We start from the raw sequence: 144,179 nt of genomic DNA, 5'->3' as shown, positions 1-144,179 counted from the left end.
GAATAAGGTGTTTCAAGCAGATTAATATACTTACTTCAGCATTAAGATCTTGAAGAATATCCCCTAGTAAATCATCCTTTGACAGGTCCACAGTTTTCTGTAAGATAACAGATTAGCCAAACAGTTCTTAGTTATATGTGCAAACCCAATCAGGAGACCAGCAGCAAATGACTAAAGGGTTTCTACAAAGCACACACACATTTTCAGGAATGCTCTATACACAGGAGATTGTAACAGGTGTTTATGTCTTGCTAGACACAAGAACCTGAAATAAGCCCTTGCTTTATTTCACTCCCACTAAAATACTGCAAACAAGTTAGAAATCTTTAAATTCAAAAATGTAAAAACTTACATCTGTGTTTTTCTTCCCAGCACTGGCTATAAACATAGACTTAATTGTGTTTGGCTTTGACACCACAGATTTTTTCACATTCTTTTTATCAACCGTAGATGTTTTGCCACCTTTTCCTACAGAAAAATATAAAATTGTGAATTCTACATTAGAAAAGTTCAATGTTTAAGGGTCCAGTTACTAGCAGGAATAGATAGCTGAGGTACTCTTATTTCTTCCACCTTTACACTGCTGGCTGAAATGAAGCCTAATCATCTTTCATTTGCTGCCAGCTTTGTAACGGCTGTCCTGCACACACAAAAAAAAAAAGCAAAACCCTATCAGCACCCTATCTCTCCTAGTCACATCAGAGATGATCTTCGCATACTCAAGTTCATACTCCAGAAAGAGGACCAAGATACTTTACACGGAAGCATCTCCAGAAAAAATCACTTGATCCCAGATCCTCAGAAGCATGTAAGTATTTCACTGGCAAAAGAGACCGCGCATCCTTTAGACACCGGCTTTCAAAACCAAGATCATTCCTAGATGCATTTGTTCTAGAAGAGAATATATACCCCACAGAAGACTGTAAGCAAAATTGCCCTGGTAGTCCTGAAGTAGTTAACAGTGATTTGACCTCAATTTGTGGACCGCTATCTTCTGTATCACGGGAGCTAAACAAAATCCACAGTCACAGGCATAGAACTACGGAACTTCAAGTAACATGTCATTTGGCCATATTCGCCACATACTGATGCCAAGAAGTTGCCCGTTTTAGGTACCTTTTAAAAGCATTAAAAACATTCTACAGTGGTCATGTTCAACCTACCTTTCTTATTGGAATCAAGAGCATCATCGTCCAGATCTTCATCAAAGATTTCCCTTCCATCTTCTACATAACCTATCCCATCTGTAGAAAAACAAATTGTTAAAAATCTACATTTTAAATTCCATCTTCTGATATTCTAAATATATTCATAATCAGAAGTTTTACATATTTAAACACTTTTCCCCCTTTAATATAGAGCAAAAGTTATAATTGTGAAAGTGTTAAAAACTACAGCACTCTCAGCTGTATCTTCTATTAGACTAAATGTATTATTACATGTTTAGTTAGAAATTATCAATGACGGTACTTCTTTTTAAAGCTACATCACTGATAACTGGAAATAAAATTTCAAAAACAGTTCTTAATGGAAAAATACTTTCATTACCATCCTAATACACTACTATGAGAACAATGCAAAAGATTCATTTCCATATAAAGGCTTATCTTTTTCTTGTCTCCTAAAACAATTTGTAAGAATGTACTAACTATAACTTACCTCAAATCATGAACGTTATGAAGCCTAATTGAGTTACAACACTATAATAAAAATAACTCTCCAAACGAATCTTAACTTACCGTCATCAACAATCCAGTCATCATCCTGACGTTCTCTGACCATCTTGGAGTATTCTTCCTCATCTATTTCATCATAAACACCTGTGAACTCCTCAACCTACAGTTAAGGCATACTGAGGATTAATAGTTCCCATACCATTACTTATCAGTATAGGTCACGAGTAAGAACATAAAAGTTCCCAAGAAATGCATGGTTTCCTACACTGTTACATTGTTCACAACTTGTAAGCTCAGTTATTCATTCAGTTTAAGTTTCTTTTTTGGCAGTGGCAAAAGACAAGTTATCAATTTTTAAAATTATCACAGTATACCGAAACTCAAATTCTACCGAAGCACTGGCAGAGATTTCATTTGAAACTGACTTCCTTTATTGCTCATTTCACATTACAAAAAGAAAAAAACCCAAACCAAAAAACCCTAGCAATGGAGACTTCTGACCTTTGGCTCTAGTCTCATACACCAGGGTGAGCTCAATGAAAAGGAAGGTGATTTGATGTGCCCAAGCATAATGCTGAAAATGCTCTTTTGTGCCTCAGAGTAAATTTGCATGTTAATGATCTACCCACTGCAGGCTTCTTTAGATTTACCCACCTCAATGTGGAAGTCACTTCCTGTTGGTATTACAATTAATTGGACAGTATCAGCATTACACTGCCAGATTTCAGTTCTACCGGTTAAATACTTAAATTTTGGTTTCTTTGCGGAAACATAGCGTATCAATATTAGTCGATTTCAGTCGTGTAAAGCTTTGAAATTCATTTAAAGTTTGAGATCATTTGAAGCTTTAAAACAAAAAAATAGTACTTCCTATCATAACACTAATTACACAATTAAATCTTAAAAGTTAGTCCTTCCCTGCGGGATAGTTATCAAGCAATATCAAGCATGTTAGACTTGCAGTTAATAGAATTGGTTTAGTTTTGAAAACAGAAAGAAACAAATGATACCAGAAAGCAGCAAAACAATTACAGTTACATTCTGAAATACATACACCGTTAAAAAACAAAAGCTGATCTGAAAGGCAGATTTTGTTTCCCATAACTTTTAGATACATATAAAGGGTAAGTAAGCATCTCAGCTCACATTCACGTTCTATTAAAAAAGAAAAGATGAGGAATTTTCACCTCATATTTTAATTTTTCGCCAGCTTTGGCTTTTTTCAGACGTTCCAGTGCTTCTTGCTGGCCTCTTCTAGACTTCTTTTCACGTCTAGAACGTGATGCCGCAAAACTTCCAGACTCATGCATAGCTGTAATTAATTAAAACCAAGTGAAATAAGTTTAGTAATGAGCTGCTGTTATCTTTGGTACTTAGCGTTCAGTGATGTATTAATAGATGGTGGCAGTTTTGCTTAAAATGAACATAGAGACCTACCTGGCTAAAAGCACACAGATAGCTCTTGATAAGCCAATTCTGGAATTCTGCTGAAAGCATGGTCTCACACAGACACAGAGATCAAACAGACTTCGTGCCAGTTCACGCTCAGCAAGAAGCTACCACCTAGATTTCCAAAGCACCTCCCAACCACCCTTAGCTGAAAAGGATCCCCCCACTCTTTCCTTGGGAATTTCCAGCTCCTTTTATTTTGCATGTCTCCATGACAACTCAGGAACAGACAGACTTAGAAAAGGCCTATATTGCTACGAAGCAGTAATGGTTTTTTTTTTAAGGCGGTTTCACAATGTTTTAAGAGTGCAGCTAGATTGAGACAAACTAGAGATTTGTTGACAGCAGAAGACTGCCGCCCCATTTCCTTGTACACTTTCCTCCCTTTGCAAAACTCCCCCCAGCAAGGTGCTCTCCGCTCCTCTTAACCTTTCCCTCTCTCTTGATTTGGGGGGGGGACGGACATGACATCTATCTGGCCACAGAGAACGAATGGTCCCAATCCAGCTTACGAAAGCAGACAAGTTGCCCAGCGAGCAGCCCGCGGGTTTTGCGTGACAAGGTGAAGCCCCCGGCTGCAGGCGGAGGAGACCGCGGCCGGGGCGAGCGGCCGGGCCAGGCAGCGGGAGGAGAAGGCCAGGCCCTCCCCGGGGACGGCGGGAGGCCAAGCTGTGACTAGAGCTGCACCCGGGCAGCGGGGCTGCCGCGACCGAGCAAGGATTTGTATTGGCAAGGGCTGGGATGCACGGAAAAGGGGCATTTACGCTGGCTGATACCAGATGTGGAAGAACTGCAACGGTGTGACAGCTCGGGTGTATTTACACAAGATTTTCTGTCACTTCTTGGCGTTTACTGCAAGCGAGCGCCTCAGGCAATGCCCCCGCCCCCGGGCGACCGCGTTCTCGCCCCCAGCCGAGGCCACCCGCGCCTGCCGCTGCGGTGCGGTGCCCCCGCCAGCCAGCCGCCACCGCGTCCCCAGGCTACGAGCGCCCCGGCCGGGGGAGGCGAGCCCACAGCTCCTCCGCCCGGGGCAACCCGGCCTCGCCGCCGCGGGGAAACCGGCAGCGGGGGCCGCCCCTCCCGGTGTAACCCCCCCACCCGCCCGCCGGGAGAGGGTCCTCCCGGCTCGGGGGCCACGACAAGGCGGGGGGACGCGGGACGATCAACCCCGGGCCCCCGCGGGCGGGCAACCCTGCTCCGAGCCCACCCCCACCCCCCCGCGGCGCACGCGCGCTCCCGCACCGGCGCGGGCACCCGCCCCGCGCGCGCTCTTCCCCCCCCTCGTCCCAGCTCCCCGCCCCGAGCGCCGCTGCCCCGTTGCCCCCCGCCTAAACCCGAAACGACGGCGACAACCGCCGCCGCCCCGCCGCGGGGTGGGGTGGGGGGGCTGCCGCCCCTCCGAGGGAGCGCCCGCGGCCCTCACCGTCCCGGCTCCGAGCGCCGCTCTCGGCCATGGCGCCCGCGCGCTCCGCTGGCGCCAAGGCTCCCGAAAGTGGCGCGAGACGGCAGCCCCGCGCGCCGCCGCCGGGGCGGCAGCCAATCAGCAGCCGCGGCGGCTCCGCGCTCCGGCCGCCCCGCGCGGGGGCGGGTCCGGCTCCGCCGGCCGGGGCGGGGGCCGAGCGGCGGCCGGCGGCGGGGAGCGCGGGCCGCGGGAGGGGTCTCCGTCCGCCTCCCTCCCCAGCGCCGCGTGCGGGAAGGAAGCCCCGGGCGAGGCGGAGCCACTTCCTGGGCGAGGCCTGCGCCGCCCGCGGTGCCTGTCGGCCCGGGCTCCGGGGGAGGCCTGGGCCGGCAGCGCGGGCCGCCGCCGGCAGTTTAGCGGAGCCGGGCCGGGCCCGCCGCTAGAGCCGCGGCTTTGCAGCGGCAGCGCTTTCCAAGACGTTGCGCGCAGATGTGCTCGTTAGCTCCTGTGAGGGGGCTCCGGCAGGGCCCCCGCCTGCTGCCATGGCAGGGCCCTGCCCGAGCTCCCTCAGCCGCAGGGGCCCATCAGCCGTAGTGGCACGGTGCCTTAATTGGGGCAACATAACGTAAATGCAGGCTCCGGAATTGGGATGGGGTGTTGGTTGATGTCAGTCTACAAGCTGGAGCCAGGCTGCAGCGCGAGGGTGAGGGACGGCCTGCCACAGCGTTGCCAGCAGTACATCGGTCCCCGCTGGGAGGAAGGGGCATTTCCCCACGGTTTTAGGCAATATATAACCACAGAAGCTAGGAGGGTGATCATGACAGACTCCGAATAACATCCATAGCAGCCATGGTTTTCTGTTTGCATATATCGCTGTCCTTCTGTCACAAGTTTCAGGAGCTCCTTCACTAAATCACTCCCTAGTCTCTTCAGAGACAGGTAGCGGTTGGCCGGTTTCGTGACAAAACGGGTAACATCGTGGTCGCCCTCCTATTTCCTTCTTTACCTTTTTTTTTTTTTCTTCCTTGCTAGACATTAAAAAAATAGATTCAGACTGGATTTCTTAAGAGGCCAAGTGCATGGAGAGCTGAGAGAAAAGACCTGTTAGCTTTTACCTTGCATACACCTGATTTTGGCAGGGGGCGAGGGGAACATGGGGTATGTTCTGTGCATCTTGATCCCACAGAGATACCTTCAGTCACGTGTTTCAAGAGTATTACATGCCACCCTTCAGCTGAGGAGCAAGAGCTGTGTCCAGAAAAGGATGTATTTCAGTTTCAGGTATAGTTGGGAATTTTTTTAAAAGCCTCGGTTAAGACAACTAACCAAAGCTTTACAAGTCCTCTTCTCTAAAATGGCTTAGATCTATCCGCCTGTGCCTTCATTAAGAAACCCAGGGAAACTGGTGGGGTTTGTGCTGTTTCACCCCAGATTAACCTTGACCTTTTTTCCAAAAACATCAGTGTTGGCCAGTCACTACCCAAAGAACTTGACACCTTTATTTGCAGAATTTTCTGGAGGAGCGTTTGCTGCTCATGAAAATATGTGCGCACTGACTCCAGCTTCTTACAAAGGCAGGTAGCACCAACACTTCAGAGCCATTTGAGAGCAAATAGGACTCTGTCCTTACGGCTGATACGCTGTTACAGAAGCGTTAGCTAGTATTGTTTGGCCTGGATATACTGGTTATTTTCAACTATCTATAACAGAGGATTTTTATGGTTCTGAAACTGAAAGTTATTTTCCTTCTCGACAAGGACTCCTTTGCATTGGTAAGAGAAATAAAAAAACTACCAGACATCGATCCTTCTAACTTATCTATCTACCCAGTTCCTAGTACAGCACTACCTCTCACTGCTGGACCTCGTCTTAGATGGAAGCAGAACCACCCTAACCACCTGTGGCAGCTCCCTGGTGCCAGAAGAGACCAGTCCGCTCCCCCAGCCACCCCGACAGCCAGAATGCCCATTCCCAGGCACTCGAGAGAATGAGACCACCCCTCTCAGCAGTAGCTAGTTATTAGATCAGCTTAGTTGTAGCAAACCCACGTCTTTGGAAACGCTGGCAGTTCTAGGAAGAATGCTTGTCTGACCTACAAACGGCCTTTCTTCACGCGTGTATCCACTGTTTTTTTTTTTCTTTTTTTAAACACATGCAGAAAACAAGGTCACATCACGAAGCATGATGTGGGGTTCAAATTCAGAAGTTACTCCATTTTTTAAGCTACAATAGAGAAACATTTATAAAATAACAATATGTCATGAAATTGTTCTGTTTGAATAGAAATAAGGTAATACTGCATTTCACATATACCTGGCTTTCATATGCTTTGGAATTTTGAATTTAATGGATTTTAGTGCTTTTGATTAAAATAAAACAATACCCTTTGTGAGCTGTCATACAAACAGTGGCATGTTTGTCATTCAGGTGATGCCATGATTTGAGCCGGTACACAGTGATACAGTTAATTTACCAAACTGAAGTTGTTGCCATAGCTCCACTGTGGGACAGCGCAGATCAAACAAAAGCCTTTTTCATGAATGGTAGTTCAATCCTGACATTCATCTCTGGCCATAACAAGGATGCATCTGTTTCCCGCAGCACAGCATAACAAACATATTTAAATGCTGCAGGGGGGGAAGAAAGGAGGGAAGGAGGGAGGGCAGGGGATGTGCTTTGCTTTGGGAAAGAAAAATAACCCAGCAAGATTTTGGACTTCCTCTGCTGAATGGCTTTATCACAGCAGATTACTTTGAGCTGATTTTTAACCTCCCTTGGGACAGTCATACACGGACAACTTGGCATGACCTTTGCTCAATTGTCTTCTAAGCACAAGAAGTGGGAATTCCGCTGTGCAGTTCAGAGCCACCCAAGGTTCTCTCAAGGAAAGTGTGATAGCTGCAGAGAAAAGTGCACAAGAAGCACAGTAACGAAGATGGTAGGCAGCAAAAAACGTGGTACAGAAGAGGAAGCTCAGGAAACTCCCAGATTTCAGCGAAAGGTGACAAAGATGTATTTTCCATATTGTTTTCTTAGAGCTGTGATTTAAATACATAAGTTATGAATAGAAAATATTGTAAACTCGTTGCAAGAGCTCCAAGGTAATATAAACAGTAGTATATATTAACATATGAAAGTACAGATGGAGTATAGTATCAAACCTAGGTAAAATGGAGAAAATACTGTATTGAGGATTATTCTTGTCTTCCTTTTTATGTCTAGGGCATGCTTGATCTCTCTCAAAGGCAGTAGGACAAAAAGTTAAAACTCTCAGAATCAGACATTACACACTAAGCTTATGGTTGGTGATTTTTTTGATGATGGAAAAAAATCTGTTGAACCTAAGAGGGGGTGGTATAAAAAACAGAATGCAAGTAAACCATGAATTACAGTAAGGTAGCAAATTCACCTGGACTATGACTAACTCAAAATGCCTAAACATTATTATATTGTTAAGTACAGACTGTCTTTGTGGAGAATTGTGTGTGTGTGTGCATGCTAGTGCTCAGGATATGAGTGTATATGCTCTATATGTATGTTTCTTACAAACGTGGAGTATTTCGTTCTCTTACTTTTAATCCTTACATTGGTCTGAATTAATTCATGTTATCGCTCAATTAACTTAAAGTTTTTACATCTAATACAATCCAGCTCTGACTACTTCATTTCAGCAGCTGCTTACTAAACTATGCTATTCATGTGACATTTCAACATGAATTACTTAACTGTGTGGGGGACTAAACTCCTAAAGGAGCACAGATTGCATAAATTAAAAATAAAAAATCTCAAATTATTACTTACCATGAGGTCTTTGTTTTCAAAACTCTTCACAGGTAGTTGACTGGTAGAAATAGGAAGAAGTAGATGCTTCTCCATTTGTTTATCAGTAAAGATAATGCAGACATTTATGTTCAAAGGGTAGGTTCCTTGCTTAACAGGCCTGTAAATGCCTTTTGTTCATTGCACAGCTCTTTTTAATTTCCTACCTGAGTTACCTGCTAACATCAGGATGAAGAGAATAAAGTCACTATTAAGATGTTAAGGCTCTGAAATGCAAATGTGAAATAGAAACTAGAACAACACATTAATTTCCATTCTGACAGAAAAAAAGGTCTATGGAATGAACATCCAGACATGCCTCTTTTTTTAAAAAAAACGAACGCATTAAATTCTGATTGCGGTTAAATTGCAGCAAATCCAAGTAACTCAACCAGAATAAGTGGAATTACACTAACTGGAACAGAGAGCAGAATCTCATCACCTGCTTGCCTAATACCATATTCCTATTCAAGCCTAGAAGAAAAGTACAAAATATTATAATGTAAATTAAATAGGGAAGACAAGTGAGAGCAAACTCACAGAGAATGAGCCCTCACATAATTATAATGTCTAAGAATTAAGTCTGATGCCAATGGTATTCAAAAGCGTACAGTTATTGCCACAGCATGAAAGTCTCTGTTTTAACTACTTTCAGCACTCTCTCTTTACAATCGCACAAAAATGAACAATTAATGTATAAGCAGAACATTATTGCAGAGAGGCTGTTACATTTCAAGACCTGGCTGAAGATCAAATGCGGTTCCATTGGTGAATACTCGCAGCGTTCACTGTTTCACATCTCTTGGGCAGAAAAGAGGAAAACATCACGATGTGCTGCAAAGCCTGGTTGTGATCCTGACAACTCTGTGTTGCTGGATTGGTGCTGGTGAAGGCTGTGCTCCCGACGGGCGGGGAGCCCAGCATGGCGAGGCTGGCAGGGCAAGCCGGGGCCCTGTCCCCCAGCCCCTGAGGACCGCAAGCAGGGCAGCCCGGGGATGGGAGTCAGGGTCAGCCCAGAACCCAGAGCAGGCAACTCCGTGGTGATGAGGCAGCTCCGAAGTCAAACCAGAAACACGACTTGGGGTCGGGTCCGGTGATGGTAACCTGGGTCAGACGCAGCCTGGTGATCGCCAGGCAAGTCCATGGTGATAAGGCAGGTCCAAGGTCAAGCCACAAAGTCAGCCCGTGGGTGGGGACCAGGATCAGGCCCGATGATGGTAACCAGGGTCAGCCGCAGCCCAGGGATCACCAGACAAGTCCATAGTGACGAGGCAGGTCCAGGGTCCTCATCTCCCAAACAAAGTGTGTCCTCACGTCTCCCAGAGATCTGGGCTCAGAAGGGGTTTGCGGTAAAGCAATTTAATTGCTGTGGGTTGTCAGCGGGCTGAGGCAGGGCAGGGACAAGGGGGCCTGGGAAAGGACCACGGCAGAGAGGACTTGCGGGTGGCAGGGATGACATGATAGGGCTGGTGGGGTAGGGACCTTGCCACCCAGCGCCCCATCCCACAGCCCCCAAGCAAGGCGGGCAGGGCAGGCCCAGCTGAGAGTCCTGCTCATCAAACAAGATTTTGGACTCGCCTCATCACCGCAGGCAAGCCAGCAACACAGGTCAGGGTCAGGTCCGGTGATGGTAACATGGGTCAGGCACAGCCCAGCAATCACCGGGCAAGCCCATGGTGATGAGGCAGGTCCTAGGCCAGGGCGAGAAGTCAGTCCATGGGTTGAGGCCAGGATCAAGCGGGTCCATGGCCAGGCTCAGCCCCAACACAGCTGGAACCGCCCACTCCGGCAACGTAGTTCAGGCACGGACTGAAGGCCTGGGGCTGAACTGAGGTGGGGCTCTTTGGCCCATAGGCAGCAGGGTATGGGGGCACCCTGGTTGAGGGTGGTCAGGGCCATTAAAGCTTGTTAATGCATTCAGAGCACTGACACAGAGCCCACGTCAACCTAATTGCATGGCCAGAGCCCTTCATTTATTATAAAAAAATCTTACGTACTGGATCACTTTCCGTATTTATATTGGGCCTTCTGGTATCATTAACATTTCACTGTGCTAAGGCAGTGAAGCTACAGTTTAGCTGTTCCTAAGGGTCACTAATTCTCTCATTCTCACACGTATTTTTCAAAAACTCATGACCTGCTTAGAAATTATTTAATCCGCAAGTAATAATACAGAAACTGGGAAAAGACTTTCCACTTTCCCTCTCATCTTTCAACCATAACTACTTCCCCGATTTTTTTCTACCTCTCCCAGATTTACTGAGGCTTTACACTGTCAGTGTTCTTCCCCTTAAGACCACAGCATAAATAATTTTGCCGTCTTGCTGTAGCTAGCTTGTCTAAGCGTGGGATCTTAGAATAATTCAGGTTGGAAGGGACCTCTGGAGATCGCTGGTCCCCCCCCTGCTCAAATCAGGCCCAGACGGCGCAGATTGCTCAGGCCGTGTCCGGTCACGGTTGGAGACTCCACAGCCTCCTGTTCCATGCACCAGGACAATGTGCAGAGTGGCTTTACCTTCTGCCTCTCCCCCTCCCTTTATGCTCCACGGGCCTTCTAGAAGGCCACTTCTGAGGATGGTGAAGCCTCACTCCTCTGAGTTGTCCAAAGGTGAAAAGAACATGCCTGACATACCAGCCCATACCACCCCCTTTCAAACACGGCAGAGAGCCCACAGAAACGCCAGCACTGTTTTGTGCTTGAATATAAGAACAAGTGACAGTAATCTCATTTCAGTATCATACCTGAGCAAAGAGTGAAAAATTAGTCCTAGGACTTTCACAGCATGGTAAGTACACATAGGTAAGGTTTGAGAAGCTTTGCTGAAATTATCAAGTGAAAGGATTAATAATTTTATTAACATACTTAAAGATAGGTAGGAATTCATACAAGTCTGACAGCTTGGCTTTTGTGTTTAACTGTGTAAATCCAGAAAGCATATGAGGTTCTTCCTCCCTTTCCTGTAGCTGATTCTTTACAGTCTACATCTTATCTTCCCTCATTCTGTTTTTACAAAATAGAATTTCTTTAGGAAGTCTTTGCCCCTTCCCTCCTCCCTTTTATTTAAATTAGTCTATCAAAAAAGTAGCAAATGTAGCCTTTGACTAAATGAGGTTTGGGGTTTTTACATAAATAAAAGATGTTTTGTTGTCTTGTTTTTCAAAGAAAAAGCCTGCAAAATATCTGCAGGGTATTCTCAATCTCTTTTCCAGAAACAGCTGCATTATGCTGGTAGAAGTTGTCCATAGCTGCTCAGGGGATAGAACATGCCCAGCCGGTAACATGTCAGATCAAAAGTTTCAAAGGTGGCAAAGTCATAAGAAACTGAAATAAGATCTTAGGGTCAAACAATCTTAATAACTAGTAAAAGCTACAGTAGTTAGCAGATAATCATTTTACAGTGCATAAGTACGTTTTGTTTTAAATGAAGTGTGTATCTCTACCCAGATTATGAAAACCTCCAGTTATTAAGTTTCTGGTACCCAAAATATTAAACATGAACCCCCAACAATCACTTGAATGCAGTTTACAGTATGATTTTTTTATGTTTTCCTTGGCAGGTTTTCATTTGAGATAGTATGGGGAAAAAAACTGTCAAGGCATTTGCATGAAAAATTGACAAATGGGAAGATGAAGGTTGACAAGAACAATGGGGGGGAAATAAAAGTATTGAAGACTTATAATACTGGAAAAGATAGTGTGACAGAATACTGAAGATCAATCCAAGAAGTTTGAAATTGAGCTGGGGAAAAAGGAAGGCACCAGATAGATTGAAAACGGGTAGAAGTGAGTGCAATACAAATATGTGCAAGAAAGGCAGCCTTAGCTTTGTGGGGATTTAAGGGGATTGGAGTGCATATCTAAAAAGCCAGAAGAGGGGAAAAAGAGAAAGGAGGGATAGCAACATAGTTTAAATGTAAATAGGAAAGAGATTTTTCTTAAATTACATGTTATCTGTAACAATAAGAAGCAGGACAGATAGAGTATGACTCATTTAGGCAACGTTTATACTGAGATACATAAAGGAGTGAGATCTGTAATACTCAGCATTATAGTTCTTGGTAGCAATAAAGTTGCAGCTGTAGTACTGTGCTTGCACCACTCTGCAAGAAATCTATAGAGAACCCAAAACAGAACAGGGAGGATAATGAGAAGATCTGTAAAATACGACCTATGAGAAACTATTGGAACAACTGGGGCAGTTTAGTCCAGAAGAGTCATGAGAGATGTGACAAAAATACCAACCTACCTGCTGAATGTCAGCTCTCTACTCTGAATTCTCAAACTATTGTTTCAAAATCTTAACCATACGAGTCATACAAAAAGCAAAAGAGTAAATCTGTTCTCTGTGTCCAGTAGAAAAACAAGCAGGGGCAATAGATTGCAGCAATGGAGGTTCAGGTTAGACATTAAGAAAGACTTTCTGATAGGAAAGAAAGAACAGGGCTGCATCAAAAGCAGCATGGCCAGCAGGTCGAGGGAGGTGATTCTGCCTCTCTACTCTGCTCTGGTGAGACCCCACCTGCAGTACTGCAGTCCAGCTCTGGGGTCCTCAGCATGGGAAGGATGTGGACCTGTTGGAGTGGGTCCAGAGGAGGGCCACAAAGATGATCAGAGGGATGGAACACCTCTCTTATGAGGAAAGGCTGAAAGAGCTGGGGTTGCTCAGCCTGGAGAAGAGAAGGCTGCGGGGAGACCTCATTGCAGTCTTTCAGTACTTAAAGGGAGCCTACAAGAAAGATGGGGATAGTCTTTTTAGCAAGGCCTGCTGCAACAGGACAAGGGATAATGGTTTTAAACTAAAGGAGGGTAGATTCAGACTGGATATAAGGAAGAAATTTTTTACAATGAGGGTGGTGAAACACTGGAAGAGGTTGCCCAGAGAGGTAGGAGATGCCCCATCCCTGGAAACATGCAAGGTCAGGTTGGACGGGGCTCTGGCCAACCTGATCTAGTTGAAGATGTCCCTGCTCATTGCACTAGATGGCCTTTACAGGTCCCTTCCAACCCAAACTAATGATTCTATGATTCTATGATAAGAGTGGATTGACTAGATAGTTGGGGTTCTGCGAAGAGCATGACCAACAGAGGTTAGCTAATCAAAGCGGTTCCCAACCTCTGTGCATCCAGCAGGAAAGTCCCACTGCCGGAAATCCCTCATCCCCCCCTGACAACCCAATAATTAAAAGCTTGATTGTCAAAAATAGCAAGGACAACAGAACAATCTAATAATGGGACAGACAGATCTAATGTTATCCACACTAAGTGACCGTCTCTCTGACTGTGGAAAAACAAAATGAAGACAGATAGCCTCCTGGTCAAAAATCAACCATAATATCTCACCATTTTCTTCAAAAGTGCTTATAAAAGTAGTTCATGAAAGAGCAAGAACACAAAGAACCTGCCCCGAAGTGGGTAGCCCCACTTATTCAAAACAGTGCTATAAAGCATGGATGAATGGCATCATCAAAAGACACTATTTTCAAGAATTTATGGATTTTAGATGATTTATCTATAAACTGTACTGGAATTAAGATGACATTTTTCATTAAATTCTTACATAAAGACTGACTAATTTGATTCTATACAAGTCTCCCGAGAATATAGCATGTATTAAAAATCACATCTCCACTATGGAATTATGGGGAGAACCAGGTATAAGATTATGTTATACCAAATCCTATGTTTTTACTTTTCATAATTTATGGACTGTCGTTGCATATTAAAAAAAAACTTATGGAGTTAATCTGTATACAATTCTAGAAGACTCTTTCATAAATAGGAAATATTTTGGATTTATTCTAACAAAAAGGTGGTAGTTTGTAAGCACTGTGCATGCCACTGGAATGATGAACTATAACTTAAAAAGGAATTAAAGCTGCAGTGTCAGCCAACATTGCATGGAAGCAGCAAAGCAGTGGTGTTGGAGGCGGTGAAAACCAATAGGGTATATTTAAATTCGTACCTTTAATTCTTTCCCTTTATTTTCCCACCTATGCAAGCGGGCAAAAAAATTCTACCATTGTGGTGTTTTAATCTCAGTCTAAAAATACGTGATTTAACTAATTGATCATCTCAGCAGTAAGGTATCTTTTTCTGCTGGTTTTTTGACTACTAATTCTAGCACGTCTAGAATTGGTATGAGATAGATACATGGATATATACATGCATACATAGAAACATAGTATTTTAACTGATCTGCTCCAGGCATAAGCCATTCCTCCATCTTATAAAGTCTTGCAGTTGACAGTCATTAAAACCTTCAGGATCCAAAATATATACACTGAAGCAAAATTCAGCTCATCTGTTAAATATTCAAGAATTTATTCTATGATGTTTTCTGTCGATGTTTGGCTTTGAAGTCAAACACTATTTAACTATACCAGTCCCTGGTTTTCTGTAGTTTCCTGCTGACTTTTGAACAGAAAATACATGAGGGTCTATTTCTCTTTGTTATGATTCAGTTATAAGTCAGAAGACTCTTGCAGCCTCTCTCATGCAGAGAGCATTTTAAATACAACTTCTGCAGTGCTAACTAGTGCTTGAGATCCACTGAGGCACTTCAGACACTTGAGAATATTCTCCAAGGGCTGCAATGCATTCCCGTCCCTGCTTTTACAAAGGACGTCAGAATAATGGAGTATCTTTGCTTTAATAAAGCAAATGTCATGGTCCTTAGCCTGGAGACTTTGTTGAGTATTTACAGACCTCTCTGTAATAGTAAGATCTCTGGACAACTGTGGGCATCTAAGCCAAAATACCTTGTTAGCAAGTGGCTTGGATGTAAGTCATTGTACTCCGCTGCCAATAGCAGGCTATATCATTGCTTCACCATTAGAAGGAGCAGAAAGCACTCCTTGTTAAGTAGTTGTGAAATGCGTATCGTTTCCCTGCTCAAGCAGTTTGAGGTCCTTAATGGGTTTACTCACAATTTCCAAGTACAGGTTGCTCCTTCGAGGGATTTTGCCTTAAGATAAGGATGCAAGTAGTGTACACTAAACAGCATAGCTACGAACCTGCATGTAGTAAGTTTGATGAAGTAAGCTTCTTGCTTACCTTAATCCATCAAATATCGAGAAAAGAACCCCTCTGAAAGAAGCGGACACCTTAATTCGTGTTCAGATTTCAGCCATGTTGGTCTACCAGTGCTGTTCTGCTAGAGTCAGTTTAACATGTGTAATAGGGTAAAAGCATGACAGAGGGTTTGTAGGTGCTGGTGTCTACAAGGAATTGAAGTTTGTTTAGCTACAGTTGTGGGCACTGATCAGTGCTCCACTGAAAGATTTTAAAAATCTGAATGGCTAAATAGAAAAAGAAAAAAAAAAAAGCAGGGAGATATTTAAAAATGAGGGCTTGAAGATATAGGAGAATCTACACAGAATATTTGTCTCTATAATGTTCAGCTGCCCACGAAGCTCAGAGATAGATAATACTTTCATTTTGAGAAAGGAGAGGATTTAAATGTAACACCTAAACATTTTTTTTTTATTTTTCATACTTTGAGAATTAATTGTTCCAGTTTGCGAACTGAAATTCCATACAGAAAAAGCCCCACCGCCTATCAGACAGAACCTTCTGAACAGCTAAGACTTTTCCTTGTTTTCTGTCTATTCAATTCAGACCTTGGAATTAGTGTTAAGAGGATTGGGATCATGGTTTCCTGGCTTGTTTGCATGTAATGTTAATTTATGCACCCTGGGACAGGATTTTTATGCATCAGATGTCTATTCGAGCCCAAGCAGCTGTTGCCAAGAGCTCAGTCATTAGAGGCAGTGGCTATACGTCCCTGTTACTTCTGAAGGAATGGCAGGAGGATGCCCAGGAGACTGTACTCAGCCTGGTGCAGGATTTTGGTTACATAAAAGAAATGAGATGCATGAACCTTCCCACCCATCACTCTTGCTCCACTGTTCTTTTAAAAGTTGGCTGACTTGTAAGGATTTACAGAAGACCATCTGCTCAGCTTCTCCAGTCAAACCTAATTGTTATTTATTTTTTTTTAGAGGGTAAAGAAGACACACTCCAGCCTTTTGAAAGCCCATTTTGCCCCTACAGCTAGAAGAAGATGCAATTTAGGATATCTTATTCAAGGCATCCAATACATGGGCTAAGATCATCAGAGTCAAGATGGCCTGTGACAAATTCCATTTGGATAGACATGACAGACCCCACAACCTTCCCCCTGTCATTATTTCGACTCTCTTAATGAGATACACAATGTTTCTTAATCATGCTGTTGAAACAGAAGGAAAAAAAAATATAAAGTATTTCCCAGAGGCGGAAAGTAAAAGTATCCCACTTCCACTTTGAAATTCTGGCACAGCTTAGATAGGTGATAACCCCACTGCAAGAGAGACATCGTTCTTTAATGCTGCATGTATATGGAAAAACTTATCTCTATAAAAGACGAATCAAAATGCAGCCGGAGTCAACAGCAAACTCTCAGCATGAAAGCAAAGATGAAATTCACCCTTTTGTGCCAAAGAAATAAAGGGCAAGGGAATTTACAGTTCTAGTTTATTGGCAATCGTCCAGCTGCAAGAAGGTCCCTTTCCCTTTCAGCTCCATTCCCGTGCGCCCGCCTGGTCAGGGAGGGCTGGGCACTGACCCTGGATACGTCCGTACGAGCGCTGCTCCTTCAGCATGCCGGCACCGGGCTCTTGAGAGCTGGCGTGCGTGGTTGGGCTTACAAAAGGGCTACCTGCTGCCTCTGGCTGCTCTGGTCCTCACCCTGCTTGGCCGTGCTGGCCAAATATTCTTCTAACAGCACAACACTCCTGCAAATATTTTTCCTAAGAAAACAAGCGACAAATTTCAGGCAGAGCGCTGCATTAATCATGGTTTAGTCATTTTCCTGGAGTATGCTTTCCATAATGTGTGAGTAGTCCTCACAGAATAACTGTGAAGGAAGCTTAGTTACGAGAAGAAGTTTCAGCTGTGAGATTTAGTTAGTTTGGCTACCTGTTTTCCTTGCGCAGTCACCTCTTTTGGCATGTATTTTCCTTTTTTCTTGACTTCTTATTCTCTCTTTTCACATTCTCTTTTCTTTCTACATTCTTTCGCATCTCCCCCTCTTCAGTTACCTACCCCTTTCCCTTTCACAGAGCTCGTATCTTTTTCTGTATTGCACTCTGCCTCCCTTGCAGATGTGCAAAAGACACGACCTTTGGCATTAAGATGTCAAGACCCGAGGCACAAATCTCTTGTAACTCCTCATGGTTTTGGAGGGCCTTAAATCTTTGTGCCCCTTGATGAAGCTTGATTTTTAAAAGCAACACTCTCAGTGCTCGCTGCGGCTCAGTACGCTGGCACCCGCTTTAGCGAACCTGTCGGGGCCAACGATTGCCGACGGAGTCTCTCCGTTCTAAAAAGCGTCGGCTTTATGTTGCCTTGATCATACCCTCGTGCTCTTTGCGCGGAAGAAGGCCAGGCATTTCATTTCCGCGGTGCGGAAGCCAGGGCTGCGTGTGGCCAAGGTGGGCTTGTGACTGCCGGGCGGGCGGTAGCCCGGCTCCTCGCCGAGGGCCTGGGGGCTCTGGCGTGTGTTTGGCTGTGACAGAAACGTTTCGCTGCATTTAGACGGAGCTGCTACCATTACAGCTACGTCCTTTTATCCCTCCCTTGGCGGCAGAGAAGGGCATTTTCGCCGAGGCCGGTCCAGCTCCTCCCGCCGCAGGGCAGGGCTCTGGCCCGGCCGCGGCGGCGGTCGGCGGCGCTGCCTGGGCGCTCGGCCCGCGGCCGCGCGGCGGCGCGCTGGGGCGGGGCCGCGGCGGGAGCTGTCCCTTCAGCACCGCACCCGCCGGGGCGGCAGCCAACCAGGAGGCCGCATGCAAATGAGCGCGGCGGCGGCGGCGGCCCCACCCCACCCGCGCGGAGCGGGGGGGGGGGGGGGTGTGTGGCACGGCGGGCGCCCGGTTGCCATGGCGACGCGCGGCGGCCGTGCTCCCGGGCGGCTCCCGGGGAGACCCCCCGCGGGGCGGGCACGCGCGTGACGGCGGAGCCCCGCGCCGGGCGGGCCCGGGCGGCGGCGGCGGCGGCGGCGGCGGCGGGGCGGGGGGGGGCGAGGCTGCCGCCGGCCATGCCAGTGCTGGCGCCCGATGCTGAGTCAGAAACAGGTATCCCGAAATCCCCCTCTGAGGCGCGGCGCTCGGAGGCCATGGAGGAGCTGGAGCACACCTGCCCCCAGCCTCGCCTGGTGAGTCGGGCCCGGCAGCGGGCGGGGGCCCGGCAGCGGGCGGGGGCTCGGCCCCACCTCGGCCCTCCCGCCCGAGCCTGCCCGGGCGCTGCGGGGCGAGTGCGGGGCGGGGGGGGGGGGGGCGAGCGCGGGAGGGGCCGGTGCCGCCTGACGGCCGGTGCCTTTGTGCAGCGCCGCGCTCCGCGGGGAGAGGAAGCGCCCGGGCTGCCGCGGGGGTGGCTCTCCCCCGCCTCCCCGCCGGGCTGCCCTGCCCCGCTTTGTCGCCGGGGGACTTCGGGGAGCGCGGTGGCAGCCGAGCAGAATTTCTGGTCCTTTCTTTAAAAGCAGAAAAAAAAAAAAAATGCCCTGAGCCCCCGAGGCGCAAGGGCGCGTTTGAGCGGTGATGCGGGCAGGGCCGCCGCGGCGGCGCGGGGCTCGCCTCAGCGGGCCGGGGCGCGGGGCCGCCGTCTCGGCCGGGGGGCGGGAAGCGCGCGACGGGGCACGGCCGTCCCGCCGGGAAACAAAGCCGCGCGTCTGCGGCCGTGGGTGCGGGGAGCCCCGGGGAGCCCCGGCCCCCGCCCCCCACCCCGAGCCGCCGTCCCGGCCCCCGGGCGCGTCCCGGCAGCCGCCCCCCCTGCGGCGGCCCTCCCGCCTCCCGCCCGGCCCTGGGGGCCGGCCCCTCCGCCGGGTCTAGTGCGGCCGGGAACGGTGAATCCCGCTTCTCCCGGCTGCAGAGCGCGGTGAGGAGTGTCCGGTTCGATTCGGGATGTGTGAGGAAGAGCCTTGGAGGGCCGCGGGTGTGGGGGGGCGGGAGGACGAGGAAGAGCCGGGAGCGACAGTAAAAATGAGCTCCTTTGGCAGCCTTTGGTTAAAGGTGAGGGAAGGCTCCCTCGGATGGTGCAGGCAGCTTCACAAGGCTGCCGCGCCCCAAGAGTTAAGGGTCTGAGAGCTGCCCTTTTTTCATGTGCTCCTTTAAAATAATTGCAATGTTTCCTTGCTTTTTATTGAAAACTTTTATGATTCCTGTCAGGAATGATCACTCCTTTCCCCGGCACGGTATGCACCATTGGCAAGGCGGTAGAAAAATAATGACGATACCTGTTTGCACGCACAGAAATGGAGAGACAGCATCAAGGTGTGAAAGTGCATGATTGATGCAACAGTTTAGTACTGGAAATTAGATCATTTAACACCAGAATTCAGCCCCAGTCCTAATTAAAACATATTTAAACATCAAACTTCAGTAATTAAATTCAACGCTATAGTTGAGACATTGCTCTGATATGACGAGAAATACCAACAGTTGTTGGAGCTGACCTAAATTCATGTTTTCTACTTATAATTAGAATCAACTTGGAAGAAGACTGTTAATTTGTTCATGGAAGGCTTTTGGAGCTGTTTTAATAGGGAAAGTTAGCTCACGTGTTGTTACTGCAGTGTGTTCATACAGGCTGTCTAAGATTTCTCTGTCAAAAGCTCAGATATAACAACCCGTTTGAATATATTATTCCATGTAGTCTGACATTTTAAAAGATTTTCAAGAAAGAAGTGACAATATGATGCCAGTATTTACAGTATCATGCATTCCAGTATAATTTCTGTGGAAATTAAGGTGACAGCTAGAGTACACTAATAAAACAGGAATTCATTATGATGTTTTAGATCTTCCTGAGTACCAGTAATGGACAATGGAGACATTTTGAATAAAGATTTATGGAAAGTGTGTCCTTATAAAGTGATATTTTGTCAGTCAGCAGATCTATGTTATCTTCAGGCAAAAAAAAAATGCCTGGTATAGTATAGTGCGATACACTGTACTTGTTAGAGCATAAGGAGTGATGTGAGCAAGCGTAGTCAAGTTATGTCTTAAGTGAGAAGAACTCAGAGCTGGTGTCCTGAAGAGTTAAAAAGCTAATCACCCCTTGACAGATGATCTAATAACATGGATATCAAGTTCCTATCAGATCTTTTCTAAGATCTTCAGTACTTTCTCTGATCTCACTCCTTTGAAGGCAGTGTGTACAGCGGTGGGCCAGTAACCAAGTCGCTTACTTCATTAATATAAATGAAAGAGGGTGTCTCAGTTAACATTTTAGTATCATTTTATTATCCTGGACCTCAGGATGGCTTTGGTACCTCAGAATGATATAACTGGTGGCAAGTAAAGCCTGTGGTATTTACAGATGACTTTTTAATGCTGTTCATTTGTTATTACGCGGCTCTAAAATTAATTATCTGGGCTTTTGCATTCTTAATATAAGCTCATTTTTAAGAAGCAATTTTTGTTAAGAAATATAACTTCACAATCAGCTCAAATTTTAGAAGATGAAAAGGGGGTTAGTTCTTTTCTGAAACAGTTGTCATCCTTTTCATTAAGACAGGAGTTATTTATTTAAAGCCTTAAAACTGTGAATATTTTTAATGGATATCTGCCACTAGATCCTCTGATTTTAGGCTATGGAGTCTGCTAGCTTGGCAGGAAGTGTCACAGTAGGACTAAAGAAAACCCCTGTATCCTTCAAAGAGCAGGAAAACAGGGGACATTGAAGGCAATTCTCAGGTAAGCTTCAATGTGTATTGAAACCTGATGTTTTCCAGTGCCTAGTACTGTTGTGATATAAATTGCCATTACTTTTTTCCCAAGACACTCTTTGGGTTTTCTTAACCAACTAGAGCATTAATGAGCACTCGTGCTTCAGTCAATTCCCCTGGTCCATCTCTCACTTAATCTTTGCCTTCTTTACGTTCTCAGCTTCCACATATCTGAATGCCAGGAAAATCTCTCTCTCTGAGTGACACACGTACCTTAGTCTCAATGCACAATGGAGAAACAAGCCAATTAGAGTCGCAGGCTTTATCCATAGCGGTGGTTTTAGCAGTTTTGTAGTCAAGGAAAAAAAAACAAAACACAAATAGCGTTTCTCCAATCCTGGTTTGTGTAGTTTTGCATTTATCCGTTTCTCGTCTGGACCAAACTGCTGGGTTAGGCCACTTTCTCATCTACCACTGTCCCATCCATTTTTTTTTTTAAGCGAGTGTTGCTTCTCCTACTTAAACCGTAGGATACCCATGGTTTGGTCATGGGGGCCTTCATTGTTTTAAATGAGATAAACATCGCTGCCGGTCATATCATGCCATGCATTCCAGGTATGGCAGTTGCCCCCAGATAACTTTCAGCAAGCTGCAGCGCACTGCTGGGCTGTGGATCTCAGCCTGGGAATCCCAGCGTTATGGTTTGCCTGTGTGCGCCTGTACTAAAAAGGCCCGTAAGTGAGGGAAAAGCTCTTAGTTTAACTGGATGGCAGAGGTGCCATAGGAGGAAATACCAAAGAGTAAGTACAAAGCCTTGTGAAATGCTTTGCTTATTTTTTTTATAATTTATTTATGTATGTCCCTTGGGATCAAGAGTTTGACTTTGGTCCCACATGTGGGCAGCTCCTTGAAGGATCGGTATGCATCTTGAGAATTACCAGTCCTCACCCTGAAAGAAACAAACAGGCATTTCAACTCACTTTGTTCAGGAAGACAATTCCAGATAGTGTCTTTCATAAACGGAAACAATGGCAATTTATAAGGACAGTGCTGCAGATAAAGCAAAACCAAATACACATCGAAACTTACTTGAAAACAAACCTACTGCTTGGTCTCATCTTTCCCTTGAACACACTGAGAGCTTCTTTTCCTCGTATTTCACATCTCTGTCGTCCAACACAGGCCTCAGTGGGAACATCTGAGAAGGTACTGCTGGGACCTGGGTACCAATGTCTTATTTTCAAAACTGGCTGAAGTAGGTCAGCTAAGGGAATGCAGGGCAACGAAACGTACGTTTTCATCGCAGTACCTGCCTCATTGTGCTTTGAGTCTAATGTGAGATGGAGCCCAAATCAGGAATGCAGGCTCTTCAGCAACACACAGGGAAAGTCAAGCACAACTTAAGGAACCTTAAGAAACCAGATCAGCAGAAAACCACCTAAATTAGCCAAGGTGAACTACAGGGGAGGAGAGGGAATAGACGGGTAGGTGTTTGGTTTGGCCTCTGCTTGCGGGGACGTTGGTGGGTACAGGGCCAGGCAGGAATTAAGCAGCAGTTTTCACGAATTTAAAGTGAAGTGAATATAGCTTCAAGATGACGTAAAGAAACAGATAGGTGCTTTTTGCTGTGTCTGCTCTGTCCTTGACAATGCAATCCCAGGAATACTGGGCTGTTCCCGAGATCATGGTTACATGACATCCGTGCTACCATCGGATGCCTGTTCTTGGGTAACTCAAGCTGTGGCCAAATCCCAATTGCCTGTGCGGGAAAGGGCATCAGGGCCCTGTGTGGAAAATACCCAACTATTTTTTTTCTGCTTAGCGTCACCATTGCAAGGATGGACTAGCTGGAGACTTAGGATCTATCCATATGGCAGATAAAACATGTTCTGCCAAGGCACTGTAAGCATCAGGGCCATTTGAGGTTCACCCTGGCAATCCCAGTGCTTGCTCCCAAGCCTGGATTTACTTCTACTGCCTTGTCTTGAGATTCAGAGGCTACAGACTTTTATAGTTCAATAGGAATTACATATCAAATATCTCGGGGCCACTGACTCTACAATACTTTGGAGAATGAGACTCAGGTACAATTGAAGATCACAGCTCTCATGTCATTTTAGGTATCAGTTGCTTTAGCCATTTTGGTCATTTTACTGATTTTTTTTTTAGAAGAAATGAGAGTACATGAATTCATTTTTTTCAAATTATTCAAGTACATTTGGAAAACACTATTTTTCTTCTTTTTATTTTATTGAAGGGTAGAGGAGAACATTTCAGTACTTTCACTCACTGGAGCTGTATAATGGTTTAAGGGAGCACTAGACTCCTTTAGACAATTTCCCTGTTGCTGCTGTTAAGCAATGAAATGTTAAGCACAAAATTTGAAATAATTGCAAGAAAAATGTGCATGCCTTGGATTCCTATATTTTCATCCCTGGATGCCTTCCTCCCTTCATATTTGCAAACAGTGTTTTGAGAGGGTCTGATGCAACCTCTAGAATTATTTCAGATAGATACTTTATTTCCATGAGCTTCCATAGATCTTTGTATTTCTCTTTCTTGTATCACTGAAAGGTATATGCAATTTTAATCAAAGGAGCTAATGATGAATTTAGGGGGGTTTATTGTGGTTAAAAAGTGTCTCATGCATCTGTTTCTCTCTCACATGATGTTATGACTTAGGGGGTTCTGCCATCTGTTTGCTTCACAGTGAACTAAGCATAAATATATATGTAAACAAACAGCTTTACATTTGAGGGACCCAAAATGACTTTATTTGACCAAATATCTTTTTGGTCCTTTACAAGTTTGGTTTCTGCTCTGGATTAATTTTAGTTTTCGTAAATGTTGGCTCCTACATAAAAGGACAATCCCATAAAAACATGCCAAATGTGGTTGATGCTTGGGGACATGTAGCAATCTTTGCCGCGCTTAAAAGAAAAAAAAAAATTGCCCGTAGACACGAAAAATCTGCTGTGATTTCCCTTTACTACATCAAAGGACATCCAATTGGTATATATTCCGAAATGCCATAGTCTCTGCAAAAACATGTTGCAATACGTATTCATCAGATATACAGAACTACAGATATTTTTTGCAGGATTCACGAATGACACGTAAACACGGAGCAAGCATTACATTCCGTGTATTGTATTCCTCGCTTGCAAATACCCACCTGCCATGCTATTTTAGAAGCAGCTTTTATTAGGAGAATATTACCAATTTCTTAAACTGTACTGTTGTCGTTACTATGAAGGTTTGTATCATAACTTTAAAAAGGAGTAGAAAACCATTGTAAATAGATTATTTCTGCTCCCTTCTCAAAAACATAAACAACATTATAACGTAATATATGTATAAAATGTAAAAAGAAACCCAACACATACATGGATGCGGAGCAGAAGACATACAGAATTAGGAGGCAAATACTAACTACACGGGCAAGAAGCACGTGTTGTGTATAACCACGCATCCAGGATCATGCACAGACACTCGATGGAGCTGAACTGTCTGTCACAATATGTGCTTATACCTTTGTTTCCACATAATCTGCTTTCCTTTCCTACACACAAACACAGACAGATGGCATAAGGTGAAAAGCTCTTGTGAAAGGCACTGGATGAATCAGGAATCTGGTAGAGAAGCCCAGTGCATTCCCTGTGGGAAAATAGTTCTTCCCAGGGCGCTTCTGCCTGCCAGCTGGGGAACTGCAGAGAGTACGTGCCTCCTGTGTGGGAGGAAAAAATGGGGTTTCTCGTGCTTCAGCATAGCTCTGTTTTGAGTAATGGTTTATACAAAACGCTGTCCTACATCTGACATGAAATAATTGATAGACGTTAAGTATTTTTATGTAGAAACACAAGTAGAGAGTGAATACTGGGCCAGATGCACCCAATATCTTAGCTATAACTCGGTCGATTTCAGTAGATTAACCCTTACCTATGTTAAAGCCAAAGTTAGGGCCTTTTAGCCATACATCAGGTGTGTACGCTAATGTACAAGTAAAAAGAAATGGGTATTAGAAAAAATTATGAACTGACATTATCTCCAGTTTCTGGCTTGATCAACAAACCAGAGTGGTACTAGAGCAGTGGTTACGCATTTTTGGTCTATTGACCATGGCCATCCCTCAGCATCACTCATGGGCCAGCAAGCACCTGCCATTCAGCTTTTAATTGCAAATGCACTATGACCAGTTTGGTTCTGCAGTCCCATTGCAACATCTTCATTTTGCTATGGCATCTGCAGGCTGCTGCCTGGTAACCAGTGCCCTGTTGAAGGAGCCGCATACTTCTTTGTCCTGAAATACTGCATATCCCTCCTCAGTGCCAGGGCATCTGACAGCTTGGCTAAGTCTCTAGCCATCGGGACAGGAGGACGCCTAGGCTCACAGGCTGCACGCCGCCTTAGCTGCCGTTTGTTCTTTCCGTGAGTCCTGCCTGGGTCACCTGTAGGCAGTGCTCCTTCCAGCTGTGCCAGGGGAGCGGGCTCAGGTGGGTAAGCTGCCGAGGGTCACGTTGCTTTTCCAGCTGCTGTTCATGGAGATTGAGGTGCTTCCTCGGCAGTTCTTTCGCTTGAGCTCTGCTTGACTTGGGGCCCATCCTACCTCTAGGATGGATTTTATATTCTAAATAATGTGTTCCAGTTCAGTCAAAAGTCATGGCTGTCATGCAGGAATTTTGTCACAAAATTCTTTGGCCTTTTGCAAATATTAGACTAGATTATAGAATAGTTGTTCTAGTTTCATAATCTATGAATCTGTACATATATACATCATTGTGCTGCTTGAGAAGGCAGTGGAAGCTGCTTTTCTTCTATTATATCTTTAATTTGTAATTGCATCTTGCACTTAATAGTTACTGACTTAATACTAATGACAAACAAAGTATGTTTGGTTGAAGATAAAGCCCAGAAAAAGCAACAGAGAATAAGGCAAGTTGGAATGCCTGCAAACAGTTTTGTGGGTTTTTTTTTAAGTTATTATTCTTATTGGGTTAGTTTGCCTTATTTTTAGTTTACATCCACCTCCCTGAGTCAACAGAACTGTGGGAGAACAGGCTAGATTTTCTTTTGATAAATGCATTAATATTGTAACTGCTTGTGAAAAGTTTACCTGGAGGCACCCACCAGTAACATTCAATTACAACTTAATTACTCATAAATTTACCTGTTTGGGTCAAGGTTACCAAAGGGAATACATGAGACAACATGGTTTTCATTTTTCACAATGCTGACTCCCTGAACCTCTAAGAGAAGACCTTGGTAGTCCTTAAGATGGTCTTTCTACTTGCAAAGGGTATTCACACTTCAGAAACTCAGCATGTATTTTTAGTTCCTTCTCAAGAGTTTTGATAGTGTTTTTCCCTTAAATGTCCCTTAAAACTGATGTCAGTGTTTCCTGCTCTGTAATTATTGTTTGCCAACATCAGGAGCAGGTTCCCAAAATAATCTTTCCTCATAGGAGTAGATCTTACCCACGTGATGTGTTCCAGTGAAATCAGTTATCTGTTTTAAATACTGCCTCTGAGATAAAAGGAGATTACAGCATCAGACCGCCCACAGAATTTGCCTACCAGCTTAATTGTTTTATAAGCACAGGCCCAGCCTCCTCTACCAAGTTTTGCCTGTGTAGCTGTACTGGTTCAAGATCTGAAATTTTCTTAGACCTTTGTTGATGCCAGAATCGTTGATGCCGATACAACTATTCTCTCTACCAAGCAAAGAACATTTTTGTCTCTATGTCATGTGGTGAGGGAGGTAGTGTAGCTGTGTGAATCAAAAAAAAAAAAAAAAGGGGGGGGGGCAAAAAAAGGCAAAGAGTAGCTGCTTCTAGTTGCACATGTTGCATGCAATTACCCTGCAGGCAGAGTTATAATGGCAGCTGCACTATGGCATAGGTGGGTCTGCATTTGCCCATTTAAAAAATATTTCCATCTTTCTTGCTGCTATGTACAAAAAGCCCCCCAACAACCATACAGAAAACAAGCAAACAATAACACAACTAATTATTTCCTATTACAGGCTGTAAACAAAAGAGAGGGTGTAGAGGTGCTCATGCTTTTGACCTGTTATTTCAGTGGTATGACTGCCTTTCCTCTACAAATCACTGACCCCTTTCCTTTTAATTCATTGGGAACATAAGCTATAAATGTTTATCTGCTGAGTAGCAGCTAAGTTAAATGGCTACAGTAGCCTAAGAGACTATGAAGAGTGATAATAAAAAGGTGGCATCAAGATACACCTGAAAATAAGCTGCTTCTAGCTGTCATGTAGGGTTTCTTCATAAAACATCCCAGCCACAGAACCAGCTCAGTGCTGCCTACCACACTGTGCTCTCTGGGCTACTGTCTCATTAAATATGGTTGAGGGTTACAAAGACGATACCGGGTGCAAATGGAGCTGTGAGGCATTTGCTAGGAAGCCCCCCTTTACCTGCTTTCCATCTTTTAATTTCCTGAAGTTTATTGAGCATCATTCAGTTATTTTGCAAATCTGTGAGAATGCAAGTAAGACACTGTTTAACAAACTTGTCATAGAATGGCTTTTGTTACGCTAGGGTTATTGGATACGATGCTTTCGCATACATTAATTTTTAGGAAGTGAATTTAATTATAACTGAACGCGGCATCTTCATTCCCAGGAAATAGGACTTGCATTGCAAGGGGTTTTTAACATCTTCTGAAGTAAATATCACTAATGAGTCCTAATATTACAGTGACTCCTCCATTTATGACATGTAATAGGCTTTCTCTAGACACCACATATTAATAATACAGTAACAACGTGGCGTTTGGACTGCTTAAATGAAAGTAAGGTGTCCCTGCTGACACCAGCTGTAAGGTGCTTTTGCCATCAAAGATAACCACCAAGTGTGAGCAGCATGTAAATAATTTTCTATTCCTATCTTCTAAAGCTCTAGAAATTGGAAGAGTTATCAGTTCAAACACTGTATAAGCCACCTTGCAGTTAACAGGGAGGGGCAACAAAAATAATCAAAGTTGTGGACCAGCTTCCATACAAGGAACAAATAAACAAGGTAGAGCTCCTTGGCCTGGAAAACGTGACTGAGGGGAGAAAAGAGAGAGGACTATGAAATCATGAGAGCCAGGGAATAGGTGACTGTGGATTAATTTACTGAAGCTTCCAGGACAAGAATATCAAATAATACAAGGAGGAGGCAGGTGCTGAACAAAAAAAATGAAATAATTCATCACTGAACTCACGTTCAGGCTATAGAGCACCCTGCTACAGGGTGATGCAGATCTCAGAAGCTTACCTTGCTCCAAAGTGTAAGGCTGATTTGACTTGCTTGATTAATCGCGAAATGTAAATGCCTGGAAAATAATGAAGGCACAGATGAAGGGAAAAATCTGTCAGAGAAAGACAGAAGTACATTTGCACAAAGTCTTTGTCGAACCATCTGATTATTGGCAAAACTGTAGTGAACTTCTAAAAGTACTTTAATGGATTAACCAAAATGAAAAAGCTGCTATATAAATTACTTGCTCTCTTCTCCCAATTCTAGTTATTACTGACAAGAAACTGGAAAGAATACAAGTAATTATATACAGACTGAAGGAGGTTTGATAATTTATTTCTGGTTTTTAATAATTTCTTCAAATATTTTATCTTATGCTAGAATATATAAAGCAAGTGGTCTCATCTTATTTTACTCATAAGATGGTTTTGTTAAGCTCAGCAACATTTTTTCTAGTCCAAATAAAATGAAATAGTATTGGATACTCATTGGGAAGCTATTGCTGTATTTCCCTTGATCTGTCAGCACATGGTATTTATGCATTTCTCTATGTGGCTTTGATAGAATATTGCTGATTTTAATCCATTGTATTTAATGTATTTTCATATCCAGTGACTGAGAGGTCACAGAGTAATGGGAATGTTGACAGGTCTGGTTCTAAGCCCTCGGCCATAAAGCGAGCTTTAATGATGAGCGTTTACAAAAGCTGGACCGATGGGAAGCTAATAGAGGTTGTTCTCCATTGAGCGAAGACTGAAAGAAAAATCTTGGTGTTGCAAAGGTGTTTACATGGATAAAAAGCACCACTGTGTTTGCCTGGGGAAAAAAAAATATCTTCCTGCAAACCAGGCCTATTTTCTTCAAATAATCTCCAAGGAAACAGCCTCTGCCAAGCTAGGATCTGATTACCAGTTGCAGGCCTCAGACCATAGCCATTATTGTTTTAACATTTCTGCCTTCCTCTTTATCCCAGCGGGAACCAGGCTGTATGGGCTGCCATGTAACTTGACCTTGCTTCGAGATAAAAAGACAGGTTAGCACACAGCGATCGCAAAGCCAGAAGCAAAAAGACAGTATTTAGAAAATAAAGGAAGGAGCTGGCACGGTGTGATTATGTGTAATGTTCTACGCTGTGCGGCATGGGTGGCCCGATGAACAGCTCCCGTCCATGAAACCCAGACAGAAACTTGGACGTGGTCATAGTTTCTCCATTTCTAACCTTGTCTCTGCAGAGATGCTGTGATTTTCCTCACTAAGATACTAATGATGATGATTTCCTGCAATACTTTTGAGATTATGAAAAAAAGAAAGGAAAAATGGAAGGAGAAAACCAAGAAATCTACATAAAATTTTAGTGCTTTTGGTAAACAAAATGGCTAGTAAATCAGCAGAAAGAGCTGGATTTGAATCTTGAAGTCTTTGTTGCTGTTTTACTACTGTCCTTTGAGCTTTCCATGCAACAAGGCAGTGAGCCCAGAGGTCAGCAGCAATTAGGCATGACGTGTTTTAAAGTATCTCAGGGATGCTAAAGAAAATAAATGCTCAGTGATTAAGCATTCAGCATCTAAAAGCTGAAAAAGAGTGTAAAGGGTAAGACAGATTCTGTTACGATCAACCGTGGGTGCTCAAACTGGTGTGACAACTGTACATCACGCAAGTGGTCACTGTCAAAGCCCGACCAAGCCACTGCTGCAAGGCCACGAGGTCCCAGCTAAATCATGGTGGAGGCAAAGTAAGGGATAGATTTCCTTCGGCTTATCTGAACTACCACCTCATCTCACAAAAACAAAGCAAACCAAAACTCAGCTCATGGTAATTTGCTGTTTCTATGATTTCATAAAGATTTCAAGCCAAGAGCAGTAGAAGCATGTTTTTTCATATCAGACCATATGGCAGATAATAAATATCTGAGGTTCTGATTGCTGATAACTTCCTACATAGGCATGGGCAGAAAAATGCAATTTCTGTAATCAAGTTTCCTGACAGATAATGCCACGTCATTCTTCACACATCCTCAGTCTCTTTCTTAGATCTTTAGGTTATAAGCTCTTCAGAGCAAGTAGCCTTGATGCTCTGATCACAGTTAGAGCATTTTAGTACTATTACAGTATGTGTCAGACCAGAGAAAGGAGTTGCAGCTCAGTTGGCTCTAGTTAGGTGAGCCTTCTGGTTGTAATCTTGGCTTTATTTTGAATGTCTCCTCAAAATTATACAAGGTTCTGGTTAAAGACACAACAAAACAAGCTGTAGTCTCAATCATCTCTACTGATGTCTTGTCAGTGGGAGGAGCTGGTGCTTGGGAGGAGGTGGCCCATTTGCAGCTTTCTAAATCCCAAATAGTTTTTCCAGCTGTATTTACACGTAGCAGAATACATTTTGCATCTTGGGCCTTTGGACTCATTGAGACCAAACCAAGGATTAAGCTGCTTGGGCCATCAAACCTGACTTTGCCCTGCAAAAGAAAAATTATGTACCTGCACCTACCTCAAAAGTGCTTGAGCTTCTCAACAGACAAAGAATCAAGTTGCATGTTGTGTTTGGAAATCTTTATTTTTCTCATCATTTTAACTTGTGTGAATTGTGTATGCTCAGGGGTGACCAAAAAGCAAAAATCTCCGGGGAAAAAACAGCATTAAGCCTGGTTACAGCATCCTGGCACAGTTAAATGGTTCTTTTTTAACTACGTGATGGAAAAAAACAATTTACTTTCTTTGTGTTTTTTCCCCTTCCAGACTCTGACGGCACCTGCTCCATTTGCAGATGAAACAAGCTGTCAGTGCCAAGCCCCCCATGAGAAGCTAACCATTGCGCAAGCCCGCCTGGGAACACCAGGTATGTGTAGAGAGCAACGTCAGCAGGACCATGGGTGCTGGGACCATGGGGCCAAAGCACAGGCTCTCCCTTGCAAACGTCTGTCAATGCTCACTTGTGCCTTCCACTTGGAAGCAGAAGGGCCAGCGAGGTATCTGGTGCTATCAGGTAACAGGGAAGAAACCAGTAACTAGAGGACCGTTAGCTTCTGCTAGAAAAACAACAGGAGAAAACATTTCAAGTTAGAGTCTGATGTTTTCATGGATGTCTGCATGTCAGTTGGAAGGAAGGCTTGCCAGCCCACTCCAGCCAGCCTGAAAACTGTGTTGCGTAGTGGCTACCTCCTGGATTCTCTTCCTGCACTGCCTCTGTATGCTGGAAAACCTCTTCTTTCACTGACGTTTTTGTTGATCGCGTCAGACCTTAAGTGACCTTAAAGGCCATTTGGCCTTTGAAAAGAAACCATGCCCAATTTTGGAACTCTTTATCTGGACATTTTTTCCAGACCTACCTTTGTGATTGGGCTGGGGAAACAGGATGATTTCACATAAAGTCCCAAATACATACTTCAGCCCCCCTAAATTCCAAAAGATCCTTTAAAAAAAGCCTTCGTATACTTATTTCGTATACTAATTTTACGTATTTAAAATAAGCTTTTAAAGTACATACACTTTACAGGGGTAAGCCGCAGCTTTCCAGTCAGCTCTGCAAGGAGCCGTGTTCTCCCTTGGAGCCTTGGATGTCCTGACAGCAGAGACATCTCTCTGTAGCACTGAAGCACAGTCCACGGAGGCTGGAGCTCTGTTGCTCTTATCTCCACTGTCCTTTTGCTTGGAGGTGGCCCAGCTGTCAGGCATGTCATTTGGTAAAGCAAGTCCTTTTTCTATCTGGAGGCTGCTGCTGAAGATGTACAGAAAGCAAGAGTTATAAGGGTGATTGATAGCAGGAGGATGGTGAGAAAAAGAAATGATAGGCTCGTTAGAGAGAAGAAAAGAGCTTGGGGGAAGTATGAAAAAAGGGAAGTGAAGGGTTTATGTGAAACAGGTAAGCAATACATTTTTACAGCAGTAAGCTGTGGAAAAAAGGAAGTCACAGAAAAGAGGGGAGGAAAAGGAGATGATAGGAAAAAATAAGGAAAAAATTGAAAAAATCCAGAAGGCAGAACTGACTAGAAAGTCAGAGAGAAAAGAACAAGACATATGGTGGAACTCTGAATGAGGCAGGAAGATGACATTTTTGCTAAATTAGAATACAGGGATGATGGATGATAATAAATAGGCTAAGTCTGAGAGAAAACAGCAGAGAGTACAGAGAAGAACAAGTAACGAGCAGGATAAAACACTGCGATTTCACCCATGGTGCATTTTGAACATCAGAACTGGGGTAAATCTCCTCAATCATCCTATCTGGGAGCAAAACCCTGTCCAGTAGAATTAAGTGCAACTTGTTTTGGGTCTGAAAAATCACTATTGTGTTTTTCTTTCTCCACAGTTGACAGACCTGTCAGAGTGTATGCAGATGGGATATTTGACCTCTTCCACTCCGGCCATGCTAGAGCTCTTATGCAAGCCAAAACTCTGTTCCCAAATAGCTACTTATTAGTAGGAGGTAAGATCAGAGTTATTTATGGCGCTGGATTTTTGCTTCTGTGCTTCAGTATCAGAGAGTTATTGCTGTGCTTGCACCCCCAGCTGTTTATACACTGTGACTTTGAATGCTACTTTCACTCTGGGGGCTTTCTATAGGCGATTTGCCTTGAATTATGTCTTACAATTGCATCAATTAAAGTAAAAGTCAAATTCTGCCCTCAGCAGCACAGGCACAATTCCCATTCTAGTTAAAGTAGGTGCCTGCATGACTGAGCTTAGAATAGCTCCATATGAATAATTTACCTTTTTCAGTTATTCGCTCAAAATTGTTCAAAGATGGAGATGAGTGAATGAGATCAACTGCTCATTTATTTCTGGCTCCTCGGTCCCTCTGCCAGCCAGGCACAGCCCACGTCCCCTGGCTGCCAGGTCAGTACTATGTGTGCAGACCCAGCCTTCAACATCAGCAGAGAAGCTAAATCCAGCCCATTATCATTGGAGATGCAAATGTAGGTCATGATCTGAACGTAGTTTTCAGCTCACAAGCGTCCCCGGGCAGGTTACTTTCTTATCAGATTTTTGCCATGAATATCTTCTTTTTTTTGCTGTGTGGCTGGCTAGCAGCTGTTCAGCAGTTGGTACGTGCCTGAGGGGTCACTGGAGGCTGGCTGTGTCCTGCCTAGCTGGCTGTGCAAGCCCTGCTCTCGTGCAGCCTCATAAACATGCATTTCAGTTCCAGTTTCCCTGCACCTTTGGGGTTGAGGTGTGCCTCGCATAAACATTTCACAGCAACCTTCAGCTGCTCAAATGCTTACAGCAGTGATGATAAAGCAAATGTGAATGCAACCTTCAGACACTTTGTAAGATACATTATGTTGCATCATCTTTATCCCAAATCAGTTGAAAGGGCAGAAAAAAAGACCCAACACGGAGAAAAAGCAAAATCTCCTTATAAACACACTTTTTGGTTTTACTCTTAAGTTTATGAATTGTGGCAATTCCCATGGAGCTTCCTAGGAGGGAAAGGAGACATCCCTTTGTTATGAAGGAAACATTTAGGACTCTTGTTTTCCTGCTGAGCCAGATAGCTTGCAGAAGAAGCTACTGGAGGTGCAAGACTGTGAGATTTAAAAAAAAATACACGTTATGTAGGTTTTGTTGTTGCTTTTAAAGGAGTGGGGGAGTGTGTCCCAGATCAGGGAAGGAGCTCTGGGGCAAAAGCCTGGCTCCTTTGAAATTCTTGGCATAGCTTCACTTTGCCCTTATTTTTAGAGTGAAGGACAAAGCAGCCAGCACTCATCAGCACCTCTTCCTAGGAAGGCAGTCTGCATCTTAGCATGTTTAAAAAATGGGCACCTTTCCACACCCACATACAATTTGTGCTGCAAAAGCACTGGTGTCATGTGTCTTTGTGGGCACCACAACCAACCCCTTTTATTTCTCGTTGTGAAGACAATTATTTGGAGCTAAGAAATTGTTTTTAATAGATATTTATACCTTCCCAAATCAGTCATTAGAGCAGGATGACAGAATCAAAAGGAAACACAGAGATATTGTGTCTGCACTGTACGTGAACAAATAGTAATCAAAAAATGAAATCAAACCTTTCTACAGAATTCAAGCAAAACTTATTATTTTCCAATAATTTCAGTAGACCCTTTCTTCCAGGAGAGGGTAGCTTTAAGATGGCATAAAGGCTGTAAATAAATATAAATACAATCTCAGAAGGGATCTTTCTACTGAAAATGCTATGATCTCCATTAAATTTCTTGTCAGCAGGCATCAAAAAATGACATAATAGGATAGAGTAGCATTATGCTAGCTGAAATTCATATGTATATTATTATCTGGCTTTGAATTTTGCACAAACTCCAGGGCTATCTAAGCCTTCCTACATTTTTCCTACTTTAAAGGTCCTTAACAACCCTCACAGCAAGAACATCCATTTTAGATCTCAAAAAAGACTGCATCTTTGCCAGCGCCTTGCCTGATAGGTTGATGTTTTCAAATTAGAAAGAAGCAGCAGCTGTAGGGCTGCTCTCACACTTCCCTGCAGCACTAATAATGTTGCATTTATCATCTGTCAAGTACATTCACTATTTGGCCCGGTGTCGCAGGCAAGTGAGATCCAAAGGCACAGGTCTGACCTGTGGTGAAGGACAACCACTGTCAACCCAGCTATAAATGGGTATCAATCACCTTATTGCATGTGGGGTGTCAAATGACTGTTGTAGCTATAATATTGGACAGAGTTACAGTTGCGGGGACAGGCCACTGTGTTTTATGCAACGTTATGTGGGTAGAAAGATAATACCTAACTTTCATAGTCCTCTGGTAGCAAGGGTATTGCTTCCTCTCATTTTAAAAGCAATGTGACAAAGTATTGGTACATCTAGAGTTAAAGATGCGGGATTTCTGGACTTGCCCATTCCACTAGAGCGTACGGCTTCTCCCAGTCCTTTCCATGGGGCTTCCTTCTGCGATTTCCCATTTGAACATGGCACAAGCCTTACTTCTCTTTCTGTGAAACCTGCTGAACTCAAAGCTAAACTCAGGGATAGATTCCTATAAAATCTGCCATGACTTGTTTTCCATCGTGTTTATTTAGTGAGAAACTGTTCTGCTGCGATGTAGAGCTTTGTTGGCAAATTCATCATTTAGAGCATTGTTTACATAAGAACAAAAAGCGGAAACAGGAGGCCCAGAGAGGCTCCATCTTTGGAAACTCAACTGGACATGGCCCTGAGCAACCTGCTGTAGTTGACCCTGCTCTGAGGAGGGGGGTTGGATTAGGTGATGTCCAGTGGTGCCTTCCTGCCTCGACCATTTTTTGTTACGTGACATTTGCGAGTGCTCTGTCATTGCTGACACTGCACTTTCTGATTGTTTTTAAAGCATTGTCCATCACCCCTGAAATTTCACAGCCCATGAAATCCCCACTTATGTGCATATAGTACTGCTTGAGATGTCCCACCATATCTCACTTGGGCTCTGGCTGCAGCTCCAGAAAGGGAAAGGTCTCTCAGAAGTCTGTGGTTGTACCTGCCAATGCTGAGCAGAACTCTTAGATGCCCTGGACCACCCCAAAATTAGCTAAGCTAATAATTAAAAGTGCTTAATGGAATTATCAGGAAATAATTAACTGCTGGTCATGTGAATTTTACCGAGTGTAGAGCCATTTTGTTGATACTTCCATATTTTAGTTTGCAGTGATGATTTAACTCATAAATTCAAAGGCTTCACTGTGATGAATGAAACTGAGCGGTATGAAGCCCTCAGACACTGTCGTTATGTGGATGAGGTCATCAGAGATGCACCATGGACACTGACACCCGAGTTCCTTGAAAAACATAAGGTACATTTCTCCCATTTCCCTCCCTTTCTTCCCCTTCCCCTTTGTAGACTGACAGTTGAGAATAAACAGCAAGCCTGTGAAATTCTATTAGCTGGAGCAAATTATTTAATTCAGTTAATTCTAGTCACTGAAATTAGGTACATGGCATTGCTTGCCTCCATCTTTGTCAGAAAATGTTATATTTGTCTTGCCTTTTTTTTCCGAGGATGCTGAGATGGTTTCTGTAGTGGGATTTTTGAATGGCAAAATAACACTGAAGAATTATTCACAAATTGACTTTCAGGAAAGGAGATCATGAACCAGAAAAGTTATCATGTAGTGACTAAATTCCTGTTAAACTCCTGAATTAAAGGCACATTTCTTATTAACGTCAACAGGTGCAATAATTGGCCAAAAATACGTAAAAATGTGGTGTCCTCTAAAAGGCAGGATAGAATTTCTTACGTGCTATTGACTGTCTTGCGATACATAAAAATCTTAAGAAAAGCTTAATTAACTAAGAAGTATTTTAGTGTCCACATCACTGGGTGACGAATGGACAGCATGACAGTACTAGGTATACATGTATATACACACAGCCCTAAGGAGGCAGAATCAATAATCCTGCCTCCATGGTTTTGAAAGCGAAGGCTTTGCCACTTGACTTAGCTCTTCCAGTAAAAGCAGGAATGGGTGTCTTTTAGGTTTTTCTACGGAATATCACACAGAGCGAGCCAGAGCGATGTGTTAATGGCAGTGCTTCTGGAGACAAGCTTTCTGTTCTTTCGTAATTGATGATACAACACAGCAGTTGTAGGCCTAAATCCAGTGCAATATTCTAGGTGATGGCTTTAGGATGAGAATGTCAAAAGCAAGTCAGCAGAAGTCGAGAAAAGAGATGATCCTCCACAACGATCCCCCCACTGAACAAAAATTCAGTGATGGTGGCATGTGATTCTTCTTCTGTTCACTGGCAGATTGACTTTGTAGCCCACGATGACATCCCATACTCCTCCGCTGGCTCGGATGATGTATACAAACACATAAAGGAGGCAGGTAAGGGCAACTTTACATTTTTAGCACCTTCCTTTTCAGCCTCAGTTCAAATTCCTTTACTGACTTTTGACCACAACTGCTGGGAGAGAATCAGTACAGATAATATCACGTTCTTTTACACCCTAATGGTAGGTACTGCTGACTTCAGCAGAAAGGTTCACTTTGTAAAACCACAAAGGATGTCCTTGGCTGAATTCCTGCCATAACCTCCAGGAAACCATTCAGGTCTGTCACGGAAGAGTCCTATCTGGGTTTTTCAAACAATTTCAGGGTGCTCAACTAAGAGCTCTGAACTGATGAAAACGAGTTCAGTTCCCACAGCAGCCCAGCCAACTTCAGTGGTTTGTTGATAACCGCAAACTGATGACTCCTTGACACAGCCCAGTCCTGAATACGGGCAAGCACAGGCAGCCTTCAGGAGTCATTAGGATCCACTTCTGATTTGCATCGAGGGTTCTTTTTACTACACTGACAGAGAGTTTAAATCAGTACCAGACTGATTCATTTGCCATGACTATTTAGCAGTTTGGTTGACTACCGTATTACATCGAACATGACCATGCTGAAGTCATCAGGAGTTTGTATCCCTTCAGTTCAAGGAAGCTGAATTAAATCTGAGGAGACAATATCAAGCCACTGTGTGCCAGCAGCAGCTGTCCTAACACAGCGAACAGCGCGGGAGGAGGAACCAATCATACCTTTCCTCTCCTGCTCCCTGGAGGTGCTGCCCTGAACACTGGCAAATCCCTCCTCTTCCTGGTCTACATAAACATGTATATTGGAGGCTTAAAAAAGTTCCAGAGCAAATCTGCCTGATGGTAATTTGTCATCCAAAGTGACCTTCTCAAGCTATACAATAACAGCAGTAGACCAGGTATTGACCTGAGCTGAAAGAATAAGCTTTTTATAGCAGGAGTTCTTATCTTTTTCCACTTGCAAACCTCATTGTGGTGTCAGACTCACAACCCTCCTTTGGGAACTGCTGTTTTACAGTTTCAGAGCCAGCCCCAGCTTACTTCACCAGGCCATGGAACAAAGGTCCCTCTGGTAAGGACAGGTCACCAAGGGACATGCAGCATACGTGCTGGCCAGGCAGCTATGCTGCCTTTCTTCTATAAGGTGCTGAGTGCACAGGACAACATGACAGGAGCCCTTGGTGTCACTGCATCGTTACCAGACTGAGCTGGAGACTGCCCAAACCTGGCACATCCTTCTCTGCTGTTGTTGGGCATGGGTGCAGCGCGCACGCGTCCTGACAAGAAATTCAAACTTTGTTTGCAGAATAGAATATGGACTTACAGCTTCAGGGACCTGTGGTCTGTCCCGCATCTGTCACTGCGAGATGCTGGAGAAGTGACTTCAGTCTTGTATGGTTGAATTTTGTTACATATAACCTGGGGATAAAGGTACCTTATTTGTGAAAAGTTTTAAGATCTAGTGCTGTAATGGTCCTAGTCCTCCAGAACAGCATTATTACAATAGTGAATTTCTCCTAGGGTGTTTTGTTTTAAATAGCCCAATGCTGTGGCTGCACTTGTGCATTTTCCTTAGTTCCCGTACTCCCATTTTCCCACATCAGGTTGTTGGGGAGCAGAGAAGCAGATGGGAACTGCAGAGCTCCTTGCGTAGATTCCCATGGGCTCCCATTTCCCCACTCCCTTCAGTGAGCGGGAGGGCGTATGGACAACGGTGAGGTGGGTGACGGTGCACTGACTAAACCTCTGCACATCTGTGAACAGTTAGTTTGGAAAACATGAATCAGTCCAACACATGAAGCATATGAAAGCAAAGTCAGTGACTAAAGGTAATGTTCTTATATATGGGTTTGTGCATCTACTTGAAAACAATTCCACTTTTGGCTTAGCAAGGGTAGGGTTTGGATTTATTCATATATTCTGGTAGCTCCTATCTATAAAGGATTCTGGCTCAAAGTGGTTTTCAGTGCTTCCAAAAATAGTTTCCTGAGTGACTGCTGCAAGCCTGAAAAGCACGATGAGGGAAACCTCTCTGCTCGTGATTAAAATAATCTATTTTTTAGCAGAATATTAATTAGAGAGTGGAAAGAAAAAATCTCCCATAACATTTAGTCACAAGAGGCTGCTAAGCTTCTTGATTCCTTCTCCATATCTTTTTCTAACCCTGTGAAATTAGCTAGCAATGCCTGCCTACTTCAAGTGAACGTGAGGATTAATTTGCCAGCAGCTATACCACCCTTTTAAGACAAAGCACTACTTTGTTTTGCAAAACCATTTCCAGTCATATCTTACATTTCTCTCTCGTCGGCAGCTTGATGTTGCAATTACATATGAGTGACAGTAGTACTTTTTTGTAGCCCTATCTAACTACTAAACCAAGGTGTGCTAGCACTCTGCTATTATTGCCTTTGTGACTTGCTTTAACAGTTCAAGTGATCCTGTCTCGATGAGGAGCAATTAAAAAGCAATATATTCCTCAGGTGTGCTGAGGAAAATACAAGCAGTGTTAATAAATGCCCAGTTTTATTAGGGACGGATCTGTCGGAGCAGGGAGAGTGGTTATACAGCCACTGACGTGGCCAGGTGGACACGAAAAGGAGGCTATGGAAACCGATACCCTCCGTCCCCACGGTATATCTGTGTTTGTTCACACCACCGTTATGCTTCATTTTCCTGTTACAAGCTACCGGCACCTCCAGGGTGGTCTCCAGTTACTGCAGCGGATCTCTTACCCGAAGGCGCTTCCTGGCTTTGGCCAAGGCCGGAGGCTGGTCCGCTGTACTCGGCAGAACACAGACCCTCAGACGGTGCGGCACAGGAGGGGAGGGGAGAGTGGAAATACACAGGAGAGCAGCAAATGGCCTTTCAGTAGCGGGAGTGGAAGCCAACCCCCCGCTCCTTTATATAACATTAAATAAGGGCTACGCTTATGGAAAGAACTGCTCAGTGAATTGTCACAACTGCGAGGTTTAGCCTTCCTGGCTCGGGAGCCCCTGCCAGTCTAATAACTTCCATATCACAGCTGATGCTGTGAAGAGGGCAAGTTTTAGCCTTTCTGAAGAGCTGAGGAAAAATGAACGGTATAGCAACCTAGTGCCTTCCCTAAGCTCACACAGGAGCGCCAGGAAAGAACTAGGAATAAGACAGGCAGAATTGCAAGTCTCTTGCCTTTGGTCAGGCATTTTTGTGTTCGTCCTCAGTTACCTGCCACAGTGCCTGGTCCTACCGTGCTTTCTCAGCAGGCCTTCTTTTCCCGCTTTGCTCAGGAATGTTCGTACCAACGCAGAGAACCGAAGGTATCTCGACATCGGATATCATCACAAGGATCGTCCGGGACTACGACGTGTACGCCCGGCGCAACCTTCAACGAGGATACACTGCCAAAGAGCTGAATGTTAGTTTTATAAATGTAAGTACACCGATCTGCGTTTGCTTCTGAAACACTCTCTCCTAGCACCCCAAATGTTGAGTAAAGGTTAAGAAAGGATATCTTCCTCCTGCTGTTTTTAAAAATAGCTGGGAAGAAGTTAATTTAAAAGAAACCAGTAAGCTGAGGGTGGTTTTAATTGCTCCTGTTAATTAGCAGCTTCATTCCCATCTTATGCTTTCGTGTTTGTGACAAAGCTGCTGCTCCCCCTTCCTCCTTGAGCTGTAGGTGACTTAATGACACACTGGGAAGGAGCCCACCCCCCCACCGCAGGCTTCTCAGCTACTCGCCCGAGACACGATTTCTTTCCTCATTCCCACTGTGAGAAGGCAGCACAGAGAGCAAAGATTTTGATATCCAGACTTTCTCTACAATGTGACGGGATAAAAAACAAAAACCAGAACCCAACCGCTCAACAGTGAGATTAGTAGAGGAAGCTAAAATGGTTTTTAAAAGACAATGAAGTGTGTGAGGAAGTTGGTATGTAAACAATGCTGATCTGATCAGAAGCCACAACAGGTAGGGAAAGAGCGCCATTTGAAAGGATGGCTTAAATTATTCAGCTTCCATGTACAGAACTGCACCTTACCCTCCAGTGAGGAGTAAATACTTAATAGAAATGAAAGTTTACTTTCCTTCATTTTCCATTTCAAGTTTTAAGGCCTCAAGATAACTCACATTACTGAAATGTTTCCTGTGATTGGACTGGCTCACAGGAGGACTTCCCCCTCCTTCCCTGGAGGTGGGAAACCCCCTCGTGAAGGACTGAATTGTGTCATTGCGTGAGGGTTTTGTTTACTTGTTTCTTATTTTGAAGTCTGGCAGATAGATAAATCACAGATCACAGGGCATAAATATTGATTTCACTGTGCTTTTTTTTTCAGTCTTCTACACCCCTAAAAAATCCTGCTTGTAAGTACTCCACCCAGAAGGATCACTATTGCAAATAGCTGTTAAATTAAGGCATGCTGGGTGCCTTGGGGGTTCTCAAATTTATCCTTTAGTGGCTCTAATGTTAAGATACTGTTGCATAAGGTATGCTTCCCCCAGCCTCAGACACTGATGTATCCTGAAGTCCCTCCTGGCATTTGGTTATTTAGCTTATAGTACTTTAAATGCAGAAATACTAATTTGCACCAGAGGCTGTTTGTGTTTCAAAATAAAAAAAAAACAGGATTTTGCCAAGACAGAAAAGCGCTGGTTTCCTCATTAAAGAAAGGCTTGGTCACCTTTTAGGTACAAAGTGAGTTTGGTTTCTTTGGACCTTGAGGATTTAGTTTGGCCTTGTGGCCTGCAAAACCGGTTTTAGTGATTCACGAGCTAGAGTAAAACCCACCTCAGCACTAAACAGTATTTGTTCTAAAGTAAATTCAAGTAAATGAAGTTCACAGGAAATTAAAAGCCTATAGTAACCTGTGCTTCTACAGAGACCATTACACCTTCAAGGGCACAGTGTTAGTTTGCTGTGTGTCCTGTGCATTTGAGGAGCACAGAAGCGTTTCAGGAGAAAAGCCCTCTAACCCTGAAGTATTTTAGAAGCTTGGCCCGACGTTAGCCCCGAACATTATCTTCTCTGTCCCTCTCTTTTTCTGTGTGCCTTAGCAATTAGGAGTTTGGTCTCTTTTCTATCAAGTCTGCTGGCCACAAGGCGCTGGCCTACGCACATCCTTCTGTTGCAGCCAGAAGCTCCTGTATTAGCCAGGCTTGGAGGTGAAGAGAGTTTTCCTTCTGCTCCGCAGAAATCCAACCAAAGAGACATTTTAGTCCAAGTTATCATCCAGGCTGGCAAGTCAGCAGTGGGCTGTGTTTGCTAGAAAACCCAGGGAAATTTGCCTTTCACTTAAGTTTGAGCTGTTAATTTCTCACTTGTAGCCTTCACAAGATTCATATAATTTTCAAAGTGCATTCAGTTTGAAAATATGGAAAGATTCTTGTATTGAATTAAACACAGTAATCACACAAGACGGTCTTTTTGATATGTACCTTCTGCACTTCACTCCACAAATGTTAAATTTGCATTTATAAAAATCATATGGGAATAGTTAACCAAGGCCATATGTATTAGGATGCAATTTTTTTCTTCTTCTCAGCTGTTGGTGGCTAATTATTTCCAAGTTCCTATATATTAATTTCTGTCCACACTTTTAAAACAGGAGAAGAAATACCGCTTTCAAAACCAAGTAGACAAAATGAAAGAAAAAGTCAAGAATGTGGAGGAAAAATCAAAAGAATTCGTTTACAAGGTGGAAGAGAAGAGCCATGACCTCATTCAGAAATGGGAAGAAAAGTCCAGGGAATTTATTGGCAACTTTTTAGAGCTGTTTGGACCCGACGGAGCCTGGGTAGGTATTATGCCATCCCAGGAAGTCTGAGTCGTTTTTATTTATCTTCTGTAATGCAAGATCAAGAGCAGATTCTTTTGCTGCAGTCTTTGTTTTGATAGCCAGCACAGTAGGATAATGCCAGACCTGCTTGCTGAATCCAATAGCGCATGCCAGTACTGCAGCGGGAGGATTTGCCACTTCTGGCTGTTGCTGCTTTGGGATAATTTCTGTCTTTTGTGAAGGTGCGATGCTGAATGTGATACTGCATTCAGTAGAGCTGCATAATAGCAACATACGAGCAAACAGGCTAATACAGTCTGTTCTCCCTGTTAGCACTAAATGGGACCACACAGACATCAGGGAGAAACTATACATTGGAGGTGGCGAGCGAAATAAGGGACACTGAAAAGTTTTTCAATAGTTCTTTTCACACACTGTACTCAGCCACGGAAGATGACAATTTTCTAACTGTAAAAACTACTGATTTAAAGTTCCAAGAAATTATTTTACATGTCAAGTGGCCAGGCTCATCTAACTGACTGCAGAGAAGGTTCAGGTGGAGCTGAAGCACTTTCGAAGCTCTCCTCGGTACGTGCTGGCTCCACAGAGGCCATTTACCAAAGCTCCCCAGGTGCCTTGTAAAGGCAGTTGAGAGTCGGTAACAGCATCCTTCTGGGGAGAAACCCCATGGCCTTACCTGCTCAAACCAAAGTCATGCACTGAATGGGCGGTGAGTTGGTGACACTGCGGAGCCCCAAAAGACTCCTGGCCCCCATCTTTCAGTTCTGATATAGCTTGCCAAACCTTGAGAAACTTTGTTTTCTTGTACTACTTCCCTTTGCTACTTGAAACCAACAGTGAAGCTTATTTTGAATGTAAAAGTTACCATTTTTTTGAATGGACCTTCATAGACCTTCCCGTTGGGAGTCAGTCCTTTTCCAACAAGCTCTCTGTGCGGCTGTGTGCTGGTGAAAGCCCAGGCCCCAGCCAGACCCTTCAGCACAGGCATCGTCTCGGACTTGCTGCACAGTTGCAAGCTCCAAGTGAAGCTTTTGCTCAGTCCGAGGAGATGTGAGCAAGCACGGAGGAGAGCAGCAAGCAGTGCAGGGTGAATTGAGGGGAGCAGAGTAAGAGCTAGACAAGTAATCCCGCAGAACAGCAGGATGCTTCAGAGGTACCTTTTCAGACCGTGGCGCGCAGATGGTCAGGCAGCGCCCTCCTCGCTTGAAAGCAAACCCTTTGCAAGAGGCTTGCGCAAAGCTTTAACTGCTCATGGATTACAGTTTGAGGCAAAATATCAATAGAGGCAGCAAGCCAGAAAAGACAGTTTAGGATTAGCATAAAGCAGATACTATTGGAATATTTTTAAAGAGCCAATACACACATAATGTTCTCTCACGTCGCTTTATCAGTTCATACCTGAACAACTTCCCGTCATGAAAGGTACCTTCTGTTGAAAGGATCTCAGCAGAGTTTCTGCTTATAAACAAACCCTCAGGAAAATTCACAGACCCCTGGTGAATTAAAAGTAGCCCACATCACAGCCATGTCACAACTCAGTGCCACCAAAACCATAGTACCTGCCTCTTACTGGAGTTCTCATCTTTTCTCTGCCATGACTTGCCATGTTGATTACCACTCAGTTGATAAAAGCCTAAAATTAGGCTGTGAAGGCTCCAGAACAGACTGCATCTTTTATAATCTCCTTACAGCTACGTCTGTCCCATGCAAAGGCAGGTGCTCTCTGAATAACACCGATCCCAGCCATATAAACAAATAGCTTATTTAGCAATTTGTTCATTGACAGTATCATTTTCCCTGGGGAAGGGAAGAGGGTAAACTCTTCTGATGAAAAGCCCAGGTTTACCTGCATTGACCATATCCACGTGAAGAGTGCTTCCTCTGTAAGTTATTCTCTATCGAGCTTGGCGAGTGTTCCCCGTATGGGGTGGTCCTGTGGCCATAGGTGCTGAATAAATAAAACTAATGCTAACAGAGCATGTGAAACCCACAGGAGGCGAGATGAGTTTGGCTGTGCAGAGAGAGGAAAAGAATTTCAAAGCCTTGATCCCATTCCCTGCCTCTACCCACTCAACACTGCACGCTAACGGCATTTTTTAGAAACCTTTGCTCATGAAACATTTTACCAAATTTGAGCAGAGAAAAGCTGCTCCACAAAGGTCTTTGAGGGGGGTGGAGGTTGCCTCCTGGTTACCGAGTTAGTGTCCCAACCACAGCGTAGGAAATCTGGTGCAACCACAGAGACCTTTGCTAAGAACGAGACTGAAATCTCCGTGCAGTGTTGCAGGAAAAGCGTCAGTGACAGCAAGCTGAGAGGTGGTGTGGCTTTTTTAAAATCAGTTTGAGCCTTGCAACGGGAAAGACTTTTAAAATAATGATAACTTGCTATTAGTGTCAAAACTGTTATTAACATTAATTTGCCTTATCACTGTTAGTTAGATGTTGCTTTTAATGTTGACATTAAAAGTAGAGGAATCGTCATGGGCATGCTAGATTCCTAGATCAGTAATTTGCATGCCATTAATATGCTATTATTATTTCACAAATAATTATTATAATACGCTTTATGCTAGCATCAATTTTCTAAAAGTAAGGGCCATGTAACCCACAAAACCCTCCCCCGTTTCTGAAAAAGGTCAAAATGTCAGTTTTGAAATGTCAAGATGTCTATAATTCATGGGCAATTTTGCCCACCTGTGCAATCCCTGTATGTATTTTTTCTGCGAGAGAGTCACCGAGGGGTCAGAAACAACGATTAATGTGGCATGAAACTTTTGTCCTGGCTTGAGAGAGGACCACCGCGCAGCCCGGCACGGAGGCCCTAACGGCAGAGACGCCGCTCCACAGAAGTGGAAAGCAGCGGGGTTCATTCCAGCTCCTCTCAGACACGCACGAGCAGGCAGCTGCGCTTCAGGTCAGCGGGGAGAAAGCAAGGCTGACAGAGCAGGGTTTCCATGCTAATCTCCCTCTCGGAGGAGACGAGGTGTCCCTCCAAAGGGCCCGTTTCCCTCAGCGCACAGAGGGAGTCGGGGATGGCCACAGAGGGAAATGGCTGTGTCACATCAGATGTCTGCGAAGGCTCAGGGGAATCTTACAGATTGTGACTGGAACCCAAGGCCGGCGTTTAGGCCATGCTGTGCGTCCGCAGCCTGGACCTGAGCACGGCCTTGAAAGAATCGGCAGCTCAAAAGCAGCAGTCCTCCATAATGCCCAACTGGCGCTTGTTTTGTGGAGCAAAGGAATATCAACATATAGGCAATAACATTCAGAAACAAGCAAAATATTTTTGCCCAGTAGAAAGTTTGCTGAAAGCAAAGTGTTATCTCCCTAAACTGGTTGGGTGTACCTGAACTTGCTTTGACCAAGGCTTTGAAATTATTTTCCCACCTCTGGTAGAGGTCCAGAGCGCATCCAGCCTCGTCTAACCCCCTGCACTTCAAGGGAGCCATTAACACTTGTTCTACTTCTTCAGCACCCAACGGCCCGAGGAGCACCCCCCTGTTAGGAAGACCTTGCCTGCGAAGGGCATGACTTACTGACCCTGCTGGAGTACAGCTGGAGGGGAAGAGTCATTCTGGAGGCAGGTGAATTACACCACCACCTCCTCCTGCAGCAGTTGCGGTTTTAGCCAGCAACTAACGCAGGAGGCAGGAGGCAATTCGGACTGGCTGGGCACTTACCCTGCTGAAGGCGTGAGTGCAGCGGCTTGTTCAAGCAACAAACTCTTTGCTGAAGCAGGAACTGGGAAGCAGGCGTCCTACAGCCTGGCTGAGGGCCTTAGCAGGAAGGTGGGGTTCTCCTTTCCATCCCTGGCCTGTGTGGCCCAAGGTACAGTCGAGTACCCCTACTCTACTCTGCTCTGGTGAGACCCCACCTGCAGTACGGCATCCAGCTCTGGGGTCCTCAGCACAGGAAGGACATGGACCTGTTGGAGCGAGTCCAGAGGAGGGCCACAAAAATGATCAGAGGGATGGAACACCTCTCCTGTGAGGACAGGCTGAGAGAGTTGGGGTTGTTCAGCCTGGAGAAGAGAAGGCTCTGGGGAGACCTTATTGCAGCCTTTCAGTACTTAAAAGGGGCTTATAAGGAAGATGGGCACAGGCTTTTTAGCAGGACCTGCTGCGACAGGACAAGGGGTAATGGTTTTAAACCAAAGGAGGGTAGATTCAGACTAGATATAATGAAGAATTTTTTTATGATGAGGGTGGTGAAACACTGGATGAGGTTGCCCAGAGAGGTGGGAGACGCCCCATCCCTGGAAACACTCAAGGCCAGGCTGGATGGGGCTCTGAGCAACCTGATCTTGTTGAAGATGTCCCTGCTCACTGCAGGGGGGTTGGACTAGATGGCCTTCAAAGGTCCCTTCCAACCCAAAGCATTCTGTGATTCTGCCACGTGGGATACCAGCCAAGCTGGGACACTTTGATCTCCCCCAGCACCAGTACAACACCATGAACCACTGCAACGTCGCTGAGCTTTTTGAAGTGGCTGGTGAGGTGCCAGGGCTGGAGGGAGTCAGTGTTTTGCTTGGCCAGGAAAAAGATATTTCATATCAAACATCATTTTTTTGTTGGGGGTTATCTTCAGTGAGAGGATGAAACAGGCTAAGTCAAGCCAACAAAACCTCAATTTCTGTGATCTAAAGAGCAATTTTGCACTCCTACCACTGAATTTCAACAAGCTCCGGGGCTTTGCCAGCCCTGGTGACATCCTCACGGCTCTCAGCAGCAGAAACCCTCCCCCACCCGAATGCTTCCTGGCAGCGTTTATCAGGAGCAACCACCATCTGCTAACTGTTGAGATTTTAGGAAGTCTGGACTATTTTGGACCTAGCAGTAGTGCAGGGGTAGGTTACACGCCGTGCGTCTTTATGCATGAGAGCGTGGCTAAGCGTGGCTCCGGGCAGGAACCGTTCTGTCATGCTGCACTGCAGCGACATCCAGGCTCTAAAACTAAGTCAATAAAGGCCCATGTGATAAAGATATAAATTGGGTGAGGGAGCCCACAGAGGAACAGTTAAGCTTGGTATTTGTGCTCGATCGTTAACCCCCGGGATTAGCAAACACCAGAAACCTGATGGGAAAACCTAGCGTTTGCCCCTCTGCTGTCAGGGAATACTGTGTTTCAGAGAGGAGGAGGAAGAGCACGACAGGCAGGCACATGCTCCTTGGCTGGGAGGAAGGTCACCGCAGAGCAGGGCCGCTGCAGGGGGAAGGGGAGGAGGAACAAAACAAAAAACTCAAGCTGAGAAAGTCTGTGGGCCGCAGCTGCCCAAGCAGGCAAACCCAGAACGCATTCTGCAGAAGTGTTTTGCTCTCGGACCTGAGCAGCAACTTAACTTTGTCCGGGCTGGCTCTTCCATTCCAGCCGAGCATCGCCTGCGATCCAGCCCCTAGTACTCCAGCCAAGGTTGGGACTTCTTGTTCCCCATCCCCAGGAGGAGCAGCAAGGCACTCGCCTTTGGCATTTTCCACATGAAGCCTGCAGCAGCCACTCAGTGCGTGCCCCATCTCCTGTAAGCCAGCCTGGCAGCCCTACGCAAGGCCACGTAGGCGCTAACAAGTAGCAGCATTTGCCTTAGTGTAGCAGACTGCTTGACTCGAAAGGGGGTCTCTTCTACCCTACTGGCGCTGGCAGGCCTCTACTCAGCTTTACAAAGCAAAAATGACAATAAAGCCCAAAGCAGAACATAGAGCCTGCACGTGTTTCTCTTTTCCACAAAGACGCCTGAATTCTGACATTCCAACCCCCAATTTAAGGATTTGGGTGGTGCCTGCTCCCGGGAGCTGGGGAGGTGGCTGCCAGTATTCGGCAGGCACTGGGCTGCCTCCTTTGGGAAGGGAAGGAGGAAAAATGGCTGGGCCAGCCAGGAAGCTCAGCAGGAGACGGGTGGTCCATCCATCCCAGCACGCTAAAAGGGAAGGGTCCTGGGAACAAGGAACATTGGGAGTTCAGGCAGAAAACTGACTTTTTGAGACAGAGCGTGATCAACACATACAAAAAATGCAAAGGGAGTTCCCCCTAGCTGGCTTAGGACAATACACACAGTATTCTCACACTAGGGGTGTCCTCACTAAGAAAAAACCTCATCATGTAAAAAACAGGTTATTGCGAACACAGTAGAACAGGCAAAGGCTAAGTGCGGGCCGAACTGGCCATGCTTCGGAGCAGAAGTCTGTCCTCTGTCTCCCTGCTCTCTCCCAGGTGAGAGGACAGCGCAGCCCAGCCCCTGCTCGCCCACAGGCATACCTTCCCCTCTGTGCATTACTCAAAGAGCATCTTTTCGCCTTGCTTTTGCAGAAGCAGATGTTCCAGGAACGAAGCGGCCGAATGCTCCAGGCTTTTTCTCCCCGGCAGAGCCCGAACAGCAGTCCTACGCGAGGCCGTTCTCCATCCCGTTCTCCATCTCCACCCTGGGTCTTCAATAAAGCCTCCCCTCCCTCTTCTCCAAAAGCTGCGTCTGCCTCCCTCAGCAGCATGAGCGAGGGAGACGAGGATGAAAAGTAAAATAAAGATATATTTTTTTAACCATGAGACAGAAGAACAAGCTATGAACTCAACCGCTGGATGGGGAGAAGCGTGAGGAACATCTGGGGTATCTCTGACAGCAGGGAATGTGCTCTGGGAGAAGATGCTGAAAACGGACTGGAGCACAGCAAGCGAGATCTCAGGAAGAGCTTATCCCATCCCCACTCCCTGGCGGTGCCTGGAGGCCCGGCCAGCAGTGCTTGCCAGACACAGTACCGAGGACTGACAGAAAAACATACACCTTTGTGCAAGTTCCTGTCCATGCGTTGCTGCTTGCAGCTGCCGCGGCCAGGCCGGGTCGGGGGGGAACTCTGCACCGAGTGGGGCTGGCGGGAGGAGCCCCGTCGGCTCCCGGTGTGGACCCGGCACGCAGGCATGCGACGGCTGCGGCCCGCAGAGGGAGAAGATGCAGTTGTACCGGACCCTGCTAACCTCGAGCTCTTCTGGCACGTGAAGGAATGGCACTGCTGCAGCAAATACATGCAGAAATGGGAAATAAAATTTTACTTTTTTGCTTTTTGAATGAAATCTGCCCCAGACCCCAAACCATGCCGGCGAAATGGAGAGCTCTCCAGCTGACTTGCTGGAAATCCCTTTAATATATTCAAGCTATTGAATGCTGCTTGTTGACCAAGCCTCTGTAGGGGGTGTATGTAAAGAGCCAGGCTGTACCTGCTTTATCAAATCGCTCTCCGTGTTCCTAGTGCCTGAACAGCTACCTGATAACTTGTTTTGCTCCCTGGCTTTGCACTTTGGAGGCAAGAAAGTAAATGAAAAGACAGCCCTAGCTGGAATGTGTTGTTGTAGGAAATAGATAGTTGAAGAGATTGGTGATTTTTACTGGTGAATTCTAAAACACACACGTGGGATCCCAAGGCCTCGGGACGTGGCCTCCTAGGAGACCCTGCTGCTCCCTGCTACGTATCGCCAAACGACGAGCACAACGGTGCTGCTGTCCTCACGTGCTACTCAGCTGGTTAAACAGTTTCTCATCACACTCTAAACAAGATGTGTTCATGGACACCCTGCCCCACAGGGGTCTCGAGGCTGTTCCTCTACCCTAATGTGGAAAAAAAAGCTGGAAAAAACAATGGAAACCTTTTAAACAGGATTAGGCGTGGGGATTTTCTTTCTCCGTCCATGACACCCGTACAGCCCCAAGCAGAACCACAGAAAGGGTGGCACAAGTGAAGCCTTCCCCTCCCCTCGAAGCGGTAGCTGATCTCCTTCCAGCTTGGCAAAGCCAGACCTGCCCGATGCCAGGCTCCACCACTCCGCCCCGCAGCTGGCGCCTGGTGAGGGGGCTGCCGACTCGCAGGATTTCTGACCCCCAGGCCCCACGGCTGCCCTGCCCCACAGCTCAGAAAGCCACAGAAACACCAGCCCGCATCACTGTGGTAGGCCTGCGAAACAACGATGCGATTTTGCTCCCAGGCTCGCCTGGGGAAGCCTGCCTCAGTGCACGGGCCCGTTCGAGGCCCTCCAGCCCAGCACCAGCTTTGGTGCCAGGCCAGCGAGGTAAAGGGTGCCGCCGCCTGCCCGTCCCACCGGCAGCCTGCCGGGCACAGGCCCCGGGCAGCCTGGGCAGCGGGTTGCAGCAGAGAAATGGCCACTGTGCCACTGCTCCCTGGAGTTGCAAACCCGTCAGGACGTGCAGCCCGCTGCGGGCAGCACCAGTCAGCACTTTGCTGGTTCCCTGCGCAGGCAGCACGGGAAACACTGGGAGAGGGAGGGCTCTGAGCGGCTCTTGGAGTAAAAAACTGTGAAGGAACAAGACACCCGAGCGCTTGAGCACGTGGCGTGGTGGTACCCAGCAGCAGTCCCCCCCAGGCTACCATCCTTACCTCGCCGGATGACCTAGTAGGTAAACTCCTTTCACTCTTTCCCTTCCAGATACTTTTCCAGGCAGGTAAATTACAGATCCTTGTTCCAGGCACCAAATGAGCCTCGCACTCTGTTCATTCCCTACAGCTTTCATCCCTCTCCCACCATTGGGTAACTGATTTTTCTTCGGGAATGCTTCTTGCCAGACACTTCTCTGACCACCACAAGACTGGGCACACGGTATCTCGTGGCGTGCTTTGTCCTCTGGAGTCACGCTAGTTCCTTCTTCACAGAGCTGCAAGAAGAGAGGAACAGGGAATGGGGTGAACTACCACTTCCACTAGAAAGCGCAGGGGGAGAGCCACAGCTAGGTGAGCTGCCGCCAGCGGTGCAATTAAGACCTTTCTTAGCCTTAGGCAACCTATTACTGTAATTTCATACCTGGGATGCACTCGTTAGTTTTTCTGATCCTTTGCAAGTCTTAAGTCTTCCCATCACAAACCACTCCTCCACCACGGGAACCGTCTGCTCTCTACTGGTGCTGTTTACACGACGAGCCACGTCCAAATGCAATGGAGGTGGGCAGGTTTTTGTTGTTCCTGGCTTTTACCGTTTGTTTGTTTTACTTTCATAGCGCTCAGTGTTCAGCAGCCCTTGTTCAGTGGTTTGGGCGGAAGACAGCACCGCGACTTGTAAATAGGAACTGGAGGAAAACTCACCAGTGACCTCTTCTTAGCAGAAGCTGTTTCTCAGAGTCACAGGGGGCTACTCAGCGACAAAGCCATATACTGTACCAGACATCCTTTCGCATTTAGGCTATCAATAAGATGAAGCCTTTGCCCTGCGGGTACAGACACCAATATCCAGGTGCTGTCTCCAGCAAACCAGAACCTCATCGTCTCTGGACAGGTGGAGGGCAATTTTGCACTTCTGAGTCATGGTTGGGTTTTATTTTTCATGAGTGTTGCTTTAATTCAGTCCTGTTTATCAGCCAAGCTCCACATGAAAAATAAACGGTGTACAACAGATACTGCTGCCTCTCAACTTCATTGTATAGCACCTTTGAACACATAAACACAACCCCCAGCGTAAGCCCCGCCGACGGCACAGGGCCTCTTACCCCCATCCTTTGTACCCGTCCCTACGGCCCACGAACGCCGGCCGGCCCCAAATCCCGCTGCTGGCGGCGCTGCCGCTGCTCTCTGCTCTGACAGAGTCGCCTCTCTCCTCGCCTTCCCTCGCATCCTTCTGGCTGCACGTGGCGGCAGGGGAACGCTGCCGCAGCCGGCACGGCGCAGCAGCAGACACCAGCAAGTCTCAGACCTCCCTTCCCCTCTGCCCCGGCGCAGCGCAGTCGAGAGCCGCTATTTTAATTCTGACTTCTGAGTGGAAGAAAGAGGCGGTGCTTTCGCAGCCGTCCCGGTTCTGCTGCCGAGAACCGTCCCCAGCAGCAGCTGTGGTGCTCCGGGGTGCGCCAGGGTGCTTTGGTTTGCAGCTGTGCCAGAGGCACGCAAAACTGCAGCAGCAAACGTTAGCCGCAGGGACAACTCCTTTGGCCTTGACTCTTCCCCCAGCTACGTCAGTCTGATGCCTGACTGCTCCTGCTGCGCTCTTTCCCTTTTGTCCTTTCTGTAAGAAAGAAATTATTACTGCGCCGGCTGTAGAAAACATTTTTTTTTTAATTATTTATTTATTGCCAGTCCTGCCTCAGGCAGGGAGAAGCTGGAGGTATTTTTAACTGCAGAATAAGAAGAAATTTCAAAGTCATTAGGCATGGCAGAGAAACTATTTAAAGGCACAGAGTCCACACCAAAAATGCTCCCTGGTAACACAAGCTTTATCGCTTAAGGTGGATTTGGGGCTGTTTTGAGCTGTGTCTTGCATCACCTGGGAGGTGGGAGACGTCCTCGTACGCTCCCAGGAGCAGGAAAGTCAGCCCGGCTGCAGTCCCGCTTCTCTTTGGGCACCGAGCTGCCCCCGCGGCCCCGGGGAGAGGGACCACGTCTGACTGAGGCCTCCCCACGGCCTCGCCGCCTTTTAGGTGCCAGTTCTGCGCACACATCCACCTGCGCGGCCGACGGCGCTCTGGGAAAGGGCGAGAGGGACTCGTGTTCGCGCGGGCCTGACCTAAACCCAGGGACAACAGGAGCCACCGCTGCGTCGGGCCCTCCCAGGCGAGGTGACGCAAAGCAAGAGCTGCAGCGCCCCGTGGTAGCGCCTCCCTCTCCTGCAAAACAAGCCCCGAGTCAGATTTGGAACAAACTTTAAATCCAGTAGTCGGAACTGAAAAGCATTTTCAATTTTTTAACTGGGATTTCATCGCACCGTAGAAACCTTGGAAGCACTAGCAAAGAGCACGACTGGAAACAGAAGCTCTCCGCTCTAAGTTCATGCGAGTTTATATGAACAGGTAGGAGAATGTTCGAAGTGCGGCTGCTGAAGCAGAGATGATTTTCTGCAGTACAAGGCAGAAAATCTTGTGCCAGCGCTTGTGAAACATCTACAGCATTTCCTTAGTTCTAAACCCTTCCATCATTTAGGCATGAAATACAGCACTGTGTAAGCTCACTCACAGGGATGATCTAACTCACAAGGCTCAAGAAAGATGAACACTTAAAAAAAACAGATCAGAATTTTTCGTGTATATTAAAAATTACTTCCAAATACCGTAGGGACGGAATTCTCCAAACGAAGGAAATATTCAGAATAGCACAAAGCAGTACGGCCAGCTGGAAGGTGGACAAAGTTAACAACAAGAAACAGGCAGTTCAAGTGAAGCCGCAAGAAAACGAGGTGCTTTTTCATGAAGAGGAACCCTGGCTTCCCGAGGGGACCGGCTCAGAGCGAGGACCACCTATCAAGGAGGATATGGCTGTAATAAATCCCGGCACTGCCCATTCTCATCTCTCCTGACCGCTGCGGCCGCTCTCCTTGTCCCCTTAGCTTTCCCTTTCACGTCTCAACATCACCCCGCCGGAATTCCTGCTGCTCGCCTTCCCCTCCCCTCCCCTGAAACACGCGGCAGGGGCGCTTTCGGCTGGGGGCTGGGCAGCCTTCACGCCCTGCTCAGCTCGCGCCCACAGGCGCACGCGAGACGACTAAACCAGCTCCAGAGCCCAGCATTGGGAGCAGATCCTGTACCCCCTTCCCCACTCCAAAGCCTTCATTAAACAAGGTGAAGCTGTTGAAATTCCCCTCGGCTTGCGGCTTTGCTTCTTCAACTGCAATCCTTGCTCTTCCACTCCAGAATCCCAGGGGAATGACTTTTGCCGAGGGAAGCCGCTGGGTGGGTGCCCGGTGCCGCGTCCCCCCGAGCAGGCGCCCTGGGAAGCCGGGCCCGGCCGTGCACAGCCCCGCCCGAGGTCAGAGGAGATCCTTGCTTCAGCGCAGGGCAAACCCCCTCGGGAACAAGAAGGTCCCCTGAGTCAGGACGAGGCCTACCAACTCAGCTCAGCAGAAAGGAAGGGGTTGACACTGTATTGAATTTGCTTGTAGAAAAAGGGTAATAATAAACCAACACGGGAAAAAAGTCCTACAATTAAGCAGCAGTTTCACTTGAGCCTGGTGCAGACCTCCAACCTCCTCCTAAAGCAGAGCCGAAAATGGACCAGAAAATGGACCTAGGGCTTTGGCTCTCTTGCGTGGAGACCCTTTCAGGCAGCAGGCTATCTTACGCACTCCTGTTCTGACCTTGTTTTGAAGAGACCTTTTTTCCTCTCAAGATACGACGAGTGCCCCCCAAGCAGGCGCACACAGATATTTTCTGCCTTTCTCTTTCGGAAGGGAAGGCCCTTCCCCGGTGCGCGTAAGGCGGCCTCAGCATTTCTAATCTGAATGGGAATCGAGGCCGCTGCCTCGCAGCTCTGCCTGAGGGAGAGGAGGCAGATGCAGAATGAAGTAAAAATAGCTGAGAGCCTTTGGAAACGCATCGTTGCTGTGCTAACAGGGGAGCGTGGGCCCGAGACTCCAGCAAGAACTGAGGCTCTTCCTATGACAAATCCCTCTGCTGCATCTCCCAGCCGCACGCAGCAGGCTCCCACGGGAAAACCAGTTCCTCAAATAAAAGGCTTGAATTCCCCCACCCCAGCAGTTATTCATGGCCACTTTCTGGCTGGGCCAGTACCTTTCTTCAGTTCCAACAGGTCTTTCACACGCGGTACCTCCACCCCTTTTTAGGTATTCTCTCCAACAGCATCCGTCCTTCCTTCAGTGAGAAACAGCAAACTGCAAGTTCATGAGCTAAGTCAGGCAGTTTTGCTTTCCACGCAAAGGCAAGACCCGGCTCTGTGTACCGGAGGGTGGCGAAATACAACCTGCAGACAAGGGGGCAAAACGAACGTAAGAAGGAAGCGATGCCTTTGGACCTATCGCCTCCTTTAACCCTTCTCAAAAGGCAGTTTCACCCTGTGAAAAGACAACTGTCCCCTAAAAGGATTAAAAGGTTACAGGGCTCGAGCCCAAATTTCTCTGGTAATGCTTCATGGTCTGTGCTATACATGAACTCAGCGACCTCTGCGGAGTCGTCAGGATTTGACTGCTTGCACCATTTTCCTCTCATCATTTTGGTAGCTCGGCTTTCCATTTGCATCTAGGTTTTGGACGAAAGTCTCATCTCCACAGGCAGGGGGGATTTCCTTTTGCTGCCCAGCAAACTACGTTAAATAACCACAGCACAGCAGTAAAATACCCGGAGGAGCCCAGACGGGCATCGGGGCGGGGGGAAACCCCTACCCTGCCTGATTCTCTGTCCCCAGGCCCCGGCTGCTCCTCCTTTGCGGCAAGGAGCCCGCGGGCTCGAAGCCGCTCGGCAGCTGCTGCCTCCGGATCCGGCTGGCGAACTCGGTCCCAAGAGATCACAGAGTGCAGCGAGCCCTAAAGCCCTGGGGTTGACTTCTATTTGCAGAAAGGGTGCAAACAAAACCTCTGCCGAGGGAGAGCTGCGGATCCAGGAATTCAAAGATTCTTTTGGCTTTTCTGTTTTTAAACGGCTGTGGTAAACAGAAGCAAACACACAGTTGCAAGACAAAGTCTTCACATTCACAAAACCTAGCAATAAATTATTTTTTAAAATGTTTAACTGGACTAATCAAGAAGAAGATGGTCCATTACCTCCAAGCAATTCTTCCTGTGCCTGAGCACACGAAGGCGGGAGCGCCCAAAGGGAAATCCCTCCCTGGCGGCACCGGCCAGGCTGCAGGCGCACGTCAGCTCTCGCCCCTATTTCAAATTCTAGAAGCAGCTTTGTCACAACAAATTACAGCACATTGTGATACTTTTAAACTCTATTCTATCATTCTCTAATCATATTTCCCTACAAACAAACCCTGGTTTCCCATAAAATAAAGTAACTGTGGGCCGCAAAGCCATCCTCCATTTGGGAAAAGCAGATTAATTATAACCTGCTCTCTACAAGTGACTAGCTTTGAGTACCAGCAGGGTTGTGTTATTTTAGTGTACTACATGCCACACTACTCTCTAGCTTTTTGTTTCAAAACTAAGGCATAAAACCAGTAGGAACCTTGTTACTTTGGTATTTGGCCATACTCAAGATATTTTGTATCATCAGTTTAGAAGTTAACTAGTTTCATTTTTAACAGCGTCCTGAGCTTGCACCGCTACAAAACGTGATTAAAAGCCAAACGCCAAACCAAAATATGAAACTACCCCTTAGAGAAAATTTGTTTGTTGGTTTTTTTCCCCCTTTGGTTATCTAAAAGGCCTCTCCCAAATGAGTGCATTTATTCCAGAAAACAACAAAAAGGACATTTCAAACATTCATATTCTCCACATGCAAATAGAAAACTTCGTAAGGCGTATCCTGTGTAACAACTGACAAGATTTCCCCCAGCATAGCTGGTTCCAAACTAAACGTTAATCCAGACAGTATAGCAAATCTTGGCTGGTTTATTTTAATTTTTTTTTCTCCCCCCCCCCCCGCCAAAGCACCTTTTCTGCAAACCACCCCGCAGCACATACTTGCATCACAGACACCCAGAGAAGATGGAGAACCGCCAGAAAACACCGGCAAGCTCGCAGTCACTATCTGTTAAAGAAACGCAAAAAAACCCAATGCCACGAGGTCAAGCACCTCTATTCGGACACCTTTCAACTTCCAGCTTGCGGGAATTCAAGTCAATTTGTCAGGAAGAACAGGGAGAGAAGGTGGGCAGGGGCTAACGAGAAGGCGGTCAGCCATTAGGCGGAGGAAAGACATTCCACCTACAGGGACGGGCCGAGGGGGCCCTCTTGCCTGTTTCACCCAACTGCTCGACCGTTCATCAAGAAACAAAAAGTCAGAGATCAGTTACGTATTTGTGCACCTTGATGTGCCATTAAAAAACCCTAGAAACTTCGGTTCTCTTGCTGTAAAATGCTGTGTTTAGCAAGCTGGCGTTCTCCGTCACCGAGCGCGCAGAGTAACAGCAAGACAAAATGTATTTAAATACACCAGAAGAAAGCGTAACTCCCTCTTCACCCATCGCAAATGGCTATTTGCGAAATATTTTGTAAAGCTGGTAAACTCGTACGTTATCATGTACAGGGCCTGGCCATTTTACTTCGCGCGTAATGCAGCGGGCCGTTTTCAGGCATACCGCATGGCGCCGACGACGGACACCCACCTACTGAAGTGGGCACCCACATCTGAAAACGAAGGAGGCAAGAATATTGCTTCCCTGGTGGTGAAGCTTAACCTTTGGTCCACCAACACCGAGAGACATGGAAAGTACCGCACAGCCGTGGCTCACACGCACAGAAACCCAGGTTCCTTCACCTGAATGCAAAACTAACCAGGCCTTAAGCGTTGGTCCTCCACAGCCCCAAGGATTATAGCCAGTGTTCTCATGCCTACGAAGAAATTTATTAAGGTAAGAATAAAGAGCAAAGCGAAACAGGCAAGGAAGGTGCTACAGAAAGCGCGGGGGAAGCCAGGCGCACCACCGACGACCTCAAGCCCGCTGGGACGGCTCCTCTATTTTAATGACTTGCATCTCGTGACAGTGCAAGCTCCCATCAGCTGCCATAACCACGAGAAAATTTTCATGAAGCTGTCCTTTGAAAGCTTTCTAATGCCAAACCACAGATCGACATGTGACCTTGAAAACTGGCAGAACTGAAGCTTTCTTCTGAAAAGTCGTAAATCAGCATATTTACAGGCGCCTGCTCGTTTATTAATTTCAAGGAAAAAAATCCACAGTGGCAGATCAAGAAGGAAAATCATCTTACAACTTCCAAATCACGTCTCCTAGTTGCATACTAGTAGAAGCAAAGGGACATGCCTGTTGCCTTTGGACTAGGAGACACGAAAGGGCCAAAGATAAAATTACCCAAGTCACTAGATGGAGAAGGGTTTCCAGACTGCTGTTCCAAGTTTTCTGAATGGCTCATGCTCTTAGACAAAATACAGCAGGCATTATTTACCAAACTCAATTTTACTACTAGAGAAGATGGTACAAAAGCTGAAAGTAAAAACAGCCTCAGTTAGATGATGAATATAAACTAATTTGACAAAAAAAAAAAGCTTCATCTTTCCTATGAAGGATGCCCGACATGTTTTGTATGCCTGACTACATTTAAAAACTCTCTACTGCAAGATTTCTGTTTCCACTGAAAGTAACAAACTGAAGTGCCGAGTCTACAACGGTCTAAAAGAGATGTGAATGTGTCATGACAAACCGATCCCTCATTACAAATTGTTCTCCCACATAAGCCTGTGTCCTAGAGCCATAAATCTTCATTATATTGCTGCTGCCTGTGCAACTAGTTGCTTCGCGCTCTACAGACAGCTCCTCTCAAACATTATGCGGTACACGCCGAGAGGTTCGGCAGTTTTGAGCTACTTAATGAGCCACTCGGCTCCTGTCAATATCCTGTCACGGCAAATGGTCAGCAGCGAGAAAGTGCAACACACGGATTTCTTCTCATCTGAAGTTTTAAAATAAAATTCTTCATCGGAAAGAAACGTAGCTCTCAGCTCTAGCATAATTCTGACCGACTGGAGCCTCATTTATTACTTAATGAGGAAGTTAATGAGTCAAGAAATCTGGGTCTCCAGGCATTTTCCTCCTCTGGAATTGCCTGGTAACAAACTTTGGTTTTCATTTTCTTGAATAACTTACGCATGCATATAAAGCTTTATGGAAAGTTGAAGAAATTTCAAGGTAGAAGCCTTGGGTGTTACTTTGTAACAGACTTTTCAAATGGCAAGAATAATCCAGGAAATTTTAGCTTTAGAGAGATTTATATAGCAGAAAAAACCAAATCCCAAGCAAAGAAAACAACGCGTGGTGACAAACCGTGCTGACGTACCCAGATCAATCGGATACCGGAGCTTCAGAAATCCCCAGTAACTCACTTCTGGTTCTAAACCGCTGTAGGAGTTTCTGCTGCTTCAACGGCAGGAGATCAAAAACGCCAGGAAGCAAGGAGGCATCAGAGGCGATCCTTCGGGATACCGGCCATTAAAGGAAATGCCATCCTCCACAGAAATATTAGGAAGCGGCTACAACTGTAGGCGTCGTCTCTATTCGCGTCCGAGGAAGCGCCAGCGCTGCCAGAACAGGCAGCTCCGTCCCTGCCGCCAGCATCTCGCTGAATTTGGTCCCTCTGCATCCCCTGCTTGCGCAGACCAGCAGCCTGAAGAGCTGTGAGGCTGTGCCCCTACCACAGCAACAAGGACGGTTCAAGGGCTTAAGTACTCCCTTCTGTTACCCGCAGTGATATATTAAACCAATAAATTATTAAGTCTTGATCAACAGCAAGGGCTATAAAACCGAAGGGAAAAAACCCCCATACACTTCTATAGCAAAATGGTTAGCAAAACCACAACAGCCTAGCTAAATTTAAGCAAAATTTGAAACACGCATAGTGTACAGATGGTACCAAAATTCAGCTCTTAGGTTTCGCTAATGCTAACACCTTTTCTGCTTATAAACCTGTGTGTTCCCTCAAAAGCAAGAATTTGGAGAAGACGAATGAAACTCATTTTTTAATTTTTTGAGATATTACTTCATATTTTCAAATGGCAAAGTACTCAGTCACCAAGTAAGTTTAATTTAGAATTATTTCAAGTTAATGCTCTTGAACTACAACCGTTTCTGGATTCCTCTATGCAAGGGAGAAAAGGAGAATCTGGGGTTCTTGCCACAGACTTTCTATTTTAGGCAGTTACGGAGGAGCAGCTGTTGCTACCTAAGAGGCCTGAACTTTTCTTACGTCTATGTCCTGAGAAAGAGCGATGAATGCTAGTTAAAAAGAGAGAGTAAAACAAGAGTCACTACACTGCACAATTTTCTCAGACTCCGAAAGAGAAAAATTAAGTTTTATCCCAAAATACTTCAGGGTACGCATTCCCACGTACACCTCCTCCCTTCCCCGCCCGCCGCCCCCCGCCCCCCCAGCTACAAACCCGTAGAAAACAGGGAGCTTATCTGTATACAGAAAGAAATAACGTAGAACAAATACGGGCAGAAGTGATGGACCCAGAGTAATTTCTGTAGCGACTAGTTTTTCAAGAAGCCAGTCTCCCACAAATGCTTTTGCTGCTCCATTATTTTGTAGAAAGAGACATCCTCAGATTTACAATTAGCAAAAAAATTCTTATGTTTCAATTTTTCCGCTCAAATCGAGTACAATTTTATTTTCCATACAGCTGCTGTCTTCGTAAACATTTTGATATCCGGCCCTTGGCATAACAGCAAAATCAAGAATTGTGAAGTTCAGCTATGTCAGCACGTAATTTTATCTTTTTAAAAACAAATCAAGTCTTGTGCCACAAGAATCACTGAAAGGTAGCTTCAGAATGAAAACTAGAGTTTTTTCTGAAAATAAGCATTTCATAAAGACTTAGTCTCAGAGGAAAAAAAAACTTATGAAAGACTTTAAAAGTTTTAGAAGTCTTAAAATCTCCCTGGAAATCCGATACAAACCAGATCAGATTAAATGTACCTGAAAATTCAGAGTAATACAGTACGGAAGCAATTGTACTTACATATAGTTCTAGAACCCACTTAGCAAAAAATAAATTATGCTTGAGATAGTAACAATAAATCTTGGGGTGGGGAGGGAGATGGACATGGAAACACTCAAATGAATGTTTCCATAGAAGATTTCAAACTGCTTTGTGACAAAACAGGCAAGAAAAACACTTTTATCTGAAACTGCTGTGAGCTCCCAGCTGCAGCTCTCTGAGGGTGCCCCTCTGTAGGCATGTGTGCAGGCGACCTTGGGCTGCCAAATCGCAAACTAAGCTCCATAGCGTGTGAAACCGTATCAGTCCCTTAAAAATGTCATCGTGTAGTTTTTACATATTTTTATTTGTCAGCAACGGAAAGAAAAAAGGAAGATGAGAGTATACACAAATTATATACAGGGGTATTGGGCTAGAAACAATTCCAAAACAAGTTCTGGAAAACTCAAAATTAAAACATCACCAAGTAATCTCATGAAAAATTAGCTTCCCACTCCTCCGTTATGGGTTCACTTGATTCAAATGATGCCACCGCAGAGGAAAGGCAAGGCGAGGCCTCTTTCCCTCTCGTGTGCCAGGCGCAACGCAGGCCAGCTCACCAGTCAGAGTTCCGTCCCGTCACCGATGCCGGGAACAAACTGACTTGATTGCCACCCCCGTCAGAAACTCCCATCGCAAGCCCCGGTGCAAGTTTAGCACGCTGTTAACAGTTCATCAGAGGCGGCAAGCGTGAAGCAGCCGGCGGGTCCCTCGCCTGCGGACAGCCCCTGCTGAACGGCTGCGAGCGCCGGCAGCGCTCCGCTTGGGAGTGGGGCCTGCCGCGGCCTGCTATGGTCTACAGAGGTGGGAACTTCAAAGGACTGTCACCCTGGCACCTCTCCGCAGTGTGCCACTCAAAGCAAAAATTTTAATAAAGCAATTAATACTAGTTTGACACCGTCAGAATTATCACACGCACATCAATCCTACCGATACTAGATAAAAAAATCTCCAGATTTAAGAAACAAACAAGTTCTCTACGCCATCTTCTGAGATCTTTTAAGGCAACATAATACTGCAATTAAAGCACGTGAACTTTAAATTTTCTTATTTATTTTTAATTAGAAAGCCACTTCAGTTACACAAATCTTCATTGTTTCAAATTAATGTCAACAGCTTAAATCCTGATCCTGAGAACAGATTCATTTAAGTGGGATTACTCTCATACACTGTTTACTTGTGCAAGTATTTGCAAGGCTCAGCCCTGAAGTCGCTACGCGATTTGTAACTATGTTCCTTATTTGTCAATCAACTCACCTCTGAACTCAGTAACACATCGCTGTGGCACGTGCCATCATGTTCTCTTAAGTTCTGCAAAAACACATTTATGTATATTAACTGATAGGCAGGTGAGGATGGCAGAAGAAGAGAGGAAGAGCTATCAGAAACCACAGCATCTATAGGGCGACCAAGGAAACATGCAAGGAAACCGAACACCGCAGAATCGGACGTGGCTATCCTTGAGAGATAAATACTAACAATAAACATTTAGACTGTTTTCTACAAAATTATTTGTATCCATCAAGACCACTTTGCAGCACCTAACACATAAGGATCCAGAAGTGCTTATTAAAGGGGGTGGTGGTGGTGGGGGGAAATGTCTTCCATGTCAACGAGGTCAAGATTTCACCCTAAATACTAAATTTGGGTGGAGGTAAATAGGAGATTGCACTACACCGAAAGATCACTGTTGCTCACTTTTTGGAGAAAGGGAACAGCTGTTTTAAAGCAGATTCTACGTGCCACGGGGGACAAAGCAAAGTACGTTATCCAGTTGGAGCAGCAAGTGTAGTTTACGTAGCCAAAAAGTAGCTTGAGTTTTCCAAGGGCACTACAATTAACATCCATGTTCTTCAAGCACGCGCCCAGGGACCTGCTTCAAACACTGCCCAAGAGGTAGCGCAAACTGCAGCAGGACAAAGACCACCTCCGTACCATCCCAGGCCATCCCAGGCAGGTACAGAGGCAAAGACTGTGCATCGGAGTTGTAGAAGAAGCATGTCAGTATCTTCTGAATATTTCTCATCAGGTGCCGGCTCTAAAAGACCGCTTGTTAGCCTCAAAACAAAGCCTAGGAAAGCAGGGAGCACAAATATGTATATGATTGGAGAGACTTCAGTATCTACTAATATTAGACTAGGCAGGGGATTAACAGATTACGTTCAAGACACATACACCAGAAAAATGCACGCTGGGCAAAAAAAGTTAAACTATTTTTTACACTACGACACATAGAAGTTGTTTGTAAATTCTCAGGAAGAATGGAGGAGCAAACATCTCTTGCTCAGTGTGTTTCTGTTAATCACTAAACACAACAGATACAAAGCATTTTCACCGAAAACATTTTTTTCTATTTGTGCGTCCTGTAACTCAAGACAAGCAGGTTGCAGTAACGTGAGCAGGCCATACATCTGAAATCCATAAAAAAGAAATATGCTTTTATATCATCAGAAAGTTTGGAATTAACAGCCCCAAGATATTAAAACAAATAGTTACAACAGACTCCAATCAAAGGTAGAAGTAACTGAAAAAGATCCGTATCTGTAGTTAAACTAGCCCTACTAAAAACCCATCCACCCTCATTTTTCAGGCATACCCGTTGAAAAACTCTCCTCTAATCAGAGGTCTGCCGCTGTTGTTTCCTAAGACAGTTTTCAGACTCATACCCCTGTGCAGAAACATGGCATGAGGACAACGAGTGAAGAACAATTTATGGCACACCTGGGATCTCCACTAAAGCACAGGCTGCCGAGACAAGGTTGGAGAGGAGAAAAGTTGCTTCTTGCCTATATTCACCGCAAAGCCCACGAACAGACCTTGGGAAATGGAAAGAAAATGCATTCCTTGTGCTCTGCCTTCCTTCTTTGAGCTGTTTGTACAGGCTCGGGGTTCTTGGAAACGGGCGCCATTTCAGGGGACTTCAGTTTTCAAGTACTACAGCACTTCAGTCCTGAAAGCCGGCCAGTTGTTTTTGTGAATAAAGAAGTGAAAAGACTAATAGACCATAACATCCTCCACGGTATCTTCAGCTTTCATTCACTGGCTTCCATGGTTTAGGTTCAGTATGCCTGCATCCCTTCTTTTTTTTCTGTTCCCTCTCCTCTTCATGTACAAGGAGACAGCCAAAAAAAGCACCAGGTCAGGATTTACTACTACAAAACATGATTTCTAACAAAAGCTGAAACTCAGCTTCTTACACAAACTATCTTATTCCTTGGAATGCTTTAGGTAATGTTCTAGGAAAAACTGACCGCACGCAGCTGGGAAAATATAAGTTTCATCACAAATTTCTGGTTTTAAGCAAGCCCTCCTCTGCGATTACTAGAAAACATACACGACTTGAAATGAATTTAAAAAACAGTAAGAAGTTATGGGTGAGGGCAGAAGTTAAGTGACTGAATTTTAGTAGATGTGACTTCCAACTGATGTTTCAGTCAAACTATTACTCGGATTTCACCCCAGCAGCGTAGCTGCGTCGCTTGAATAGCAATTTGCCTTCTCCGCGGCGGTGCCTGCCGTCGTGGGAAATCATTGCTCTGGAGGCCCCACGCGTCGCACCCTCACCGTGCCACGCAAAGATCCCCCAGCCGGGGTGAAACGCGTCCCGTTTGGGAACGGGAGGGCCCCTCGGCACGTTCCCTCTTCCCGCCGGCTGGCGGAGGGGGCTCAGAAGGGCGCCGCTTGCAGCGAACAAGTCCGGCAGCCTTCGGCCCTGCTGCCTCCGCCTCGGGACGGTAAGGCAGCGCGCCGCAGAGACGCGTAGGAGAGAGCGTTAAAGCAACCTGCCGCTCCACCCTGGCTTAACCGCACAGCGCAGTGAAGCCCGCGGAACCTCGAGCCCTGCAAACTCATGAACTATCCGCATCCAAACTCTTGAACTGACTGCAACAGGTAAGAGTTTGCAAGGTAAGGACTCCGACTCTTCAGAAATGGGGCTATATGAAGTTTATTGCTCAAAGCACTTTGTAATCCTTTGATGAAATGTGCTATGTAAGTGCAAAGTACTACCATTAAGTCAAACCAAGATTTTTTTTTTAAAAATACCTAGGAATTTCTCAGTGTTTCCCTGTTTACCTAACAGATCAGTTCTTTATAAAAATAAATATCGGGAGGACAAAAGGGACAGTTCCCCCACAATTTTAGTAAACAAGTTTCATTTTTCCATGCTAAAATCTGCAATATCTTTCAAAAAAATATCAAAACACCTATGAGAAACTGAGGGTGCATCAGAGTTGCTTACAACTCATCTACTTTATTCTCACAGCTAGAAAATCACCAGAACTTCTAAATTTCACAAATTTTTCTGAAAGGCCATAGTATCAGAAACAGTATTTGGCAAAGACTTGGTGAAGAATATTTTCCTAACAGTAAGCAATAACCCTTACAATAAATTTAAGGGGAAAATACTTAGGTTTTTTCTCTTTGATTTTTTTTCCCTTAAATCGGGTACCAGCTATGTTTTGTCCCTACCGCTTCTACAACATTTCCAGTTTCATGTATTTAGACCAATGACACTTTCCGACAGCTGGTGTACAACATCTTTATATACACTACAAATTCAGATTACCAGGCTATAGTCAGACATTGAATATATAAATAACTTTTCAAACTATTTACAGGTTTTACACTAATCAGGTTCCAAGCAACCAACACTCTTAAGGCAAATTCATTTGTATGACTGGCTGGCTGGCCTTTCAGCATTTCTCTCCCCTCCCCAACCCCCCAAAAATGACAGGCAATAAACATGAAATTGAATTACCCCCAGCCCCTGTATTGACAGAATTTCTTGTATGGAGAGATGAACTAACTACTTATGATCTTTCCTCAAAACAAGGAAAAATGTATAGAAATGCATTTTTGTGTCTGCGTGTCAAGAAAATCCTGAAGGTGCATACCAAGAAGTGGAAGTCCCAATGTCTTATAACAACATAATTTTTGTATGCACTTGACAAATGGATTTGGGAATTTGGGGAAAGCATCAGTTTAAAGCTGCACAACCCTTTTTAGAACTATGCATTTATAAGCTCATTAGATATAAGAACTGAAGAGCTCAAAGGGATTTTCTGTAACAGGTGACACTGTGCAATATAAAATGCAGCAAAGAGTGGATTTTTCAAAGCGTATGTTTAACTACATTAGAATTTTTCTCTTATACCATATATTGCTGTGCAAGGTACTATTCACCATTTAAAGGGATTCTGCACATCTTGTCAATCCTTACATTGGAATAAAAATTGGCCATTTCAAATAGCATCTTTTTGTTACCACATTGTATTCTTCAGTGCAATCACAGTGCAACCCCTTTTGTCAATGCATGACTGAAGCAACCAAGCATATTCTGGTGAAGTAGACAGGATTCACATACCAAACGTGCTTAGTGCCTTCCTTTAAGTCCCAATCATCACTTTGTTCTTAGTATTTTTCAGTGCCCTGATTAGGTCTTTGTTTGGAAGTAATTAGCTATTGTGGTTTGAAGGATTTTGGAACAAAGCAGAGACTTTATACTGAATGCAGAGGTCATCTCCAACAGAGACAAAAGGTGGCAAATTATCGATTAGCTTTATATTTAGAAGCATCCCTTGGTTCACTGCTAGGATTGCTCCAGTCATCTGCTTCAGGTGTGGTCTTGTAGTGTCGCCATGCTGACTTATTAAAAACGGGAAGTCTTTCAAATGATTCACTTGAAAGGGCCTATGGAAAAACAAAAGCAATGGTAAGAAATCATTGGTGATACCAAGAGCAAGATGATACTCTGGGGAGTTTTACAGTTACAACTTCTGTGTCAAAAAAGTGTCTCAATTATCTAAGCGTTACATGTCACAACACTATTTGACTATGACTAGAGCGATTAGTCATAGCTAAAGTACTAGCCATAGTAAAAGTTAAAAGAAAATAATAACACTTTAAAATATTTCCCTTCTTTCCAAGGAGTGGTGTCTACAAAGACAGCAAGAAAAAAAGTTTTGCTCAAAAACATTTTAGGGAGATTTGTCATTGACACAGGGCAGACAGCTACTTTACTTAAACATTTCACTTCTCCAACAAACTCGGACTCTGTCAGCACGCTCACCTGTGACGACTGATCTAGTTCAGTCCATTAGCATGCCTTTGTCCTCTAAGAAAGACAATACCTTTTTCCTCCACACATCCATGCACAGGATTAAACCCATCAGAAACTGAAGTTAGCACAGGATTCCACAACTCACTACATACAGCAAGGCACAGTGACAACGCTAAGTCAACGACCTGCACACGAGCTATATGCTATATTCTTTTAAGTTCCGTGATGAAATTCAAGCAGTTAGTTTCAACCTTAAGCCCCTGAGTAGCCTGGGATCTCCCAAAAATGACAACAGTAGCAATACAGTCTATTGCACATAGGTCTTGACACAGCTCAAGAACTGCACAGAAAAAAAACCATGTACTAGTCAGGAGTTAGTCAATAGTCTTCTCAGTTTTACTGTGGTCAAAACCTCTAGAATCAAAAAGTATTAACCAAAATTATCTCTCATCACACAGTTCTTTGAAAATTCAGCACTTATGATGGATTAACAAAATGCAAAGACCCAACACAGGGGACTGAAAAAAGAAAAATCCAAAGCAAACTAACTATTATGAGTGCCGGGTTAATATTTATAACCTTGGTTTTTAGGATTCTGTGTAACTGGTTTAGATAAAATATAATGAAGATAGCAATTACAAAATTGAAAACAAGTTGAAGAGTGAAAAGAGAAAAAGTTCACTTATTCAGCCTGCTATAAACAATTGCACTGCATTACTAGCTTATAAAAGGGTCAAATTCATACCTTCAAATAAATTACAGCATCTGAACCAACGCCTTCCATTGAGTAGAGTTTAAGGTCACCTTGAAAGTACCTAGCGTACAGACGAGAAATTGGCAAGCCATAGCCAAACCCAGCCTACAAAAACACGAAAACAAAAGGAAAAACAGGATGGAAAGTTAAAAAAAAGGCAACAGATGACTGCAGTCATTTATAAAACAGAAGTCACCTATATATTAGATTTGCATCAAAGTAGTTTTCAAGCTTTCCTTTATTACTCAGCCTCCACTACAGGTTGGTATTCAGCATTTTGAGCAATCTCCTTTCTTCCTAGGCATAATTTTTTAGTTTAAGTACAGAAAAGGGAAAAATATCAGAGTCCTTTGTTAGGACTACCGTGTCCAGTTTGCATTTTCTCAAAGAGGCAGGTAGGTGTAACATACAGTACATACCACCTCCAATCATCAAAGCAAACCGATACTTGCTACTGTTTCCTCACTGTGATTACCATTACTATAATATTCCATTCTTTCTTTGGTAAAAAACAGATTTTTGACAGCACGTTTTTTCTCTCCCAAGCCTGGGATTATTATTCTCAAATGTCTCCACACTTAGGAGACTGCGCAAGAAAGCCAGAGACAACTAACTCTGTTTACTTCATCTAGGTCACACTATTACGTGATTGCTGATGCCGTACTCCAGTAGAGACCAGACGACTACTGCAAAAGACTACATACAAAGCAATATAAGGCAAATAATCCTTGCTGTTGTTTACCCATCTGACAAGAGATCAGGATTGCACAGCACTGAATGACCTTACTGAGGACTGAGACCCTGTACAGACCACGTAATTTTCAAAGCATAATAGACTTGACAGGTACAAATTTTAGATTTTAAGTTTTCAACACTATTATTCATAACCATAGCTGCAACAAGGTCAACACTTGGCACCTTTTCCAACCCACTCTTGTAGGAAAAAGTTACAAAAAAAAAAAGCCTCTCTCACTGCAGCCAGGGAATAAGATTTTGGTCTACACATTGACTCTTTCAGATGACTGGGTATATGCTGAGAATCAAAGTGTTTGATTATTCACCTGACACCCCCCACCCTGAATTTTTCAGGACTACCCAGAGCAACAAAGGACTCCAGACACACAAGCATTTGAAAAGAAGGATATAGAAGGCAATGAAGTAGTACAATTTTTCCACAAGGGTGGATTACAGGAAGAATTAGACACCTGAAGTTTTCAGAAAACCAATAAACTCCTTCCACTATAATATTTCTGCAAAGGCAACCTGGCAGATAACTGAGAATCATGCCCTGAATCTTAAAAACAAAGCCCCAGAATGATACAAAAAAGAGAAGGCTAAGAAGAAGGACTTGTGAGCATTATACACAGCTACTATGTGGTATCACTTTATAGGAAACCCCTTGAGGGAGGGGTGAACATTAAAGAACTTTGTACTACAGTACCCATCACAAATTCTCTTGCTGTCATCTACTCTCTCTACAGTATCTTTTGATCTCTTTCCCTTGTTTTGACAGAAGCCTAAATTTAGTGATCTTAAATTGGTTAGAGTTGCTCGCTCAGTTCTTCTGAGCAAAATGAGAAACAGAAATGCCAAAGATGCCCTTTTCTATTCACACTGCTTGTCATAGTTATTAGTGTCCATTTCCACAGTTGAAACAGTTGCTTAGCTGCACTTTTTCAAACAACGGTATGCTTTAAAAACTTGATTCTCAGAGACTCCCATTAGAGACACATGCATCACTTTCAAACATCTGGTCTTGAAACTAGATGCATTTCTTTCTTAACCTCCAAAAAATGGAAGTTATTTGACTGTCTTAGCAAGAGCTAAAAAAAAAATTCCAAAAGCTGACCTGCATCTTTTCTGGAGACTGGACAATAAATACATTATAGAAATTAAAAAGCACGGCAACTGAAAGGCAAACTGTAGATAGTGCGCACCCCCAGGAACAGCTCCAGTAAAGGGCAATATCAAGCAGTTCTGAAAACACACTATGCTTTCCTCTCTCCAGAATTACACCTCCTTAAAACCCATGCCCAACTTCTGTTTGCCTCCTCCTCCTTCCAGAAAAATCTTTCTATGCTCTGTGCTAGCCCACATAATTATTTCATACTGCCCTCTTCCAAAAATTTCCTATCAGACTCTTCTCTACATTGTCTTGAGGATATTTTCCAAAACAGGTAACTTATAAGAAACATGAAGACAACAGATCCCAGATGAGTACCTTGTTAAGGCAAGACCTTGCGAAAGGTCTACTTTGCAAAGGACAATTAATAAGAAGTGATTACTACATAGGTCTGTGCTTAACCTAGAGGACAGAATATAGCCAACGATGGTACATCTGCCTTGAGAAGGGAAAGCTTTTTAGAGCCAATTTATCATTAAATATTACAGTATGCATTATATAAATAGCAAATTATTAAATTTCTGTGTTACTAGTTTTAGTTACTAGGTTTAATTAAACCTAATTTAAGTCACGTTTCTCCCACTATAAAATGCTGCCAGAGAGAGAATCATTAAATTCTCGAAGAAAACCTAATTATCATTACACATTACCATGTGTTTCTAACAATTCCTCTATGTGTATAGCAGTACAGATGAACACAAGACCTGCTAGAATCTGAATGCTGCCATGGTAACAAGGTTTCTCAGCAGTTTTTAAACAACATTTGCAATGACACTGAGAAAGAAATTGCACCAATCAACAAAAAGATCCCGCTCTTCCACTCCCCAAGTCCATGAATGTTTCATGAACTAGACAGGGGATCACAGAACAAGGGGAGGGAGTGTTAGAACAGAAAAATATGTCTATTTACACTGCACTGCAATTTAGTCTAGAATATTATCCAAGTCAAGAATGACACAAGCACAGACCTACCCACGTTCTGGAGTACCGTAATTCTTAAGTGGTTTGGTCTTTGGCACTGAGCAATAAAGAAACTCTCCTTCTGTATGGACTTCAAAGAGGATTTATGCGGAACCTTCCTGCTGAAGGATTTTTATTTCTAGACTGACATACAAACTACAGCATAATTGTTTTTATAACTGGATGTGGGCCATAATACACAATGTGTCAAGTTTCACTGTTAAGTCCTTTTTCCTCTTAGGGGAAAGATATGCCACAGACTTCCCGTTCTTGACTTTTTTTCTTTCTGCACACACATATAAATAACAGAACTTAACAACTCTTCTTGACATTCAGTCAGGTACAGGCATCAGTCAGACTCACAGGGTAAAAGCTGCCAGGTTCACAAGAGAGGGGGATACTTTGCAGGTCTGACTACAGTGACATATAAACTGAAGAAGAAAACAAGGCCTGAAAATGGGGTACAGTAGAAGAATACTAAGTATAAATGCCACAGAATCAAAGTAAGCAGTCTTGAAGATGAGGAAATAAACACAGGAATGCATTGCTAAAGATGCACGGGGAAAAAAAAAAAAAAGAATAGCATCAGCTCTAAGATGAACACATTTTACAATCAGAGAGCCACAAAGGAAGAGATATTTTAATAGTGAATACAACTGGTAATCAAGATATAAGTTTACAGTGAGAACAAGTTTCAGGAAATCCTTGTAGGCTGATACATTAAATTGCTGATCAAAAGTGAGACAGAACAAAGGCAGAATTTGAATCAAGAAAGATTCTACCATTCTTGACATAAAGAAAAAAGTTTATATTTTAATTAAGGCCTGTTCACTATCACTAGTCCCATTCAAGAAGATCTTCTATGAAAAAGCAAAAGTTTGAAACATATTACTAAGATGTGTCGTTGAGGTAGGAGCTGTAAAGGATTAATATCAAGTCAATGCAGATACAGAACTGGGTTTCACGCCTACCGCGGTGGCATCAAATACTGGTGAAAAGAATGCAATACACTTACGTGCCACAATATTATGAACTGTGGACTAAGACAGTACCATAAAGACTTTCTGCTAAAACTCTAAAAGGAAATTTATTCTCTCTCAACCACTCTGAACTGGTTTCACCCTCAGTTCAGTCAATTATTTTATATCAGAAATAGTCACATACTCTCTGCACCACATTTTATTAGCTGCCTGAAGGCATTTCAAGCACAGAAGTATCAGCAGGGGGAAAAAAAAAAAAAAAATCACTTAAAAACATGCTAGATGAGAGTGTTCCTAAATGGGGAAAGGAAATTCCTCAAAGAATCAACTTTTTCTTGACATGCTTGAAGATAAAGGATTGCATCAGAAGCAATAGAGAACAAAGATGAGAAGAGGCAAGAATACAGTATCAGTATTAATCCACTTATTGAAAGCCAGTCAAATGGAACAGTAGCTATATCATTTTTATCACAATAAGCCAATATGTAATTTAATAGAATAATTTAGAAGTAATAATTTAATTTTCATAATAATTTAAAAAATCATGCTTGCTAAAAGAATCTACACATTTGACACTGAAATAATTCCCTGCTTGGAAGAAACTACGGGGAGACTTTGCTTGTTTGAGATCTGACCCTGATACCTCTCAGAAGGGAATATCACATGAGATATTTCCAACAGAACAGGAATATATCAAAAGTGTTCACATCACATGCAGGTTCGAGAATTATTTCTTTTTTAACTGTGTTTTTACAGTCCATAACTTATATAAAAATAATTTTCAAAGTTCAATATAAGCTTGTGCATTACCAGTAGGTGTTTCTCAAGTGCTGTAATTCTGACAGTGTGGCTCACCTTTTCAATACATTTATTATAAAAAACTTAGATAAACAGTAATTTACACACCAAAGAGGAGCTCATTAGGTTATCCACCTTCTCAGTAATACAGCACTAAAAATCCTGTCCATTAACCTGTGAAAATATTGTGCTTATGCAGACATGCTTGTTTCCAAGCACATAATGTCAAGACAAAGAAAAGCAATTTTCTATTCCAAAGACTAAGTGATGATAACAGAACTCATTTTCTCCTGATATGTTTTACCTGCATAGAATTGCTAATAATAAACAACTTCTTAAATGGAAAACCTGATCCAGTAGATTGCAGTGAAGGGAAACATACAACCAAAGTAGGGCAACGGGACATTCAAATACATATTGCGATAGCTTACCAAAGGCACAGCTCTCGAGGGCTCCAAACTAGGCCTGGGTGCTGTTGAGTACATGTAGTTAAACAATCTGTCTATTTTTCTTAAAGGAACACCTCCACCTTGATCACTTATCTAAGAAATGAAAAGTTAAGAGTTTTAAACATTATGTTCTGAAAAAAACCCTGCAAAACTCAAGCAGCATTATCTAAATTACTTTAGAAACATTAAAGGAGCAGCTAAGGACTTTAGGCTTGTCTGGTTTGGAGAAAAGGAGGCTGAGGGGCGACCTCATGGCGCTCTACAGCTTCCTGAGGAGGGGAACTGGAGAGGGAGGTGCTGATCTCTTCTCCCTGGTATCCAGTGACAGGAGGCAAGGGAATGGTTCAAAGCTGCCTCAGGGTAGGTTCAGACTGGACATTAGGAAGCATTTCTTCACTGAGAGGGTGGTCAAACACTGGAACAGGCTTCCTAGAGAGGTGGTCGGTGCCCCAAGCCTGTCAGTTTTTAGGAGGCATTTGGAAAAAGCCCTTAATAACATGCTTTAATTTTTGGTCAGCCCTGAAGCGGTCAGTCAGTTGGACCAAATGATCCTTGTAGGTCCCTTCCAACTGAAAATATTCTATTCTAATGAATATGAAGCAAATATCAGAAGTGATAACAGTAATTAATTTGCCTTTTCAAATTACAAGTCATACTATTATAAACCCAGCAGGTTTGTAAGCTGCATATTATTTTTAGGCATTTACCTTAATAGATAGATCTTCTTTCCCCAAAGTGACTAAGGTTTTGATCGATGGATAGCCTTCTCTCTTACCTTCATGCAATTCCACTGTAGCTCTCATTGAATTCTGAAGATAAAAGAAAGAACAGTGTCTTTGATTCTAACTTTACCATATATGCTTTTTGTTACAACTTAGAACTTACATTTATTTTGTTGAATCTAGATACTTTGTCCTACATTTGTAGACAAGACAGAAAAGGTCATATTTAAAACAAATTCAAGAAGTGCTTTCAAGTCAATGAATTGTCCAGTTAAACTTTTACATCAGAACTCCATTATGCATACTTTTTATCTATTTGATATAGAGTCAGAGAACATAAAGCAAGAATTTTTCTTTTTTTTCTGTGTAAAATCAGGTAATGATACATAAGGGATGACAACACCTCCACCTTCACCTCCACCTTGCAGAACACCAATAGTGGTGTTCACCAAAGAGAACAAGCTTTGATTTTCTCAGTCTGGCTCACATAATTGTGAAGCTACCATCTCTCAGTCTGACTTTATCATATCTATTAACAGAGTTTCCACTGCCAGTCCGTCACAGATTACAGTTACTTATAGCTACAACTCACTGGTTTCATACTGTTTCATGACTTGTACCAAAACATACCTACAAGTAGTGTACGAATTCTGCCTGTTCTGCCCTAGAACTAATGTTACAAATGGCAAAACAGGGGAAGATTTCAATGAACATACTTGACAAATCTCAGAAATCAAACCATTTCTTATATACCATTACTTAGGAAAAGTTTCTCTCTGACCAATGCATTTTTTTCCCCCGAAACTTCTAGTGTTCAATTGCACCACCTAGAGACCACCTATCTTCTTTGAAAGCATACAACAGCTCTCACACTTTCCATTTTCACTGTTGTTCCAATTATTCAGAAAACACAAATAAAACCAAAACAAAGCATGTCATTTACACTACTGAAAGACATATGGGCTGTTTTCACAATAAACAAAAGACACTGATGCTAACCAGTCCTCAAATATGCAACACAGAAGCAAGCTTAGGAAAATTGCAAGGTAATGAATATATCGTCATTGCAAAAATAGACTATCATGAGTTTTTTAAGTTAATCAGCTACAAAAGCACAAAAGAAGAAGTGGAAAAACACAGAAATTTTAAGTACATGAGGGCATAAGACAGGGCTGTAAACCTAGCTTTTAAGAGTTTCAAACCCTCTTCACTTGTTTAAGAATAACCTCAAGAAAGGAAAACTGAAATAACATTTAGGAGCTGTAACTGACAAGAATCTCAATTTCAACAGTAATATAAGTTCACGAAACCCTTCCAAATATTAACAAGTGCCACCTACCTTGAATAATTCAAATAACATATGAAACAAATGAGAAGGTACATAGACTACTTGAATAGGCTTGTTTGGAGCTTTAGCTTAAAAAAAAAAAAAAAAAAAAAAATTATTTTTTTTCAAAACAGTATTTTGTAGCATTTCTATTTAGAGGAATAACATGAAACTGTAGGCAAAGACAAGTATGTAAGCATGTTCTAATTTTCCAAGTGCAAGATTAGCTCCATGAAGTAAAAACATAAATTTCAGTTACTGCTATCACCTGAAATAACACATTCTAAGGATAATTTTCAGTCATCTATGTCAGCAGACTGTTTAGATATGAAACTTCAAGTAAGCAGTGGTTGGTTTCGTACTGACAATGTACGTTAACTAAAAGAACTTTCCAACTTGAGTAGGAAAACTTTCTTAACACACACAATATTTAAGCATAGTATTTGCTGCACAAAAAGATTCTTAAACTAAAAAAAATCACTGTTTAAATATTCTAAAAACAACTACATATTTTCCCTTAATTAAAACATATAAAATGTAAAGTATTCATAAAAATTTTTGAAATATATTTCAAACAATATCACAGTTTTCTTATTCCAAATCATAACTGAATTGTTTGTCCGCTGTTGTCCTGTTGTTAGTGTTTCGGCAGAGGTGTATGGCTTGGCACAGTTCTGAACGCTAGACTGCTAATTGATTTGGCAGGAAATAATACAGCTGCATTTAATACATTCTAGGACAGTTTTGGTGCTGAAGATGCACTCATGCCTGAACATTCAAATATCTACTGGCATTGAATTATACAGTCACAGCTTGTCAGGCTCAGTAGCAGTTCAGACTGAAGAAAAGTCTCTAAATGCCTGCTTCATGAATTGCAGGAAGGTACAAACACGCACACAGAACGTGACTGGAGTCAACTTCATCCTTTTTGGCACTGAGGGCTGATAATAATACCAGTTACTACTTTAAGAGACACAGTAGTGAAAACTCCTAGGAAAAGGAGACGACCAGAACAATGCTCTGCATAATCAGTTGCAAGGCAACTCGCTGTTTTATTATGTTATCACGAAAACCAAGGCAGACTGATTCGTACTCGTTTGAGGCGTAGAGTATATGTAGAAAACATGTTATTGTTGCTCTTGTGAGGTAATTTCCAAAGTCGCTTTCCTCAAGCTGATAATAAGCTAGTTTAAAGGACACAAGCAATTCTTTCCTTGCCTTTTTTTTTAATGAGATCCAGCAACTTGTTTTCTCTACTGTTGGATCTTTCTACTTAGGCCTTCAAATGAATTTTGCATTGATTCCTCTGCTGCAGCACTCAGTACTTTTAGCTCTAAAATCACTCAGTTTTGGAGGGGGGGAAGGCTGGGTCCTTTGATTTTGGGAGAGGGTGCTGGTAGTAATGCATCAGTGTTGACAATATCACTTTGTGTAGAGGAGTATTTCTACAATATTCAATAGTACTTCGATCAACCTATGTTCCCATATATCACGCTCTCCATTTTGAGCGTTACCTCTCTCTGAGACTTTTGCAATTCTTCTGCTGAAGTTTGGAAACATCTTAGTCTTATGTTTGGACAGCTGTCCAAAATTTGTGAGAGGATCACGCAAGACAATTTATTTTTTTAACTTAAAAAAAAAAATCTACATTTTTCAATAGAAACGATGAACAAAAATCAGTCAATACACTGACAAGGACTGTCTCATAGTTTCGTAGCATCCAATTTTCATCTTTGCAATCAACCTGAAACAGATTTTCATGTGAGAAGTTTATGATAGGACTAAAAGCATAGACTATGTAAAAAAAGTTTCTGATTTTGCCATCTTACACACAAGAGCTCACCACTGGTGCAGGGACTGATAGTGGAATTTACAAGCATACTTCAAAATGAAACAAATTTTAGCTCTATTAAAAGATTAGTTAGAAGGCAGGCGTGTTTCCTTCCCAGTTATGAGGATTCTTGACTTTATTTTCCTTGAAGTGATAGCAAATTCAGCAGCTAGCCCTCTGCATTCAGCATCAAGAAGTAAACAAACATGTCATGATAACAAACTACAATTCAGGGGCCCACGTAGATACATTAGAAGAAGAAAAGTAACTCTGCATACAGGATGTGGAGTTCCAATTATAAATTACAATTAATTAACAAACTAGAAATCATAGATATCAGAAATGTTTCTTCTTACATACATCACTTAAATTAATTTCACAATTACCATTGAATTCTTCAACTTCCAGATCAGGTGCCACCATATAGTACTGTTCACATAGCATCTTAGCTGTTTCATAAGCATCTACAAAACAACAGAACAGAACACTGATCTATCAAAATCATCTAGAGACAACTAGCAAAGTTCATCCTGTATGTGAAAGACCACAAACAGAACATTTATTTTAGTAACTAGTTTATAAGCATGAAACTGACATCCATTCCAATCCCTTTTTCTCTGTATGCTTATAGCCCATTTGTCAAGAAAGGGCAAATTCTATTTAAAGCTCTACAAACAAAAGCAGATTACTAGAGACAAGCTATTTTTCATCTTTATTCAGGGCTTGAAAACCAGAAGGGTATAATCTTAGGCTGACCATAATATCTACTTATTTGTCATGTCCCAATCACAATTTAATGCTTATTCTTTCCATCTCAAATAAAAAAGGATGACATTGCAACCATAAATTCATCTTTTCCAAACACGATACTATTTACAATACTTGATTTTCAAGGTCTTTTCAGGGAAAAGCTGGAATGTTTTAAGATTCTTCATTCTTTTCTACTGAACTAAAAAAAAAAAAAAAAAGCCCCCTCATAGTCCAAATCAGGCTTTATGTATTGTCAAAATACAGCAAGAAAGTTTAAGTCATCTTTTGTTTGAAAGATTTCTTAGTGGTTCTAAATATTCACTGGTACCTCATTTGCAAAAATGGTTTAGAAACAAGCAGCAAGTTTTAGCTTGAAGAGAAACCACGAACTCAGAGATGTTCTAACTATATTGCTTAAGCTACCTTAACGAAAAGTGGCTTCCTCATAAGAAGTGTGCGCTAAGAGCAAGCACATGAACAGCTGGGCAGTTCTGCAGAGAGAGAGAAATCTGCTAAGATACCATAACAATTGCATTTGACCTCACCCTACATGTATCTTCTTCCTCCTGTCCAAAGTGACACTACAAAACAAAACAGTCACTGCCAAGACTCAGAGCTATGTGACAAACACGAAGAAAGTAAAATCACCAGTCCCCAGGAAGAGCTGGTTACCTATAATTGTTCTCCTTCAAGATGTCTACAGAAATAATCTATAATGCACCCTGTTATCTGAAAAAAATTTATATCAGTTGTTCTGACATCTGTAAGGCTGGACATATCACACAAGGCTGACACAAATGCTGCTTGAGGTCTAGTAAAATGGAGCTAATCAACACTGGAAATGTTCTTGATCAAGTCCCAGGAATGTCTCACAAAATCAGCTACCCAGTAGGAATCTTTTGTGTCAAGATGGTCAGCTCCAAAGACTTTATAAAAGGGTCTTGCAATTAACACAATAAAACGTGCCCTAGTAAAAAGATAAAAATCCCATTTAATATCCAAGCTGTACAGACAACCTCAGCCTGGGATGTGCACAATTTAGGAAAAAAAGATGCAGGAATACCTACACTTGCACGGTATTCTAAGATCATCTCAGAACTTCTGATGGCCTTGGGAGTAATCCTGTGCTTTAGAAAACGGGCATAAGAAGCACAGCCACAATCTTGACTCAGTCATCAAAAGCTGAAGATAGCAACGTAGTGTGACCATAAGGCCATCTACATGGAGAAATACGTTAGCACATTTCAAAGAGTTTCCACGTCATAGAAATGAAAATTAGATATGGATCCAGGGGGCAGGAGTTGGATTCTTATTGCAGAGAAAAACTTCAGGGTCTCTGAAAAGCGAATCAATAACTGTGTGGGAATAAACCAAAAGCCCTCAATACATGGATGTGGAGCAGACACAGCCACTGTGCAAATCTTGAGAATAGAAGGATTCTCTCAATAAATCCATTTAGCCTCCCAAAATTTAATGTAGAACTCTCATCTATTTTCAAGAAGTCGCCACCCTAACACCATTGAGATGAACAGGAAGGCATTATCACTTCATGATCCAGTAAAATATCCAGCCCCAAGCAAAACTGTGTCAAACAGTCTGAGCACAGTCTTACATTTTACCTTCTTCTAAAAGCCAACTCTTTGGCAGAGTCCTAAGACTGTAAAAGAGACTGCAAAGTTCCAAGCACTTGTCCTGTCGTGGCTGGAGGTAAGTAGCAACAAGAGTGAAGGATCTATCAGCACATCTAAAATCCCAGCTCCAGGAACAAGCCTGGACTTGCTGTCAGCTCAGAAATCTTACTGTAGGACAGCCAGTGAGATCCAGAGACCCACCTCAGGCAGTTACAGACACAACACTTGGCGGAGCTGCTTGAAGTAAGAAGTGACTGTTTAAATCATTTCTTCAATGTTTGAAGGGCACACAGAGCTTGTAGCTGCCACATACAGTGCCAAAATCAACATCTTAACTCTGACAAATTGCTCAGAATGCCGCCTGTGAACCAGAACATTTTGGAGCTAGCACAGTATACAGAATGTAAATTAACCCCTCCACCAATTCTACAAGGAAATGGCCTCAATCCCCTTGACTCCAGACAGGCTCTGTCCTTAAGGACATTTTGTTTCTTTGAAAGACAACACTGGATACTGTTTATGATGCCCTCATTTTGTTAATGATTATTTTTTCAGATGTGAAAGATCTGTTTTAGCTACTGGCTTGAAAACTGGACCGAGCACCTTCTGACACTATGCACTCCTCTGTCCACGGCAGCAACTATGAATTTGATGAGCAAAATAGATTCAAACATTGCTATTAGAAGGAATAGCTAAATAAACAACACAATTGTAACATATACAATGCTGAGGTCAAGGTGGAGTAAGATCAATCAAAAGAAAAGCAAGCTGCTGGAAAAAGGCCACCTTAGAGCCAAAAAGAGCTAGAAGCCAAGAAGCCTTCCTAACAGTAAAAAGCATCTACATTACAAAGCAAGCTACTGTACAGGTCAAAGTCTGACATAAGGAAGGTTTCCCTCTTACTTCACTAAAGGCTGAGAAAAAGTGAAGGAGAGAAAAACATTCTTCCCCTCTTGCAGCTGCACGAACTGCAGTGAAGGACGGAGGGTGGAATTCCCTCCTACAGCAAGACCTGTATCTGTAAATAGATACACCCAGACCGTGAACCTTCAATAAACAAGTTCTTGAAGCAGACAGCATTGCCTCATGCCCACTTAGTAACATTCTGAAAGCATATGAACATTCACAACATTAAGCAAACAGGATTTCTAACGCAACTGGGCCAGATCATTCAGGTACAACCATCACATACACGTCTTCTGTATAAGAGAGAACAGGCTGTGATATGATCAGATGCGCAGAGTAACGAGGAGTTTCATTGGAATATCTGTACACCTGAGGACATTTTACTGAAAGGCCTAACTAAACAAACTGGAAAATTTCTGTTACCTTCAATTTTCTTTAGTACCAGCATCAGATAAAAAAAGCAGTACATGACAACTTGCTTCTAAGTATTTTCAGGAAGAAAACATCTGAAGTTTAACAAAACACTTAGATACTTAATCTGATATTTAAAAGGACAGATTAAAGTTATTAAAAAATTCATCTGTTTTCATAGAATCATAGAATGGTTTGGGTTGGAAGGGACCTTAAAGATCACCTGGTTCCAACCCCCCTGCCATAGGCAGGGACACCTTCCACTAGACCAGGTTGCTCAAAGCCCCATCCAACCTGGCCCTGAACACTTCCAGAGATGGGGCATCCACACTTTCTCTGGGCAACCTGTTCCAGTGCCTCACCACCCTCATAGTGAAGAACTTCTTCCTTATATCTAATCTAAATCTACCCTCTTTCAGTTCAAAGCCATTACCCCTTGTCCTATCACTATGTGCCCTTGTAAAAAGTCCCTCCCCAGCTTTCTGTAGGCCCTCTTGAGGTACTGGAAGGCTGCTATAAGGTCTCCCCAGAGCCTTCTCTTCTCCAGGCTGAACAACCCCAACTCTCACAGCCTGTCCTCACAGGAGAGGTGCTCCAGCCCTCTGATCATCTTTGTGGCCCTCCTCTGGACCCACTCCAACAGGTCCATGTCCTTCTTATGCTGGGGGCCCCAGAGCTGAACGCAGTAGTCCAGGTGGGGTCTTGTGAGAGTAGAGTAGAGGGGCAGAATCACCTCCCTCAACCTGCTGGTCACGCTTCTTTTGATGCAGCCTAGGATATGGTTGGCTTTCTGGGCTGCAAGAGCACATTGCTGGGTCATGTCGAGCTTCTAATCAACCAACACCCCCAAGTCCTTCTCCTCAGGGCTGTTCTCAACCTGTTCTCCGCCCCAGCCTGTATTTGTGTTTGGGATTGCCCTGACCCGTGTGCAGAACCTTGCACCTGGCCTTGCTGAACTTCATGAGGTTTTCTTTTCTTAGTTCTGTTAACATACCAAAGGTTTGTCCATTCTCAATAATAAAGACATTACAAAGTCTCAATAAGCCTATGGCTTTATTGTGAGCAACTGCAGGACTTCCATTTTTCTTTTTTTTATTTTATTAAATGAATTTAAATCACCTTCAGTCTTTTGTATCTCAATAACATATTTATGGATATTCTAAGTTGTGGGTTTTTTTTTTAATCAACAAAAATATTAACTTCATCTTACCTTTAACCACCTCTGCCACATTACAATTAGGATCAATACTTCCAATATGTTTGGGATGAGCAGGATTAATATCTCCACCAAAAAGAAGTGCTAAAAGGAAAAAGAAAAGGCAGTAAATTGTCTACTACACTTGAGGCAGCCCAGAAACTTTAAATCTGATAGTATCTGAAACTTACTGGATAGCGCATCATTTTGTAAAAAGATACTTCAGCAAATTGCCAGAATCCTTGTTTAGGAAGGCTACTTGCCTCCCTCCTCCTCTTTTTTTTTTCCCCCTACTTTATCATTTTTAAATAGTTAAGACTAGGTAATACAGAAATAGTGATGTGGGAGGGCTAAGGTGAAAACATACATTTCAAAGTGGACTATCAAAAATCAGATAAAACTAAAATGTAAAATGCTTCATTCATACCATTATGTCAGAACAGCAGCACTCACAATGAAAATGTTATAGTAAAAATGTCTGAGGAACTGTAAGACAGCATTAAAAGCCTTTTACACTCACCTAAGCTGCAATTTCACAGCTGGCACAGAGGTCTCATTCACTCATCTTTCTCCCTGACTCTCAGCAGTACGCTCCCCACTCCCTCCTTTGCACAAGGGTCTGGCACTCACCAGATCCTTCCCCAAGAGTTTAGCTCTCAAAGAAGTAGAAAGATTTTATTCTTTTTTGCAGAAGTGCTTTTCTGCTATTTTAGGAAGTTAGTCAGCTCTGATGTGAAACAGATGCAGTATGAGGTGAGGAAAAGACAACATCTGAAAGCTTTTCCTATTCTGGTCGTGGTGAGCTAATACACTGGCACACTGCACCTTGCAGAACTGCTCTATAGGAAACAATCTGTCAATAACGTATGAAACAAATGCAAACTACATAAAAACCTGTTCCTGCATTCTGCTTTCCAACTGTCTTTTTCATCAGTGCTTCAAGATTAATATTTGCTATCACGGATGGATCACTAACATTCCTTAGCATAGAGAAATTGTACAAGGTTAATTAAACTTTAAGCATCTCTAAGTGGTTTTAAATTTCAACCAGTTAAATAAGAGTGTCCGTAGGAAAAGCCATTTCAGTTCAATGAAATAAGTTTAATATTTTAGAACTAGTGCAAATTATGCTAACACCTGGCCCAACAATTCTATTAGGACAATGTTTTTACTTATTGCTAGAACTCTTCTATGAGAGTCTTTTAACTTAACTCGGTTTTATGTCTGTCATTCATCTGCCCAGGTACAAGTAAAGAATAAGCTGCACATTTATCTCATTTTGTATGCTTTGCCATATGGAAGTTATTTGTACACACACAGCAAGGTATTTGCTAGTCACATAGAAAGTTATTGGAAAGACACACAACTTGTAGTAAAATACCTTACACTACAGTACTCTAGCATCCACGTTATCTGTAGTGTACTACAATTTCTAAGAGCTCATGCAAGCAGAATACTGGGCAGAGAATTAAGCTCTAGAGCTAAAAATGTACAAGATACACTAAAGGAGATCACAAGATTGTCCTTAAATTTATACAGATCACTTTCTGCATCGTTGCACATACTGGTTAATAGGAGCTGTGCAAGTAAGTCCTTTCACTCTGAAATATGAATATAAAAAAGTAAGTTTAATAGTAACAACAAATGAAACAGAACCTAATGACAAAGGATGACTAATTCTAGCATTTGTTCATAAATAGTGACTAGGAAGTAGAGGGAGACAAGGGATATAATTTAAAACTTAAGTTAGAAATACTCAACCTCTTTAGAAGGCAAGAAAGTCTAGATAAGTTGCTGAAAAAACAACAATAAAAATACATATAGTGCATAGCCTATTCAAAATTTATGGCATCCTTGCATTTCATTATGAAATAAATGTCAGCTCTACAAACTATGCTGAGAGATTTGTGAGCAGAAAGATACAGCTACTCTACTACTATCTAAAAATACTTCATGTATCACTATGCAAGCTGTCTCTGCCAACGAGATGAAAAAGTGACAGCCACGCTGACAAAGCCTTACAATTCTAGAAGAAAGCATACTCGTGTTTTGGATTAATTTCTGATAACTGCGAAGTACCAAATTAACCAGTTGTCAGTATTTTTTTTTTACCGTAATTAGCACAATATTAAGAATTAGTCATGAGTATGAAAAATAAAACAAAACAAAGCTATGGCTTCAGGTTTACAAGCAATAACTAATGAGTTCTCAAAGATGAAAAAAAGCAATTACTTACTGTGTTGGTTAATAAGCATACGGAAAGAGATGCGGTTGGTGTAGAATCTATCTAGAAAATACTGGATGTTACTGCTAACAAATGGATCAAAGCCATATTTTTCCTTGTATTCAATCACCCCTTGCGCCATGGTTGGAACCACATCATTGTGTCTGTTCCTGACTTTAATTAAAACATCTAAAAAGCTAGAAGAAACAAAATTAGAAACAGATTGTTAAAAGTATAATTAAATTGAGTCTCTCATTTCTGTTTTCAACTCCCCACAGCATATCTGTTTAATCTGTTTACTATCCCTCCCAGTCAACAAAAAATTATCAGAGGGAGAAGATAAAAATATAGCAGTAGCTAAACAAACCCATTTAAAGAGAAATATTTGGTCAACCTCTCACTCATGAGATCTGTGAAATATTTAGGGCCTCAAATTAAGTTATTCCTCCCCAAAGCACTCCTTTAAATTAAATCTCTCTTCGCCATTAATGGAGAACAAAAGATATTTTTATTGCAATCATTCGCACCGTGGTAACTTTCATTCTCTGCAACCAACAGTAGCTGGGAGACTGGAAAGGCAACTCAGGCCTGACTGCCCTTCATAATTTCCTGAGAAGTTTTACACTTCATACTTTCTTCCTTTCTTTCCTTTACCTGGCATCTGTTCTGGTAAGTTTGGATATCAGGATAGGTAATTATTATCAGTGGGACTTCTGTTCAGTTTCCTTTTACACCGCTGGATGGCAGAGCGCATACAACGGTGCTCTGACAGGCTCTTTGTGGCAGCTCGGGAAGTTTTAGAATATCACTTCCATTGCTTTTACCAAACACCTGTTAACAAGCACGCACTGTGAAACAGCTTGGAGGAGTTCTGTTTCTTCTGCCAAGGCAGCTCAACACCTATGATCTTCCAAGATCCTTTTTTCCCCCCACATGCAAACTCATATATATTTGAAATATTAATTATTAATAGCTTTCTAAAGCCTAGACATGGAAAATCAGTACTACTCAGCTCTGCTACATTCTCTAATATTAAATGAGTATTAACACCACAATGATTACATGATCTTGTTTAAAAAAAAGCGCACACAGTGAAATGCAGCTTTCAAAAGAAAACACAGCTGGGAGACTCATTCAGCTATGCCTATTATCTGCAATTCTACAGATCCTTTTTAAAAAAAAAAACATCAACAGCAAAACATTCGCAGTAGATTTATAATGAACACTGAAAAGAAATGTATTAATTATATTTATCAAAAGTAGAATATACACCAGCTAACGAAGGAATCATAGAGTAGTTTGGGCTGGAAGGGACCTTTAAAGGTCATCTAGTCCAATCCTCCTGCAGTGAGCAGGGGAAAGAACATTAAGACCACCAAAAGTAAAACAGACTACCAATTAGTCACCACATTTCAAGCAGATGCTTCCTTCCTCTTCATAACCACTTAGCCAAGACAATCATTTGATAGTACACCACACCATTCTTAACAAGTGCTACACTTTTAAAATTATTTCTCCCACCCTACACTGCCAGCTCTAAAGGAATGTAGGATTCATTTTTAATAGTTTTTTCATCATCCTCAGGCTAACCACCAGTTTTTGTCTGTATGTTAACAAACAGTTCAGTAGTCTTTCAACACTATTTTGTCGCATAGAAAAGGGGAAGTTTTAACTGCCTAATTCCCAAATCTAAACACTGTCACAGTATAGAACGACTGTTCTCTTACTTACCGATCTTGCTGACTGGACAGCTTAAAATATTTTAATGCTTAAAAGGTTTGTAGACTCTTTTATGTTTATTAAGCCTTGATTCCGTGTGACCTGTAACTACTGAGATCTGATGTTAGTTTTCTAGACAAGACTAGTGCCTGGCTGTACTCATGCTGCTTCTCTGTTTCAGAGCAACAAGACGCAGCTAAAAACAGAGCTGAGAAGCAACACTTATAATCGCATCTGAAAGACAACTGACAATGCGCTCTATTAACTGCTGTTTGCTGCCAGCTTTGCTATTTGTTTTTAAATACCTCCACTCTCCACAATAAATACAACATAATGCCTACATGTTCCACGAGGGCAAACTGTTTGCTGACATCCCACTACCCAAGTGCTTAAATGCACAGAGTATGCTGAAGGGCAAAAAAAGGGGCTAAGGAGGTTTATCTGTTACAGACCAGCAAATCATAGCTGAAGCTTAGTGTGCAAATACACACAATAAAGGAATTCTTTGTTACTGCAGTGATATGACAAACCTCCCGTTCCATCTTCGAAGGTAACTGAGTTCACTCAAGTGTTTCTATCAAGGAGATGCTTTTGAAGGACCAAACACATGAAGTATATAGGCATGTTTCAAAACAGCAGGGCAGAAATCAAAACACATATCCTTAATCTTACCACTCATTCCTTACCACCCCCCCACCCCTGAAAGACACAAAGCTTTTACTGTACTCAAACTGTGGGAGACCATATCAAGGAATTTTTAAAATGCTCATGGGATTAGCTGGGGGGGGCAGGAAATACTCCAGAATAGCCCTGAAAATTTTATTTAGCAATGACTGTTTTTTCAAAATTCTGTGTATCGTCTTTTCAAAACCACAATGAATAAATAATGCAGTTGGTTTGACAGATGAGAAATTATTAATATGAAGCTATTTTAGTCACGTGAGCTTCAGTGGCTTCTGTATTAACGAAAGAATATTTAAGGCGTTGCCACTGCTGTTAAATAAATTAAGCCTATAGACTTCTGCAAAGACAATTCATCAATGTCACAACACAAGTTATTATTTAACTCCCTAATGACTGTACATATTATTCTGTTTTGATCTATCATTGCAGTGCAAGAAAAGAAGTCATAAGAAAGTCAATATAAAGACAATGGGAATTTTTGCTAAGTCTTTTATGGATAATATTATCTGAAAGACTGAAGACAAGAACGTGATGAGTAGACTGAAAAAAGAAAATCCTTTTAAATGCAATAGACAAGCAATTTTTTTTTTTTTTTAATTGGCTGCTTCTTTTTTAAAGAAGTGCTATCTGGTAGCTGAGAATCACCAGAAAGACAGGTACAAGTTCACACTCTGAAAGATTTCTCTACTGGAAAGCGTAGCTACTTTCAAAGTGCAAAACTAACTGATGTAACATTTCACATTGCTTGAAAGTAACAAAAAATGATTCTTAATCAAATCTACTCCAATATTTACTCATTTCAAATTGCTAACAGAATCACTCTTTTAATCTTAGTGTTGCGGAAAGGAAAGTTACTTCTTGTTTACAAAATTTCTTGTGTGTGTGTTATCCCTAGACATACTGACAGCTTACTACTTTGGTTGCTCTTGGTTCCAGGACGCTCCCCCCCCACACCCTCCCACGGGAGTGCCACAAAGAGGAAAATCAGCAAAGAAACTCGCGAGTGTAGAGGGTGGAGTAAGTGTTCTTTGAAAGTAAGTATGAACAGCACGTTTTATAAACCCTTCAATTTTTGGAAAACAACTTCTGCTTCGGTGTGTTTATCTGGATGCATATTGACACTGTGGGAAATTTCCAACACTTCTGCCAGCTTACATGCTCTACCAAGCGTGGACACCTTATCTTAACACTCCTGCAATCACACTGTTTGACAGAACTGTGGAAAGACTTCCACCTGACCGCTCTGCAGCTTGAGGAAAGATATTTGTGTTATCAAAAATGCAAAAGTAACCTGACCTTTTGGCATATGCCCATACTACTGCCAGTGACAGTAATGTGGTGACATTGTACTAAGTCTTCATAAGGTCTGCTAACCTACAGAATGTAATAAAGAAGCTGAAGTACCTCTGAACCTCTTCATCCCAGAAATGCTGAGACAAAAAATCCGTTTAAAGGATTTTGTCCAATATTCATAAAAAGGTAACACTCATGAGCGTACATCTGTCCTCAAATTCATACACTAAGAGCAGAGATAAGCTGGGCCACTCTTACAAACATTCAATTTCAGAAAATCAACTGCTCGGTCAGTCTTCATGTTTTTTGAGTGCTTGAGGTGGACATCACATTCAGCTCCAAACAAAAGCTGCTGGGGTGGTATTGGGGCAGAAGTACTTCCATCCAGGCAAGTCTCACATTTTGTGATAGTCATTAAGCTAAAGGAAGAAGGGATGGGGGCCATCATAAAATGAGTAAGCCATCTGAGACCACACAGGGCGCTAACAAGGAAGGGCACTATGATGACCAAAGGATGCAAGACTGGGTCTTCTGTAATATGAAGTATATAATATGCAACATTCATATGTAATATGCATGCTTCTACAGCATGCTCAATGCAGGAACAAGACAGCTGAGAGGAACCAAGAGATGAAGCATGTTCCAACCCCTCTTAATACGCTACTATATGCAAGGTACTCAAAGAGATACACCGTAGGTACTGGTAGGACAAGAAAGGCTCTGGTTCAAAGGACCAGGCTTACCTTATAGAGTGAACTTCCACATGTCCTTCTCTAAGCAAACCAATCTGATTAAAGAAACGTACTATTCCTATTCATGCATCTCTAAAGACATTACCCACAAAGTCCCAGATAATGGCTCAAATTCTGTATTAAATGATACATGCAATTGCAAAAGAACAGAAAAGTGTCATGTAAACACAAATTAACTCATATATGTGGGTTTTTTCCACTGAAAAGTAGTTCATTAATCATATTTCTCCTCTGACCATAAGGCATAAACGTAGGCTAGACAGCAGCAACATGGAATACTGGTACAGGAGTTGAGAAATTTGTTAGATTTATCTGTGGGTTATTACAAGATAAATATGGATGTAGTTAAGAGTATTTTTGGAAGACGTAGTTTGCAAAGAATATTAAAATAATAGCTAATTACAGCTCACTATCCAGTTAAATGGCATAGCCTTCAGAAAGTTAGGAATAGATGACATGCAAAGAGCAGGAAAGTAAATCTGACTTTCTAATCTTAGGTAGCCTATCCAATACTGTCAAGAAGAATAAATTTGCTTTTTAATCAGAAAACATGTCTTTCATCTCTTTTCACAGGCCAAATTCAGTATAAAAGACAACTGTTAGTGTCAAAATCCCTAGCTGGATGTCACCTCAGTAGGTAGCAAAAAATTCCCAGCATCCTTATTATATGTACTTAATTGCATATAATATAATAATTGTAAGATTTCGAAGATTTTAACTAACAGCTATACTGAATAAGTAAATATTTGGTTCATCATCAAATATTTCATATATCATACTAATATAGAGCATCTCAAACAATATCTCCAATTGCCATGAAACAATACCAAGAATGCATGTTATCCATATGTCAGAATCAGATAATTCATTTGATAATTATGAACAGACTCTAAAAACAGATCTCCAAGAAAACTGTTCATCAACCTTTTGTAAAAATAGGTATGTTGTGATCTACCTTGAACCTCTGAAGTCCATAAAAAGCTGAAATTCAGTTACGTAAATACAGAACACCTAAGATGGTACCAGAAGCTACGTAATCACCTTGCCTCCACCTGCACATCCAGGACATTATAGGCTTAACAGGACCTGTGTTACACTTGACAGGCTCACTTACATATCTAGCATAGCTTATGCCATCTCAAAAGGCAATAGACACCGAAGTTTTGGTAACTTAATCCCACTCAAAATGTTCTTCTTAGTCAACCAGTCGGAAAACTTACTGCTAAACTAGTCACAAACAGAAATTCTTGCCCCATCAGCAAACAGGCTGTAAATACAGAATCACAAAATGTAACAGCTAGAGGTAGTCGAAAAGTTCATTTAATTTATCCGCTACAGAGTAAGCATGCCTAGAACATCACGAAAGCTTTCTAATCTATTCTTAAAAGCTTTTAAAATGGGATGCTCTACAGCTTTCTGAAATGGTCTTTTTCAGTTTGTTCTCACTAATATTAGAATTTGTACTTTTTGTCCTGTATACAATCTCAACTTTACTAAAAATGAAACATTTTTTAATTCTCCACTTCTTCACTTAGAACAACTAATCATCCTTTATTACAGGGACTTTTTTTTTTGGCACATTCAGACTTCCAGTGTCTTGCGCTTCAATTTCTTTTTTGCCAGTCTAAACAAATGCCTTCAACATTATTCAGAGGTGGAACTATCGAAGTCTCTAATTCTTGTTCCTTTCACATCAATACTGTCCACGTGTGTTTTAATTTCCTAATAGGTAGTACCCAGAACTGAAGACAGTATTCCAGCTCAGGACTCGCACTGATAAAATAGCTACTTCTCCCTTGTTCAATAGCACTACAATTCACTCAGTCTACAATCCTTACAGCTCCTTCTACAGTTCTGTCGCGCAAGGAATTTGGTACTCGTGCACTTGAATTTCTCCTGCATGTTTTGCTTGATACTTAAAAAATAAAGTGTAAAGATCTCAGATAACATTCCCACAACCAAAAGAGCATGAAATCTAAAATACATCACCTAATAAAACCCTTACTTAACCTTACATAACATAGCAGTGAATGTATCTGAAACTAACTGAAGACAAAACACCATTTTTGAACAGCACAGGCCACATCTTGCACAAACAGAGCATTTGTTGGACTGCAAGATGTTTTATGAAACACTTCCTATAAAGCACTGCTTGGTCAGGCAAGATTTCCAGAGCTTAAAAAAAAAAATCAGTTTAAAAGACAAGCTTCCCTAAGAAAACTAACCAATGCGACAAAAAACCTGCAAGAAGTAATCTCCTGAAACAAAGCTGACTGCTATATGGTACAGGGTAACCATAGACTTTAGTGTTGGGGGGGGGGCGGCGTGCTTTGTTTTTTTGTTTTCAAGTCTCTGATGCATACGTTGCACCTGTTGTTCTCACTTCCATGTCAGTTTTTTTGTTTTCTGCATACAAATTTCAAGGAAAAATTCTAATTACAATTTCAATATGATTTTGTTGATAAAGAAAATTGGCTAAGCCTTTCTTTCTTCTCAAAACATCAGTAATATTATTCAATGAGGTGGGTGATCACCAGTAATTGAAGTCCATTTAAAAAGCTTTTAGATAAAGCAATGACTGACACATTGAATGTTGTCAAACTGAAAAAAATAAAAGTATTAACGTGTTAATATACATTATATACAACAGCGTACTAAGCTCAGTGTATACTAAAATGACATTTTAGTCATAAGTATTTGATATGCAAGTATATTTTCCCACGCATGTTGTCTTCTCAATACAGTCTTGGAGGAAGCATTTCATGCCATTTCTTAAACTATCAGACTGTATACATGCAAAATATATCATTCAAAAGCACTTAGATTCCTATATTCTGCTCCAGATTACAATTTTGGCCTTTGCTGCACAAATTCTACCTTACAAATAAAAACACTTGTTTTTTGAGACAGATTATTTTAAAATGAACTGTCACAAGAAAACCAATTACTCACTCATCCAGAACATGAGGATCCTCAGGACTTTTATTTTCATATTCTAAAAGCTCAAGGAAACTCTGCATGTACCTGAAATAAGCAAAAATTATAAACAAGTTAAAATACTTAAACCTAATACTTTTTAATTTTTTTTAATCTTAAGACTACAACCTCATCTGAAACAACAGAAGCACAGTACACAGTTCTCTGCAAAGGCTAAAATGAAGTGGGATGCTGCAACAGAGGGAAAGAAAGCAACTACAATATATTATATTGAGTTAAAAAATATTATTTATGACCCTACAGTCCACAATTCAGGAAAATGCTATATAAACCAAGCTGAAGTTAACAGGAGCAAACCCTCTCTTCAGGTAGGTCTGTAATTTCAGGTAACTTGGTTTAAGTAGGTCTGTAATTTCAGGATCTTGGTTTCCTGGTCATCCACTTTGTAGAGATGTTAGTTTGCTCCCACATTCTTCAGAGAACGATCCAACCTTCATTCCAAACTAAAGCTCCAGGGAACACTCCCCAAAAGCTGTGCTAACAAGACTGCACCAAGCTGGTCCTACCACTGTACTCCAGAAGCGTACACCCCTTCACACACTCCCACATCTCCTGACATTGCACCTCAGGCTGTGTGACACAACCCTCAGTTTCATAAAAACACGGCTCTTGCACAACACAGCACTCTCTAGTTCAGACATTCAGCACACATGAGGTATTAACTAAGGCTCAGAGCCACCCAGGTACCACACAGGACCCAAAGAAGATTTAAGGCAAAGTACCACTCAACATGAACGTGACCAGCCTGCTCCCTAGGAAACTAGCCCAACACCAGTATGAAAGCCACCACCTCAGACCACTGGGCCTGAGGACCAGGCATCACCCCCTGAAGCAGGTGCATTTAGCGGTATAGAGGTAGCTTTAAAGATTACAGAACTGGGACTTGTTTCTTGAAGTAAATCACACAAGGTATCAATCACACATAAAAGACAGGGTTTCAACGTTACCAGAAGGAACTGCCATTCCTCTCCCTTTGCCCTTCCTTCGCTCCTGGCTAAGCACTGCCACTTACACTGTGATAACACCAGCGCGAATCAGATGTGTGTGTCAACAGCTGTAACTCCCTGTAATGGCCAAACAGACAGCCAGATAGGTTTGGTTGTTTTGTTTTAATCATCCTCACACATGAAAACAAACAAGAAAGGTCTAACTGGCTAAAGCTAGCACAAGAGAGAAAAGATAACCATAAAGCCTACATAAGCAAAACAAGTGACCAAGCCTTTCCCCTTTCAGCAGCAGCAACCCATTAGATCAGCTCAACAGAATGGCCTATACATAAGCTCAGTGCCTATGAGACTGACCCCAGTCACTGAAGCTTGGACAACTTCACATTACAACAAAACCTCTTTTGGTAGCAGTTCTATGTTAAGATCAGCTTAAGCAGGCTATGAAACTTCACCCTACACCTTCAAGCTACAGCAAAGCTCAAGACAGCACTGCTGTCTGCGTGACTCCCTCCAGAACCACATGCTGCTGCTCCACTCCCCAGTTCAGCTGCAGCCATCGCAGGTCACTGCGACATTTCTCCAGGGAGACTGACATTTTCAACGTGGTCAGCACAGTAACGCTAGCTCCTGTCCCTCCGTGAGTTTTTGCCCTCCTGCAAACGTCACAAATGACTACAGAAATCCCCCAAATGTTTGTCAGTGACACGTTTGGGAAGTAGCTGATGTCTCTAGTACTGCTTATTTTAAAACATGTTCTTTTACACTGCTAAGGGATAAGTACCAGTTTAGAACAACCCTCACACCACACTCCCAGGAATTCAAGAAATTGCCTAGGGTCACTTCAGGGAACAGGCAGTAACTTAAGGAGCCACAGCCCACCGTCCACTGAAGATGAGTTCCTGCAAAGTGCAACATGTGGCAGATAGGAAGATATTGCAGCAGTTCTAACTATGCAGGGACAGGCTATGTGATGTGGAGGATAGAGAGGCAGGGGAAGAATCATCAGGACCGTCAGCTGGAGGAGGGACTGAGTTTCTGAAAGAGTGAATGAGAACTGATCTCCTTTGAGAATGTGTCCTTGCAAGTACTCCCCTTTTATTAATTCACACTGGAAAAATCTGCTTTACTCTGTGAACTCAGCTGCTTCACCTGCAAGACTTAACACGTAACAAATTACGATCACCCTCACTCCTCTGTTTCACAGAGGTACGTGTTCTTCAACATCATCTGCCTCATATGAATCAAGGTCAATCAAGCTAATGATGGGTACAGGATGGGAAAAAAGGTACCATTATTACAGTGAGCAAAACACAGTAATAAGCAATTGGCAAAGGAACTTCAAAATGAAAGATGGGAAAGTGGTGGACAAGGCACTGAGGCAATTCAGGGCGTCATCAGTTTGGCTCTACGGAGGCAATAAGATGAGCTTTTGACTTCTTGCCAAACCAGGCAATGTCATGCAGGAGCAATACTTAAGACCCATTCCTGTGCTCAATTTTGCTCTGCCTCTGCTGAATATATGATGCTCCACAAACAGTCTTTGCTACCTCCTTCACCATTTCCTTGATGGGTGATGAGAACATATCTAAGTCATTCAATCCACAATTGTCTCAAAGAGGAAACTGACTTTCTGGACTTTTTCTGTGAATAGAGAAAAGGGTATCATTCATGTAGCATCCTTTTCTTGCAAATACATTTAGGAATGAAAAAAGCCATGTGACTTGACTTAAGACCACCAGCATTGTCAGATTGGACCAGTTCTCTCATGCTGTGGGTTGTAATACAAGAAGAAAGCTAAGATCTTCCTTTGTAATTGTCCTGGTTTCAGCTGGGATAGAGTTAATTTTCCTAGGAGCTCCTATAGCACTGTGTGTTTGGATTTAGTATGAAAATAATGTTGATAACACACTGATGTTTTAGTTGTTGCTAAGCAGTGCTTACACTGGTCAAGGACTTTTCAGCTTCCCATGCCCTGCCAGGTGCACAAGAAGCTGGGAGGGGGCACAGCCAGGACAGCTGACCCAGACTGGCCAAAGGGCTACGCCGTACCCTATGGTGTCATGCTCAGTATGTAACTGGGGGAGTTGGCCCAGGGGGAGTGATCACTGCTCAGGGACAGGCTGGGCATTGCTCAGTGGGTGGTGAGCAACTTCACTGTGCATCACTTGTTTTGTATATTCTTTTATCATTATTATTATTTTTCTTCCTCTGCTGTCCAATTAAACTGTCTTTATCTCAACCTGTGGGTTTTACTTTTTTTTCCCCCCAATTCTCTCCCCCTCCCCACCAGGAAGGGGGGGAGGGTGAGCAAGCAGCTGTGCGGTGCTTAGTTGCTGACTGGAGTTAAACCACAACAATAATTAAATAAATATTTGCTGTCTTAAATTTATTTGTGTGGTAAAAGGAAATCAGGCAAAATATTTGATTCTACACAGAAAAGCAATCTACCTAAAAAATACCTGCATGATTTCTATGAAGGAGTCTTATTCCATTCCTCAAATACTGGTTGATCTCTTGCCACCCAATGCCTGTGTCTACATTAGCATTTTTATTTCCAAATCTAAGCCTGTGGTATGGTTTTGAAATGAATCCCCCAATAATCTTCACTTAATCCACACTGCTTATATTTGCACAGTGGTTTTGGCACTTCTCAGAAGGTCAAGTTCTTCTCAGAAGAAACTAAACTGGAAGCTGCTGTAGATGTGCATCAAATGTGTGAAACTCAAGGCAGCCATCATGACCTGAACCAATGAGTGGGCCAAAACGCTATGATTTCTCCAGCACAGGCACAATACATGCCAGGAGGCAGACTCTGGACTGTCCCAAGTATGCTCCACACTGCAAAGTGTTTCTCATATTACATAAAAGACCAAATGCTGTAGGTGTCAGCAAGTTTGTGAACAACCACCCCCTACTCTTTATGCTCCCATCTCCCAACCTTTCAAACCTTCCTCCTGGTTTGAAATCCTTTCCCTTCCTGCTTTAATTTCTGTTGTCATCCTCCCTGTTTTGTGGAGGCCTTTTTTTTCCTTGCCCTCTCTTTGTTTTTCCCCACACCCCCAGTCCACTCTTGTACACCCATTTTCATAAAAGCAACAATAGCCTTTTCTGCCTCCCAGAACACCCAGGGCTGCAAGCCAGCTTTCCAAGGAAATTCAGAATCACAGAACCATTTAGGTTGGAAGAGATGTCTTGAAATCATCGAGTCCAACCTCCTTGCTCAAGCAGGGTCAGCGAGAGCAGGCTGCCCCGGACCATGTCCAGTTAGGTTTTGAATATCTCCACAGACGGAGGTTCCACAGCTTCTCTGGGCAACCTTTTTGTGGTGTTTGATCACCCTCACTGTAAACAAGTTTCTTCTGATGTTCAGATGGAATTTCACATGCTTTAATTTGTATTCACTGACTCTTGTCCTGTCACTGAGCACTACTGAAAAAAGTCTGGCTCCCTCATCTTCATTCTCTCCCATTAGGTATTATACACACTGATAATACCCACCACCCCACTGCCCACCGAGGCCTTCTCTTTTTCAGGTTGAACAGTGCAGATGGCTTGCTGAATATCTCTAAGGAGATACTCAGCTCTCTCAGCTTCTTCCCATATGAAAGATGCTTCAATAGATCTGTGTCATGAAAGAAGGGACAGCTTCTCTCATGGCAAAATAAGTCAGAGGAGGTTATTAGGGAGCTGCTCACCCCCATCTGTCATCATATAATATTATGGAAGTCCTGTTTCTGAAGATCCAGGACAACCACCACGCTTGAGAAGCAACACAGCAGGTGCTTTTCACTATGGACCTCCTACCACGAATCTCAAACATCGGCAATCCTGTGCTGATGCTGAGGATAAACCAGCAATGAGTATTTCTGGTACTGAAGGGAGCCGATACCTGGTTTTTGTGCTGTGTGGATTTGACTGGTTGCCTGCCATTACTGGTACGCTGTATTGAGATTCGTGCTCTCCACTATTGGGACACTGGTCCTAAGGCTGCAGCCCCTGGAATAATTAAACATCACTACTCCTGTGTTGAAGGATCAGCACTTTTACTAGAGTATCAGGCAGGGGCCAGCCAAGTGTTCATCTAATGCAGGAAGCAATTGTGCAGAAAACTGTCTCAGTCAGAAAGACTAAAACAGGTCTCAACCAGAAAAAAGCTGCCAAACATGGTCACCAGTCTTCAGCACAACCAGCAGGCGGAACAGCTTCTGAGGCCATTATGCCGCAAGCTCAACATAGCACCAAGGAGGAACTGAGAGTTTCTGAAACAAAGGAAAATTACACAAACTAAATGCTCTAAGGAAATTTATAAATGTGCTAAAGTAATTTCTCTTTAATCTTTGTAGTAATGGAGAAACTATGGAAACAGGCAATGCTTTTTCTTTAGATAGAGTTATCAAAAATATTTAGATGTCTCTTTCTGATTCTAAAGTAAATTGATATTGCTTTAGAAGTCAAGTTCATTAGCACAAGCACTGTATCCAGCAAGTTAGAGGGACTAGCTCAGAGAAACGGTTATTAACTTTAAATCTAAGTTACTCAAATCTCTTCCATCACTTTTACTATTTCTTCCAATTCCTTGACTAAATGAAGCTGAAAAAAGTAGCCTTACATCAAACAAATCTAACCCACTGTCCAATGCCCACCAGTGTACATTACCCAACCAGGGATGTTGTAACAGCTTGTATATTATCCCAAGTCTCTAAATAAAAACTGAAAGCTGCAAATGCTGTACGCCTTTCTCTTTCATCCAGTTGTGATTTCTAGTTTTTACACAAAATTCACTCCCCCACACTCCCTCCCAAACAGCTCAAAATTAAAGAAATTAAGTAAGAACTTGTTTAGAAGGAAATTTATAACTGGTTAGCTGTAATAAATAATTCACAACACTGTCTTCACCACCACCACCATTACAATCTGCCTGATGGTGAGCAGTCAGCAATTTAGTTCACTCCTGTAATAGCTAGTATGTGTAAAAAAGGTCATTCCCCTTTCATACAACTCATCTATTTCCTTGAATTTTCTTTTGATTTGAACTGTGGGTGCAGATATGGATAAATGAAGGTGGTAACTACAGAATTTACCAAGCACTGAAAAGCAAAACCTTGTGATGTTTTAAACACACTTCACACACAATTACCAGCCAGCTAGAATAAAGTAGAAAAGTACCAGAATAATGGATGACTTGTTATATTATTAGTAAATGAATACAACTACACAGGACACAAATCTACAAAAAAACCAAACCAGCATAGATGAAAAAAGAGAACGTCAGTTATATTTTGCTATCTTCAGTAAGTCATCAAAAGCAGAAATCAAAGCCCTTGCCCTTCAAAGCTGTTGTCTTTCCAGTGTTTAATTTTTTATCACAACAAACTACAATTCATTGGGCAAGCTCTTTGGTTTCAAGCACCCTTTAGCCTTGTTCTTTTGTTAGTCACTGCCAGGTAGATTGAATTCTTGTCAGTCTGCCAAATGCAATAATTCTAGAATGGCACATTTCATACATGAAATCACTATAAATGCCCATAATGTCAACTGCAGATTTCCTTTTTCTTTTTTTTTCTTTAAACTCATGCAAGATACCTTTGCTTTTTCCCTACGTGTATTTCACTAAGATTTTCCTTTAGAATCTCTCTAATACCAAAGCACTGAAAAGGTAAAACATATCTCTATGGTAACACAATCTTGTTAGCACAGTCTGAATGTAAAAAACAGAGGAAAACCAATTATTAATCCCCAAACTGTACTGATTTCTCTAACGGGTCTTTCCAAGGAGATAAATGGAAATTTACAGCCTTTTCCAGGGAAAAGTACTAAAGAACCGTAGAGAAATTTGGTCAGGGTTAATTAAAATGTGAATTTTAGATATGACTGAATAGCATATTGTGCAAACCTCACACTCACTTTAGATATTTTACAAGCTCTGACCTTATCCATTATAAGGTTTTATTGTAACTATTTTCCCTCATCATATCACATTAGCGATGATATCCTTTATTATGCAATTCTGCCACATGTTCAACATCCTACCTGCAGCGCACTTTAGCTAAGGAGTGCCCTCGGAAAGCTGGCCTGAAAAAGGCCCACTTCTTTGGAACTTGTAAGTTGCCCGTTAATTTTGAAAAGAGAAAATAAGTTGTTGATCCCTAGCACAAGGGATGTTGATCTGTCCGTTATTTGGAATCACTACAGTTCACAGCCAGAGCATATTAACTGTGTTATTATTTTGATTCACTTTAATCCTTCCTTTGCTACTCCATGCAAAACATACACATAAACTAAGTTATGAACTCAAACTGGGACAGAGCTAGCGTTTTACCTTTGTCCAGACTGAAATGCAAAACCATTTTTTTTTGTTCATAGTTCACTCTGTGGGTAATGCCAGCTTTATTCAGAAAAGCGTAGCCGAGTAGCACAAAGGAAGGACAGCTGTCTTGCCTATCCTCATTGCTGCACACATCAGGCTAAGGAACCCAGAAAGGAAAGAGAAAAAAAAAAATACCCTTCCTGAGAGCAATCAAGCAATCAGTGGTAAAATCTGTTAGGCAGCGCAGTGCAGTCAAAGAGCATGGTACAGGAAGCAAAGTGCCTACAGCGTGACCATGAAGATGGATTAGAGAACTGAGATGAGAACAGGGATTGCCTGCAGCAGGGAGCATATTCTCAGAAGTGACAAGATGAGGTTGCTTCCCAAGGGACCTATAAGGGAGTAGAAAATTCATGCAATCCAGAATGTCACTGCCTGGCAGGACAGAGGACTGACAGGAAAGGATGCATGCTGTACAGTAGGCAGGGTTAATTTGTTTTCTTACTCCACCAAAGCTAAGTTCCATCTATTTACAGAGCCACTGTACTCCAATTTAAAAGTTTTAATAAAGCCTACTTTAAAGATTAGGAGCTTTTTGTATTTTTTGGCATGCTGACATTAAGGAATAGACTGGGAAATCAAATTTTAAAGCTCCAGCTAATTTGGAGTCTTGCCAAAAGCACATAAAAACATAGGCTTCTAGTGCAAAGTGGTAGCGTAAATAAATCATAAATATGCTGGTGACTCCATAAATTACTGAAAATTAGCAAATAAACAGATTAAAGTGAATAATGCATTATGTCTTTGCTCACTTGTGGCAAATGTACATCAGATTTTTTGTTTGCATATTAATAAATTGTCAAGCTTCCTCAACCTATGGCATAGTGAAAATAAAGGATCATGAAATCAGATCTGAAAAAAATTCTTTCTTGAAGTATCAAAACAAGTGCGTCAAGAAGAGGTTTCTTCATTTTACAAGTTCACAAAACAGCTGAACAGCTAAATTTATATTTATTCTACTGCATAAAATTCAGGAATCTCGCTCTAGATATGTCTAAACTTTAGGGTAAGAAATTATAAATGTTTCAAAACCTGCTATCAGCATAGTTGCATAATACTCAAGGTCATTCACATTGAAGTTAATAAAACTGTTTTGTTTTGCTATTTTTAGAAGCTAACTGATCCAGTAAATTTTGCCCAAGGCTCATCACCAGTATATCACTAGGACTTATAATCTACCGGTAAATGTTTAAAAAGGCAATTAAAAACCTCTAAACAGAAAAATAAAAAATAAGCTCTTTAAAGTCCACATCTATAATCAGGGAAACAACATGCTACTGTTATTTTTGTTACTTCTGACATAAGATCACAAAAATATTCTTGCATGATCTCAGTGAAGATATTCCTTTCCACAAGAACTGTTAGTTAACTGAGGATCAAAATTAGAAGAACACTATGACAAACAGTTTGATTTCAAACTTCCATCTCTGGGTTGTATGTCTACTTGAACTTCTTCATCACTCTGAAGTCTGATATTTTGGCCCATTTAACAGAAAACTATCACTCTACAGCTGTGACAGTGCAAATCACATTATCATATAAAATATAAGATTTGGATAAGTATCTTACAGTCATTATATATTCTAACACACTCAAGACTGATTTTTTTTTTTTTTTTCAATCAGTTATATCGCAGCCATAAAAGTAATCTCATGAGTCCTCAAACCTCTAAGCAAAAATTCTGAAGGGGCATCCACTCTAAACACCCATTCAGTTCCTTTGCCAGAAGTGATCCAAATGTTGCTTGACTCTGTATTAGCAGGGTAAAAGCATATGCCACAGAACATATATTTGGACTAGAAGAATTACGCTGTAGAGTCACAACAGAAAAATTATTCCCTTTTCTTCATTTACTTATCTGTCCACATTTCACTAAAGACAGCTTCACAAGTCACCTAGATTAGAAAAGCCTAAAAGGCCTGCTTATTATCCACTCTTTCCCATTTGGCATAACAGCTACCGGTAACATCAGCCAGATGATATGCGCCTTCAAACCTTGCAAGCTGCCACTTAACCACAACGTGATTGTTATTCTGTGGCTCCACAGCATTTACATGTATTCGAAGCACTTAATCACTATGTTTGAAGTGGCCATCAATACAGCTAGTATTAACTTTCATAGAAACATAGTTAAACCGAAGTACACAATATCATATATCCTAATTAATATTTTCTAAGTCTAAAGCTTGATAAATGAGAGAGACCAAACCCAGCAGTCAATATACAGTCAACATGGAATTTCTTGGCTCAAGGGCTATGACTGAACTTAACAGAAGCCTACAACATTAACTGCTGTTACAGTGAGATAAGCTGTTATTCACAAAGGGAAGTTTGCTGTATACTGCAAAGATATTTTTAAATAAATTCTTCAGATCAAGTATTTGCAGGTAGAGAGACAATAAATACCCCATGAACAACAATTTTTTTAGAGTTTAATACATACAAGACAGTAGTCTCCAAACCTCACTGAACACACAAGTAGGCTAGAAATTAATTACTGTGGAAGAGATGACAGGACTTTGAATCGCTTTGTATGTACACTAGTTATTACAATGGAGAATGTTACTTACTGGATGACACCAGATTTTTGTCCCATTCCATAACTTCCACTGAATACCAGGTTATGTTTTTAAAGATTTAGCAATGGGAAGAACAGACAAGGTTTAAATTTTCTTTCAGTATTTTTGACAAAGGAAGAATAAGGAGAAAGAACAGCTATTTCAAGAAGTCGTGAGTGCAATACAGTAAGGAATATTTAAAAAGCTTGCTCTTGGAAGTTACTGACTGATTCTAATCGTCTGGGAGACAACAGTATGCTTTTACTAACTTAAAAGACTAACTTACAAATTCTTATCTCTAAGATCCATACTAGAGTATTCACTTAACATTAGACGGAAGAAAATGAAACTCCGTTTGACAAGAAATGTGCATTATAAATGATTCAAGGCAGAAAACAGACTTCAGTTCAAGACAATTCAAGCTGAGTTGCAAGTAATGCAACAGAGTGTTAGTTTTACATTAATTTTTCAGTCCACATTTTTTTTAAACTTACCAACTCTGTACTAGCCCAACTGAAGGCCTGTTAAGTAAGTTATCAGGCAACAAATTGACTTCTCGCATGGTGTTTGCTAGTCGCACAGGAAGTTCTTTCCGCAGAAACATGTATGAAGTCTTCTCACATGCATTGTCACGACCTGTTAGAAGGAAAGAAAAAACCAGATGTCCATTGCAGCAGATCAAATTTAGACTTCCCAGTGCTAGAAGATTAAAAAAATCACTTGTGGAAGTAAAAAGTTTAAAAATAATTTCTTTCAGTACCCACCTTCACTTTCCTCTCACTCCCAAGACACATATTATACTTTTACCCTCCTAGAGCTCAACCCCTTTTATCTGACATTCTTCCTCATTTCACATCATCTCATCCTCTCTCCTATAAATAAAAATCTCTCATCCTCTAAATAAAAATCATCAAATACAAAAGACTTCATATTAGCTGGAAATAAGACCCCCAAATACCAGCTTTTATCAGTATGACTTTTCTACTGAAGTGAGCTTTTAAAAAGCATGTGCTGTGCACATAATGGAGGGTAAGGAATGAAAACTAAGGGACAGAGCAGAATGGCAACAGCTGGCTGATGTTTCATGTCACAAGCTCCTCAAACCTAAGTACTTAAACATTTCAGCAGCACCTTGAAAGACCAGCAAAGATCATCCTCCCTCCTAGGACTAGCCTACAAGATGTTCACTAGGCACCTGGAAGGAAAGTGCAGTGCTCATCACCACACTCCCATTTGGAAAAGCTGCAGCTGAGATTATCTTGGACTTTCACTTTTAAAACAGGTTTTTATCTAGCACAATATTTTGAAAATAAAATTTAAAAAACCCACAAACAGTCAGAAAGCAAATAAAAGAGATCCAGCAAAATACTTCACTGAGGACCTAACTGGAACAGTGGTAATTCTCTGGAGCCACCCTACATGAATGAGAAGACTGACATGACTAATAGCATTCTTCAGCTAAACTAGTTACTGGAAATACCTACAAAACTTTAACTACAAATATTTCAAAGTATAAGATGTTAAGACTCTCGCCCAAATAGTTCAGATGGAACTGACTTGACATACTTTTTTGTATTTTGCAGCATTTCACAAGTGGGGGAACTCCCCACCATAATTAATTTCTAAAAAGTCCAGGTAAATTAAAATAATAAAAAAAAAAAAATCCATGTTTTCCTTGTAATGAACAGTCAGTATTCTGCTTTTGCCTAGAAAGACAGCAAATGTCTTTTGTGATGATAACCAGCACAACCGCTTGCAAAATTTGTGAGTGAAGGCATAATACAAGAGCTATAAATTATGTTCAAGCAAACCAGAAAGTGTTAAAAGCACTGCTATGCACATAATCACTGAGATTTGCAATTTGAAAGACTCAAGTACAACGCAGCCAGCACAATCAAGGTGATACTTTTTAAGACAGTCCCATTATAATCAGCTGAACAGCAGAGTTTTCATCTTTTTTGCATAGGTAACATGCATTGATGGATTAGTTCCCAAACCGTAACACAAGCTTGGGGGAATATGCAGGAAGAATGAGGGTTTCCCTTTTTTCTTGCTCATTTATGTATCATCAATCAGTGGATCACTAAATTCTATTAGTGTCAGCAATTCTATTGTTGTTCTTTCAGCAAACATTTGGACCTATTTTACTTATTTGCATTTTCACATGTTCAATTACAAATACAGACATCCTGTCAAAATTAGACAAAGGAAACAAGAAATTACATTGTTGTTTTCTGTGAAGCACAGTAATGATTTCAGAGTTCAATTAAGTTAGATACCAATTCACCTACAATAGAGGATACACACTTGTTTGTATCCGGACAGCAGGGAAAAAACTCACCGACTAGCTCACCCCTATACCTTCTGGGCTGGAAAAACCCTCAGGAACAAAGATGACAACTGCTTCTTCCCAAGAGTGACTGAGAGCAAGTTTAGCTGTTTTCTAGGCAATAAAAAGCAAAAGGAATGAAAGAGCCCAGAGAGAGAACGAGGAAACGGTGAACAAGAACCCAGAGCCCGCAGGAGTGCGTGAAAGGGCATGGGGGCCCTTCACGGACACGGTCCCCGGGTTTGTGCACAGCAGAGGACAAAAGCTGCTAGACTGGAAAGCAGGACTGGCAGAAGAGACCTGCTTCCTCTCCTCCCATGAGCAAGAGCACATCTCTATTCACTCCATCTCACCCCAGCAGTTCTAAACTGCCTCTTTTTAAGGAGTTGCCTTGCTGTAATGTACAGCTACGTTTTAGGGACCGAGCCCTTTGGGGTCCCTTTGCACGCTCAGTGCGGGAAAAGGAAAGGAAGTTCTGCTTCAAGCCTGCCTAACCTGAAGGCTTGCTTCACCATAACGTCAGTGCATCTGTTTGGGTTGGGGCACGTGGTCAGAATATCGGCTGCTTAGCTGTATGCAATTTATCTGAGGGCCTCCACAGAGTTACTTTGGCTTCTGGCCTAAGTTCAGTTATCTGCTTGCTAAACAGCACGTGCATGGGAAGAGAGAACGTCTGTTCACTAGGATCAGCAACAATTAGATACCCTCCAGCTTTTGAAGCAAAAAGCAAACTGTGCCCTAACAGTTGCTCCTTGGCTGCTGTTCATCGCAGCAAGGCCTATACAACCACATTCGTCAAAATGAGGGACATCCTACTAAGTACAAAATATAAAATCCGAGTCTGTAAGTTAGGTATTTTCTTAATCTAATTTCTCATACACAAATAAGTCTAAGTTCTAAAGATCTTTCTAGAAACAGCGTTCTAGTAAGCTGTACTGCGACGTCTGCAGGTTTAGTCTACAGTCAGATATAATTTTTTTTCATAGGTTGGCTTTATTTTTTTTGCTTTATTTGTTACATCTTTTTTCAAAATATACGGCATCCATTCTTGATTTTGTTATCACTCCAGCTGGGTCAATACACATGGCCAGAATCAGGCTTTTGTCTTAAACACCGTAGCCTAAAGCCAGTTTAAATCCACCAGTTTCAGTTCAAGGGAATTTGAAGTCACTCCCTCAGGGTTAAAGTGAAACTTGTGGATAATCTCTCCTTGATGTATACTGCAGCCCCCAAGAAGTTACTCCATAATACAAATATATAAACCAATGACCTGCTTACCTTTCTATGAATTCAAATGGAAGAAAGAATACAGAGAAAAAAGAGAAATAAGTACTCTTATGCCCTAGTGCAGACTACACTGCACTAGGCATCAAGGACTGTATTTAGCTTTATTTCCAAGAACAGGGGTGCTGTGTCAGAGACTTGTTTAATTATGGTGCAATGAAGACCAGCGGCAGCAGCAGACTTCAAGGCAGAACGTAATGACATGGAAGTATAATATTAGCATGGCGTCATAATATACTAGGAGCACAGCTTTTGTTATGAATTACTAATAGAAGGCCCACTGCTTTTGTACTTGAAGCAATGCATTGCAAATACAGCTTTATGCTATCTTGTTAAGTTATACGAAATTAAAATTCATTTTTAACTCTGAGGAGTCATGAATTTTCACCTGCAAATCACTGAATCACTGAACTATAGGAATACTGCCAGAAGAGTCTGGTCAGAAGATGCAATGTGAGGATCGAACAGAGAGGGCCTGGTGGGTGATGTGGTGGTCGGGGGCTGCCTTGGGCTCAGCAACCAGCAACCATGGAATGACAGAGTTTTCAATTCTTGGAGAAGTAAGGAAGGGGGTCAGCAAAACCGCTCCCCTGAACTTTAGAAGGGCAGACTTTGGATTGTTTAGGAGTCTGGTTAACAGAGTCCCTTGGGAGGCAGTCCTGAAGGGCAAAGGAGTCCAGGAAGGCTGGATGTTATTCAAGAAGGAAGTCTCAAAGGCGCAGGAGCAGGCCATCCCCATGTGCCATAAGTCGAGCAGGCGGGGGAGAAGACCGGCCTGGCTGAACAGAGAGCTTTGGCTGGAACTCAAGAAAAAAAGGAGAGTTTACGACCTTTGGAAGAAGGGGCAGGTGACTCGGGAGGACTACAAGGATGTTGTGAGGTTATGCAGGGAGAAGATTAGAAAGGCGAAGGCCCAGCTAGAACTTAAACTGGCCACTGCAGTTAAAGATAACAAAAAATGTTTTTACAAATATATCAGCAACAAAAGGAGGGCCAGGGAGAATCTCCCTCCTTTGTTGTATGCGGAGGGAAAAATTGCCACGAAGGATGAGGAGAAGGCTGAGGTACTTAATGCCTTCTTTGCCTCAGTCTTTAATAGTCAGACTGGTCATCCTCAGGGTTTTCAGACCCCTGTGCTGGGAGATGGAGACAGGAAGCAGAATGAAGCCCCAGTTGTTGAAGAGGTGGCAGTCACCGACCTGCTCCTCCACCTGGATGCCCACAAGTCCATGGGGCCAGATGGGATCCACCTGAGGATACGGGGGGAGCTGGCAGAGGAGCTTGCCAAGCCACTCTCCATCATTTATCAGCAGTGCTGGTCAACCTGGTCAACCTCTGCAAGAAGAGTCGGAAGGAGGATCCAGGGAAGTACAGGCCTGTGAGCCTGACCTCGGTGCTGGGAAAGGTCATGGAGCAGGTCACCCTGAGTGCCATTACACGGCACGTGCGGGACAACTGGGGGATCAGGCTCAGCCAGCATGGGTTTATGACAGGGAGGTCCTGCTTCACTAACCTGGTCTCCTTCTATGACAAGGTGACCCGCTTAGTGGATGAGGGGAAGACTGTGGATGTTGTCTACTTGGACTTCAGTAAGGCCTTTGACACTGTCTCCCACAGCCTTCTCCTGCAGAAGCTGGCTGCTCATGGCTTGGATGGGTGCACTCTGTGCTGGGTTAAAAACTGGCTGGACGGCCAGGCCCAGAGAGCGGTGGGGAATGGAGTCAAATCCAGTTGGCGGCCGGTCACGAGTGGTGTTCCCCAGGGCTCAGTGTTGGGGCCGGTCCTGTTCAATATCTTCACTGATGATCTGGATGAGGGGATTGAGTGCACCCTCAGTAAGTTTGCAGATGACACCAAGTTGGGTGGAAGTGTCGATCTGCTGGAGGGTAGGAAGGCCCTGCAGAGGGACCTGGACAGGCTGGATCGTTGGGCCGGGGCCAACTGCATGAGATTCAACAAGGCCAAGTGCCGGGTCCTGCACTTGGGTCACAACAACCCCATGCAACGCTGCCAGCTGGGGGAGGAGTGGCTGGAGAGCTGCCTGGCAGAAAAGGACCTGGGGGTGTATGTATGTGAAGCTTTTTCTTTATGCCAGTGATCATAGAATCATAGAATCGTTTAGGTTGGAAAAGACCCTTAAGATCATCAAGTCCAACCGTTAACCCAGCACTGCCAAGTCCACCACTAAACCATGTCCTCAAGCACCACATCTACCCTTCTTTTAAATATCTCCAGGGATGGAGACTCAACCACTTCCCTGGGCAGCCTGTTCCAGTGCCTGACTACCCTTTCAGCGAAGAAATTTTGTCTAATATCCAACCTAAACCTCCCATGGCACAACTTGAGGCCGTTTCCTCTCTTCCTATCACTCGTTACTAGGGAGAAGAGACCAACCCTCACCTCGCTACAACCTCCTTTCAGGTAGTTGTAGAGAGCAAGAAGGTCTCCCCTCAGCCTCCTCTTCTCCAGGCTAAACAACCCCCATTCCCTCCGCTGCTCCTCATAAGACTTGTGCTCTAGACCCTTCACCAGCTTCGTTGCCCTCCTCTGGACACTCTCCAGCACCTCAATGTCCTTCTTGTAGTGAGGGGCCCAAAACTGAACACAGTACTCGAGGTATGGCCTCACCAGTGCTGAGTACAGGGGCACTATCACCTCCCTGGTCCTGCTGGCCACATTATTTCTGATACAAGCCAGGATGCTATCGGCCGCCTTGGCCACCTGGACACATATCTTTAGGTTTTTACTCTTCTTAATGAAAGTTATATTTTCAAGCTAACTAAGAAACTCCCAGATTATACCTACGGTGCTTACAACTTAACCCAGAATTTGACCAAAGAGTGTGAAGGAAAAGCACATGTAAAATAACCCCCTCTACTTAACACTGGTAAATTACATCAATTTCTGAGCATCTTCTAAAAGGGTAGATGGACCAAGCAGAAAACCAGATGACCACAACAGTAAAACAGTCTGTGACAAAGGAATGAATGAATCTGACTGGATTTACATAAGAAGAAATAGATAAAGAATACAGCAACACTCTTCAAAGCCTTACAGTTGACTACAGAGGTGGCAGCAGTAACCTAGTCCATCAAGGACCAAACAAGTGTTAGACTCAAACTGCAGAAGACTCAAGTGATAATTTAACAGAAACTTCCTGATGGTAAACACTGTAAAAGACAGCAACCTGCTCTGCTTTTTTGCCATCTCTTTTACTAGTGAAGTTAGACACCTGCCCAAAATTACATTAAGCTAGTTGAGTCGGTCTCTGAACTGGAGATTAGACTGAACACTGCGTAACATTCTTTGTCGCCCTAATTCTCTCATGACCCAAGAGGAAGAAAGCGATCACCACGTACGTTGTCAATCACCTGCAAAAAGAAAGCAGTGCAATTTTGCACACGGAGAGAAACAAGCAAAAAGTGAGAACTCTGAAGCAAGTCAGAGTTAGTAAAAACGCAGCACAGACTGCGTAAATTAAGTTATACAATAGAAGTTACTTTGACAGAAAAATGGCAATAAAAAGCAAGATATTTGTGAAGGAAGTAATCTTCAAATTATTTCAAATGATTACTACTTCATGCATACCTAGAGCAAAAACTGAAAGAAATGCCAAGTGTCAGCACAGTAGGTCTTTAAAAAGGTTTAAAAAGAGGTTGTTTAATAAATGCTCTACCATCTTCAGTCTTCTGAACAATCTTACCTCTCTGAGCTAGTCAGTCACCCTATACAAAACTCGTATAGAAAAGCATATTCTTGGCCTCCTCTCTGCCACCTTCCAATCTTCAGTTCAAAACCAACACCAGAGAGATTGTGATGCCAATCTTGAGACTCTTTTGTTTAAGTACAAGTCAACGTAACAGACTGACAACAGATACAGCCCTCAACATAGTGAAAATGAGAAAATACATTAGTTGAACAAGGATCTAAGCAGTGACCTGCTGGACTTTACATCAAACTAAGGTCAGTGAAGGTTGTCTATGGACACAATAGAATGCCTTACACACAATAGAAACAAGTCAGGGTTTGTAACAATACAGTGGGAATGGTACCTACACAGACATTGCTGCATTTGGAATGGTCACCATCAGAGAGAGAGAGAGAGAGAATGTCTCTAAACGATGGTGGATTTGCTTATGCAGTGAAGTATGACACACCTACAGAACTGATTTGACTGTCATTGCTCAAGTTTAAGTTGAGAATATAGGTAAACTTATTTAAATAGGACAGTAAGACATTAAGATTTCATAAAACGTTCACACAGAAGGTGGCATTTAATATTAAAATCAATTTTCTTAGATGCGAAAAGGTGTTAGACATTTCCACCAAAAATAAATCATGCCATTTATTCAATTAGACAGGTATCAGAGGTGAAAAAAAGAAGAATAAGAAAACATAAATAAAACATGATTGAGAAGCTTTGAGGAAACGCAGGTCACAAAAGCAGACTTGAATGCATTAGGTCTTCCAAATACAATACCATCAGGAGGGAAAAGACCAGAAGTGGAATGTTTTGGGGTTATACATCAATATTATCACTGGTGGACCTTTAATCCAAAGGAAATTCAGGAAGCTGAGTTCTACTTCCAGACAGTTTTCTCTACTAATCTATTTTTGCTTCTCTGGGATTCAACTCTTCTCTGAACATTTACTCATCTCTTCCCTGTTTTTCTCTTTCACCTTTTACCCCACTCATACTTACAATCATAGTGCTAAGAAATGGAAAACAAATGTAACGTTGGTAACAAGGCCCACTCAGGCTCTAGGGATCACATGCCTGTCGCATGTAGTGGAAAAAAAAGTATTTTTCAATTGGAAGGAATGAACATTCATCACAGTGCTCCCCCCGAACCAGTATCTTTTCAGTTCCTTCCCTTACAGTGATGGAATTTGACAACTGTTGCAAAGCTGGACCTAGAGACAACTTTTGTTCTGGGTCCTGCAACAAGAGGCACAAACAACGTAGAGGCTATTCACACACATGCAGCAGACCCTGATTCAATTCTGGCAATACGAATTGCCCCAGCAATACTATGCTGTCCAAGATTCAGATTACAAAAGGATTAGTTCCATACAGAAGGCTGTACACAAACCTCGATTTTGCTGCAGAAGAGGGCAGAAACTCAGCATGAGACCATGAACTCTGGTTCCTCCAGAACATTATCAAATGCTCTCAGTTCAGCTGCCAGATTCCCACATTCATGAAATACCCATTTGAGAACAGACAAGAGTAGTAGTCCTTCATAGATGATGAGCAAAGTCACTTGCTTTGAAAACCTAATATGGCTGTCACATCCCTAGCAGGTACTGGACTGCTGGGGTCACATCGTAAAAGCATCAGTAGTTTTGAGTATTAACACTTATCTGTCAGAGGAGACAGGAAAAGAAGAAACTAAGTGCCCTTTTTAGTCTTTTCACAGCACCCAGAGGTCTAGTTCTCTCCGTTAACTATCTCTCTAACACCAAGCTGAGACATTAGATACCACACTACTTTAAGACTCAAAAGCAGCGAAGTCCCACCTGTGTGAGAGGAGGGACTCCATTCAGAATCCATAAAAACAAGATCAGAAGCCTTTCACCTCCTATCCCTGTGAAACTACTACTATTGCTTTTATCTAGGGCAAAATAAAGGAAGAAAGACGAGAAGGCAGGAGTGATCGGCCATATCTACTCTCTTCTCTTGAGCTTCCAGAATACTTCTTAGCTCCTGTACAGGCAAACAAAACAAACAAACAAGTGAAGCAGAGGGATGGAGATATCTTCAAAAGAATACACAAAAAGATCAAGGCGTCAGAGTGGACTGAGTAAAAGCTAAAACTAATACTTGCTGCTGAAGCTAGGAAAACAGAACTAAAGAAGGATGGATGAATTCCACTGATTATACACCACTTCAGGAGCATGGGCTAGGTATTAAAAGGCAAACAAGCTATGCTTGCACAGCCCCAATAAATGTGGCTACAAAAACAAACAAACAAACAAACCCCAAACAAACAAACAAAAAAAACCAAACCAAAACAACCCCAACTCCCAAACCATTCCTATTCCCCAAAAGAAATAAAGACATTTTCAGCATGCTCTCTAGGTATTTATCTCACCAACCACTAAAAATACCAATCCCACAAAAAGCATACTGGGTTTGTTTGTTTGGTAAAAGACAGGGCTTTGTAAAACCCAGTGAAGATGATGAAGCAAAGGGAAAAAGAACACACACAATGTAACTGGAGATGCTGACTCTTGCTGGCCCTCACTGTCTACCACAGGCTGCCTTTAAGAAAGCTGTACGTTGAAATTGGGTTCCCTTTTCTGACCTACCACGTTGTGCTACAGGATAGCAACCAGAACCCATATGTCTGTTCCAACACAGGCAGCCAGCAGATGGCCAAATTTAAGGATCCGGCCCACATTAACCTTAGGTATTCAGACTGTTTTCAGACATCCCAGACCTAAGCTTCAGCCCAAGTTCCTTCATTACTCTCTAAGGTTATTTCCACTAACACAATTTTCTCATTAAAGTGCCCTATTTTAAGGACATGCTTTCACTTGGCACATAGGATCAGCATATTAAGAGACTGATTCTATGTCAGCAAGGAAACTGGACAAACTCTGAAGTTTCAAAAAATGAAACTTGAAGAATTAAGAACAGGAAAATAGTTTTAGATCTTACTGAACTATAATAAACATAACATTTTTATGAAGTCTGAACAATTAAGTTCTGTTAAACAACTCCTGCCAGAAAACCAGCTAAAGCCAGAAGAATTAAAGTCTGCAAGTAAGTAAGCTTTCCCACATAACTTGTTTCTGTTCTTCAGTCCAATTCCCATTCCTAGTTGCACCTCTGCAGTCTCAGGGAAAGCACACTGACAGAGGTACACCAAATCTTCTCAATCTAAATTATTTATGCTCATAGATGAGAATTTAGTTGTTAACACTGTATGACCATTGATTTCCACTCTGTGCTATTTCATTGCTCAGTGCACTCCAAACTAGCAAGCTCACATGCTAGTTCGCTTTCCAGTTAAACTTTCCAACAGTCATGTGACACAGCATACGGCTCAATTACCAGAGCTGAAGTACAGAAACAGTTGAGCTTAATAAACCATTCCCGATTTACGCAATTCAACTAACAACAGATCCAAGTACTCTTTGACTGCCAGGCCAACTGCAGCATTTACTTTCTATTCCAAAGGAAAATTTCAGGATACCGTTCACTAATGAGAATGCATTAGCCTGTATTTTGTTGTCTACCTGACCAGACCAAATCCCGTGACAAGCCAAAGGTCTAGACTTCAGCTTAAGAAGTTCAAAATTAAACAAGTAGAACTAGTCTTCAATTTGTACCTAGAAAAAAATACACTTATCTCCACTTATTTCCAAAATCTCTGAAACAGTCAGCTTGTTTATGTCTCACGTGTATTAATTACTATGGCCATATAGAGGAACACTACTGGTGCCAAGAGAAAGTCAGTTCACTTTTTCATGTAAATGCAGGTTAAGGACAAAATGTCAGACAGCTGTCATTAGCACAACTGGACAGCTCAACATGGACAAAAATCATTACATTTATTATTAAATTAGCTATATACAAATGTAATAATAAAAAATATAGTAATCATAATAATTTAATATGTTACAATATATAACTTGTGAATTCCAGTAAGCCTGTTTCAAGTAAATGGTCCTCTGAATTAAACTGACTGTGCTGGAAAGCAGCTTAACTTAATACTGAACTGGAGCAGATAAACAGAAGGAATTAACAGATGCACAATACACTGTAGATCTATCAAAGTCTTAGTCAAACTGCATTCATTAATTGTAACTCTTAAAGCCACAGCCTTCCATTCATTGAAAGGACTCAAGGGAAGATGTCTGTCCATCTCTCCAGAAGAAAGGTTTATCAGACAATCACTTGTAAAAGCTGTATATCAGTACTACCTCCCATATAAACCAACCCAAATTAAAATAAAAGCATGAATTTTAAAAATAAGCTTCTCTGATTTAAAACTAATATTTAACTGCTTACCACTTAGTTCTAATGAAATAACTTCTTGAGTATTTTAAAGCATTTGCCAAGAAAAAGCACAGTAATCAAAAGGATCTATAAAGTTTAATGCAGAGCTGCTCAAGCAATTACCCACAGGCTGAATTATTTTTCAGTCCAATTCACATAGGCCCAAGGCTGTCTTTCCTTAGGACATTTTGGGAGTAGGCTGGAAGTCAGATCAATCACTTTAGCAGCTAAGCTTGGTTTTGCCTATATCACAGGCACTCCCCACAGTACATGACAGGCAAAGAGCCAAAACGTTCTTAGGACAAACCGTGGCCCAGATCAGGTTCCTGATCCTAGAGCCATCCACACAACCCAAAGACCCCCTCCCTAACCAAGCGCAAGGAGCCTCTAAAAAAACAGTGGCTCTTCAGCTTATACCAGCTCCTCTTCCACTAACGCTCCTCAGACCTCCGAGAGCAGGAAAGAGGGGCAGCGCGTCAGCCCTGGCCTACCCTGCGATGGGGCTCTCGGGCTTTCAAACAGGAGATCTTGGACAAAACAAATCCAGTGATTTGGTCTGGCAAGACTCGAAATTTTAAAACAAATTTTAAACTTTTTTGTTTTAAATGAGGATGAGGCTTAGAACACCAAGCCAAAGAAACTTTATTCCCCGTTTGTTGCTCTCTGATCAGATTCTGTTACAATAAACTGACCAGAAAAGACTTAATTTTGCTCCTTTGCCTTATAATCACCTTTTCCTCCCATAAAAGGTGATGATCTATTTCACATTGAAGGTTATAATTAGATATTCTAAATTTTTAACACTCTCCCTAAGCTGTCACAGCTTTGACAACCTCCTCCCTAACCTTTATGGAAAACTTCCATAATTCCCACTAACTGTTCCAGAAAAACACAAATTTCTGCTTTATCCTTTATTCCCTGTCAACATGCCAAAGGGAAAGATATTCCAAATCTCCACCATAAATAAAATTAACATTTATGAGCAAAGACTCTCACAGTTAATATCAATTACATAAAACACTGCCAATACCACATGGTCCAGTTTCCCTTCAGTGTCTGTGAGGTGAAATGTATTAGACTGTTAATCATCTTGTTACAAAATGCTTTTGATGATTAACAAACCACATTGCAAAAAAGTTTAGAGGATTCCTCTATGCCACTGCTAGTCGCCAGGGTTTGAATGTATTTATCCAGTCTATAAAATCTTTAAGAAAAGCATAAACAAGGACTAAAGCAAAGAAGGAGCAGTTAAAATGGAAATTATTTTTAACAAAAAGTCATTTTGTAACTTTTTAACTTTGCCTCTTTCTCTAGTTACACAGTCTTAAACCTAATTCTGAAAAATATCAACTAAAATTTGCACAAGTGTATTATTTTAAGAAATTAAGTCAGTGAAAGTATTTAAAATATTGTGTTACTTATTTTACATTGACTACAAACTAATGTGACTGTTTATATATACACACACACACACACACAGAGTAAGAGTAGCCTCTTACTCTGAAAATAATTTAAACAGGGCAAAGAAACATGTAAGAGACAATGTCACATTTACATAGAAAGGTTCAAGAGGAAAAAAAGGGTCAATATAATAGTCTCTTATAACACACAAAGCATCAGAAAAAGGAGAAAAATTGTATATCTCAGCATCACAGTTTAGTGCTCTAATCTGTCCTTTCAGCCTACTATTCCAAGAAGAAAAATTACATTTAACTGAGTCCAGGAAGACACACAAAATCATAAACATATTTTAAAATGGATAAGTAGCAGCCCATAAAATACTTAAGCAACTTTGAGAAAAAGGTGGCTTTTAAAAAGCACTAATATATTAAGGATAACTGGCATCAAGAAAAGCTGCTTTAATATAGCAACTACGGAATTAGATAAAACAATTCCTAAGTCTATGCCAAATTCTATTACGGATTATATTGGTTTTGGACCATGGGGAACTGGAGAAATACTACTCACTCTCCACAGAACAGTACTGTGAAGATCAATGACTGCTAGTGAAACATAAGAGTATCTATGGAGTGTTATTCACGTGTACTGAGTTTGGCTGGGATGGAGTCAGCTTTCCTCACAGCAACCCGTAAGGTGCCAGCCTTCAGATTTGTGACTACAAGTGTCGATGACAGATCCGTGTTTTGGCTGTTGCTAAACAGCACTCGCACAGCATGGAGGCTTTCTCTCTTTCTCCTGCACTCAGCCCCCACCCAGCAAGCAGGTTTGGGGGTGGGTAAGAGGCTGGAAAGGGACGGAGCCGAGACAGCCGACCTAAGCTGGCCAAAGGGATGTTCCATATTACATGATGTCATGGCCAGCAATAAAAAACTATGTGGCTCTGTCTCCCAAGACAGCCATTACACTGAGACCAGCTGGGCATCAGCCTGCTTGTGGGAGGTGGCAAATGACTACCTTTGCATCACTTGTTTCTCTTCCTCTTTCCTTCCTTATTAAACTGTCTTTATCTCGACCCACAAGTTTTCTCACTTTTGCTCTTCCTATTCTCTCCCCCATCCCAACGGGGGGTGGGAGGAGGGTGGCAAGCACCTGCATGGGTGCTCAGCTGCGGGACGGGGTCAATCCACCAGAATGCTGCACTTTTACTACACAGCAATCGCATCTTGAAGTTATCCCATATTTTTTTGTGATTTTTTTTTTTTAATTAAGAATTTCACATGGGACTGTACCAAAACTTCATAAAAAGCCAGGTACAGCATCTACTGCTACTGCCTTAGCACACACCAAATTAACCTGGAAATCAGACTGCCTCAATACAATCTATTGTCTCTTCACCACCTTCTTATCTCTTGATGCTTATCTATGTATTACTCCGTTATTAACTCTATCATTTTTTCAGCTACTTCAGTCAACCTGACTTATTCTAATGTCCTCCTCTTCCTTTTCTTTAAAAGACCAATAGCATATTTTCTCACTTCCACAACCATCACTATCAGTTATTTCCATGAAGCCTGTAATCAACAGCTGTGCTGCCCCAGGCACTCCCATTTGCAGAAGAAAGTGGTCAGCTACTCACAAAACACAACACTGGCTTACTTCTACCGGCACCCACTAAGCCAAGAGGATCTAAACATCCTTCAGCTTCTCCAAAATTTGTATCAGGGACAGGAGGGAGGTGTGATTTCCTTTAAGTTTCTGGATACAATTTATCTTTTTCTGAAGAGCAAAGCAAAGATGAATTCAGTCATCTTTATGGTTATGTACTTACTTTAAACAAGTAAACACTATACTTCAGCATTCTCCGCAATTACTATAAATTATCTCAGCACCTTTTTCTCTGCTTTTCTATCCCCTGACTTTTCACCTTAGCTGTTATTTGTACTGCAACCCAAGATATATATGTCCTTGTTTCCAGTTCTCATATGATTCTTTTTTCATGAACAGTATTTCTGGAATTCCTAACACTGCTCTACTGCTCTCTTATCTTCCGCCTGCATCAGAATTTCTCTTTCAGAAACTGACAGATCATCTTATATTCCTTATGTCTTAGGAGAGACCCTGTCTACCTATTTCCTTAGCTTGTAGTTATGCTACTTTAAAAATTATGCTACTTTAAAATCACTAGCTGTCATTTCTTCCATTCCTGAGGGGAAGGAATGCTATCAATTCATTATCATTTTCATCAAAATTTAATTAAGTTTCAGATTTTCAAGCACCTCCTTATTAGTCCAAATCTAGTCTAAAGCAGGCACTTCAACAATTTCTACCAGTTTCTGGGGGGAAAAAAAAAAAAAAAAAAAAGGTGTCCCAAACATTCTTAGATCTGCAAATCCTATCTTTTTGTCCTTCCACAAAGTAGTTTTGTCAAGTTCCCAATTTCTGTCAAGCTGTATTCTCTATCACTTCTGTTACTTGCTAAAAAAACCCAACCAAACAAAACCAAAACCACACAAAACCAAAAGAAACCAAAACGTTTACTGCTTCATGCAGATTAGGCATTCTTGTCTTTTCTTTCACCAAAAGACGTTCCACTGTCTGCTCCAACACCACATCAGCTTCAGCAAAAAAACGCATGACATCATAAAAGCATAACATCATCTCCCAGCTGGAGCACCTGAAGGCAGAGGACCGCAGCACCACCTTTGGTCAGTCCAAAGACAAACAGAATGCAAACTAAGAAATTTTCTGCCCTTTAGGGAAACAAAACACAATCAATCCCATCAGCTGGAGGATGCTCACTTGCAGACTACTAGCCTGTGCTTACAGGCAAGAAATGGCCAGCCAAATCACCTACTGAGGGCAGAATTTCCTGTGCTTAGCCTTTATAGCACACACCCCCCTCCACTCTCAAAAAAAAAAAAATCTACTGCCTTGTTGATCCAGTTCGATCATCCACAGCAATTTATGGAATTTGTATTATAACTATACTAAAATACCAAATTCAGTATATATGAAGTCTCAATTACTTACAGAAATGAAGTGTTCCTTTATTGCATAATCAAAACAGTTAAAAATTTAAACAAAAGCTAACATTTTTCTGGATAATTTTGCAGAATTGCACTTACAAAGATTTAGCTAGCAGAATAAAATTTGAAAACAAACCTTTTCTGGGAAAAAAAAAAAAAGAATTGACTATCAAGCAAGCACACTTAATCCCTGAAACAGTCTCCAAAAGCAACTGATACAGATAATTCTGTAAGTGAAATGCACCATGATCTAACACTACATAGTACTCCCACGCACATACAAAAATATCTCGACCATATCACAGTTCAATAGTGACTACTGAACAAAGTTTTCTAACCACAATGACTCTTCCAGACCTTCACAACAATCAATACTAGGCCTTATCAAAACCTTCAATATTACATAGAGTATTGGAACATCACTGCCTGCCAGAGACTGGCGGAGTTGTAAATAGTAACAGGTTATAAATAACAACAGTTGCATCACAGAAAGGCTTCCAGCTACTTGCTGTGCTGAACCCCATTCAAAGAAAACCCCTTTCTATATATTATGAAATGCAAACTTTATCCATGCTTAGATCCGGAGAAAGAAGGACTGAACACGGAAAAGCAATAACCCCAAAATAACTCAAGAACAAAAGCAGGCAGACAATCTAGCTTTCACTGAGACAAAAGGATAGTCTTTCAAGGTAAAAACAAAAGAGTAGTAAAATGATTCTATTCCAACGTTACGCAAAACTCCTATCAGGATTCTATTTAAAGCTCTAACAGACACATTTTGAAGAGTAATATTGAAAATCCTGGAAAAGCCAGAAAAGTTAATTCCATGGTATTTTCATAAGGCTTGAAATAACTCATTTAAAGAATGTATTTAGCTTTACAAAATCAAGATAAAATATTCCATCACAAATACCTCACAGTGAAAAAATTCCAGGCATCAAAGGGTCCCAACCTATCAACAAAAGCTATAACAAAATTTCTGGTTGGAAGCTGAAGCCAGTCAGATGAAAATAAACAACAGTAATGTATGACTAGCATTCACCTTTCTGATCCGATTCAGTGGTTAGCACACCAATGTTTAACATTCATGTTACGAAGACGTGTTTTTTGAAGATGCATTCAAATCAAGTCTAAGGTTTTAAGGTCAATGCACAGACAGCAGTAGAAAAAACACAGCTGCATGCAATAAATGGCAGGCAATTATTTAACAGTACCTTCTAGCCCTGAACTTTGGGAGTGCCTTAGATTCACAGTCTCTCCACCAATGTTGTGTTAAAAAAAAAACCAAACAAACAACCATGAAACTTCTGATGTCTTTTTGTGTGAAAAATTTTCTAATAGTCGTCTTTCATCAGAAGATTAAAAATCATGTTTGGAGACATAAGGCTGCTTTCAACCTCTACTTTCCTACCCCCACATCTTGTTGTTCCAATTGTATCTGCTAGCTACCTTTTCAATGTCACATTCTCAGCTCCAGTGCTGATGCATGCCTGCTGCCAACAAGACAACAAGCAGTGTAAACACTCTTCCTGAAACCTGATCTGCGCATACACTGCACATACAACTGACAGCAATCAACAGCATTGCCAGTACCTGGCTGACTCTTTAGATCAGTTTTGGAAGAGGCCCACAAGTTTCCTCAAGACAGGTAAGTTTAATAGGTAGCACATAAACTAAACAATTTCATACCAAAAATTATATTTAAAAATGAGGAGGATCCATTGCTCATCTTTTCCTCCAGCTATGCCCCAGGACACAGCAGTTCCCGAACTGCATGCACTCACTGTGATTATCTGCTGCGTGCTCAGCTGTTCACAGTACAGTACCATTACTAAATTACAACCTTTGCGATATTTTTCAATACCAGTAGCTGTAGCAGCTGCCACAGATATTTTGATTGTAACCTACGAAATCAGGAACTCTTAAGCCACGTTTCACAACAAGAATTCACTATGATTCACTATCTTCTATCTTAAATATATACATGACTTTTTTTCCCAAACTCAATAGTAACTATGTGGTATATGAACACTAACATACAACAAATAAGGAGTAAGTGCCATTTTGTTAAGTTATACCTATATGTACAAATGGCTAACCAAAAGCAAAGTTTAACCTCGCAGCTACAAAATTGATCCAAAACATTTCGTTTGAGACTTAAAACAGAAAAGGCTAGAATATAGCTAAGTACCAAGATAGCTTCAGTAGTAAACAAGCTCCAAAAGCACATGGTGCATGTTTTTGACGAAACAAATCTCAGACTCTCGGAAGTCTCGGGCACTCCATCAGCTGCACAGTAGTAATGAGAGTATTACATGAGTATAGTATACTGGCATACATTCACAATATAGCACTAGCACAACTTCAAATGACTCTTTCTTGCATGATCAGAGGATTACACAATTTATATTCCACCTTTGTCTTTATTTGTGCCTAATTATTTTACGTGCAACCTTTTCAGTACAACCACTCATTTCATGAAATGTTTGTTAATGTTTTTACTGTCGTCAACTGAGGTACCCCAACATGACCCAAGGCAAGCAGTTGCATGGCGCTTGCTAGCTGGGGCACGTTTCAGCCTTAGCACGACTGTAAGGGTTTTGGCTCACACCTAGCCCTTACCAAGCCAGCCTGTAGTGCACCCAGAATGAGCTCAAGCCTCTTTGTGTCTGTCTTCAAATGCTAGGACACTCCTAGACATAGAAACTCTACTTTCCTCAAACAGATCCGTCTGATGGGTTATTTACTTTCCCCAGGCATACATGACCAATTGGTTACCGATGTATGTAGTTGCTGATGAATATTATTGGCTATTTGGGATTGACCTGTCATCCTCTAAGGCCTGCCTTGCACGCTGAAGCAAATCTAAATTGAGATGCTGTATCAAAGCTGACACAAAATATGGATCTCCAGTATAGGCATTTTTTTCCCCAAACAGTTTAGCCCCAAAAGTGTACAAAGATTCGCGTACCTGAATGCTAAACTACATCTGTACTTACAAGTCTATTTCAGAAAAGATATTTTAGTAATTATAGCAGACTGGGTCATTTAGGAATGCTTGCACTTGGAAATCTACTAAAATAACTTCCAGAGCTGAATCCAGTGGGTTTGGGTTTGTTTTTTCCAGACCAGAATAATTATGGAGGCCTGGATAAACCTCAAATGACATGCTAACATTAAACAAGGTCAAAACTTGTTTATATTAAAACACACTTACAGAAGGTCATTCTTTGCAAAGGAATGAGATTGCACAGGAACCGTGGGAAATGCACTTTGTAAGAAAGAAATTGAATGAACAGTTTTGAAGAAGAGTGTGCAAACAGAAAACGAACACACACAGAAAAGAAGAAAGCAGCACAGACAATCTGAGCACTCATAGCTTGTGACACAGAGGTCCCAAGCCCATGACACAGTAACCTCTTACACAGTTGCGGCAGCTACAAAGATAGCTGCAAGCTCGACAGAAAGTAAATCACATACAGCAGAATGTGGTATGTTGACACAAATAGGACTCAGCTATAAAAAAAAAATCAAACCCGAGAATCACTGCTTTAAGTATTGCTTTCTGGTTTGGTTCACAGGTTTTTAGTACTATCAAGCTAGCTTAAACAGCCAAACTGTCTTTTATAGTGGTTTAATTAACTGAATTAAGCTACATGAGAAAGTTTTAAAATAATCATAATAAATTTCTATCATTGGAAAGCAATAGAGACTCTACAGCCCCACTATGCACACAATTGTATTCCATACAACCCACACTGTTACTCAGTAATAAAAAAAAAAAAGTCTGAGCTGTATGTCAGTATACATTGCCACCAACTGTGTTTGAAGAGACTCTTCAGTCCATGAGAAATATAGTTTCTCTCCCCCTGCTCACCAGGATTTTGCAGAGACAAATTTAGAAGCCAGTTTAGTCTAAACCAATATAATCAATACAAAAACGAAGACGTAAAGACCGTATTGTAGTTTCATTATTGCCAGAAATGAAGTAAAAAATCCTCCAAAAAAATCTGAATTGCCGTAAGCACAAACTCCCCCCCCCCCTTTTTTTTTAATACAAGAAACACACGTACATCAGACAACAAAATCACAGACTGCCATGAGAGAGTTATGCACACATTTCCTTTGGGCTTGTTCTTCTTTAACACGCGTTGAAAATTTAGTCACCTTTTTGTAACACAAGCACTACATTTACATAGCTCAACAAAAATACCATTTCCTTTTAAGTGAGACATTAGGTAGCCTCTATAAGCTGACTACAAAACAGAGTGTCTTCTTCCCATCAAATAGTCAGGCTAGGCAAACACAACTGAAGTGCACCTTTACTATCACGCCCCTTATGCTCAGCCTATTTGCTCTCTTGAATACTTGCATCCGATGCCACCAGCAAATTCTTTTTTGGGTAATTCAGGTAGAAGTAATGTAGCTCCCCGATACAGTGCATATCATCCAGGCCTTCCATGCCTTGAGTGGCAAAATTCTTGCACCAACATCTTACGTTTTGCTGCCAATTTCTCCTCTCGGCCTCTGAAGCCTCCAACAGAACTTGAAATTACCTAAAGCCATCAACACCTAGGATCACACAAGTTAAGAAACCACATTGTTTTTAATCTATTTGATTAAACTGCTGTAATCTTCCTACTCGATGTTTCCTAAGTAAACACAGGCACTGAAGAGAAAGTAAGTGAAGATGTTAAGTGGCCCATAAGGCTTACGATCAAGCTGATAGCTTTAGCAAGGCTGATGCCACGTAAGCCTACTAATCTTAGAAGCCTAAACCATAGGCATTTTTTTCTTCAGAGGTTTTAAACGTCAAAAACTATATAGTTTCCTGTCAGCCTTGAGACATGAATACACTTAAGTATATAGCCTATGTGCACACAAAATTCCATAGACGCATCCAGTGACAACAGACTGGAGCATATCCAAAGAACAGCGCTGGCCAGGCTGTAACATACTGTTCTTCCCCTCTTTTTTCCACTAACATAAACCAGGCTTCAGATCATAAAATGAGACGACTACTACTTCCTGGAGAATCAGGAGACACTTTTCAAACCATAAAGTAATACAGATACTGCAAGATAAAAGAAAAAAACAGCATTATTAAAAGGCTGCCACACAAGAGATATCCAAAAGCAAGTAGTACTGCAGGGACAACTTAGAATGGTAGAAATCCTTACCGAAAAGCAAAGTTTTGCCAGAACATCCAAGTCATTAAAACAAAGACTGAAATCTTTACACCTCTCTGGTCACAACCAAAAAGCCTCACAAACATTAATATTTCCCCAGCAACAATTTACAAACCCAACTTTCAAACGGGCAATGGTGAAATGAATTCTTTAGTGCCAGGACTACAACGAAGATATTCTAAGTTTTAGGCCATTTCTCTTGCCAGTACAGAAAGACATGGCATAAGTAGCACAAATACCAGAGCAGGGGAAGCACAGCAGCAAAGGAAGGGGCGGGGAAGTGAGAACAGACTCAAGTGAGCAGAGACCAGAGAAGGAAAGCATGAGTTCTAGTCAGGTTCTCCTTCTAATGTAACACAGGGCAAGGTGTGATTTTTTTTCTAAGATGGCAGAAAACCCTGTCTCACTGAGACGTGGTAGCAAGCCCAGTGCTGTCTGTTTAATGCTTGCAGCGTTCTTTCACTAATACCACTGCCATAAATGCACAATTGTTTCCACTTTTAATCACTTTCTGGCTTAACACCACTGGCTCATTTTTGTCTTCTCGTACCTTTAGAGTAATACTGGAATAACGGAACATTCTATTAAGCTTCATCGTGTTACACATGGCCTTTATGTTTACTCAACCTGCAACATTCATAGGATAATAAAACCTAAACAACTCTCGCGTCAGAGAGCAGGAGCCAAATAACCTCTGATACGGATGTGAGAAGTTTATTGTTATCTAGATCAAAACATCAGTTTTCTAACAGCAACACAAGTCATTCCGGGGTTCCAGTCCAGTGTTTCTAAGAAGAAAAATGCTATTTATTCACGAGCAATGCTTCCTAGAGCGCATGAATTTTCCATGAACGGGTCTCCTACGCAAGTACTGTCAGAGTTCACGCCCGAGGTTTCAGTAAGCCAATCTCTGCACGGCAGATTAAAATTTTCACATTCAAGATCAGTAACTCGCTCTCTCTCCTTCAGTTGCTAAGCTGACAACATTTCAGGTCAGAAACCCTTATTGTGACCCTCTTCCCCAGGGAGCTCGCTGCCCGGGAATAACGCAAGGCAAGGGAGGCACGCCTGCCTCTCCAGCCTCCTGGCACCTCACCTCAGGAGGCCGAGGCGGCCAGGCGGCGCGGCGGTGCTGTTTACCACCGGCTGCCGACGACCACGCACGGCCGGCTGTCACCGCCGGCCCCCATCCGCCTGCGGGGCCTCCCGGGCCGAGGGAGCCGCCGCCAGGCCGGGCCGGGCCGGGCCGGCCCCGCGGCGGCAGCGCGCACCGCCCGGCCGCCCCCCGCCGTGACGGCGCGCCCCGGGCTCCCCAGGCCGCACGCAGGGGCGGGCCCCGCCGCCCGGACGCTGGGCGAGGAGACGAGGCCTAGGCACCGGCCTCCGCCGCCGCGGGCGGGCCCTCGCCGCCCCTGCGCGGCGGGAGAGCCGGGGCGACCCCCGCCCCCCCACCCCGCTCCCGCAGCGGCGGGGGGGCGGCGGGCGGCCCCGCCACTCACCGAAGTCGAGGAACTGCTTGATGGAGAGGGGCGAGGGGGAGAAGCGGGAGTAGTACTCGATCTGCTTGGGGATGGCGCTCTTCAGCAGCGCCCCGCACAGCCGCATGGCGCGGCGCGGCCCGCCCGGCTCCTCTCCGCCGCTCGGCTCCGCTCCGCTCCCCTCCCCTCCCCGGCAGCGGCGCTAGGGCGCTGGGGCGGCGGCGGCGCAGCCACCCGCGCTCCTGCCAGGGGAGCGGCCCGCCCGCCCGCCGGCGCCCGTCGCCCTCCGCGGCCCGGCCCGGCCCGGCCCGGCGGGAGGGGCGAGCGGAGGGAGCCGCCCCACGCGCGCGCCCGCGGACGGAGGGGAGGGGCGGGGCGGGGCGGCCGCGAGTGACTGGCGCGTGTCGTCCCCGCGCCGTCCTGCCCCAACGGCCGGGGCGCCCCCGCGCGCAGGCGGAGGGCCGCGGGGGGGGCGGGGCGGGGCGGGCGGCTGAGGGCAGCGGCGGGGGGAGCCCGGGAGCCCGGCTGAGCGGGGGGACGGGGTCCGGCCCCCCGCATCTTCCGTGGCGGTCCGCTGCAAGCGGTGGGGCAGCGTTTACATTGACCTACTGCGGTTGGGTTAGTCCCGGCCCGGCCGTATGCGCGACTGGCCTCAAACTGAAACGGAGCCTTAACGGTATCGCCACACCGTAACACGAGGCCTACCGTGGCTGGAGGCCGGGCCCTTCTGAGTCTCGTACAGCCCTGTACTCCCCGTGAGGACAGTCCCTGTCCTGTGTCCGCCAAGTGTCAGCTCTCGACAATACTTACAATTTCCTGAAAAGTCCATTTTTATCTGAAACAAATAAGCACCTGCATACAATTAAGATTAATTTTGATTGCTAAAATCAAAAGTGAAGCCAGGTATTTGAGATCGAAAACGTGCCACTGAATGAAATCACTGTCTATTTTTTCCTGCTTTGCTAAGATGTGGCTTAGGTACATTTATGACAAATGCATCTGATGACAAATAACTGGTCACAAATTCCTTTGTTTTTTCTCCAATGGATTCAATATAGACTTCAGCACGTACAGGATAATATTACTCTAATTTTATAACTGACTCACAAAAGAAACAGGTACCCTTCGGTTACTGAATGTCTCTCTCCATCCTTCCTATCGTGATTGTCCTTACAGAATTCTAGATTGAGAAATCCTGACCTAATGTACGAAATAACTTCTAATAGCCGGAAAACGTTTTAAAATCACTTCAATTGCAGGTTATAGAAATGACCGCCTTGAAGAGGCATGTCATGTAATCAAGGCTGACAAAATGAAACATCTCCTCTAATTCTGAAGCTTTTTTTGGCAGTGGGGAAAAGTGTTTTAAAATTTTTGTTATATACTCTTCAGGATTTGATTTTGACTTATCTATAGCATAACTCTGAAATGAGTTGGGGAATTATCTGGCAGAAAATAATATCGTTTTGTATTAAAGACAGAACAACGTTTCCCCAAATTAAGATGAAATTAGCAACTTCAAAGAATGACACATTGCTAAAATTTAAGCCACTTGATTTTATATACCTTTCACATTTTTAAGTAATCCTAGTGTGATTTCACTTCTGCCTCAAAAACAGCAAGGCAACAGTTAACTACTGAGTTATCTTTCTGAACACAAAGCCTTTTTTGCAATATGAACAGTGTCACAGCATCGCTTTGTTGGGAATTTTTTAAACCTATATTAACCAGCCCGTGTGAAAATTGTAATTGTTTTTGGCTACGCTGATGGGGAGTAAAGCCACAACGAAGACGTGGGCAAAGTCACTGGAAGACAGAGGTGTGCTGTTCTCATCAAATGGACTCTCGGCAGCTTCTCTCGACACTGGAGAAACTGATGACGTAACCAATAGATCGAATTCTCTGAAAACTGTCCATACACACACCTAAGACAAATATGAATCCCAGACTCGCCCAACAACTCTGCCTAACCTTGTGCGTAAGAGGACTGCAAGACTTGCTTGAGAGAACATAAAATGCACGTAGGTAAATCTATGTTTGTTTTACCAGTGCAAGACAGGAACGAGCATACATGTAAACCCAGTTCCTAAACAGTCCGCCCGAATAAAGAGAAGCTAGTGGCATAAGCCATGCTAAATAGAAAATGTCACTGGGATCAACAGACTTAAAGTATAAGCTGAGTTCTACGAAGAGCAGGTTTTTGGACCATTTGGATTTCTCGTACCTCATACTTGCCTCCTTTATGCATTTCAGCAGACATCTGGTGCAGAAATGCTTCCTGCAGCTCATTCTGCGAGTGCCTCCCTGAATTTTTTATTTATATGATAAAGAGCCCCTACAGGTGTGCAGGGAAGAAAGGACTTGCCTCTTAGGAAGAGTTAGTTACAACGTTGATAACACAGCTAACACTGCTGAATTTCTTGGGTGCTTAGCATCTCCCTTTTATCAAGGGTATTATTTTCATATTTTCCAGTTAAGTTCAAAGCCGGAATAACTAGAAGTAGGCTGGGGGTCAAAGACGCCCCAGTTTTACATGGCCCTTTCATAGCCGGAACATCTTAGTCCCCGTTCGGTTAAAAAACGTTGGGCGTGCAGGCCATCGGAAACCTCCGCGCCTGTGAGTGCATCAGGGTCCTGGTAGGGACGCTTGCCAGAACCCGACGCTGAGGACAAGATGGCCGGGGTCTCCTGGCCCCGAGGGCACCACCCAGCCCAGCTGCCCCTGCCCGGCCCCCCTGGGGAGCCCCAGCCTTCGAGGCACCCTGACACATCGAATCAGTTTTGGTTGGGTCATCGCTGTGACAAAGGAGATGGGTAATTGAATGTGAGTAGCCAGTCTTGCCTTCATTATTTTTCTTGGTTTTCTGCATTGGAGTTAGTGTAAAATCAATGCTTCTGACTGACAAAGCGCAGAAACTCTGAGAGGCAATATCAGGCTTTGCTGCAGAGTGATTCCCTAAAACAGGGGATCTGACGCAGAGCATATTTACATAACCAAAAGCTTTTTGGTGTTTCCTACCCTCACAAGTTTTAAGTGCTGACTGCTTCCCACCGACTTCCGTGCCGGTGTTTAAAAACCGGCCTCCCCTTGTTTTGTGCTTTGGATATGATGGGGAGGGGGTGTCCCCTAAGGGCAGAGCATACATGGAAGAGCCTTTGCGGGTTAATCTCAATGCATGTAAATAGTGTTTATACATTAATTCAGGGGAGCTGCAGGGATGAATTAGGAACACTTGTATGACTAGCAGTCAGAAAAGTAAGTTACTGGAAAAGAAAGGTCTCCCTAAGTTTGAGTTTTCTTAGTGCTTGGTTACGATGAGAGATTCACTCCCATTCCTAGAAATTTGTAGCAAGACTTCATCTGGACAATTTGGCAGTCACATTTTTGTTACATTTTCAGATCTTGTTCTTTCAGGACCTTTGTATTACATGGGCTTCCGTTTTCAGGGAGCAAAGCGTTCGCGCTTAATGTTTTGTCCAATTAAGATTTATTCGCAGCAAACATTTCAGATCGTTAAAGCACCAGAGCCATAATCTCCTTAGCAAAGCTTGTTTTTCTTCACTGCAGAATGCTCAGTAGGTCTGAGTAGTAGCTGCAGGGGATTCAACATAATGAACTTCTTTGTACAGATGTCAGAGGAGGGGAAAAGGAATGTTAAACTGTAAACCAAGAAAACATGGTTATTAGTGTTTTCTTGACTTTGTGGCATTCATAGTAATTTTTTTAACCAAAAAAAAAACCCTATATTGAAGTTATTGTAACCCCTATATCTTAAAGTTCGGAAGCACTCGTTGAGAATGGGTATAATACAATTGAAACACTAACAATAACAGTAACCAATAACAGTTATTTGGGGGAAATTCACACAGAGAATTATAGTCCCGAAGTACATTTTACAAGATGACAGAAAAAAACAGCACAAAACAGGAAAAACTGGTACAGGGTAGTGTGGTGTTTCAAACAAATTCCTTCTGTTCATAGTACTAATTTTTCTCAATAACACCGCTGTACCTTCCCACCTGCCGTTACATGCTTTCAAGGGGAGATTCAAGTAGTGGATCGTGTAAAGCCACATTGGGAACACATGGAGTTAGAAAGGGATAAGGTTTCTTAATGAAGCTTTCCTAAACCTTAAAAAAGACCTATTTTTTTTAATAATTTATCCCTTCCTAGTATTTATGCACTCAGATGGGTAAGTTTGGATGGGCTGTTGCCCATAGTGTTCAGAAGATTGATAGCACTCAAAGGCATGAGTTTGCAGTAAATATGGCCATTACATTTGGGAATGCACATGTAGTAATAGATTCTGTTACTATCATAGTCTACATTTTCAGCCATTCTTGTCTATTACCCAAGAAAACAAAGTTTCTTTACCAAGTTTTTTTGCCAGCAAAAGCTGGTAGTCATTGCATTTAGTGTTCCTCATCCTAGTTAGCTGACCAGCAAAGTTTAGCAATTTTTCTAAAGGAACCATCAGGGACTATCAAAAATTATGTTCAGCAAATCTAAGAGGTAGGAAGTTAAAGAAATTCTTGATTCTCTTTGTAAAGAGAATGGCTTGTGAAAGTGTTTATAATTAGCTGGCTCAGATGTATTAGAGTCTTTTAGAGTATGCGCTCCATGACTCATTTAATTATATAGCTATCCTCAGTAATTTCCTTCAGAGTAAGTAGAGCTGGTGCCACCGTGGTGGTGATGTCGGCTCTCTCTCAGATGACACCACCTGTGTGTCCAGTATTAGTGGACAGAGCTACCTTTTTCTTTAATAGCCCATAAAAATTTCATCTCTAAGGAAAAACAAATAGGTGATTTTCTTTTGGAATTGTTAAGGCACGCAGGAGGGAAAATCCTTGCCACCGAGGTAACTGAGACTAAATGCAGAGAAAAAGAGTTTAACCACTTCTCTCAGCAGTGAGGAAAGCTCACTTTAAGTTTATGAGTTCACCCACTCTTATTTAACGCTACACCATTAGCCACGCTTTTCCTTTTGTTTTGGGGGTGTTCCTCTCTCTTTCTTTCCCCAACAGAGTTTCACATCTGCCCCTTTCTCAAATGCACTGTAGGGGAAGGAGGACAAGTCTTTGTGGGCTCCGGGCAGGAGCCAGTCTTTGTGGCTGTCCAAGTGCCCCGCCAGCCCCAGAAAGGCATGAGCAGAGTTCTGAACCCAGCACTCCTGTCGCAGGGGGCTGTTCTCCCAGCAGGCAGGGAGAAATGTCGGTCAGGTAGAAAGTCCCATTTTAACTTAAGTAGCAGTTGTCAGAAAGGAACAAGGAAATTGTCTAGGAGGAGTATTCTTATTGCCGCGGTATTTTGTCCTACCTGTGCCGTAAGAGCCACCATTGGAACAAGTGAGTTGTTAGAGCTACGACTGGGTGGCCTAGAACCATACCAGAAAAACCCCTTCCCTGTAAGACTATGTCTTGGTGCTCCATTCAAATGTACGAAGAAAACCACAGCCAGGTCCTAACTTGCATCTAAAATGTGCAAAACTGAATCCAACCAGCAGTCAGTACACTTACGCCGAGGATTTAATCGTCTCTTCCAGAACCAGCTTGCAAGAACACCAGCTGAGGAAGAGTCACTAGATATACATAAGAAATACATCTTTGGGTTTTGTTCTAGATCCTTTAAAATGGGATTGTCAGCCTACTTCAAGAAGGAGGAGGAGGACAGCAGTAGTTTGGCATGAGGAGGAGGACAGCACTAGTTTGGCATTAGTAGGAGGGCAGTGCCTCAGAAAGAAATTCCGTCTCTTGGTTTTTCTTCCCTTGCTAGGGAGGCTCCTAGGGGAAAATTCAAAACTTTATTTCAGTTTGAGTTGCTGCAACCACACCCAGGCATACCTTTAGCTTTGGGGAAAATCATCTCAGCACCTTTTTGTTTGCAGAAATGGAAGCCTGCAGGGGCCTTGCGAGGAAAATCTGAAAAGGAGTTAGATCTTGCCACATGGAATTTACCATGCAGCAGGAGAAGTTCTTGTATCCTCAGATAAATTGAATAAAATCTGCCATTTAGGGGAGTAGATTTGAGTCGTCTTGGCTCTGAAAATTCTCAGCTGAAGAGAAATGCACTTTTCGTTCATTTTGCATAGAACATTTGTTTTCCATGCTCTCAAATCTTCAAGAAGAAACTGCCAGTTTTGTCTGAAAATCACCGTAATCTCGCAGGAAGCTGTTCCCATCTATGCTGGTACTTGACACCCTATCAAGCAGGCTGGAGGTCTGGAGGAGCATGTTTCCCAAGGCTTTCATGCCCCAGCCTCCACAGCTCTGCCGTGTGGACTGTCCTGAAACTGCGGCTTTTTGGTTTCACTGCAACCCATGAGGTGAGAACTAAAGAGTCCAGGAAACATCGTAGTTCTTATAGAAACATCAAAACATTCTTCTTTGAGAATCCACTCATTTCATGGGATTCTTTAAAGAAAATAATGCAGAAATTCAGCTCCAGAAGCCACTGGGAAAGAGGAGCTGTCGTGCTTATCATTGTAGAGCTTTCTGAATGTTAAAAATCTTTCAGAGAATAATTTTTGCTCCTGAGCTGCACTTTCCAGAGGTATCTGTGTGCCAAGAGACAAATTCATAAAAAATTCTGAGTCCAAATACACCCTTTGTAATGAATTATCAGCCATTTTCCTCTCTGAAAAAAAAAAGACGACATTTTAGGGAAGCACAAGTGCATTTTCTGATTGCCTCCTCCTCCAGATCTTGGCAGCAGAAAATGGGGCGAGAGACGAGAGCCTCTGTTCAATAGCAGCTCTGCCCTCTGAGGATGCAGTGATACAATACTTTGTTCCTCTGCATCGATCAGTCTCCTTTTCACCCCATTACGATATTTCCCTGTATCTCATGCACCAAATGCTAAAGGTTTTATAATTCAGTATCATATCAAGTGCTTTTCTGAAATCAATGAGCGTTACATGGACTAGAATGCCTTTATGCAACAGACCTGCAATTACAGTGGGTTTGGGTATCAGGTTTGTCTCACTTGATATGTTTTATTAACCCGCAGTTCTTACTGTGCATCGGGCTTTAGATTTACACATGAATTGGCAGGTTTTTTAATCTTAACTTGAGCCCATGGAAAGTTTAAACTAATGATTGCAGCTTCTCCCATTTCTCTGTTAAAACCACTTTTCTTCATTTATTCAACCAATAAGCTTTTATTGTTCCCATTTTCATATACTTATTCAGTTTATTTATGATGAATTTGGAAGTGCACCGTAAAGAAACTGAACCGGTTTACATAGCACAAGTTAAACATCATCTTGAACCTTTTTGTGACATCCTGAACTTCAAATATACTTTTGCATCTTTTGCTCATACTGCTTTTTGCCAGATTCTGGAGTTCCTCTTCAGAGTAAACAGCAAGACATATTTAATTTGATTTTCTGTAATAGTTTGCAAACTGTAGCTCGTAGACCGGTCTAGATGAGAAAATAGGCAAATACAGTGATTACGTCTATTTACAGTACCTGAATAAATTAGCCCTAAGCATAACTTCCAGCAGATGAAGTTCTGCAAGCAGAAAGAAAAGAACCATTAAAGGAAGATTGTGTCTCCTCACTAATACTAGAAACTTTTGTCGGGGTTATAATAGTACTAGGTTTTGGTTAGAGATAAGCTTTTCTGGTACATATTGTACAGCTATTCTTGCATTATGATCCTAGTTTCCCGCTCCTCTTAACAGTGGGGAATCACATCGGCATGCAAATGTGGTTGTTCAGATCCATGCCTGCAGTGGGGCTCAAGACCGGTGCCAAATAAGAATCCTACAACATTTGTCTTTATATACATAGTCCGAAGGAGAAGTAAATGCATCACGTTCATTTGGCATACCTGTGCATCTGATCTTGGTAAGTATAGTAGGCCTCAATTCAGGCTTGAAGGCCTGCTGTCAACAGCCAGTGGCTTTTCCAGGAATACCGTTTGGCAAAATTTCCTGGGTCTCCATACAGGGCCTCCTCGAAGACGACAACTGGAAAATACTGTAATTCGGCAAGAGAAACAAATATTTTTTCAGCTGTTCTACCTACTAAACATAATGTGCAGCTTCCGTTGCAAATGATCAGTGGGAAAGCACAGCCCGAGAGCTTCATGGACAGGGAGAAAACTTTTGCTTCAGTGTTTGCTTGTAGATGTGTGCTTTGAGATAACAGGAGTAATAAAATGCCATTCTTCAGGTGAAAAACGGATTCTGTGCAGAGACCTGACTACCTGGAAATCTTACTTTCTCCACGTTGCACCATCACTCAGGTCTACGCGTTTGTTGTAGGATGGATTAGCTTTGAAAGATTAGATTTGGATATGGATGTGGACATGGATAAGAATGGAATTACTGATGGTCCAAGGTCATCTTGACACTTCATTAAGCAACCAAATACTAAACGTGAGGGTGTCACACTCAGATGATTAACAACATTTCCACATCCATGTAGTTTTAATGCTTTCCTTCTCGGCTGAAGCCGCGAGTGGTGTGTGATGGACCCACCGAAAAGCAGAATGAAGAGCACCGGCCATTTTTATTATTAAGGTTGCTGAATGCTTGCCTTTAGAAGCCATTTTCAGTTGTGTTCAGCAGACGTTCACCAACCCTTAACCATTTGACCAGTACTGACTTCTGGTAGTTTGATGTTACACATGCATAATCAATAAGATAGATACAAATACAAATACAACATGGCTTTTCTAAGTCAGGGGAAAGGAAAAAAAAACGTTTATCAGGTGCACTCATGACTGAAGCTACAGCATAAGCAGGCCTAGATATCGATAACCTATAGCTCAAAGGGACTGTGTCTTGTTTGTGCTACAGCTGTTACCCTTGGAGGGGCACAACTATTGAATCTCACGTTTCCAGATAAGATAGGGTGTGACATATGAGCTGGACTTCTCTACAGAAAGCATCCAGGCAGCCTGGGGATGAGCAATCGCCTGAGGTAAAGCAGCACTGGAGGGAGTGGCTCTAAGAAATTGTCCTTTGCTTGATACTGCCACATCGTTCTGAGGGGGACATGAGGGGACTAGCGTCACTCCGCACTATCCTTTTTTAATGTATCTAAGTGACAGCTGGAGTCCAATTCTGCTAACATGAAAAATAATCTTTCTTTCGGAGCCAGGCACAGTGAAGGGAAGGATAACAATACTAGGTGTAAGGCTGCATTTTTCAGGTGTTTTGCTTTTGTCTCCCGACTCGCTGGTTATAATGGTATGGTATTTACCAGCTTGTTTGTCACACTTAGACATGTTGTATAATTTTTCACCTGTTAAGATCAGACTTTGATTATTTTATTGTAGTTTGTATTTTTACATGAAAAATGTTTTCATTGCTATTCAGTAACAGCTGAAAAATTGACGCCATAAGAATATTAAATATTGTTCCTCTCAAATAAATGCCTTACTATATAACTGAAACTGAGCTCCTTTCCTTCTCACAGACACGTTATAAGTGACACAAACTGATTATGTGACTACTGTGTGTGTGAAACGTTTCAGATGTGCTGCAGTGATGGTCAGCAGGGTATTAGATTCTGACTGTAGAAACGTCAGCCAATGCACACCATTTCTAAGATATTTTCCTGTCCTTTTCATTCAAACTACATCTCCCTTCCAAATCACATCTCATGTATTCATGAGTATCATAGTTGCAATTCTGATCTTACAGGTTTGAGTTCACTAAGTTGTCAGAAAACCTAAATGTAAAATGTTTTTCTTCTACAAAATCATTTAGTATCATCCTTCTAAATAATTTTGTTTGTGAAAATAAATTAAATATTTCAATTGTTATGATTATTGCCAGCATTGCGAGCAGGTCAAGGGAGGGGACCCTTCCCCTCCCCTCAGCACTGGTGAGGCCACACCTGAAGTACTGTGTCCAGCTCTGGGCTCCCCAGTACAAGAGAGAGACGGACATACTGGAGGGAGTCCAATGAAGGGCCACAAAGACGACGAAGGGACTGGAGCATCTCCTGCGAGGACAGGCTGAGAGAGCTGGGACTGTTCAGCCTGGAGAAGGGAAGGCTCGGGGGGGCCTCATCAGTGTGTAGAAATACCTGAAGGGAGGGTGCAAAGAGGACGCAGCCAGGCTCTTTCCAGTGGTGCCCAGTGACAGGACCAGAGGCAGTGGGCACAAACTGAGACACAGGAGGGTCCCTCTGAACGTCAGGAGCCACTCTTTCACTGTGAGGGCGACTGAGCCCTGGCACAGGTTGCCCAGAGAGGTTGTGGAGTCTCCATCCTTGGAGATACTCAAAAGCTACCTGGACACAGTCCTGGACAACTAGCTCTAGGTAGCCCCGCTTGAGCAGGGCGTTGGACCAGATGACCTCCAGAAGTCCCTTCCAACCTCAACCTGTCTGTAATCCTGTGATTATAGAATAGGAATTATGAAGTTGATTTTCATATTTGTCATCACTCAGCATTAACATTGAAAATTCTTTGGTAAATGTTCCCATATTTATTTATTGTCTCAGCCCATTCCCTCCACCAAGGAATTTGTTTAAAATTAATGTACTTCTTTCAACATCTCAATTTTTGACAAATACTTTTTATTAAAAAGTTTTGCCAAAAAGTCTCCTGGCCATATATACTGGTATCACAGAGGCTTCTTTTTCTGTTTAGTGAAATATAGACATTCCACTCAATCTTCATGATTTGATGTAGGTTCACACAGAGACAAAGACACGCGTGAGGCACCTCTGTACAAGCACGAAGGCTTGCAGGATGTGGGAGAAAAGTGCACTTAAAACATTCAGCTCAGTGCAGAACAGTATTCTGCCTTGCCACACGGAACACACCAAAAGGTGCTCCTAAGTATAATATTCATGGTACAGAAAACTAGCTTAAGACATCTCTTGGTAAACAATTTCAAGGAAGGTAGGAAGCTGAGACAGCTCTGAGGAAGAATCTGCGCCCTGGCCCCAGCCGGGAGTCACTCGGCTGCCTTGCTAATGCTCAGGCTTACGAATCAAAGGGCGCCCAGCAGTTAACGCTCTAGATAAGCCAGTCCGGAGCCATCTTGGGGTGCTGTCTGCCAGCGGCTGGACTTCGCGATGCCGCCTAATTTTGAGCCTCTTGGTCTAACAAGTGAAAAGTACAGCCGGCGCCCGTGACTGTATCAGGCCCGCACCTCGCCACAAGCACCTCAGCCGCGGCGAGGGGCTGTCCCACCTCCCCTCCCTGGGTAGGCCTCCTCGCCCCGCTGAGGGCACAAGCCCAACCACAAGCCTGGCTTAGGGAGGTGAATCTGCAGAAGCAGAGAAGTGCTCCTACTTCCCCGCTCCTCACCAAAACAACAAAGGGAAGAGGTCACAGATCCTCTCCAGAGCTGCGAAGAAACCAGGGTAATAGCAGAGCCGCTCCTTTCAGCGTGAGATTTGTTCAACCATACTATAGTATCTCATCTTTAAGCACAGCCTGACGGTAACTATAGCAGTAGCTCCGATGCAGACATCAGGCGGGAGTTCATTTAAATCAGCACAATGTAAAGCAGATTTAACGTGACACCAGTTACTGGTTTCAAAGCATGGTCAGGGCAACTTGAACTGAAAAGTGGTGTGTTTGCTCCCACCAGCTACCACCTAAAGTGTCTTCTCTTGAGAAGATTACAGGTGTGTTATGATAAATCCTTTTGGGAGACACTACATCTCATTACAAGTCAGCAACAACACCGGTCCTGTACCAATCAAGATTTTCACTGAACTGGTTAGAAAACTTTTATTGCCCAGTAGGGCAATCAAGACAAGTACACGCCCATTTTAAAAACAAACAAAACCAAACAACCTTTGTAATCTTATAACTGTAAACACTTGTTTTATTGAGTGACATACATTGCCCCTATGGAGGAAAGCAGCTATTGCATCAAAAAGTCAGTCATTTAGTCAGAAAGGCAAACACAAGCATTGCCAGGAGAAAGAAGGCCTTTATAACCCTTAAAGCAGCATAATCTGACTGAACCTCCTGCCGCCTTTCCAACGGGCAGTGCAGCAGAAGTGGATGGTAGCCACTGCTCTCGGGGGTTGCAGTGGGAACATCCAGTCGCTACGAAGCTCAGACTAGCGGTCCTTCGTAAGAAGACTACCACGATTACCCCAAACAAATAAGCAGACTAAAACTGAAAAATCTCCATGTTGTTGTCAAATAAAACGTTTTCAAAATCATGCGAGTGTATTCGCAGATAAAAGCAGGCTGGGTGGGGCAGAGAGCATCATACCAAGTCATATTTGCAGGACTCGGCTGGAGAGGGGTGCTGTGCTCTGTACCTCCCAGTGGCCCCGCTCTGGTGCTGGCAGAGGCAGGAGTACTCGTGCCACCCGAGCAGACTTACTGCAAGCTCCATTCTCTGCTAAAAGAGGCGCTTAAAACCAGCTACAATGGTTTTCGTTTGCTTTAGTCATTAATCAAAGGCAAATAAAACGCAACGAAAGAGAGCAAACACGTACGCCGCAGCACAAGCGCAAGTAGGTGTTTGAAGCGCAGGGCAGGTTACCGTGGCTAATGCGGGGGAATGGAGGTCGGGGCAGAGGGAGGAGAGGAGCTCGGAAGGCAAAAATTTGCTTTCAGTGGGGAACTGCATTCACAGCAGCAATTCCTGAGTTTTTACCTCATGTGACGGAAGAATGTCATAGTCTCTGCTGAAGGTGGCTTACCATGTTACAGTATGCGACTAGGTTGTTTGAGCTGTGCGGTGGATGACCGCTTGTGCTGGAAACATTCCTGAAACCATCTCCACAAGTCCTTTCCCTTCAGTAGGCACTAATTCTCCTGTGCCACTGCAATCTGGCTTACTCAGCAACATACTGCTGCAAGCTTGTTTTGTTTGCAAGGAATACATCAGCACCGAAGGCAAACCTCTTTGGCAAGGCTGACAATGCAGTCTGCTGAAAAAAAGGATTTGATGAGAAAGGAGGGAGTCCAGGCTGGTCTCCCAGTCAGATTCTTACTTTGTAAGTATTTTTGTAACCGTCAGTCCTGAAAACTGAAACTGAGATCCAAAAGAACAATTAGGAAGCGGGGAGAGAAAACAAGTTGGGTCTCTGATGGTTAGATTTGTAGATTGTGGCTGTTGTTAGTTAAAATGACAGCACCTTAGCCTGCTGCGGTACAGGCTCAAAGGCTGTTAATGCACTACAAGTAACATGATTTGGGGATATGAAAAGAGAAAAATCACAGCATGAGACTTAATTCCCAGTTTCTACTTTGAAAACTGCCTTTTCAAGACGGAGAAGTCCAATACTCCCCATTCACATGCTAATTCCCTTGTTTCAACAAACTGGTATTCTCCTTCACCTGTTTACATTAGCATAAAATGAGGAGCTTGAATCTGCATTTTTCATAGGCTTCAAAAGACAACCAGGCTTCAAAATTTTGAAAATGCAACTGCTCGGGAATAGTTCATTCATGCAAAATGCCAAAGTATTGTAAATGCAATACTCATTTGCTTCCTGCATCCAGGACATAATTTTCATTTTTATTTTAATCAATCACTAGTGATCCATTGTTCCAAATTTCCTTAAATAAATGTCCCCCACTGCTGCCCATAGCTTCTGCAGAAACAATTTTGAATATTTTGCAGGCAAAAATAGCAGAAGTGTTGAAATTCATGCCGTTCCTCTCCAGACTAGATGGCTGATGAAATGCACATTTCAAAGCCTGTGAAAATATGAGCCAGAAATAAATAGCAAATGAGATTATCCTTATATTGATTTCTCTGCAGTACATTCTGATTAACTGGCAAATCAAAAAGGTTTTTCTCCAGCTGCCCCACCAAGATCACATTCTTCATTCTCCGTATGTGCAGCTTCTGATAAGTAAGTGCTTCTTTTCGTTATCAGATACCTGGGGGCTTTTCTGCTCTGCTCTCCAAAAAGCTTGGTCTTCCTCCTGTACGTCTGAACTTTCAAAAGGTGGATTCTAATACTCTCTTTGTTCTCTACAAAAGACTCCACCACAAAATTTGTTGTTCAGATCTTTTACAGCCTATTTCAAAACCAGCACATCTCGCTGAAAGCGTTCTGGCGCACTTGGTTCTTCTTAAGGTGTTAAAGCAACCACCAGGACAATTTCTCTGCGCCTGTGGGACCTTTTCTATCACTAGAAGATTTTTTCAGAAATCAAAACCACTGTGTTTGTCTGAAAGACTTTCTGTGATATAATCAATGGTTAGTTCAAGGACTTTGTTGCTGGTGTTATGAGGAGCTGTCTAGCCTGAACTTCTTCGTGGTGGTACCAAAATATCTGAAGGGCTAGTAGTCTAACCTGCCCTAATCATAATTAAAAAACCCCGGTGTTAATGATCAGCATGACACCAGTCTAGGTGTCACAACAGAGAGGAATATTATGCCTTTACCTTTGTTCTGATGGGAATGTGCAGCTAACTTTCAAACACTAAACAGCAGCCCGGGTGTTCAGCGGCCTGTGACCCGAGGCTTGCTTTTGCGGTGGCACAGCTGTGGCGCCTGGGCTGAGTTTTGCTTACAAAGTTGTTGTCCAGCTGCAAGAGTGTAAGCTAAAGCCACGTCAAAGTAAGTACACAGGCAGAAGTGAAATTGTAGAGGCAGTAATAGTTAGCTGGAAAATGCTGAGCAGGGGTAAGATGCAACACCCTAAGAAAGAAGGCAGAGACTCAGCAGACAGCAACTTGGCTGGACAAGGGTTCATGGCCCTCTCCAAAGAGCTGTGGAAATGAAAACTTCCCCTCCTGGCCACCAGCTGCCTGCCTACCTGGTAATACTTGTAACACGTAGCTCAGTAGCCTGTTAGTTGTGCCTATGTACTGCATGCGTTAGTTGATACAAATAGTTGCCGTACGTTTTTAAACCTTGCAGCCTTTTGGCACAGTCGAAGGTGCCCAAGGAAAAATGACGCACTGAGAAAAGCTTGCAGGTATGAGCGCTAGTCCTGGCTCTCTTCCTCCTCTCCCTCTGCCCCTGCTTCATTTCTTCTTGCCACGCAGTAAGACTTCAAGGCCTGAAGTTACCACAGCCCACCAACTAAAATGGAGATGGATAACATGCATCACTAGATAATATTGCTGTCTAACAGAAGGGGTTGCTGTGAAAGGGTGAAGAATTTTTTTCTGCTAGTAAGTGGCGTCAGCAGGCTCTCTCTAGCCATATTTAAAGGGAGAATAAACTAGGACATTAAATTCTGATAGTGCCTCTTTAACCAGAAGAAGGAAGGAATAGGCTCTCACTAGAGGGCACATTGAGCTTGGGTTTTATACATCCTATTCCAAACCAGAATGATAAGGCGAAAAACAGCAAGGCTGAAAACAGCTACGCTGTGTGACTGAATCCTCCTGGATGGCAAATTGCAGCATGCCTTTAAAACGCTCCAAGCCCTAGGCACCACAGGCTATGGGGCAGGGCAGTGGGTTATGTTACTTGAATAGAAATAGAATTTCTATTCTATTGTATTCTATTCTATTTCTATTCTATTTCTATGAAATAGAATTTTTCCTGTGTCTGGGACCATGTCCGTCAACACTGCAGAAGAACAAATCCCTGGGACAGTCAGGACTGGTACTTCATACAGGGGCAAAAAGAAAGGGGGAAAGGAAAAATATCCCACAGTAGGCATGTTCTCACTAATGGCAAAATTCTCTAAAAGCTTTAATTCGAAGAAAACAACATACAGTATAGACATAGGTGAGGGACAAATTCAAGGACTGCTCGCAAATGAAGACTGGGTGAAATTTCACATTAAGCGTCGTATCTCCACGTACATTTGGCAGGTAGCGTGGCACCATAGGGGTAAATCCATACAGTGCAATGGTTTGTTTCGAGGACTTGATATCTCCATTATTCACACTTCGGCCTAGCTCTAGGCTGGTGCCGTGGGCTGAAAGCCTGCTGGCACCCAAGGAGCGCTAGATGCACTCCTGCAGCACATCTCTCCCTTGAGCTTCCCCCAAAAGGCATCCCGCCGGAGCGCTCCGAGATCAGGCCCCTGGGCAGCCCAAGGCATCATTAGAAACACGATTAGGAGATTTGCTTCACAAATGCTAATCCAATTTAAAACGTTACTGTAGACCCATCCAGTCTGGCAAGCTGTAAAAATGCATCCCCGAGGAGTCGTTTGCTTTGTGCCAGGCAGGGGCTGGACTTCAACGCAAGCTGGAGAACCAGCCCAAGGTCCCTGCACCAGTGCCTCCACTTGGAAGGCAGGGTTCAAGAGCTATACGTGTATATAGCTTCACGTCCCATAAGCGGTCTGTGTTGGCGAGGCTGAAAGGCAGAGCGAAAGGTGCCGTAGGAGTAACCTCACTGAATTTGTGATTTTTGCCACACAAAGGCATACTGTGCGGTAAAGGAAAAGTAGCGCCCACCTGGCAGGACTAATGCAGTAGGATCTGAGCAAGAACAACTTGAACTGCCGCCCATCCCTGGTTTAATTTACGTTTTTCCTCTACAGGGATGGTTAGAAGGTAAACCAGTTTTGATTCTTACTGCTTATGCTATTGGTAGCAGTGATAACAACAGTAACTCCTACTAAATATTTTGGGGAGTGTAAGTAAAAGGATGGAAGGGATACAAATGTTCTGTAAATATTGTTCTTTCAAAACAGTTTCCAGGAGGGGCTGCACCATGCATTATTTCCCCCCAGATAAATCACAGATCCCCCTACCCTTGCAGCTGTGTGACCGCTGCCGGAGCGACAAGCCAGGTTCATATCACTTTCTGCAGACATTCCTCAGAGCAGCCGAAACGAGCCGTCCTCCAAAATTAAAGTCAGCGAGACTAATTTAACTATAAGTGAAGGGAAAGAAATTGAGCTTTGCATGCTAATAATAAATTGTAGGCTTACCAATGAAGGCAGGGAACCGCAATAAAAATGCAATATCCACAGAAGGAGGCTGCGCGTCAAAGAATCCCTGGTCTCCCGTGGGAAAAGCTCTCCGCTCCCCCCCAGCACCGGTAAAGCAAGGCAGGAAAGCGCCGTGAGCTGTTTAAGCGTGCCATCTAGTGACTGCCGCCTGCTTGGCGGAGGGCTGCCTGTGGGCGAGCCCTGCACCGAAAGGGTGGTCAGGCACTGGAACAGGCTGCCCAGGGAAGCGGGTGAGTCTCCATCCCTGGAGGTGCTTAAAAGACGGGTAGACGTGGTGCTTGAGGTCATGGTTTAGTGGTGGGCTTGGCAGTGCTGGGTTGGACTCGATGATCTTAAGGGTCTTTTCCAACCTTAACAATTCTGTGATTCTAAGTCACGACTGGCAGCGCCTACATCTAGGAATTAAGTGCGTTTCTGTTTCTCGGAACATCTGTATGTCCCAGATGTTATGCTGGGTGCTTCAAACTGCTAGTATCGCCGGAGTTGCTGGTAATCTGGTTACTGGAGAAGGTAAGAGGGAGTGGGTTCAGCCCTTAGAGGCTACTTAGGTGGAGCCACTGAGCATTCAACACTTACCATCGCCCTGTAACCTGTGAAATAACTGCCTTACCCTGTGGGCGCTACATTCAGTGCCTCAGCTGTGAAGAGATGTGGAAACGGGAGGGGGAGGAAAGAGGGTGACACGCAATTATTTTATCATATTCCTTTTTCTTTCTAACCAGAGTGGGGAATTGTCTCAAATACAGTGATTTTGACTTCATGAGCAGAATGAAGTTCCTTCTCAAGGTATAGGACTAAAGCCCCTGGAGAGACTGTAGAATAAAAATAAATTAAATGGGGTGAACTGTATTTCCCATCGTGGCACAAATATGAACTCCAGCCTCTTTTGCTATCCCAGTGACAGTGCGCTGGAACCTCTGGGACCGAGGCTGCTGGGGAATTGCTGCCGTTATCCTTGGTGACTGCTCATTGAGAGCATCATTGGGGTTGCTTAACATTTTTTCCATGAGAAATATTATACTTTTCTGATAATGAGTTTCACAATTTAAAAAATTCACACCTGTCATAATAAGCCCTTTGATGTGTCCCAGGAAAGCAAAATGGGTATCAATTCTCTGCTAAAAAATATTTGAAAGATGGGACAGTATAGACTACAAAACCAGATGTTCTTCTACCTGCAGCGTAGGACAAACAGAAATAGATGCAAGAGGCAGGGGGAACGCCACATTGCACATGCTTGCCATTTTCAATGATTATCAATAATTGGAACAGAGAGAAAAACCCTCGGGTGGCTCACAGATGGGGACAGCAGTTGCACATTGCTGGGGGCGGTCAGCCCGTAGCTTTCTGGGAATACACGAGTTCAGACAGGGTGGAAGATGGTCGGCCAAATTTTCCTAATCATCTCTCACTGCAAATTTTTTAGTGCAACACAATTACAGGGGTCCTTCACCCAGCTTTGGGTGTTAGAAGAATACAGACAGAAGATAAGAAAATTTGGAAGTAATTAATCACACAGTTTTAAAGAAAAACCAAACAGCCAGCTGGCACTTAGTGACACTTTTCTCACCTCTGCTTAGGAGAGGGTTTCATCAGAGATTGCTTACTCGCGTGGAGGGAAAGCACCGGTAGCAAGTCTTGTCTCAGACAGCTACGACTGTTTACAGAGAGGTTTTGCCTTGGCGTCAGGCAAATCTGTTTAGACTATCGGTGGAAATCCGGCTTGAGGATGTGATAAGGTCAGTAATATTAGCCAAATCCTATTAAACTAATAAAGGATTCAGATCGCTTCCTCAAAAAGAGCCATTCAAAGGGTGGGTTTAAGTCTAGAAAATTAAGAATGATAAATCCAAATTAAATCCTTTTCATCTCTCTCCATTTATCAGCATTCTTTTCCTTGAAGGAGAGACAGGCTAAACATGAGGGTGGTGTTGGTACAATGCTAGCATTGTCTCCTCTTTAACATGACACAAGCAATTCAAAATCCCATTACAATCATTACAAGAAAAATTGTAACTCATTCCTTTGCAAGGGATTCGTGAACACAGTTTTACTGAAGAAGCTGTATCTGAGGGCACCTCACGGCAGAAGCAAGGCTCACCTGAGAGCTGGTTTCTCACGCCAGCCGGCTGCTGCGGGTTGCTGCCTTGTAACGCGGTGAGCTGCGCCGGCTCTTCAGGAGCCGGAGGATCTGAACAAAGCACGTGCCTGCCCGTTCCCTTCGAAGGGGTGCTGTCTGCTGGGCCAAGACTTAACGACAGGTCAGTTTACATTAAAAATAGAGAATGGCTTGATAGCCCCTGATGGTGATTTGGAAATATTGGTGTAGAAATTATAGTCAAATAGCTTTTATGTTGGATTGGACATAAATAACTCCCAAAAAACTTCATCTGGCACGCTCAGCCTAGCGTACATGTGTTACTTCATATGGCTTTGGTACAAGTTTTGCATGTCACTCAGTTAAATCTGTGCAAGTGGTTAAAAATAGAGAAATTATAGGAGGGATTTGTATGTGTGTGCGCACACATTGGGAGAAGCACCAAGAATTAATCATTTTTTAATGTTTTCTTTTTTAGTACTGTTGGGTAGCGAAGTAATTTACATTTGACATCCACAATTTGCTGTTAAGAGAGCAACTAACATTTAAGTCATTACTATTTTTAAGATGCTAATATTAGCTTCCAGAGGCTGGCTGATTTTCTGACACATAATTGTACTGACAGCAAAGACCATCGTAACCTCACAGCAACTTACCTGAGGGCTCAGAGCTGCCTTGGGTCCTCAGCAGGCAGCCCGACAAGGTAGCATCTCACCAGGAGACTTTGTCGCACGTCTCCCGTTCCGGTGGTAGGGGCCGTTCTCCCCAGGCAGTCTGCAGGCGGGAGGCTGCCATCTTTAGGCCTCCAAGAAGAGAATTTCAAAGGGAGGAGGGAGCGTGAAAGAAGAGGTTGCCTAGTAGAAAGCAGTGCCTAACCAAAAGGATAAGAAAGGAAGAAAGAAACAGTTGGTTGAGCTTTATCTCCGTAATGTTATCCACAGGCAGACAACAGGCAGGACTCGGTCTGGCGGATGACCTAATGGCTTTGATTTTCCTTGCTCATGCAGCGTAGGTTCCTCAGCAACTCCCGAGGCAGCTGGCACTGCAGAAAAAATTATCCCCGAGTTGCCAGGTGTGTCTTTTGTAACACAATAGCTGCTCAGTAAGAACCGGAATGAAACGGCCA

The 144,179-nt window shown here is 42.9% G+C and overlaps 3 protein-coding genes and 1 long non-coding RNA gene across 9 annotated transcripts in view; 1 reads left to right on the top strand and 3 right to left on the bottom strand.

Moving 5' to 3' along the window:
• Positions 1–4,619, bottom strand: part of POLA1 (DNA polymerase alpha 1, catalytic subunit) — a 207,578-nt gene extending 202,959 nt beyond the window's left edge. Inside the window, exons 1-6 of the mRNA XM_082335968.1 lie at positions 4,549–4,619; positions 2,864–2,988; positions 1,740–1,836; positions 1,164–1,244; positions 353–468; positions 35–97 (exon numbers count right to left, since the gene is read on the bottom strand). Coding sequence (XP_082192094.1) covers positions 35–97; positions 353–468; positions 1,164–1,244; positions 1,740–1,836; positions 2,864–2,988; positions 4,549–4,579 — 513 coding nt within the window. The 5' untranslated portion in view covers positions 4,580–4,619. The remainder of the gene's footprint in view (positions 1–34; positions 98–352; positions 469–1,163; positions 1,245–1,739; positions 1,837–2,863; positions 2,989–4,548) is intronic.
• Positions 4,620–18,419: 13,800 nt separating this feature from the next.
• Positions 18,420–49,830, top strand: PCYT1B (phosphate cytidylyltransferase 1B, choline; the record flags this gene model as incomplete). The annotated part of the gene is made up of 8 exons (XM_082304310.1): positions 18,420–18,536; positions 31,038–31,137; positions 32,608–32,724; positions 35,909–36,060; positions 37,017–37,095; positions 40,337–40,479; positions 42,651–42,839; positions 49,143–49,830. 8 exons carry the CDS (start codon positions 18,420–18,422, stop codon positions 49,347–49,349), a joined length of 1,104 nt encoding a protein of 367 aa, XP_082160436.1. The 3' UTR covers positions 49,350–49,830.
• On the bottom strand, positions 40,363–49,249 carry LOC309586801. Of its 2 annotated transcripts, none has more exons than XR_014227441.1 (3): positions 49,092–49,249; positions 44,241–44,335; positions 40,363–40,447 (listed from the first exon to the last, which is right to left on the bottom strand). It is a non-coding gene; the product is annotated as an uncharacterized lncRNA (long non-coding RNA). The 2 variants fall into 2 exon arrangements; XR_014227442.1 differs by lacking the exon at positions 49,092–49,249 and adding an exon at positions 44,689–44,848.
• A 12,694-nt stretch (positions 49,831–62,524) lies between the features above and the next one.
• Positions 62,525–124,401, bottom strand: PDK3 (pyruvate dehydrogenase kinase 3). Of its 5 annotated transcripts, XR_014227440.1 has the most exons (12): positions 124,156–124,399; positions 101,914–102,055; positions 91,503–91,574; positions 84,115–84,299; positions 81,894–81,983; positions 77,372–77,449; positions 75,167–75,243; positions 73,813–73,914; positions 73,088–73,198; positions 68,007–68,120; positions 66,566–66,891; positions 62,525–64,302 (listed from the first exon to the last, which is right to left on the bottom strand). XR_014227440.1 is itself a non-coding variant. In XM_082304307.1 (11 exons), the coding sequence occupies exons 1-11, from the start codon at positions 124,259–124,261 to the stop codon at positions 66,748–66,750; spliced, it is 1,221 nt and encodes a 406-aa protein (XP_082160433.1). In that variant the 5' UTR covers positions 124,262–124,399; the 3' UTR covers positions 64,310–66,747. The 5 variants fall into 5 exon arrangements, 3 of the variants coding, with proteins under 3 accessions (XP_082160433.1, XP_082160435.1, XP_082160434.1); XM_082304307.1 differs by lacking the exon at positions 62,525–64,302 and having other exon boundaries at positions 64,310–66,891; XM_082304309.1 differs by lacking the exons at positions 62,525–64,302; positions 124,156–124,399 and adding an exon at positions 96,384–96,753 and having other exon boundaries at positions 64,310–66,891; positions 101,914–102,026.
• Between the last annotated feature and the right edge of the window lie 19,778 nt (positions 124,402–144,179).

Source organism: Platalea leucorodia (assembly GCF_965183815.1).
Source record: "Platalea leucorodia genome assembly, chromosome: 2".
Classification (NCBI taxonomy): domain Eukaryota; kingdom Metazoa; phylum Chordata; class Aves; order Pelecaniformes; family Threskiornithidae; genus Platalea; species Platalea leucorodia.
Note: the sequence above shows the minus strand (reverse complement) of the source record. Positions and strands in the feature narration are given on the sequence as shown.

Coding starts and splice junctions, on each gene's coding strand:
- PDK3 (XM_082304307.1), bottom strand. CDS start 124,261: ATGCGGCTGTGCGGGGCGCTGCTGAAGAGCGCCATCCCCAAGCAGATC. Junction 77,450..81,893: donor TGTGGCAGAGGTGGTTAAAG/GTAAGATGAAGT, acceptor GTTGTTTTGTAG/ATGCTTATGAAACAGCTAAG. Junction 66,892..68,006: donor ATGCTGTAATTTATTTGAAG/GTATGAATTTGA, acceptor GTTTTTCCATAG/GCCCTTTCAAGTGAATCATT.